The sequence below is a fragment of the Limanda limanda genome, chromosome 12 (genome assembly GCF_963576545.1).
Source record: "Limanda limanda chromosome 12, fLimLim1.1, whole genome shotgun sequence".
In the NCBI taxonomy this organism is placed as follows: Eukaryota; Metazoa; Chordata; class Actinopteri; order Pleuronectiformes; family Pleuronectidae; genus Limanda; species Limanda limanda.
The window spans coordinates 9,017,652-9,161,830 of NC_083647.1; the positions used below are offsets into that span (position 1 = coordinate 9,017,652).

The following is a 144,179-nucleotide window of genomic DNA, read 5'->3' on the forward strand; positions in this document are numbered from 1 at the left end:
CACATTAAAGAGGAACAGGAGGAACCGTGGACCAATCAGGAGGGGGAGCAGCTTCAACAACTTGAGCAGGCTGATATCAAGTTCACATTGACTGCTGTCACTGTGAAGAGTGAAGAAGATGAAGAGAAACCTCTGTTGTCACAGCTTCATCAGAGTCAGACTGAGGAGAACAGAGCGGATTGTGGAGAACAAGAACCAGCCAGGATCTCAGGTCCTGATGGACATTTACAACAAGGTACTGAGGACAAGACTGTAGACAGTGAAGATGATTGGATGCAGACCAGGGAACCTCAGTCTGGTTTAAATACAAAAAATAACAAACAGCTTCTAAGTGATATGAAATGGAAAACTTGTAAGAAAGCATTTAGTTGCCTTGAGTGTGGTAATAGATTTAGCCACAAGGGTTCTCTAACTGTACATATGAGGACTCATACAGGAGAGAAACCATTTAGTTGCTCTGAGTGTGGTAAAAGATTTAGACAAAAGGGCCATCTAACTGTACATATGAGTATTCATACAGGAGAGAAACCATTTAGTTGCTCTGACTGTGGTAAATTATTTAGAGTAAAGTGTGAACTAACTGCACATATGAGGATTCATACAGGAGAGAAACCATTTAGTTGCTCTAACTGTGGTAAAATATTTAGAGTACAGTGTGAACTAACTACACATATCAGGATTCACACAGGAGAGAAACAATTTAGTTGCTCTGAATGTTGTAAAAGATTTAGACTAAAGGGCAATCTAACTAAACACATGAGGATTCATACAGCAGAGAAACCGTTTAGTTGCTCTGGGTGTGGTAAAAGATTTAGCCGCAAGGACAATCTAACTGTACATATGAGGATTCATACAGGAGACAAACCATTTAGTTGCTCCTAGTTTGGTTAAAATATTTAGACTAATGGGTTCTCTAACTACATATTAGTAGTCATCCAGGAGAGAATGAATTTACTTGCTTTGTGTGGTTAAAGATTGAAGTTGCTTCGTTTGCAACAAAAGATTAATATTTGTCAGCAACTATTTATATTATACATATTAATAGTACACTGTTGTATATAGATAATCTAAATCCCCCCTTCCCCTGTTTTTTATCAGAGTTAAACAATGTTTCTGTCCCTAGAAAATGTAACTCATGAATAACATGAAAGATTTGTGTCGACATTCCCTGTTTCTACTGATTTGATTAATGCCTAATATTATATGTACAGTATATATACTAATTGTATATAATGTCCTCCATGTCTTTATGGTGAAAATGTTTTCATTGCACTGTATATATATGTATGTTCTGAAGCAGTTCATATGATTAAATATGTTTGTTTTAAATCACTGCGCTAACTGATCCGTAACTGAAGAGACACTTAAAAAGTGAAGGGACATGTGACCATGGCTGTGTTAAAATTAATACATTTTTCTCTCTTATGTATTATTCATTTAATGTGTTTCCAAGTATCAAAGTCAAACAAAAAGTATAATGGCGTCGTCTCCCTCCTCTTTGTTTCTGTATGAACGGAGGCTGCACTGGTCACAGTGGAATTGTCTCATCATGAGACCAATAAATCTGCGTCTCATGGTCAGACATGTATGTTTATGTTCGATGTGAAGTTTGAACTGAAATTTCAAGTTGGAATATCTGACATCTGAAATGCAGCATTACACTCACACACTGGCCCCGCCCCCACTCGCTCGCACTTTGACAGTGATGCAGCGGTGAGAGAGGAGAACTCGTTGATGTGAACAAGGCAGTAAATGCCGAATGGGAGCAACACAAGCGTGAATACAGGTTTCCGGACAGAACAGAAGCAGCGGTTGGTTTGTATCATGTCAGAGTCTCAGTGTCGTCCTCCACGCTCACTGACCAGAGCTCACTTTACACTTTTACTAGAAACACCGACACTGATTACAAGTTATGAAAAGAACTGAACTTTAATTTGTGTTTGTTTGATTCTCTCCAGAGTTTATGAGACACACACACACACTTACCCCTTGCTCCTGGTATTTCACGTGATGGCCTATACATTATGAATGTTTTTTTTTTTCACGCAAATCATTTGTAAACTGATTTGTATAGTTCAGTTGTCATTGAACACATTCATGCACAACACTTATTAAATGATCAGCAATCTTTAAATCCGACCTATCGATCAACCCTCGACCTAAAGGTAGTTTGAAAATCTTATAATCAGCCTCATACATCCAAGTCTGAAATCACATAAACCAATTCATCCAGATATTATATATGATCCGCCTGCCCCTTAATCTGAAGTTTTATCTGAATTCTCTGAATTTCTATCTGAGCTAATTCTTATCACAGAGTCATTATTGTCGGTGATACCAACATTCATGTAGATGTCGTGAATGACTTGGTTCAGCATTCAATTCATTCATAAACTCAATTGGTTTTAGTAAAAATGTAAATTAACCCACTCACTTTTTAATCACAATTTTAATCTTGTTCTGACATAGACATTGAAAGTGTAATAATATTTCTCCAAAACATTCTTCTGTCCTGCCATTTTTTCATTACATTTTACACACACCATTACATGTATCAGTACAATAGAGGAAAGTTATCAAAACTTTACTCCAACACTATTTGATAACTTTATAAATAGTACAGCAGCCTCATTAAAAACAAACCTTGATGCTGTCGCCACTGAAAAAGAAGAAAGAAAACAAGAGGAGATTAGCTTTAAGAAAAGCTCTTAAGGTAGCAGTAATTAAACCTCTTAAAAGGTATTGAAAAGGCCACTCTTGATCCAGATGTTTTAGCTAATTATAGACCTATATTAAATCTTCATTTCCAAATTCCTAGAAAAAGCTGTTGCTAACCAGCTGTGTGATTACCTTAACAGTAATGGTTTGTTGGAAGACTTTGTCAGATTTAGAATCACCACAGCACAAAAGCAGCACTGTTAAAAGTTACCATTGACCTTTAATGGCATCAGATCGGATGTTAGTGCAGCATTTGACATCGTACATCATAACATTTTGTAACAGAGACTGGAACAACATGTATGGATTAAAGGAACATCATTAGGCTGTTTTAAATCATATTTATCAAATAGATTTAGTTAATGTTAACAATGACTCATCAATGCACAGACAAGTTAGTCATGGAGTTCCACAAGGTTCTGTCCTTGGACCGATACTTTTTACCTTATATATGCTTCCTTTAGGCAACATCATCAGAAAGCATCACCTTCACCTCTATTGTTATGCAGAAGACACCCAGCTCCACTTATCTATGAAGCCTGATGAATGTAATCACTTAGTTCAACTTCAGGAATGTCTCAAGAACATCAAGGCTGAATGACCCAGACCATCTTACTTCTAAATTCAGACTGAGGTCATTGTAATTGGCCCTAAACATCTTAGAGAAACACTGTCTGACCAGATAGTCAACTTGGTATTAGTTTGGCCTCTTTCTCCACTGTGAGGAACCAGTTTTCTCAGATTATTTTACTGACATATAAAACAAGTCTCTAGGACAGCTTTTTTTCCAACTGCATAATATTATGAACATTACGAACATCCTGTCTCAACGGATGCTGAAAAACTCATAGATTTGTTACCCTCTAGACTGGATTACTGTAATTTTTTACCATCAGGATGCCACAGATAGTCTGTGAAAATCCTCCAGTTGGTCCAAAATGCTGCAGCACGAGTGTTCCAGAAGGAGAGATCATATTACTCCTGTCTTAGCTTCCCTGCATTGGCTCCTTGTAAAACTCAGAATATAATTCAAGATCCTGCTCCTCACATATAAAGCCCTTAACAATCAAGCCCCTTTATTTATCAAACAGGTTATAAAACCTTTATCAAAATAGATTACTTCACTCCCAAAGCACAGGTTCTCTTGTGCTTCTAGAGTCTGTAAGAGTAGAACAGGAGGTAGAACCTTCAGCTACCAGGCTCCTCTCCTGTGGAACCAGGTCCTACTCTGGTTTCTGGAGTCTGTAAGAGTAGAAGTAGAACATTTCTGCGCATATGTTAGGGAACCAGGCCCATTGATTTTTATAAATCATTGCAGGTTAATTACTTTAAATAGGCTGCTTTGTTTTGAACTTTCTCTTTACAAGGGAAAACCTCCACATTGCACAAACATTTCCTTTGACTAAGACTCTGCCACTATTTTTGGTGTTATTGAGTAATAATTTCACAATTATGTTTCAGCATAAAGTAAATCAAGGGATCTGAGAGAAAACAAGACTTCTGCACCTCCACTAGGAAGACCTGGCAGGAGACTTTGACCAATCACAGGGCAGATCAGTTGAACATCCCGAGTATGAGATTCTATGATCAACTGTTTTAAAAAAGGACCCCACCTACAGCAGCTTTAAATCATTATTTAATTACTATTACTTATTGTAGGTCAGAGAGAGCACAAGAGAAAGAATTCCCCTCACCACAAGTTTTCTCACCACACATGAGCACACAGACAAATCACCAGGTGTGAGTCACACTCCTGTTACTATGGAAACCTACTGTTATATTTGACAATACAAAACAAAAGCAACTCCTGATTGATCCATTTTATTCTAAATGTGTTTTACAGGAAAAGGAAGAAAGTGGGACATGATTCTTTTAGATATAAATTAAAAATTTCTTCAGAGGGGCACCAGAAGGACTCAAACAATGATTGTACACACAAACCTCACAACTGAATGCAATACAATACAATAGTACATCTACAGTACATTTCACTCAATTAAAAATAGCACTGTTCAATATTGCATCTGAACGGTGTAGCTTATAAAAATATATATATAAATATATATATATAGTGTATGAAATATAAACTAAAGATACATTTCCGAATATAAACATTTATATCAATTTATATCTGACTCTGCATATAAAAGTAGTTAACATCATATGTTATAACTACATTTAGTGTATCATCAACCATTATAAGTATAAATATATTAATATATATAAAATCTTATAAATGCATATAATAGAAAATAGTTCTTATGATTAATAAAGGTATTCTATTATCGAAGGGATACATTTACAACATTCAGAGGGGTCACTGCAGTGCTACAGGCCAGTGGGGGGGGGGTGTTCCTCCCTCGTGTTGAGACTCTCCCAGCTTCCACAGCTTCCGTTCATGTTTAAGTCCGACTCAAGTAATTATTACTCCACCTAAAACTCAACCTAAAAATACTCCAAAGTTTCTTAATGAGAAAATTCAACCAAATTACCTTACGATGCCTGACGTTCACAGGATTGGTTTCTTAGGGTTGTGACATCACAGACCCTGGCTGAATGAGGGCTGATTATTTCTCTCAAAATGTCTTTTATCATATAAAAGGCTTGAGGGGGACAACTTGATTTTGACCTGAGGAGGACTGTTACAGGCTCCTGGGGCAGCTACAGCATTGCTACTGGGCTTTGTTTGGTCCTCAAAGTGCACACGCTGGCACAGCAAAGAGTCCACTCAGCTTCCACAGCGTGAAGAACTTTTCACCTGTTCACCAATACGTCACAGCTCTCTGCTGAGCAATTATCATTACAGGCCACATTAACATGGACACCAATATTCCAATATCAACCTGAACAGCATTTTCTGATGACCTTAACCCCTATGAGGTCACTCTATTAAAAAAACTGGGCATTCACTGTGCGTCTTTAGAAATTATGTAGTTAAATTCACACTATACGAGTAGATTGCCTGAGATGGAAAGTCACAGCTAAGCTGGATTAACAAGGGAGAAACATGTTGCCTTGATTATGACTGTACTGTCAGAACCCTTTTATCTACTTTTTCTTCTTTGCTGTGCAATTGCTTTAGACAATTCCCTACTATTGTGTTTTTTCCTTTCACAAGACTAAGTGAGAGAAAATGTGCTGATTATGGGGAAATCAACTTGAGTGCAAGAGCCTGACGACGGCTGAACAAAATTTCTGACATGTCAGAAGTTGATCCGACTGTCCGAAGAGTGGTCAGGAGCATCTGATGGCGCCTCAAACCCCGCCCCCTTTTAAACAAGACAAAAAACTATGCAAGACGAAGCTGAAATCGCTCAGATTCTAAAATATGTCAAGCAACTCAGAAATCTGGTCAAAATCTGGCTCATATCGCAGTGTATGCCCGGCATGAGTCATAATCAAATCAAGACATGTGGAGTACTCTGACTCAAGTCATATTATGTAGACATATCGACGTATCAATCGCTACATGAACACATGGCAGTTACCAGCTGCTTGGTGGCACATGTCCTGGGTTCAAGTGTAAACACTAAGTAGTACTTCTCACTGATCAGACTACGATCTGTATCATGTAAACGTGAGTATGAATGGAATGTTCTGTTAGTAACTCAGGTAAACATCACAACTGGAATGATGTCTTATTCATAATAATGTTAATTAAACTACTATTGCTGTCCATGTAAACATAGTCAACTTTGGAACTATCAAAACATGTTTGAGTTTTTTGCCAATGCAAAAGGACAGTTGAAAAAAGTTAAAACCTGACTTAATAGGAGGCCATGTGTGGTTCCAGCTGGTAAAGGAGAGAGTCTGTCGTGTCCAGTTGAACACAGCAGTGGTGGATGTGAAGTGTGCAAAGGTACATCACAAACAGTCTTTGCTCGAGTCCTAGTGATACCAACATCCCTAAACCCAGCACGTCCTGAACTGATTACATTCATGGACAGTTTGTCTTTAAAAACCTTGGAAACTATGTCAAAGCATCAGCTTGCCATGACTATGTAAAAAGCTAAAATATGGATGTGAGAGAGAACAAGCTGCATCATTTCATGCAAAATAAAGATGATTTCAAACGCAAAAGCACTAAGCACTGATTTTGGCCAGATCTAAAGACGATTGGAGCAGTAACAATGAGATAATGTAATAATAAAAAACACTTGTACTAAAATATTGTACAGGAAGAATTATAAGCATAAATGTAGTTCTCAGCAGTAGAAACAGACTTAGAGATTAAATGGACAGATTGATTGGATCAAAAGGCTGATTGGTTAACAGGTGAAGGTCCCTCTACTGTTCCACTGGTGCTGGTGCTTCCACGTCCTTCATGTTCACAGGAGAGTAAAAGCAGGTCCTGCCAAGAAAATATCATTGAAAACATGCCACAGGAGAACAATCTGTGTTATTATGAACACTTTACATACCTCTTTGGTCTGAAGTAGATCAAACCAACAAGCACAATAACGGAGGAAAGGAGAATGACAGGAATGATCCGGAAGTGGGATGTGGTCTTCTTAATTTCTGCAACATAATCTAACAAGAAATACATGGGAGGAAAATGGGTTTAGCTCAATTTTAAATAATAAATCAACAGATTTAAGTCACAATTATGATATTAACTGGTAAGGCAGGCTGTCTACTACCACGTTTCATCCCCACAACAGTCACATAGTTCCCTCCACCACGGACGTTATGTTTTCACCCCTGTCTGTAAATTTGTTGGCTATAAACAAAGATTACCCAAAAACTACGGGCTGGATTACCACATAACTGAACTGGTGAACAAATGTGGTATGTACGAGGGAAGAACATAATCAATTTATATGATAGACATCTGGAGAGCACATCACCCAGACAAGAAACAATTGACTTCTTTCTCGTCTTGACACCAAACATACTCCACTTTTTACTGGGGGGTCAGCAGAGGGACATTTGCGTTCACATATACAGCCCCTCTGGAGAATGTCCTGAGCTTCTCCAGAGTTCTGTGCATGTCTGAAAGCAGATTTAGACTGACACAACTCAACAACACAAACAATGTAACTTTAATTTATTGCTTAAATACATCCTCACCTTCCGGAGGCACGACTTTTTCACGGCAGACAACTGTAAAAAGAAAACATTCTTAAAATGTTGGATATTGGCAATACACCTTTTAAATTAAAAGTATAACTAAAAAGAATACAATGGAATAAAACACAGCATCGTTAAACTTCATGAACAGGTCTCCCAGGAAATGATACTCACTGGTGCAGTTAGATGTGTGCTCTTCTTTCTATGGAGAAGAAACAAAGGGACAATACATTGACAACAGGATTTGGTCTCACTGATATAATGCTACAACTTTCTCAAGAAGAGCCACCATGTGGCATGTCTTTAGTGACAAGTGTTTTACTGACGTTCACAGGGAAACTAGTCTGGTATCTCTCCTGAAGGAAATTACCATCTACGCCATTCTTCCAGTATTATGATATAATAATAGAACTCAGAAATGTTCGTGTGTAAACTTTGAACATGGATGAAACTAACTGAGCTGTGGGAGTGCTCACTCCTTACAAATATGATTCATGGCTTGTGCCTCAATGCAGTTGCTTTGGTTTCCAACAGCTTTTCAGTTTGCACCAGCTCAGTGCGTCGTGTGTTACTGTTGTGTTGAGCGGTGGTGTAGCTCCCAGCGTCTCTGAGGTCCGTACAAGTTGAAGCGGCAGCAACTGAGGTAACGTTAGCAACGCTAGCAGCTAGTTGCTAGCTTCAGCTGTCGTACGCGTACTGGGTCGTGTAACAACGTTAGCCGAGGAAGGTGTTGGCCAATGCTCGATGGACAACCGCTGTCTGCGTGGGGCAGCGGGTTTGTGGCTAGCACCTTCCATGTGACCGGAGAGCATTGATCCCCATTGAAGCTACACTCATCTTCTTTCTACAGACCAGTAAGCCTCCCGTCATTCCCAGCGACGGGCTTCAGCAAGGGCTTCAACTCCTTGTGTTCCAACCACGACTCGGCGAATTTAAACTTCCCCATTACCTATTCCTTTGCAGCCATATAAATAATTAATAGCGCACTATTCGCAGCTAGCCGTCCTCTTCACGGAAGCTTCAACAACGACAATGCTACTCGCGCTGTGGTCTCGCGCTCTGACAGACGTTGCCTGTGTAGTTCCTGTTATAAGCAGGGTGTTTGTTGGGACTCTTGTTTTGAAAGGGGGTTCTAACGGAAGGGGGTGTTGTCGAGAGAAGTTTTGAAGTTCGAAGGAAAATAGACGCGTGCGATGTCCCGATTCAATAACCATCATAATCATTTTTCGGCTGAGACCTGAGAGTATAAGAGGAAAAAACCATCGGCTACACATCTAAAGAGTCTTGAATTGGAAAAAGATTCAAGACTTGATTTTCCCTAAATTTTTTTATCAATTTTTAATACTTTTCAAGACCCCGCGGATACCCTGAGTTAAGAGTAAAATATGTTTCATTGGTTTTCATTTCACTCTGTAATCATTTAGGTGATCAGACCACTCCTTTTTTTCTTTAATATGTCTACTACAACAACTACACAATCGTGTTGGAAAAACAATACAAAAAGATGTCAGATTAAAGCTGTGATACCTCTGAACGACAGTGTCACGTGTAGATGACCCGTGGGAAGCATTCTGTGGAGATGAAGGTGCTCACGTTCGCACTCCTGACTGGACCATCCTCCCCCCATCTTTCCTCATGCGCGAGCACGGAGTGCTAATCTCATCATACAGAAGGGAAAAGAAAAAGTCTGTCACACAAACCATATACACAATGTGAAACTCATCAAGATGAGCTCAACCATCATACTGATGAAGTTATAACATATGCATGCCAATACAAGAGTGAAGATGATAAGATGAGCATTTTGCAAGATGTGAAGTGTGAAATTAGTTGGTAGATGAAAAGAATTAGAATAAGAATGATCTGGTTTATTTCACTTACACCTGTGTCACTTGCGTTGGTCCATGAATAGCTACAGCCTGATGCCCCCTCATCTGGGACGCTGTAGGTGGTTTGATCAGCGCCCTGAGTGACAGTACAGGGGACGCTCCCTGCCCCACAAACTAGTAGAAGACAATCTGGGGGACGGAAAGACAGGACGATCACCAGAGGCACGATTTGATTATGAAGTGCCCTCAGGTCTGAGCTGGGTAGACTGTAACAAATCGATAGACTGTAAAAAGAAAAACATCATACAGCTGCAGCTCATTGAAAACACAACAGCCTGAGTCTTCACTAGCAGCGGGACAGTGGGTCATATCAGTCCAGTTCTGAGGTCCTTTCACTGGCTTCCTGTCCATCAAAGAATTGACTTCAAGATACTGCTGTTGGTTTATAAGGCACCGAGGTCACTACTGCTGCTGGTTGTTTCCAGATTGAGGCTAAATAATAGAGGTGACCGGGCGTTTTTAGTGGCTGCCCCTGAACCATAAAACACATAACATGCCTCCATACTGCTTGTGTGGAATCATCCAAGTGTCTGCAAGCCCTTACATTCATATTCAACTTGAAATTAGGTCATTTACACTTTGTCCACTCACCCAAACCGGTTGAGGCTGATCGCTGCCAGCACTGAGTCTGGTTCTAGATTTTTTTCTCCACTGTGGCTCAGTGTTTTCTCATCATGGGAACTGTTGGGTCTCTCTATTGTAAGTTCTCAACTTTTACAAATAAAACAGAATTGAATAGATGGTTAAGATTGTCCATGTATTTGTACTTTTACTTGAGTAAAACCTCAGTGTTTCCTCGAACACTGTTGTGAATGGTACCTGAAGCTGCGGTCAGAGTCGGTTACATCACTCTGCTGTAACAACTCCTCCTCCTCCCCCCTTCCTCCCCCTTCCTCCCCCTTCCTCCCCCTCCTCCTCCTCCTCCTAATGCAAACCCCTTTTTGCGGCTCCATTGACCGATGACACCTTGTGCAAATATAATCTAATCACCAATGTTATGCGACGCATTTTGAAGTTGACAATCATAACACTGACTTCATTATAAACGTATTGTGGACTTCTGACTAACACAGAAAATGAGTTTAAGCTCGACAGACAAAATGACACAGGTGATATAAACATGAATGAGTAGAAAACACTCGAGAAGTGATCGGTGTCATGTTTGCTAAACTCAGTCAAACACTCAAACACGCACACACACACACACACACACACACACACACACACACACACACACACACACACACACACACACACACACACACACACACACACACACACACACACACACACACACACACACACACACACACACACACACACACACACACACACGGTGGTGTCGGCAGCAACACTCATGCACATGACTCGTGTGAAGAAGAGACCTGAGTCGATACTTCTCTCCTTCACTTTCTGACATTCGACACTTTCTCTCTTCGCTGCGCAGGTTTCAGGCTCAAATCATTGAAATGAAACATTACTCACATCCGACCAAGACCAGAGCCGAGACGCGCGTCCTCCTCTCAGTCATCTTCCTCCGGTAATGTTAACTAAGTCTCTTCCGAGTCCACTGTATAGTCCTACTGCAAAATGCAATATTTCCTGTTCCGGTTCTACTTCAGAATAAACTTGCTAATGGACGCACGTTTCACCTGAGTTTAGATCAGCTAACCTAAACTATAAAACGAAACTAAACGAAACTGACATAAACTAAGTCAAAATAAGATTAGGTTAGACGTGACAAGATCCAACAAGATGCAACACAACATGACACCATACAAATTGATATGATATGATAAGATTTTATTGTATGAAGATCTTGTGCCAGCTTGCTCCAAGATTAGAGTATATCTATTTTAAAGAGGACAGTGGGTAGAACAACAAATCTTAGTGAAAATTTGGGAAAATAAATGAATAAATAAAGTATATTTTAGGGGATATGAAAAGTTTAGGTTATATAAAAAGTGTATACAGAATAAATGCAGAACCAGTGCCTGTATGTATTTAAAATAACAATAGAAATTAGAAAAAATTTGCAGAAGTAAATTACGTGAGACGGAAAAATAATACTCAACAAATGTGGCAGTAATTAGAAATGAGGAGTGAGTCATATGGAGTATTTCACATGGTATTTAAAATAATATGATGAAAAAACTGTGATATTCCACATTATGGATATGATATAGTAATATTACACGTTGAAAAAAAGAATCATAATGCACTTGTACTTGTATGGTCCTCCCTGCAGAAGTTCTACAGTTCGATGGCAACAGGAAGAATATAGAGCAATCTTCAACCCAAAGTACAAAGTTCTGCAAAATAAGGACCAAAGGAAGTACATAAATGATAACAATAATAATAATAGGGATTAGATATCAATAATCACCAGGCATTGCTCTCTCCCACAGTTGACTACTTCAAGGTTCAGATGTCCGGCTAACGGTACAGATTAATCCAGCTTTTATTTTGGTAAGTACAACCCGGAAACGTATGCTGTGATTTCTGCAAGCCCGATCTGCCATATTCTGAATGGGTAGATGATGCAAGGTGAGTAACTCAGCAGAAATTATGACCCCCATCACGTGATGATGAAAAAGTCCCTGTTTGCCTACATCCTATTGAATGATACATTACATTCTTACATGAATAGTTAGATGTAGGGTAACAGTTGTGCAGGTGTCCATATGCACCGCTATCTTCTCTATAGGCCGAAACACCGGTTTACATCCATCTCACTTTAATGCCTGTTTATTTATTTTCACAGTAATCCTCATTACGACGTCATCGATACATTAGCTGATGTAGCAGATGACCAGATTGGTCCACCGCTGAATGATCCGAGTCACCGGTCTGTCATCCTGCTCTGTCATGTTCACAGACATTTCAACCTGTCACTGCTCCAGTCTGTAGTCCCCACATGCTTCAAGGAGACATCCCTGTCCCTGGTCCGAAGAAAACGAAAACCCTTTGCCTGAACGACTACCGCCCAGTAGCACTCACATCCACCATCAGGAGGTGTTTTGGAGCAGTGCACTGACACACCAACAAGAAAATCCGATATTAATGTTTTATGATACATAAGGATTATTTAAGTTATTGGTGGCCCTCATACAAATACACTATATCATGTTAACCTACTGACAAGTTAATACTTCTGGTTTAATCAAAGTCCTGCTACTGCTGTCAAGTTGGTCACATTGGTCACGTTGGTTGGTTTCATGTTACGTAACGCGACACCAGCTGTAACCATAGACCGTATGTAAGATATGAGAGTCAGTATGTCACTCGGCCTGGACACAATATCTCAACAACCACTTTCAGTTTTTATAAACCATGTGATCTGTGTGATATTTGCTTATATTAAATTGGTTAATGATATCAAAATAGAATGATTGTCGTGTGGTTGTATGCCTCCGCCAACCAGTGCAGTTTCAGTCCCTCCAGATGGTCCTTACATTGCATTCACTGCAATAGGAGACGACCCTGTGACCTTTGACCACTGAAATACAAATGAGTTCATCTTTGAGTCATAGCCTTAATGCAGCACAAAAATAGGTTTTGTGAGGTTACAGTAAACTTTGACCACTTTCTTATTCATATTATACTCAGGTCATCGTTAAAAACAAGTGAATGTTTGTGCATTCCTTATATTCCATCCACAAGAACATGAGGTCCATGTGACCTTGACCTTTGACTAGCAAAATGTAATCAGTTAATCTTGGATCCAAATGACCATTTGTTCCAAATTTGAAAAGTAACTCTGAGGGTGTTCCCGAGTTATTGCGTTCACAAGGCAAAAAATGATGTTAGTTGAGACCACACAGACCTTGACCACCAAAATCAAATCAGCTCATCTCTGGGTGCAACTGAATATTTGAACCAAATTTCAAGAAATTCCCTCAAGGCATTATTGAGATTCTTGTTCTCGAAAATGGATTAGACAAAATGCCTGTGACCACTGGAATATTTTTACACAGTCATAAAAATATCCTTTTACTTTGGTTTACAACACCAGTACAATACGGAGGCTACTGTATTTCCAAACTGGTCTTCCAGACATTTCAGTAAATGAAACCTTTATCTGCTTGAGGAGATAAAGATCAGAGCAGCTGGCGCTGCTAAAATAGGCAACAAACTGTTGTCATGAAGCTTTTACAATTAATAGATCAGACTTAATACATTTTTGCCTTTATTGAAATTAATGTAAATTAATGAATTAAATTAAATTCATAGATAAACAAAATGCCAACAATAACACAGGGAACCTTAACCAGGAAAAAAAAAGTAAACCATCAAAGTCAATGCAGGTTTATAAATTAACATACAGGGGTAGAGTGCCAATATAACACTCGCACTGTTGGACTACATGTTTTGTTTATTCAGCTATGAATCAGGTTGATTCATGGTTTGATGACACGCTGACAAAACTTGTCTCGTAAGTGATACTGAACATTTCAGTTGAATTGTTAAAGAATCCACTGTGATTCAAAGCTGTCAAACAATAAATCATTAAAGATCCAAAAGGATGAGTGAATAGAGGCAGAGCACATAAGCCTGAATAATGAGTTCGATACATTTTGACATTATATTCCCTTAAATGAAATATATGATTTTAAACATGGATGAATGCTGAGTGCAAAAATAGTTTTCGCATTGGAGAAAAAGAAAAGAAAAATAAGATTGTCACCTTGTTCTCATACATTGATCAAACACACACTCTTTGATCGAAACATACGCACATGTAATTTTAAAGCTTTAGACGCCTTGAAGCACATAGGTAGTAACTTGTAACTGTGTTGCACAACATTAGATGTGGCTGTCACCAGTGAGTTTTAGCTTCTAGTTCAGTTAAATTTCAACATCTGTAAGTAAATAAAACATCTAGACCCTTGTTGACCTTTAACTCACTTAATGACCTGTTACACCTTGTAAGTCTCAATTCTGTTTGTACATTTATAAACAGCCCACACGTTCACACTCTGTGCACTATGTACACAAGACCATATTACAAACACATTACAAACAGTGAATGGGTAAACAGACACAAAAGGTAGTAACACACAGGCTGTAACAAACATTAAATAACTGCATGTTCTTTTTCCATAGAAAATGGAGAAATTGGTTTGTATTGCTTTGGCCTGTTCTGTGAGCAGCCTGCTCATGTTCTCCTCCTCAGTCCTCGTGTGTGCAGGAGCATCAGCCACTGAACTGCACCACTAAGAGGACTTGGCAGCAAGGACAAGGATGGGAACCCTTCCTAATGTCCTGTTTTGGTAGTCATCTTCTTTTCAACCACCCTTTCGCCAAGTCTTTCCCTGCTGCTTCCTCTTCTCGGGGGAGGCTTCATATTAGCACCCAAACAAATCTTTTTGTGCCGTGAAGTCTGAGTCGTCTTGGTCCCATTTGCCTGGGGACAGGCACTCTTCAGTGTTGAAGTCCTGAGGGTTTACCCCAATGTCCAGGACCTGGGGGTTATTGCGAGACTCAGCGAGTCTAGAGGAGCAGAGGGAGAGAGATATTTCATCAGTATCAGTCATGATGAAACCAGGGTGCTGTCGCTACACTACGTTTTAAAGCTTGTGAACAATGGTACAGTGTGTACACAAAATATGGACATGAACATGAAATCTGAAAGTGGAATTCCTGTTTTTCATGAGGGAAAATCTTAAAAAAAGAAAAAATATTGCCCTTTATGAACTAATAATTGCTAGCTAATAAAGTAGATGACACCATGATTTTACAGCACATACAGAAACAACAACAATTTAATTCATGACGTCTATCACTCAGAGACAAATCTGATGAGGGTGAGGCAGACACACAAAACATTTGTGATGAATGGGAATTTAAGTTCTTTGAAGGAAGCCGGATCCTATGGCTCATTGTTCTTTGTTTTAAGGGGGCAGGGTCACTATGTGTTATGCCTGAAATAATAACCAGGATAACACTGATTTATTTTCGCATGTGTGCACTATGTCTAACAGGAGGGGTGAAGCATGACTCAAGGAAGAACGCATTAATATGGAGTGGACGGGGCAGATCCAGGGATTCTTTCTCCCACTTTCTTTAACATAGCGCGCTAAGGCAATAGCCTTGTTGGAGGTACGCACTCTCAGAGTGCCAATCTAGTCTCTTAGTTAGCAGGTTTTGGCAAAACCTATTAACGGTTTAGTATTACCAAACATGGTAGAAAGATGTGGAATGGGTCAGGGAAGAACCCATTAAATTGTTAGTGTGGAAACGGATCAGGGGGCAGATCCAGGAATTATTCACATTGCGAGAAAGGGTATTTTTGACATTTTTGACATTTTCCTTGGGAATATTTCATGGATCTTGGTGGAAAAAAGGTTTCAAATGTTTACGGAACTGTCATCTATGAGTGTTTTAACTAAGGTGCAGCTTGACTGTTCGGCCTTGTTGGCGGTATGCACACTACTGAATGCTATTTTTCCTGTAGTAGGGAGTGACGTGGTTTTAGGGAAGCAAAAAGTTGGGCAGAATTTAAAAAAGGACCTCAAGTACAGTGCAACTCAGTTTCCTTCATTCTTACCAAAGAGCAATTGAAAACAATAGTCACATCACAAACGGAGGACTAATCAGGTTCTGTGGCAGAGACCTTTGTCTTTCAGGGGTGGATCCAACAGTGGAATGAAGTCAAACAAAAGGTCTGAGCTACAGCATGTTAATGGTATATGGCCTTAAAATTAAACTGTGAAAGCACATGTGTCTCCATTAAATCAGGTGGTAAACTGACGTTAAGGCCGATGAGAAGACTTGAATGTTGGGTCGACTGATGGGCAATGAGGTGGAAGTCACTTGAATCGATATATGATGTCGTTACCTGAGTAGGATTCAAAGCTATCCAGACTGCGGCTGAGGGTGCAGAGGAAACATCACAAGTCAGGTAAAAATTTTACTTAGAACTGTTCTGAACTGACTCGCAAAACTTAAAAGTCAATGGACGGTTTGACCTACAGAGGGCGACAACCTTGATTATGAAAAAAGGTATATTTCCTCTGTGAGCGACAGAAAACATGCATAGTACTGATGATCTTTATGATCAATAGGCACGTCAGAGGATTTCACATCTAGAGCTGTGGCCAGTGCTCAGCCAGCAGGTGGCAGTGCAGTCTCACAAAGGAGCAACAAGATGAACAGCATTTGAATTAATCTGCAGTAAACAACAGGAGATACAGGGGTTATTGAACTGCTCATTTAAGAGAATTAAAATGTCATTCATAAAACAATAATAACAGACTCTTTGAATCAAAAGATTCAAAGTAAAGCTGTTTACATTGACGTGATCAAATGTAGGACAGAATAATTTTTGGACCAGAAAAGAATGAAGGATGAGGAAAATAGAACTTCCCAATCCCAACGTTAACTGTCTGTGATTTAGTTGTTTTTCAAGATCAAAAGACATATATAGAATTACAACCTATAGCCACTAATCTGCTGTTAATGGTCTTTTTTATAATCTAAAATGATATGGGGGACAACAAGGCGCATTTACGTTACTCGGCTATTAACAGTCAATTTATCCGAAGCGTATGTCAACCCTCATGTTGAAGTGTGTGTGTGACACACACCAACTATCAGGTACAGTGATAATACAAACACTATCACGGTCTCATTCACAGAATCTTTAATTGTCTCTATTTGTCTTGTACCACACCAGCCTCATCTCACAGACATCGACCAGGCCTGGCTCTCGAGGGGCCCCTGAACTTTCTTCACTTCCATAAATCTACATGTGGATGCATCTCTGCTCATGCTGGGATCATCCTCATTAATCACAGCACAGGAGATTAACGGCATTAAGGTGTAATTAAAGTGTGAGCAGACAAATATCCATCCGACAACAGCCAAAATGGCCTCTTAACACTTGATTACAGAGAATGTGGAATTCATTCTTCTTCTTTCGCTGAACAGACGCATGACAAATAGAAGGCAGAGCCCAAGCAGATCCAAAGGAAATACATATCTACAAATATAAGGTTGAATCTGTCGACCACCACAGCTTCTCTGAGTGCTGCTGATATGCACTAAACTAAAACATTAACCACACTGGACTCCAGCTCCATTCTCCATAGTTTATTGCTACGTCGGCAGAGTTTAAAAAGAAATTCTGCTCAGACAATGGACTTTCCCTTCAACCTAAGACCTGAAACTTAGAGCTCATCTTTGTCCTTAATTTTTTCCACGTTCTGCTACAAAAATAAGTTACTCCACTGCGTTTTTGTGGTGTAAATACCAAGCAACGTGTCCCTCTGATAATCACATGCTTCCCGAGCCTATGTGAAATCAGTGTGTTGGTCTGAGATCATGGTAAATGGAACCCTATACAAAAATCAGCGTGAATCAGGAAGGCTGGTCGGCCGTGACAGGGACTGTAAACTGAGCCCGTCTGTCTGTGGGAGAGCACTGGGCTGAGGCGAGTGCAGGGGAGAGGCAGTGTTTATTATGAGAGCAGGCCAAACCGCAGGTTGCTATTTCCAGAGCAGCGGCTTGTGTGGCTGTTTGGCAGAGAATGGTCTTTCAGGGAAGAAAAAATAATAATCTACATCCTGGTTCAATGGTTCTCACCTTGAGAAAGCCTCGTCCAGACCGTCCTCCAACTCCTGCCAAAGAGAACACACACAAGCTGGTTAAAGTTTGTTTTCTTGAGAGATGATCAGTAAACAGTGATTAATAATGTTAAGCTAACACACACTCACACACTTTGCACTAAACTGCAATGGTCTCGGGAGGCTACTCGCAGCCCCACACCCACTCCAGCTATGTGACCATTTGATAAGGCCACTTCTCTTCAATAGGCTATTGTCTAACTCTGAGCAGCAGTACTGCAGCTCCCGTGAATACAACAGGTACCGAACATCATCAGGCACTTAATCAGTGTTTCCTTCATGGTATCCTTCTTTTCCTTTCTTATCAAGCCCAAACAGCTGAAACCGACTGAGCAGCCGGACCTCTGTCTTACCCAGACAGTATTGTTGTTCTCCGTTGCGTGGTTATGCTCCATAAAGGAATCCGATTCCGCCTGTTTGGTCCCTGAGTGGACCTGTGCCACGTTGGCTCCCTCAGCCAGGTCCAGAAGTTTCCCTATGGCCACCTCTGCAACATGAAACAGGCGAAGGAGAAAAACATATAAATAAACCTTTCAAATCTCAGATGACATTTACTTCCTGCGCAGTTCTAAGAATTCACTAACAGTTGCAGTCATAATAATGACAACTCATTTGCTCCAAATTACATTTTGATCGGCTCCTGTGATTATCATACAGTCACGCAGCAGTAAACAGCAGCATGCGTGCAGAAAGTATAATGCCATGGTAGTCATTATGGTTTTCTTATTGAGGCTCTAATGTGTCTAATTAAAGCAGCCGTGTGTGGATTGTCACTCTGTGATAAGCGAGCCTGGAGTAACCCCCTGACTCGCATGTCTCTGATCTGTAACGTGATTGGTTAGTAATGGCCTCATCTGATGTTAAATGTGTGTCAATAATACTCATCAACACTCATTTCTGTCAACTCTTTAAGCAAATGTTGTCTGCTGAGAACTATAAAACCTTGATTCCTCTTCTGATGCTTTGCTGTGCACACACACCTCAGTCCTGAAACTAATGATCCTTAACTGACCTCCTCAGCCTTTCTGTGGCTCAAAGGCATTTATAGTTTTCTGCTATTATGAAAAAGGTAATATTGTCGGACTGACTGGTTCATGGGGGAAAAGGTTAACCTTAAGATGGCTTAAGGTTGGTAAGGCCTTGAAGTTAACAGCTGAGGTTCAGGTGGAAGTTCGGAGCTCTGGGAGCAAACACTCAGCAGGCGACTCAACACTTTTTTCTCTGCATTAGCTTGGGTTTAGCCTTGCTAGCGATAGGGTGAGGAGATCAGACATCCAGAGGGAGCTCGGAGTATGCTGCTCCTTCATGTGAAAAAAGGCCAGTTGAGATGGTTCAGGCACCTAATTAGGATATGTCCGTCCATTAGAGGTTTAACTGGAGACCCTTAAATCGCTTTACGGTGACATATCCCATCTGACTGGGGATCCCAAAGGAGGAGAAGGAACGTGTGGTTTGGGACATAGGGGAGAGATGTCAAAAGCATCCTGCTTAGCTGGCTGCCTCAATGACCTGATCCCTGATAAGCGGACGAAAATGGATGCATGGATCTATGCATCAATAAATCATTTAGTTGATCGAAAAATGTATTATTGACCACCACTTTGTTTTTACCATTTCAAGCAAAATCACCAAATATTTAGTGTATCCAGCTTTTCAAATATGAGATTTTGCTGATTGAACCATACTCGATATGTGTGCAGCCTTTTACAGCTGCATCGCTTATCTGTTGTGTTTTGTACACGTCTGTTATTCACACAGGGAGCGTGTCTGCTGCAGAGATGCTGCTGGGATGCTTCTATGATGCTACAGCTATACTTGTAACCATTCCAGCACTACGATATGAAGCAGTGCATCTTCCGGTCCTACCATATCAATAAAAAACTTGTAAAAACAAATAGCTGGATTGAGCCAACAGAAACTCAAGCGTGGGTACTTTGAAACAGGTAAAGGAAGTACTGTCATCAGAGAGATGTAAAGGTGTCACTTTACATACTGGGAAATTGTGATGATTGTTTTTAAATATTTGTTGACATTATGTAAAGTATATCCATGATTAACTGTTTAAATTAGTATTCTTGAGCAGTAAAACCTCACAATTAAGAGAAACTCAGGAAAAGTGGTATATATATATTGTGTGTACACTGTGAGAGGCCTGGTGCTGGCAGATAGTGGAAAGTATCATGTCTCATGAATAAAGCTGAATCACCCCCGACAGCACCAGTGATCCTGAGAGTCCCTCTGACTCACAGTGAACACTACATAAATGTAACCTTCTGACAGCTACAAAGCTCTGCTGTCCCCAATCAATGCTTTAGGGCAGCCAGTAAAAAAACCTCTGTCAGCAGAGAAATGCTCAGCCCATTTCATAAGGCACTCACATGCCTCTACCGCTCCGTGCATTATTCTGCTGTATGATTATGCCACTTTGCTGTACAGAAGTCCGGCTAAAATGATCCACAGAATGGTCGGTGGGATAATGGTAAAAAAAAAATAAAATAAATGCACACCAAGCCACTCGGTTACCCGAGTGGTTTACCTGTTTCCAGCTTTGTTGAGCCTCATCATCCTTAAAGCCTGTGTTGGTCATAAAAAGCTCCACATCCAGGGCCAGAGCACCAAATAAAGCATCAGAACAGATTTACAGAGATCCCTCTCTGGCTTGAAGCCTCCTGGCTACCAGTCAAAGGAGTAAGCTCCATGCACAGCTGATGTTTGCAGATGTTGTTGGAGTTATTCAAAAAAAGAACGAAAACTTTAAAGCCGGTTTCAGACATGAACTCTGGAAAATTGGGTCCAGAGAGTTTGTTTTTCACAAATGAATCATGTGGGAGGAGATTCTCAAAGTCAGATGCTTTCACAATTACAGGAAAATCTCCAGAACATTCAGCCAAGGGGTGGCATCTGGTTACAGGCAGGACATGACTTCCGGCATCGTCTCTTATCACCAAAAGATCTTGAATCTCATATTTCCAAGTTGATGTCTTTGTCAGCATCTTCTACCTTTTCATTCGGAGATATTTATATTCCAACCCATCCTGTGAATTGTCATCAATGCGCCCACTTGCTCCCTGTGAATCTTCTGTACAGTTTGCAGCTGTATTACCCTATTCCCACATGGACTCAGTCTGACATTTTACTAGGTTGGTTTGCCTTCTCACCAACAGCCAAAAATGTGAGGAAATTGTGCAGACTTCAGTGAATGTCTGAAATCAGGGCAACAGTGGCCGTTGACATATAAATTGTGACAGGAAAAAGGCGAACACATACACAAAAACAAAACAAACAAAGAGGGACGCCGAGGATAACAAGAAAGAGAAATAAGTGCCAATAAACAGCCATTGGGCCACTGGCGATAAGATGCCCCTGATCTTCGGCCTCGGACAATATGTGGAGCTAATCATGCCTGAAGGTTTCCTGGCACAGTGGATGCCTGAACCATGTTTAGAAGGCATGACCTTTGGACTGATGTCCTGGAAACAAAGGAAATCTGATGGAACAACTGGGTCACAAGAAAATGTGGGCCTCTTTACACTCTGCTTTACACACAAGCATCGTCGGGCAGAATATGAATGTGCATTCATGGATAGTTCTCTGTTGTCATTAAATGTCATGGGGATCGAAGAAGGAATCCACGACAAGGCGAGAGGGCTTTAATATTTCTATAACTTAAAGAGAGCATCATCATTACGATTAACATCAGACATAACCATTGAAAAATGTCATTGACAGCTCATTGTGCCGATGTCAGTGAGAAAGAATAACCAATAGAATACAGATTGTTTTCAGCTGACCTGCAGCCTTAATATAGGCCAACCTCTGACAAGGGGCTGAATACTCAACTTCAACTCTTCCCCCCCTGAGGCTGCAGATGCAGTGACAGATAGGGTGTGAGAGAGAGAGATGTGATGACTCACCTCCTCCCTTCAGGCTGCCCAGGCTGGTCGAGCTCTCTGACTGGGAGTTGCTGGCTCCTTCCCCGTCTGAGCCCGACTTCACTCGTTTCTCTTTCTCTGTGTGCCGAGGATAACAAGAAAGAAAAAACAGAGAGCAGTCAGTTAAGCAAGTGGTGGTGTGATTCAGGAACTTGTAACCACTGTTTGAATGCCCTCGCAGTGCAACACTGAATGGAACCGTTTTCTAGAAACTGAATGTTTTGCTAACCAACCGTATAATGTGTGCAAACAAATTAGCAGCAGTAAATTGGCAGATAAGGTTAAGGCCAGAACTCAAGCCATCTGTCGACTGAAACTCAGAGGGCCTGCCTGGGCTGTAGAGATTGTAACAGACTTCATACTTCACACAGCGTTAAGTACAGTGAGAGCAGACTTTAAATGGAGAAGAGAGAGCGTCTGGGTCAGACAGATAATTGGCTCAGCTACCTCTAAAACATTTGTACCTGCTAAGAAAGTGGTTTAAAAGCCAGTGCAGGTCAGTAAGTGCAAATGAAATCAGCGATTATTGCATTTTGTACAAAACGCTGCTCTTAAACTGTAGAGAAGCTGCATTGCCTGTGTTTATCAACAAAACCTGGCCGCATGTGAAGGACAGACTGCTTCTCAGTGACTATACCTTGATTTGTTTGTAGCCACTGCCACTATATCAACACTGATCATTGGATAAAAATTTATACTTTTCTAAAGTTGGTAAATTCTTTCTTCACTGCTTTGTGGATTCATTCATTCAGCCCCTCCTGACTCAGCTTGCTCTACTTCTCTCTCTCTCTGGCGCGGCTACTCACAAACATTGTCATAGGACACATCTCTAAACTCAGACTGGGTAAAAGCACACAATTTGTTTGTAGCAAACACGAATGACGCGTGTGTTTATTTGGATAAAGAGCGAGGGAGTAAGATCTGATCACAAGTGGTCACAGGAGACAAATTCAGGTTTGAACAAATCTCTCAAAACGGATGTTAGTACCAGGTGTGAACAGGGCTAGAGTGGGACTAAATTATGGATCCTGCTATGCTTATTTTCAGCAAAAACCAGGATGATTTCTAGGACAGGATACACTCAGATCTTCAAATCAATCTTTCATGTTGTGGTATCTGACAGTAAAATCTGACTCTTAACAAAGCAGTAGTCTCGGAAGTAAATTTACAACAACAGGTTGTTTGATCATCTGCATGAAAACGAAGGGATAGGAAAAAGGTTATGACACGCAAAGAAAAGTCCACAGCCAGAAGTGAGGAGCTGATGTTACAGTTGTGCAACATCCACATCCAACAATGCCACGTCTTGCACTCGTTGCACAGGAACATGTTGAAAGCCCCTGTGTGTAGGTTGTGGTACACCACTGCATGAAGAACGTTAAATCTCCTTTTCCACTTTTCAATACACCTTTCAGCTACACCCCTTTGTTAACTTGCCCCATATGGGAGGAATAGTTATTTCTGTAAGGTCACAGTTTGGGGAAATGCACTGTAACAAAATAAACGTACAGTATATTGTGCGTCCTCCTCTTTCACGCACAGCTACATTCCAGCTATGTTGCCTGTCATACCATTAATTCTCTCCTATTGTGTCCTTTCTGTGTGATCACTGCTTATTACTAATTAAACACTTGGCTTTGAAAAAATCCCCACTGCGGCACTGCTGCGTTCGTGTCCGCATGTGGTGGCTTGTGAATCCACAGAAAGGTCAGTGTCAAAAAATGTTGAGCTTTCAGGGTTTTAAGACTTTTTAAAATTCCTTTTTAAGACCAAAGTGAATATAATTCAAGACGTGAATATCCCAGAATTACTTAGACTTCCTCATAACAGAACATGAGATGAAGTAGCCTAGAAAACACCACGTTAACTCTCATACTACAGACAGAGACAGGAGGTATCCATAGTCTTTCCCACAGCCAAGCGGAGGGTACCGAGATAAACAGGCAGGGGTGTTTTTAGACTCAGTTATCAGTTCCTTGTTGGACTTGTTTGTGGTTTTATTACAATGTGCTAATATCTGTATCGTTTAGAAAGAACACATGGAGAATTTCAAACTATGCATGCTGCGAAAACATTTCTCTTCAAAAACTCAGCTTAAAAGTACAACAGGAGAAGCATTAAATTAACATTAACATAATTAAGACCTACCTAAATGTATTTAAGACCTAGTACGTAATATTTCCATTTTTGGCAAAACCATCCTTTAATAAGATCCATTAACATGTCTCCTCTCAAATTATATACATCTCAGTCTGAATATCCTGTCCTGGCAATTTAACTCCTCTGGAGCTCTCCAATATCAGCAGAGATACATCTAAATTGATAAATAATAATTATACTCGTTGTCCTAAAAGTAAACAGACTCTTCTCGCAAATGTAAAAATATCTATTATTGCCTTAACTAAAATATCCCTATGGCCCATTATGTAAAATTGAGGCAGATGCTCAAACAAATCAAGAAGATACAAAGGACAACACAAGACCTTCTGCTCTACTGTGAAGATCCCTATGAGGCACAGAGATGCTGACGAACTGTAACTCGATGGCTGTAGATCAAATGTCTATTTTTGCTGTCCAAAAGAGACCATCTTATAACAAGGAGGAGTTTATAGCTCGTCAAAATCCTTGGTGTAACAAAAGAAGGCAGCACAAGAAAACATCTCATTTCCCCTGAGTACAGGTAGCTTAGTGACAGCAGTGTTATTCCCCAAGAAACTATTTTCTCCCCGTGGCCTTTCCAGTGTGAGCTTTCAGTCGGAGTCGAGAAACAAACTCCTGCCAAACACAGAACCGACTTAGAGATATGCAAGTTCAAAGCCCACTGTGGTGTTTACAGTGAATTTTCTATTAACACAGATTTCGGAACAGAGATGGGGAGCTATAATATGGAGGAATGTGGGTCAGGAATGTGTGGTTGGCTGTGGAGAGCTGCTGTGGGTGGTAGAGGAGTTTGTCAGAAACAGACACAGCAAACTAGACAGACGTACAGTTGATACCCCCCTCTCCCTGCCCTGATTCTCAGGGGTCTTGTAACTTTAATGAAACAGACTCGAAAGGATTTTTCATCCCCTTCCTATCTCGCTTCTTTTTCTCCACCACAAGAGAATGCCAGTACTTCTTTTTGAAAAGAAAAAAAAAATCCTCATTTCCCATTCTATGACCTCTACCAGTGCCGCATCACTTCTGCTTCACCAGTAACATCGTACTGAATCAGGAGAAAGCAGACTTGCTCATTAAAACTCGGATAGAAAATGATGACATTTAAGGTGAAGAATAGTAGGAAAAGGCTAAATAATATGGGCTGGGGTGAAGTGTGCGAGAAAAAGAGTGAGGTTAAAAGACAGCACGCTCTCTTTAGCAGATTTAATGTGCAGCTAAAAAATAACAGCCAAATAAAGAGGCGTGAGGTGGGAGCCTGTGGCCTTGATCCTGGGAAAACTAATCCATCCGCAAATGGAAATGTGCACACATAAAAACATTCTATAACACCACAGAAGTGGAAGGTGAAGATGAAGAAAAAGAAGATGACAAAGAAGAAGAAGAAGACAACGCAGAAGACAACGCAGATGAAAAGGAAAAGGAGAAGGAATATGATGTCGAAGGCGAAGTAGAAGACGAAGGCGACGATGGCGACAATGACGACGCAGACGACAAAGAAGATGACAAAGACGATAACGAATATGAAGACGAAGAAGATCAAGAGAAAGACGACGAAGACAGTGAAGAAGACGACAAAAACAGCGAAGACCACCACACAGACGACAACGTCAGACGACGGCAACGATGAAGTAGTAGTAGAAGAAGAAGGGGTAGAAATGTGGAGTGAATGAAAGAAGCAGCTAGAATGTTCATACAATGAGCATGTGAGTCTCTAAAGTCCTGAATTAACCAGCACATGAGACAAGATCAATGGCGCTGACACTGAATCTGTCAGGGGGTTGAGCTCGCATTGACACACGTACACAATCATTTTCCTTTCTCTCTCTCACACACACTCATCATCCCAGCACCCCCCGCCTTTGATCATCTCCTGCCCTCTCTCACTATCCATGTCCCCATCCCCCCCTTCCTTCTTTCCTTCGCTTGCCACCTCTTCGCTCCTCATAATAAACAGAAGCAAGTGCTGGAATAGGGGGAGGAGAGGAAAGAGAAAATGCCTCAATGGGTGTGGGCCGAGTGGGATTAAAGGTGCCAGGTGCAAAAGCGAGACGGACGGCAACAATGGATAATCAAAAAATCCAAAGAGCACCGACAAGTCAACATGTAGAGGGGTGATGGTGCTGAAACCAAATTCATGTGGCAAGAACTGCTCATTTACATTGGAGTCATACATGCGGTAAATTACATACATGTTCTGCTGAGCTGTGTGTGACACTATCCTTTACACAGCACTTTGACTGCCTGCTGTTGCTTGCTTATCTCCTCACTGTACTCTGCTATTAAGGGCACTCACAATTTCAATGCGGTTCAATGCTTTATAGCTTGACATTAACAAGAAAAATCTAAATATATTATGAGGAGATAAAGAACATTTTTGTAGTAAAAGATGAAAAAAAAGGGAAAATCCTAGCTCTGGTACATCCTGAGTCCTGTTATGCTGATCTTCTCCACTCAGCCCACCTCTGCCCCGGGCTAACCTCAACTCCCCCAGTCGATACCTATATGAGATTTTAACCATGACAGAGCTTTCTGTAATAGAGGCGTTTCTGACCAAAGCAGGTCTGTCTGGTCTCTGATGATTTAAAAACTGTGTGGGGAACTGGTCCAATCTATGGAAGCAGACAAACAGTTCTCCATTAGTTGACATGACCCCTCGAAAAGAAGGTCAAAACAAATAATAAACGTTTCCAAGCTTTCTGCAAAACCTCAGGATGAAATACAGAATGACTGTGTACAGTATGAGGGAGAGAATAACAATATATGGGGGAGGAGAGGGAAAACTCATCCATAACGTTCTGGTCGTCAGGGGGGCAACCATGCGTACCTTCCTTGGCAGCCTGCCAGAATTCAAACGCCACTCTGAACGCCTGAGCCACTGTGAGGGTTACAGCCTGGGCCTGTTGGTGGGAAGCAGAGAGACAGACACGGGTCAGATACAGCGGAAGAATGAAATCAAGATGAATAATCATCCTTCTCAACCACGGGAAGGAAACACTCCAGGAAGTTAACGGAACTGTGACCCCAATAAAAACAGGAACTGAGCCCGACCACAAGGAGGAGTCCATTTTCACAGACACTGGAGGAGGAGGAAGATAAACTCGTGCGGCTCCATGACGAGTTGTTTATGAAAGTGGGAGGATACGTGGCCTTCTGGCCAGAACTAAATTAGTGAGGGGAAGGAAGAGGAGGGAGTGGTTCCCTCGTTCCGAAAAACCTCCAGGGATGGAGAGAATGCCAAGAGAAGGATGACAGCCTCCCCCGCCCTACATGTTCTCACCCTGGTCTGTCTCCTGATTTAATGCTTGGACTCAAAGTGGCAATGCCTTTTTTCTGAAGTTCTCTTTTCAAGACTTCTGCATTAAAACTTACTTTAAACAATATGTTTATTTATATGTAACTAATTCCAGTGAAGGGGTATTTTGACAATCAGGAAATTAGTTGATTTGCTTTCTTGTCGAGAGTTAAATGAGAAGATCGATAGCACTCTTGCGTCTGTATGCTAAATATAAAACCACAGCCAGTAGCCAAATAATTAGGATTAACAACAAGGGGAAACAACAGGCTCTGTCCTGATGCAACAATATACACCTACCAGCATCTCTAAACCTCATTACTCAATATGTTGTTTTTTCTGTCCAAAAACATGAAGTGTAAAAACAACAGGTCATGGTTTAACATGGGGGTCCTGTAAGGGACTGTTTATTGGCTGGGAGCAGGCTAGTTGCCTGGCAACCTCACAATGACAAAAAAAAGACTTCTTAGAGTCACATTGCCTGACCAAGAAAAAAAAGAGTTATAACCAGAGCCTATATATAAAGATGGACGACATGTTTCCACCTCCACTATCCAGAAATGAAGGCGGAGAAAACACTGTCATCTTGCCCTGATGACATCAGTTGGAGCCAGAGTCTGCGCATTAGCGATTTAGGGATGAACCCGGCTCATTTGAGTGTCATTATAAGTGTTCAATAATAAAAAAACAAAACGGGAACTGAATTGAAAAGATAATAAATTAATAATTATATCCTAAAGAAGTTACTGGACTATGTTGGACCCACACACATTTGTTGTCTCACCTGAAACTCAACGGGAAAAATCTCTCTACTCACCGTTTTTTTCTTAGTGCAGAGGAAGGCATGACACTCGAGGGTCTCATTGTGTTGGCTCTGGACAATGTAGGCAAACACTTTGTCGTGCATCTTGTCTGCCGTGCAATATGATATTCTGAAAGGGAAAAAAACACACTTTAATAAAAAACACTGAGACTTTAGACAGTCTTCAGAGATCAAGCGGAGCCATCATGCAACTTCATCTGCACTAAGCCCTAAAGCTCGCCCCAGCAATCAGATTTTTTCTTTAAAATGTGTTACAGGAAAAAAACGAACCTGAGCATTCTTAAAGCCAGCTGCACACACACACTCTCACTGCTCTGCACGTGATCAAACCCCCCCCCCCCCCCCAAGCTGTGTAAAGGTACTGCCCAACATTGTCATAAAAACTGAACCGAGTGGACATTGTTGTGCTGTTGCGCTAATCGGATGCCATCCCTTTCTGCTTTTCAAACAAGTCACTACACTCCCCCTGAGTGCACCCGTTAAACTTGCAACATGCAAGTTTTAAATTATAGCTTGTAGAGTGGGCCTGGTCCTTGTGACATACATGAAAACACCCATAGACAACACTTCTTGGCTCGTTGAAGTCAAGAAGTGGTGTCAAAGGCTCCCTGTTGATGTGAGATTTGTCTGTGTCACAAATTTATGAGGTAACCATCTCGCTTATCGATCTCAGGTGCATAGCAGGGTTTTACATTAGGCTGTAATGCTTCACAAATAGCTTTGCTCCATGTTTTGATCATGTCCTCTTCACCCTGATACCATGGGATCATGCTGGGATCAGCGGCCAGTTGACGAGGGAGACTCAAAATGAAGGCTATAAGAAATGTCTGCCATATGTCCTTCTTTTCCGACTATGTGCTTCATGTCACTGTGGTGTAGACACCCTTGGTAAACGTATGACTAGGGAATATAAAGTATGGAATAAATAAATCAATAACGAAAGTAAGGCAGGAAAAGTTTGAGGAGGTTTAAGAATCACAGCTGCGCTCTGCACAACAAAATCAAGATTTAGAGGCGAGCGTTTTGGGTGGGAGCGTCAGGGAAATAGGGTGTCTTGGCAAATCCATTTATTTTATTGGTAATTTGTCTTCTCAGCAGATGTCTGGGGAGGAGAGCTCCAATGGGCTGAAACACCCAACCAGCTGCTTTATGTCTTCACAGCATCCTGAGGTTACAACTGGACCCACCTCACCTAGTCAGCCTTTTAATTACTCCTTTATTTTTGTATTCATCAAATGAGAGAATCCATTATCAGTGCTGCGTTTAACTACCATTGCATAAAAGGGGGGCTGGATGAATCTGGTATTTTTATACTCAGGCACCACGACAGGGTGCTCCACGAAAAAAATGAAATTAAGACTATTATCTTTATATTTCTTATTCCGAAACAATAATCAAAACAATAATCATAACATTATTTGATGATGTAATTATAATCCGTTGCAGCCTTAATTATCGGTGACTGCAGTTAACAGCAACATACACTTTTTATCAACTTGATTGTATCATCTGTTTTATCCATCTTCTTTAAAAGGGTTACTCAAGTTCAAAGCTCAGTGATTTAGATACTAGATTTTAATTTATATATATATATATAACTTGCTCAGCCAGGAAATTTGATGACAAGAGATGCAAATCTGAGCAGGTGGGAGGACTGAGGCTTTTCCAAGGTCACCCTGGAAGCCCACTTGTCAATAAAATGGTTCTAGGATAACTTCAGAAAGCTGTCGATCAATCTGCCTAGTTTTAGACAAAATTAATCAATATAAGGCTATTCAAGCTTAGACAAATGATGAAAAGTCCCAGCTTGCATTGATTTGAAGACTCATAAACGTTGGATTTTAGAAAAGTGACTCAAGCTTTGCTCAAAGGCTCAAGGCCGGTGGAGGTTAGACAGCTTTAATGGAGGCGGCAGCAGGCAAGTGAGATCTGTAGATATTCAGTAGAGAGGATAAGAGAGAAATAGTGTGCGTGAGTGTGTGTGTGTCAGTCAGTCACACCTAAGGTGAAAGCTCAGGCGTACAGCTGTGAGGAAGTCCCATGGTAGTTGAGATTGATGAGACGTACAGTTTATGGACTGTCTACATTTCTCCCTCTCACACACAAAAGACACACAGATACAGACACACACACCCCGACAGAGACACAGACGATTACACACACAACCCTGCTGTTACTACACATCCTTATACTCACATTCCTTAAGTGATGGATGAGAACAAGACAGGAAAAACTACTTTTTGTTTTAAATTCAGGGTGAGAGTATTTAATAATTGGAGCAGCCCAGTTCAGTCCAGGACACAGAGTGTGGGAGAAACATTGACATGGCGCCTGAGGAGTCGGGGAAAAAAACTGACCTGTATATGGAGATGTTTTCTATCAGCTGGTTAGAGGCACTGTCGTAAAGGATGATTCCTCGTGGGGAGACCGATAACGTGACTTTCTGAAGTTTTTTTCCACTTGCTTTGGCCTGAAAGATGGGGAGGGAGGATGAGAAAGAAAGGGCAAAGGCCAAGAGGAGAACACATATGTGAAAGAGAGACATAAAGGGAAGGAAAAACAATCAAAACCACCTTGAATTTTTGTTTAAAATTATTTTATTCAAATCAGTCACAAAGCACAATTCCTACCATCAATTGTCAATTTAATTCTAGAAATCTCTGACTGTCTGTATGTGGCTTCCATATCCTGAGAACTGTTCATCTTATCTGCGTCACACTCAAGTATTGTTAAGAGCCAAAGGAATTGAAGTGTTGAATTTGGTGCGATGTGGACAATATATTCAATATCCGTAAACTTTGAGTAAACAGGCGACAAATGCACTGTAGCAGCTGCTGTTAGGACTAATCAATAAAAAAGTTACGTTGATCACAACAACAGCGATTCACATGAACTGCAACTACAACCGATTCTCCGGTTTGGGGTTCTGCTTCGGTCTCTACTTGCCACGGACCAGTTACAACAGGTCACTTGCACAGCTTCAGAAGGAAATCTGCAACAAGTATTGCGACAGGCCTGGTAAACCGACAATTCCAAACAGACATGTTGAGAACTGGAACTGCGCTATTGTTTCAAAAGAAAATGTCCTTTTAAACTGAACTTCTAACTTAGTCCATAAAATGAAAAGTTTTATTAAAAAAAAAAAACACTCTACCTCCTACGGTCTTTTTGGACGGTAACCAAGGGCAGCCAATAGATCAGGCCCAACCAGAGCCTCTGCCTCCCTCTCCATACATCACTGTGTCCCAAGCCACCACTAACTTCGTTATCCATTGAGCTGCCAGATCCAATAACATTAAGCCCTTTTCTGCAATGATAGAGCTGGCTGAGCCATGCAAAGAGCGACAATGTTCCAACTAATTGCATCCTCCTCTAAATGTCAATCTGGACCTTGGATGTGATGAGGGTGAGTGGGGGGTGTTGACTATGATTTACAAGTGGCTGAGGTGATGATGGGGAGAATATAATATAGCTGCTTCAGAGAAACTTAGTTTTCTTAAACCAGGCAGGATGATGTGAAGATTTTAGAAGGTCTGTGTATTAAATCTAATTAAGTTATGCGTGTGTGAGTCTTCGCGGCTGGAAATGTGTCTTTCTTACCGTAGCCACGATCCTCTTGACGGCAGCCGCAGACAGCTCCTCTCCTTTGGGCTGCTCGACCATCGTGACCCCCAGATACTTGAGCTGGAATACCATACCCTCCAGTAGGGTCTCCCTTGTGTCAGTCCAGTTCTCCGGAAGCTCTGAGAGAGGAGACACATGCATGAAAGCTCATCAACAACACTGCTGCTCTTACTGTTAAGCAGGCCGAGAGATACTCTGTGTGTCATATGTCAACAAAGCTCAGCGCTATCTCTCTGTGTCCACTAGCAGGATGCTCAACTCAGCTGGATTAGATACGACAGCAGCCGAACTATGTGCTCATGGCTGTGTCTAATAAGCACATGCTGTAGCTATACTTTCTTGAAGTGTGAGGTTAACTCAAATGTTTTATTAAGTGAATATTTCAAGAATGGCAAAAATAAATTGTGTCTTTTTTCACAGAAATATAAATATAAGGTATTGGATATTAAAATGAGGAAGAGGGCACCAAGTTTTTTATAACCTAAATAAAAAGGTGGATCGTCTTCTTTAGGCGGCCAGAGGCGAGGTCCTGCCAAATGTGAACTGCATACAGGTAAGTTAGTGAGTGTTAAGTATCAGAAAAAAGTATCAGTTCTCCAAAAAGATAAATACCCTGAAATCTCTGAAATACCAAGAAGGTCTCAAAAGACTCTTACAACCATGAAAATAAAAAAGATTTTGGACTCAAACTCAAAATTGTAACCATATTAATAGGATAGGAATATCCTGAAAATACAAATAAGAAATAATGCTGATATAGACAAACATAACTCTTAATAAATACCTTTAGATTCATAATGTAAAAAATAAGCGAAAGGATAATATTTCCAGATGCTATTAGAAAGCAACTTGAAAGTAACCTTAACTGTAAATTGGGTTTAGAAGCTTCTATCGTAGTTTTGTTATTTTTTACATTTTCAAAGTTACTTATTTAAGCATCTGTTCTGTACCACTGTAGCTGTGACACTTTTATTACCCTGCATGGGGTCAATAAAGTTTATTTCATCCACTCTGGCCCTGTGTGTACTCTGCGCTCTATCCCTCTCATTTATCACACAGACTAATCGAGCATAAATGCCATGAAAACTAAATTAAAGTTTAATACGAAATGTAAGTGGTGGTCGTTGGAATTACTATTACTACAATCCTGCCAACTACAGCCAGCAAAGTCTGATTAATAAAGGACCAATTCCTTAAGCTTCTGTTTCAACGACTCTGACACTTACCCACAATATTGTTCTTTTCGTTTTTTGTTCTCCTTTGTTCGATTTGTTAAGAAATTTCAAAAAAAATTCAGAGGGAACATAAGTCACGTGCTAAAGGCAACGTATTTTCCTCCATGTTATGTCAGTATCATCCAATAAATCCACGTGTGTGACATGACCTTCCTTCCATTTAACAAACCATTAAGACCCATATGTTCAAACTATTGAGCAGCTTTCAAACTTGCCACAATCAAGTCTGTAATAAATAAAACCAGTTGCAGAAAAAGAGGAAACAATATCTCAGACCGGATGTTCACACGGGCAGACAACAAACTAAAAAAGCTTCTTCTGTATTCTGCCATTTGCTCCAGCAATAAACATGCAAACTTCTCCTTGAGGCTCATAAAAAGTTTATGGACTTGCCATTATGTGGTGTGATAGTGAGTGGAAGCCATTTGTCTCTTCAAACGAGATCCAGCAAGAAACACAGTGAACAACAACAACCCTTGCACCTGGGTGGTCTTCATGTCACCCAGTATCTTCAGGGCAATTTATAGACTCCTGTTGTTGCTGTAACCATGTTTGTTTAGCCATTTACACAGTCACATCTTTAATACAGATTCAATGGAATTTTGAGTCAATATGACAAAATATGACAAAAAAAACGTATTGGACACAATCTTCATAACTGCTTGCTTGATTGAAAACTGAAATAAACCGATTGTTCAAATACTTATCTGTAATAGTAGTGCATAGCCTATCTTTGGATTTTGGACCATAAGTGAGAAAAATACTAACTTGGGCTCTGAGTAATTGTGATGGACATTTTCATCTTATTCAATTGAGAAAATAAGATTCACTGATTAACTGAGGAAATGATTGGTGATTAATTGAAATGAAAAATGACTTATCTGATGCTATTCACACAAATCATCTATTCGTTGTCCCCATTGTAGCCTGAGTGCTGTAATTTCCTTCAGCGGCACATGATTTTTGTGCAGATTTGATTGAAACAGGCTCCGTCTCAGCAGCTTCTTAACCTCAACTGTTTCAGCCTTTCTTGAACGAATACATTTTGGATTTTTAAGCTTTAATGATAAATTGATAATTATTCTTACCAATGATGGAATAACCAAATTAATGTCATACAATTTAACCTAAGCTTTAATTTAAAGTAAGTTTACAATTTATTATTAACTTCATACATTATCCATCTTCTAATTAATGTAATCAAAAAGTGAACAATGCATTAAGTAATTTAAAGCGTTGTGAATGTATTCACTGAACTCTGCACTGAGCTGCAGACATTTTCCTGAAATTTTCTGAAGGGGCTGTCCCCACATTTTACGGAACTTTTCCTGCCAGCCCCCCGGTTAAATATCTTGGAAATGTCCTAGTAAGCTCGTGTCAGAATGCAGCAGGAAAAGGGTCTGGAAACTACACTGCTAGTATGCGATCAGACGTGTCGATGGCGTTTCTAACGTGAGACATGAAACTACAGATATCGCAGTATGATAACGACACATTGAAGATGCCTACAAAGACGTCATCTTGGAAAGACAAATGAGATTCAAGAACCTTTGGTAAGAAGGGCTGATGACAGTGTCATTGGGCTGTCAACAAAAATACTGTTTTCCGCATCCAAATTTAGACCTCATGTCCTCCCTCCTGTTGAAGTTTTAAACGCATCCGATGCAGACAATGTCCTGCTGCATTCCTTATATGTGAAAGGCAACTCCAGGAAATATCTGGACCCAATTTTGCTAACTTTTTCTGTGGTTATTCGCTAAAAATAGCATAAGACTTGTTTTAAGAAACCATATCACATGATACATGTGAAAAAAGCAGTAGAGGTTAACATGTAACATTCCTTACCTCTCCACCAAAACCAAGCCAACTGTGAGTGGTTATGGAGAATGGTTGTTAATGGTCTAAATGCAGCTCTAACCAAACCCATACTTAAGTAATGGGTGGGTCTTAACAGTGAACACCCACTCTTAGGTCAAGGTCTTTGCGCTCCTAAGTATGGTGAACAGATCAGCCCCCCTCTGCTGCTTCATTAGTCCCTGGATGAGTAGCACCCTCAATGTAATATAATCCTGAGTGACATAAATCAAGTTACCGACTGGTCCGAGTGGACTATAAACGTCCATTAGTAGGTGTAGCCACTTGAAACCTTTGCAAACAGTTACACAAACACAATGGAATGATAGCCTCAGCTGCTGTGACATATCTCACCTTTAGTGTTTGCTCGCTTTTGTAAAGGCAACAGTGAACCTTCAGTCCAGGGTTTTTGCGGCTTACAAAAAGGAAGCATTGCCGACCGGTCTGCGTTTTTAACAGTGTCAGATTTGCTTTGAAAATTGTCAGAGTGATTCAAGGCTTAGGAGAGATGCCATTCACATAATACACACAATTGTAGCAACGAATTGTTCAGGTCCAGAAGAGAGGGATCAGAGTCAAGCCTATGCGCTTCAACTGCCCATAATAATGACTGCAGAAGGAAGTCTCTAGGGATGATGAGCAGTTCAGCATGAATGCATAGTCTACGGAATACTCCATCCCTAGAGATGAGAAGCTACTGTAAGACTAGGGCCACAGCCATACTTAAATGTATTGCACAAGTGGTGTATCTCTGCATCATTAATAATCTCCATTAATTCGAACACACCTGAAAATGTATTTCACGTGAACATTCACTAACACTAGGCATGTGCCTTAAATTTAGTAGCAGGTGATGTAGCCTAGACTGTACACAGATGATGGGGAATCTGAAACTTGCCTAAAAGGCAAACAAATGAATAATGAAACAACAGCTTTCTTCAAAAACAATTGCAGGTCAAATGAGCAGCTCATGGTTGGGGGCTATTTTTAGACTGCTGCATAAACCCAGAGTACTGCTATGTATGGAATAATAATCCATTTTCATATACGTTACATTTGCATTCACACAACCAACACCCCCCACCCCACACAGAATCAGCCCCCACCAAGCCAGCCCTCTGCAGCTGCGGTGCTGATTGAACAAAACTTCAAAGGCTTTTCGGCTCCGCTGGAGCTCCGGCTGGTCAGAGAGCGGCACTCGCCTGTACGTACGCCAGAGAGAGGGCATGCATCTGATGTTCGTCTGAGTGAGAGGAGAATAGGAATAATGGGGGGAGACTGCTCCCAATATCAGCAAGCTCAGGAAGTTTGAGGGTTTGATTAGCCAATCATCTTCAAAGAATGAAGATGTGGTTCATTTGGTCGTGTTCAAGGTCTAGCTTTGCAAGTTTTTACAGGGCCCGGTGCCTGCACCTTGAACTTATGGAATACTGAACACACAACCCAACACACACTCACGCAAAATTTCCATTAACCAATACATACATATTAAAAACCCTTAAATGGAAATGTTCATGCCACATTTTTGGTCAGTCAATGTGTAGTAGCAGACATATTCCCGTTGCTCTCTGTGGTAGAGTAATTCCATGCAAAGACTTGCTGTTTGCGAGGTACAGGCACATATGGACCAGGACATAGGGTGAGTCTGAGTGAGATGTAGAGAAGAGAGGCCTTGCCCAGTCAAACTCTGATACACATCACATTCCATATCTACAATTGGCAAAAAATCCATTATGATAGCATCTGTCCCGATAAATGTGAAAAACAATATTTCTATCCAAGAAATATGTAAATATTAAAAAAAAAGCATCCTGAAACTTTCAATAGTGTCCAATTGTTATTTTTCAGCTTGGACACCTTAACTCTATAATGGCACTGAAGCACATACTTCCACAATACAGTGCTTCCCATCTCACAATGTTAGAAAGGGGCTAAAAAAAACAGACATCTAGATCTGCTCATTTCTCTGAATTTTCCAAATTGTAATAATTGCTTATTTCATGTGTAATTTGTGATGTGATAATAGTTCATGTGCATGTGAACTCCTAAACCTCAACAAACACGTTCTAGGAAGCCAGTAATTGAAGAATGATCTGCCTGAAATCCTCCAGCCAGTTGTCCACTCTGCCCATCAAATGGAATTTTGCTTCCAACACCTCTGTCTCCTCCTGCTTCAGACAAGTCTCAACACTACACCATACTGCTCGGCAAAGAGAAGAGCAATAGAACAAAGAAAAGACACATAACTACTTCCTCACTGAGCACTTCACCTCATCTAAACCACAGTGTTACACTACAGATCTTTAAAAAATCTATGTGACATTGTCAGCCGAGTAGCAGATAGGTTTACAGAGACATTAGACTTCTGTATAAAACAAACAACCCAATGTCTCCAAGCCCCGCCGCTGCATAATTATTGCAGCTGCTGATCCAAGATCATGGCAGAGACACATTTTAGACCCGGTATCGTTGTATTGTGCTGTATTACCCTGCTGCATGTTCTCCTTCCTCATTTTCCCGCTGACCTGCACTTTACACATTAACAATAAACACCAACAATAACCAGAAGTTAATAGGACATGTACAGAAAGTAGTTGAATTTTACTTTGTGTGTTTGATTTGCCCGTTATTTCCCTGACTTTTCTCTGATATGGAAAGAGATATCCGTATGAACACTGATTTAAGGTTAAACTGGGTTTTTTGAAAATGGCCTGTATGATTTCAGGCATGTTATTGAAGCTGTGGGGTTCAGTGAATCTCTGGGCAGGAATCCTAACAGTCTCTCTGTTGTCAGTGTGAGGTGTAGAGGACAACGTACTGAAGAGGTCCTAGCCTCTTTTTTAAGATCTGATCATTCAAGTCTATACATAAGCTGGGACTTTTCATTAAGTTTTAATGAAGCTAATACTACAGAGGCAGTTAGTCCCTTTTGATGCAACAAGAGATCTAGAGAGGCAAGACAGCATCGAGGTCTCAGGAGTCTTTCAGCAGGATAACATTCAAAGGGTGGAGAATGTGGTAGTGGTGGGTATTTGGTCAAAAGCCAACACAGAGGATATGAACCAGGCAATTTGGACAAGGGTGGGTCAGAGAGGATCCCTATCGCTTTCTCTGTCAACAGCCAGCATCAGTGACTGAAGATCCGCTCTTCCTGGCCTTGCCTCTGCTTTGAAAGAAGGGAAGTTGATAGACAGGAAGAAGGGACAGCCAGATAAACCTTTGTCATACATGAAGTACAAGCTGATAAGAGAAAAGGGGAAGTGAGGTATAATCATGAAATAGTCAAAAACCATGAAAGCTATGCAAATGATGGAGGCAAGTCAAGATTTTAAACATAAATTCCCACACACATATGTCCTTCACATAGCCAATGTAATGGACAATTAGGGAGATGAAACAGTTTAATCACCGTGGAAACAGCAGGAACGCTCTGCTACTCTGTGAGTGCAGGCTAAAAAACGTAGTTAATACTCTGTGGATGGCAGAGAGGGATATGCATGCAGCAAGAAGGGGATGAAAACACACTGTTCAGTGCCATCCTGACAATTCAGTCATTTTATCAGTGCCATCAAGAACGTGCTTCCAGACAACATTTAGAGAGTTTGTCTACAGAGATGAATTAAACAGGAACATTCCCACTCGTACACATTCAGTGACACATTTCTCAACCGAAAACAAACTCAAGGATTACTAAATTGAGCACTTGGCGTGACTGAGCTCATCAACCGTGACTTCACGCCATGATTAACTATCACATCAAATTGTAGGAGTTAATGCTAAAGCTGTGTCTGGGAAAATCTTTTAACATCCTTGTTGTTGACATCATTCAACAAGTGATAACGGATTACGTCAGTCATGAATGATTATTCTGGAGTTCTTGTAGGGGGAGCAAAGTGGCAGCTTGGCAGCAAAGTGGCCCAGCTTGGATTGACATACAAAAGGCAAATAAAGACCTTCAGGTCATTAGTCAAAGCCCTGCCACCTCTCCACAGCTCCAGCAGGCTACACAAGTCCAGCCTGCTGCATCAACATTTTCCCCTTTGTTGAGTTTTGAAAAGAGCTTCAGAGCACCGAGAGCTCTCTGTGTGGTGTCTCGTGGGCTTCGGTGAATGAGTAAGAGGAGGGGAGTCCGAGTGCATTTATATGCGCCCTTTGGATACTACACTGTGAATGACTTGTTTTGGTACCATCTCCTGAATGAGATTGGTCTTCTCTTTTGTGTTTCTAGAACACATTGGTGATTGCACAGTGAAACAAGCACTGATGCCAGGCAAATAACAGGATCCCACTTCTTGCTTTGGCTGGAATCACTCTGGTTAGGGGAATTCATAACCAAGGATGCTATAAAAGTATCTCTTCTTTTGGATATGATCCACTTGTTTATTCTTGGGCTGTCACAGTCCTTTACATGTCATTTAGCTAACGCTTTTGTCCAAAGCGAATTACATTTTTAGTACACTCAGGGTGGCCATTTAGGGGTTCAGTATCTTGCCAAGGACACTTCGGCATGGGGAAGAGTGGGGATTGAACCGGCAACCTTCTTGTTGGAGAACGCCCACTCTCAACTACGTGTGGAGGAACTCCAAAGAGCATCTTGTCTTAATGCTTGGTCTTCTCTGTCTTCAAATGCCCCCATTATTATTCAGTGATTAAGAGGTCAGGTGACTGTGGAGGAAAGTCCATTACAGACTCCTTGATTTTCTTTGGTCTTAAGTAGTTCATGGTAACCATTGGGATGTGTTCATTCATGCTGCTTCAGTATGAATCCTTCTCGACAAAGCAGCAAACAAAAAGTACACGTCTCTGAAGAACGGAATTGTACTTCTCCTTGGTCAGTATCAAGTCAGTTCAGTGCAGGTGTTCAACTCCAGACTACGCAAAAAAAACAAGACTTAAATATTCTCGTCACTACTAGTTTGATGCACAGCAGTATCATTCTCTCTCCCTTTCATCTCCTGAAATACAGACATCTTTTACTGCCACGCTTACCAAACTTTGATTCATAAGTACATATGACATTTTTCCCATTCATCCACTGTTAAATGTTTGTATATCTTAGCCCATTTCATGAGTTTAGCTTTGTTTCCCCTCTGGTGAAGTGGTTTGAAAACTGCTACTTGTCCGCTGAGACGAGAACGTCTTGTTTTGATAAGGCTCCGCAGTTTCTGCAGACTTCTTTCGCCCGGCGTCAAAGTATAATGTCTCTAGAAATCCAGGAAAAGTCAATGTGTGAACACATAAGGGGATCCCTTGCTCAATTCACCGCGAGCAAGTGGAGGGGGTTGATGACGGTTCTCATGGGCAGACGCAAAAATGAAAAAAGAAAAAGAAACAAACATATCCCGGTGAAAAAGCTGAGATATTTGTGGAGAGAGTGGTGTCTACAAATAGACACCGCCAAAGATGGCAAGAGAGTTTATGGTGATAAGAGCCGTCACCGCTGTCTGTGTGTTGTCAAGAAAACCACACAATCTCCACAGCAGTATAAGAAGCTTCCTGTCTCTGCCTGCTGCATCCGGCTGCTACACCTCTCGCCCGAATAATTCGGAGGATTTGATGCAGATGAGAACATGTCTGTATAGGAAACATCTGCTGTGTTGTGCATGTGTGAAACGCAGAATGCAGGTGAACTTCGTAGCTAATTCTCTGAATTTTACCCGCATGTAACGTCTGAAAACAGCGGATGATACAGCCTAAAGTGCGAAAAATTACAAAAGCAGAATTGCTCATGTGTCTTTAGCTATTTAAGGATCAGCTGACCTACAACTGTAGTGAGATGACCTCCTCTTATCTCCCAACGACAAGACACATGCAAAAACAACCTATTCCAGCATTATCAGATTCCAATCAGGACACTTTGGGGTAATTTAGAAACTGCCGACTCAGATGAGCAAACATGCCTGGGGGTGGGGGATGCATGAAGATGCAGCAAAAGGCTTGTTAAGACTGAGCCTTATATAACCTTTAACTGTGCCACAAAAAAGTTTTGCCTTACGTTTCCTTTGCAGACTATTGACAATTGGTCTCGGTGACCATGTTTTGTACTGTACACTGGGTCTGTAAGCTTATATACTCTGTTCAGGCTGTGCAGGTCAGAGACAAGCACCATCATCACTAACTCCTAAAAACAGACAGTCATTTTTCGAAAAGGCTGAGACGGAGGATTGTTCAGAGGAGAAGGACTGAGTGTTAGTCAAAGGGGTAAAAGTGTGTTAGTACACATGGGACAATAGCCACTGTCTGTGCCTGCCTGATCCAGTGACATTGTTCCGCCGCTTAATTTTAGCTTCAGTGGGAAAAATACAGGAAATTGTTCAAATATTAACGATAACCCAGGTCAGAGTCTCTCCGAGTATGACATACACAAATAACATTGGACAAAAAATTTCCATGGACATAAACTGCAGGCCTGTTGACTAGAGGAGAAATCGATATTTAGTAAGATGAACATTCAATGGGGATCATTTCTGCTCAGCAGCCTGTGACCCCTTTTATCATCGTCCTTGAGCACCAGGATGCTTCTCTGGTTTCGGCTCCTAACAACAGGCTTACGATATTCTTAAATATCAGTGTTGGAGCATTTTCAAAGACACAGAGGGAGGTTCACATGACTGTGCAGCTATTACTCTCTGATTTGATAACCATCCAAAACAAATTTAGTTGGGTGAGGGGAAAGGATTTGCAGAGGATAAGAGTCTTATGGTCATGATTTAAGTCCTAACATTGAGACACGTGTCTTTCACTATTGGCTAAATCCACTCAAAGAAGGAAAGTGAGGAGAGGGGGAGAGCGGAGAGAAATGACTGGTCATGCCAGTCAGGGATTACAAGCTGATGACCAGCTGAGGCCAGAATGTGCTCTCAGCAAAATAATCAGGGTTATGAAACTGATCCTGACGGTGCCCTGTGCACAGCAACATTTAACAGAAAGTATAATGTTCAAACTCAATTAATACTAGTCAGTAGGCTGGCATTTTTATCAAATAGCTGAGTGCAGCTTTGCATCCAAGGGTCCATGTTTGCAAGCTCTGTGTTGACCTCCATGTCTCCTCCAATTTGTTCTGTCTGTATTCGCTTCAAAGGCACTCCAAGAAATATAATAAGAACAACTACAAGTCCAAGGTGCCCACAGATTTCCGCAAGAGAGTATAAATGAGTCAAAATACTGATATTTTAACTAGGGGATTGTGTTATAGCAGAGCTGCAATTAGTCGTTGATTAATCATTTGGTTTATCTTCGAAAAACAATTGACAAATTTTGATAATCCATTAATGTTCATATAATATAATATATAAGTACTAACCCTAGCAGAAACAAATCCCTGCACTTGATCTGAAACAGATTTGTGAAAATCTTAATCCCAAAACACATCAAGGACAGTCAGAACTGATTTAAAATAAAACCAAAGCAATGAGACTTGGCTTCACTTGTAGTTTACATGTCAAGACCATAACAGATGTTATGTTGCTCAGACAACTGATGATTATTACACACCACCTCACAGGGAGTCAGTTTGTGTCAGTACAATGTGTTGAATACCTGAGTAGATTCATAGATCCAAGACTGGCAGCAATAGAACTGGACCCCACCTGGCCCCAGTTAATCTGAATATGATCTGGACTGAGCCCAACTGGGGTTATTGTCTCAGGTCTCAGTTAGTAGACCTCTAGGACCTCTACACCAAACCAGTGGAAGAGAAACAGCATAAAAAGAAGGATAAATTAGCCATTGGTTTGCTTTGACTGAATTCTTGTTTCAGTCACATATTGCCCCAAAGGCTGATAAATATTCCTCTTGTTCAGTGTTTGACACACAAAACCACAGATTTGCGCAATGTGTCCCTGAGATTGAAAGTCAGCTCCTCCATAAGGCTCTTCTCTCGATCTTAAAACAGAGACATTTCAAGTTCTTTATTGCTGCACTTGCAGACCCACAGGTGGTGAGGAGAGCGACAAGCCAGCGAGAGGTAGAGGAATCCTCCATTAATGAAAATAATCCCTCTTCAAAATCCCAGGAGCTTAAAATACTTCATGAGTTTACAGGAAAGGGTGTGTCATTGTCATGTAAGGTTTCCTAGGATTTCAATAACAAAACAAAACAGGGATTTTCCTTCCCAAGAAATACCTCTGGGTATATTCGGACCTTGAAGAAATAAAAGACACATTTTGAAACAAAACAGAGCAATTCCTTATAACTATTGATCCAATTAGACAACAAAGCAAATCTGCAGCATGGCTTCACATAGAGTTAAACTTTGGTGAACTTAGACTGTTGATGTCACAGGTTCAACCAAAAGCATTAGTTGTGTGGTTGACTCTCCTTGGCCATCATTGTGCACCAGAACAGAATTATGATAGTCTTAAATATTTGAGTTGGAGTATCTCCAAAGACACATGGGGAGGAACACATTTCTGTATACCCATCAAGCTCTGATTTGATGACCATCCAAAGAAGATCCAGTTGGGTGAGGGGAGAGGATTTGGAGAGGATAAGAGTCTTATGCTCATGATTGAAGTCATGATTTGAGACACATGGAGATGATGTAATCTATAGAAGAGCTGCAATTAGAAGGTGATTACTCAATCAGTTGATTTCACCAACACATTTCTGATAGTACAAATATAATTCATCTAATATACACACTATACAAGTAGATGCCTTCACAGAACCAAATCCCTGGACTTTTGTTTTGAAACAAGCATTGGTTTTAGACCAGGTCATTAAAACTAGCAGGTCTTACCTGAATTACAAGCTCAAAAGAAAGCGGGGCAGGGGAGATGTTGGCTTATCTACTACCTGAGTTTCAGTCGTGTCTACGGGTAAAAAAAACAAAAGACATCCCACAGACCTCACAGCCGGAGGGCAGTGGCAAACCCTCACCTCCTGTTCACTTCCATTTTGTGTGAGAGAGTTGGCGAATAAAGCTTCCTATGGCAAAGCAAATACGCAACATTGCTTTCTATGGAATTCAACTCTGACCAGCCATGTCACAGCCTCAACCAAAAGCAATGACATTCGTGTGGTTGATATTACTTGGCCCTCATTGGCTATAGTTTTCATAGTGGCCAAAATGAAAAAGGCCCTATTATTAGCTTCTGCCGGACATGAAAATTATGAAGTGTCCGGTAAAAGACAGGATGCCTCTCTGGCAGGAGAACTGCATTGAACATAAGTAAATGGAATGTACAGACGATACAACTAATTTCCTAGTCTGTCACACCCTGCACTGCCCAAATTCACCAAGCGACAATATATAAATTGCATCGGTGCTTATCATTTGCCTACTTTCGCATGTGACCGTCCCCTGTCAAGTCAAGAGGAAAGGGCACAATGCTTACCTGAGTTGTCCAATAATGTCTTGCCCAGACTTTGGCTGCTGTGGGCCCATATTTTAATTGTGTCCGTAGGTGCATTCGTAACAATAACCCACTCGCTAGCTGGTTAAAGCTGAGTACGCCAACAAAGCAACTGATTATACCAAGACAGCTTTCCAAATATACTTAATTGTGATATTTGTAGGCTTTCTTTTCGCTGTCCAAGTCTGATGGCCTTTATTTTGACGCTAAGATCTCCAACTGACAGACCTCTCAACTATCACACTGACCATATGTACCAGACATATGGCTGGGGGAGATTACATCAATTTCTTAACAGATAGGTGAGCTGGTTAGCCACTGTGCTTGCTTGCTCACTTCTTTACTGTTTTTTGAGAACTAAATAGTCTTTCTGTACTTTCCAAGTACTGTGGATAAAAAAAATGCTCAGTCTATTTTGTTGAATAGAAAAAAAAATCTGTCTTAGGAGGGCCTTGTTTTTTTTAATTTAGCTTTTAAAACTAGTTTCCACCTAAAAAATGTTTTTTTAATTATAAAAATGTATTCTGGAGCAATAGATTTTTTTCTAATCACAGATAAACAAATACAATATAGCAGAGTGAATAACAGAAGCAAATAAATCAGCTTTTGCTCCACAAATTCATAAAACTGCAATTCAAAGTCTGTGCCAGTTAGTGGTTTAAAAACAACAATTATGATGCTTAGACTATCATATTTTTCCTGTTGTGTCAGCAGAAACAAGAGGAAGTCCAACATCTATTTCCCCATGGAATTAAAATTTGTCCTCATGGAGAAGTGGCGCCAGAACATGATGGTGCAGTCCTATTCCCACAAACACACATAACTCCACAAAGTGAGTCCACACAGAAACAGCTTACAGATACTGAAGATCTAACAGGCCTATAAATCATTGAGGACTTTACAGCTCAATAAAGGATTCCTGTAGGAAGCAATCTCCATTACCGCCTTTGCTTGACTTTGTGTAGGGGACAAAGCACTGTCTGTGGCCTGTGCGGAGCACAATCTCTATGTTGTTGAATGAATGGTAATTGTAACACCTGTTAGTATTATGCATGGCAATAGCCTGTATATAAATGAAGAAAAAACATTCCCGGATACAAACACTGCCATCTTACCCAACGGTCGGGTATCCACATTCTAAAAGGGATGAAGCTGTGGGATCAAGGTCCCATCACAACACACGTTCAACCAATGGTGAGTCAGTGTCAACTGTCAATTGTTACGCTTCTCCCTGTTTTATAGCATCAAGAAACTAAGTAAATCCACATTTGAGTGTGATAAGAACTACATAGGATGAAAATAATTATGATGTGAATTTTGACGATTAAATTTGGTCTTTGTCCCATCAACTAACATAGAAGAGGCGGGATTTATGAACGACACTGCAGCCGGCCACCATGGAACAATCAAGATGCTTTGGTTTCAATTTACGGCAGTGGTCATGTCATTCAGGTTTTTATGTACAGTATACACATGTCATTTACCACTATGACATGTACATTACAGCTACAGATGTTATATTTTGTCACGCCATCTGAATAATGTATAAAATGCTAAAGAGTCAATAGCTGCTGAGCCAACTAATATATATATATATTATTATCCATCTGCATGCGTAAACTCGACTTACACACTTACATGTTGCTATTCCAATATTGATCAGCCCACATATAATAGCTCCTTGACAAGGTGCACATGGGAGGGAACTGTCTCTGCCCTTTGCAGACAGGGATTTTCTATCTCCGACACTTTTCAGAAAAATAAATAACAAACAGTGCCTTCATGACCTAAAAAGATAGTTGATGCAACATACAATTTCTTTCCCTTTGAAAAATTGCAACTGTAGAACGTAATGAGAGGGCAGTACAGAGTGACATTCTGTCAGCTCAGCAGACTGCCAAAAGACAACTGAGCTAAACCATACAGGAAATGACAGAGCTGACACGTTTGGGCCCCGGCAGAAAAACAAAACTGCGAAAGCAGGGTAAACGGGGCACTGCAGGCACAAATGAGAGCATACTCCAAATGTTGATGTGAGGAGATCGTTAAAGTGACGCAGATAGGTCTAGTAAAACAATACTGGAATCTATTATGATTGATCACCGACAGTGGGAGAGGAGGAATGCAGTGCTGATGGATGCCAAAGAAGTGAATAGGCTGCTTTGACAAGACCAAGCCCAACTCACAGGGCGTGCGAGACAGTCTCACTGTAGACATGTGGCAATACTGCCTCAAATTATGGTCTTAGTCTCTCAAAAATTACAGATGGCAAACTATCAACAGAGAAAACTACTCAGAAGAGCACATGCCTCCACCAAGGGCAAACAGTCCCTTTTAAATCAATCAAGCAGCACCAAATTTCCCAAACTCATAGATACAAGTTGACTAAATGTGTTTGATCTTTTTCAAAAAGATCTGTTAATGGTTCCATTGGAAAATGGTGAAAATGTTGAATGTTTAAGAATAAAAGAGATTCTCGAGCCACCTCCTAGTCCAGATCTGCACCAAAATTTACTGGGCCCTTTCCTGGCAAATACAGAATCCTTCCACCAAGTTTCGTGGATGTCTGTTCAGTCATTTTGAGTAATCTTGATTGAAAACAAATAAAACAAACAAAGCATCAAACAATTGGAAAGGGATGAGAACATAACCTCCCTGGTGGAGGTAGTTGCAATATCTGCATGAAAATGGAAGGAAAAAAAGGTGTGTCCCCCTTGTAGCAGAAGATTGCCTACTCTACAAGATGAAACAGGTTGCTGTTCACTGGTGCTGCTGAAACTCAGTTCAGTCTCTAATTATCTGAACAGTCCGGGGCGGGCGGGGCCAAACGGTTAACCCCAGACAAAACTATACCCTCCGAATGAGAAAATAATGTAGATGAGGAAATAGTGTGAGAGAGATCAGTTCCCCTTCGACAGACAGAGGATGTGACTTTTGCCCGAGTCTGAACATGGGCTTGTGGCAAAGTTCAACATCAGCTATTGATCTGCCATTAGTCCCCCGCATGCGGCCCCTGCCTGCAGAGGATGGACCATGCTGCTTATGTGCATGACCACCCCCCACAGAGGAGTGGACAGAAACAAAGCATCGATTGCACTGGTCCGGCACGTGTGACATCTTGGTGCCAAATGCTCTATTGTCCATGAAATATAAAAGGGGAAGAGGGGAGTGGGGAGCAGAGGACACCCCTTCCCTCCCCCCTCCCTCTCGCTCTCTTTGAAAATGCAAGCATGAGAAGGGTTTACCAGCTTGTGAAAGCCATCCCCCAGCACAGTGAGAGCGGTCATGCTGGTTGTGGTTGTACACACTGGAGAGATGAGGTGGAAAAAATCCGAGTTAGAGATTAAATTAAAACCCTTATCGTATATAGGCGCCTTGCTGAGGTGGATATGTATATAGGGAGGAGGGGTGTATAAAAAGGTGATCACCACGGCTCTTCACAACAGCCTCAAAAATTTTTTTCGTTTCCTGTGGTGTATCGCCTAGCAACAGCGCGTTGCTAGGAAGGCGCAGGCTTGCCAGGAAGACGACCACTCTCCTCATCACACAGCTGTCGGCGGAGTGACGTGGCAGACAACCACGGGGTTTCGACGGGAGTCTCAAACTTTTCACCCCCCCCCCCCCCTGTTCTCGGTGTCAGTGAGCGACCCGTCGGACTCGTCAGGCGTGTGCACGCAGAAGCCCCCCCACCCAGCAGCACCACGGGCTGCTGAACTCACACTCGCCTCAACAGGAGTCACTTTACGCGGCGCTGCTGTCACTCCGAGCGGCGTCAAGTTCACACATTTCCGACCGAGGCACACGGACGCTTCCTTTGTGAAACCTGTTGTTTCACCACTCTGACAGCTGGTCGAGTCCCAGCAGCTGTAGCTCACGTCCACACGCACGCACGCACACACAGACACGAGTTGTAAAGTAGCGCCAAGTAAACCCTGCTCGTCGTGGTAGCTCCTAGCTTGCTTTAGCCAGATTAGCAGAGGCTAACGCCTCCGCAGGAGATGGACACAAACAGACCGAACACTTACTTTTATGTCTGCTCGAACCCCACGACTGCTTGGCGATGCTGGGGCTCCGGATGATTGCCCTTCCGGCGGATTTCAAAGCGTCCATGTCCGTAAACTCCCCCCTCCCTCTTGAAAAAGTCTGCTGGGCAAAGAGCTCCGACGAGCCCCTGGTCCTCCGCTGTGGAAACACTCGCTCGGTCTAAATCACCGCGCTCCCGTCCAAACTTTGTTTCGGTGTGTCTCTCCTCCCCTCCTCCTCCGCACGGTTCGCGTTCGGGCGACGGCTGCGGGTCATGCTCGTCTCTCCCCCCCCCCCTGGGCGGTATCACGTATGTAAATGAAGCGGATAATGTGCGTGACGCCCGCTGGAGGGATCACGCGAGTGGAGAGGAAGAGGGTTGTTGCAGCAGCGGAGGTGGCGCCGGGCGGTGCTCACATCCCGGGCGGGCGGTGCCAACTCTCCCCCGGCAGCTTCTCTGCTTCCGTTTCTCCGTTTCGCCCCCCCCCAACACACACACACACACACAGCTCTTCTAGTGACAGATTGTTCGGCAGTCGTGTCACGGCCACTGATTGGACCTCCTGTTTAATTCCGCATGGCCTCTTCTGTTCGGAGCTTCTAAAACCACCGTCTGCTCTGTGGAGGTGCGTGTGTGTAATGTCAGAGTGGGTTGGAGGATGGGGCCAATTCCATTCACCTCCCAGGTTGATGTAAAGGTGCTAAACTCACATTTATACATATAACCCCTTTACAATGTCAGGATATTATCCGGAGTTTGCTTGAAGGCAGCTTTTGTGACATGTAACTCAGCATTATAGTGAATTTGATTGATGTAGTTGAAGTTATTTTTCTTCTGATTGAATCACAGCAGAAGATGAATCTTCATATTATTCACTGCAGTAAATGGAGAAATTCCAACAATGCAGAGCAGTTTTCTCCTGTTTGCCAGATCTGGGCCAGGAGTCAGCCATGGCAATACCACATGTCAACCAAGGGTGGTCCAAATTAGTTTTGTGCTATTTGGGCCTTATTCACCATTTACCACATGGGCCACTTAAGGTTCATATCCACATCTCCCATTGTTCAGAGTGCTGAATGATTGCCAAAAAGGCTCCAAAACCTATACATTCATCAGATAGAGAACAAATCAAGTCCTGCTACAGACGAGAAGACTGTGTCCAGGGTTATGATATTATGGACAATGAAACCAGAAGTGCATTTCTTTTTAAACCTCTCCCAGATCACACGGTTGACACTTTATACCTTATATTTCCTCTAGAGTTGAGTGGAAGCATGTGGTTTCTACTGCCAGACACAAGATACCACATCTCAACTGAGCACAGACACACCTCACGATTCATTTAGTACAATAAATCATCTTCTGAACATTTATTTTGGTAGTGTTCGAATTGTCTTGTTTTAATTTGATTATATAATTTATTCATACATTTTGATGTATTGAGACCCTACCAAATATTTTTTGCAAGCTCCCTTGTCCAAGAATAAATATTTGATGAATTCCAACTAAAAGTTTGTTAAGTCTGTATTTAAACATGTTACCTCACATTTCTATAATTGTGAATAATTCAAAATTAGTTAAGGCAATATTCTTAACTCACATTTTATTGTCTCAGCAATGTCCTTTAAATGCACTTTTACCAACACGATATGATATGGTGCACAAACTGAATGTAATACCATTATTTTCTGAACAAGCTCTGTATGTAACCCTGATGAAACCCTACCCTCCTCATTCCGCCCTTGGCCAATATCATCCAGTAGAACAGCTGGCAGACGCCCTGTATCAGTGAGTCATTGTTCACAGTCGAAGACCACAGAGTCAGAGCTGAACATCTGCAGTCGAGGGTTTAGTGTTGATGACCAATCAAAGTGCTTTGCAGTATAGTTTTCTCATTCACACATTCACACTGTCCATTTACTGATTCTTTGATAAAATCATAAAACATAAAACATAAAATCATAGTGTTATCACAGTGTTGTTGTTCGGGTGGGGTTGAAAAATTTCACATGATTCGAAGTAGAGCCCCGTCTGATTCTGATTTTTGGAAGCCAATGCCGATACCTACACCATGGAGTAAAAAAAAATTCTGATACAGATAAATATATATAAATATATATATTTTTACATATATGTATTTTATTGTACTTTCCACTCAATCACATCATTCCATTACATCACTCAATCACATCATTGCATTCCATTCCTGTATCTGTAAATATGTTCTCCGTATGTGATTTATGTATGTTTGTCAGTGAGGTGTTTAAGTGTTTAAGTGTATAAGCTACTGGATGATCTAAATTTCCCTCGGGATTAATAAAGTATCCATCTATCTATCTATCTAAATCCCCCATTATGTTTTTTCAGTGAACCCTAAAATGTTTTTTTTATCAAACCCTTATGACAAAGAAACGTGAGGCTTTATATTTTACAGTATAAACATTAATTTTATTAGATTTATAACAGTATAAAAATAAAACACAAATAAATGTAAAAAGTAAACATTAATAGTTTTCATATTGTCTGATTTTTAATCGGCCAACTGATTTATCACTTGTGCTCATACGGAGCCTGATTTCTACTCAACCCTTCCATGATCTTCCTCCGTCACACTGGAAGTGAACCATGACAGAGAATGGCTTTTAAAAAATCCTGCAGCACCGGATTTCACTGGAAGCTCAGAGATACAAGCTCAACAGGCTAATACGTCCCCGGGGACATATTATAGTAAACTCCACCACAAATACAGAATTTAAAGCTCAGGCAGCACTGCTTAAAGTAATGGTTGTACTATGCACAATAATAATAATAATAATAACAATGGATTTTGTTGAGAATGATCATCACATCAATGTGGTGCTGTAAACTAAATTCCTCAGTATTCAGGCAGGTGCATTCCTTATAAGTCAGGTGTCTTTGCCGGCAGCCATGCCTCACTGAAAGGCTTGAGACAAAAGAGTGCACACTCCACGAGTAAATCTGCCCGATACTGAAGTATGCAAGACATATGTGGGCTTTTGAAGCATCACCATGGGGAAATACAGGTGTGTTTGGCGAGAAAAATCAATGAGTTTCTGCCGATGGGTAGAGAAAAAGAGAGGTGGGGACTGTGAGAAGGTTGCTCAAAATTCAGCAGAGATGATTCTTCTCTCTGAAGGTGCATAAAAGATCAAATACGGGTGATTTATTCACTAACACAAGTGAGCAGCTTCACAGTGAATATATCTATACACATCTGTTCACACCTGTGCTGAAAATTCACTATATCTCTCATGATCAGCTGAGAAGACCATTTCAGTTTTAATCTGTTTCAACGTGTTCCTGGCTTTCCACAGGGATGGGTACAGGGACAGGGAGGATGGAAAGTGTATTTCTGCAAACTGCTTGCGGACTTTATGTTAATTGAGCAGGTCGAGAATCACCTAGGATTGGCTCATTCTCCTCAAACAGCCTGATTTGCGAAGCCTAAAGGCAAAACTGTGCCAGACATCAGCGGCTAGAAAAGACGCATTATAATCTCTTAATTCCACATGCTCCATTCTGCCAAAATAGTCAAATCATGTGGTTCCAAATTGAACATCAGAGAGCAATAATATACTGACTGTAAAACAAATGCAGGCCTAACTCTACTTCAAGACAAGGAGTGAGGAGCATTGCTCACTGCACAGGTTTATCAGGTGTATTTTTGGGAAGACTGGCATGAAGCAAAATGCGGAAAGAGCTTCTGACATGTACGAGCATTCTGTGTCCTTGGCAGACAGATTCTTTATCTCACTCCAAAATACTCTTAGTGCATGAACAGGGTTATAACTCAAAATTCAAACGTGACAGACCAGAATTTAATCTTTTTTATGGGTTCATCGCTGGAATCTCAGGACCAGACGTCAGCAGAGCACAGAAACCCCCTGATTGTGATAACAAGTTAATTTAAAATGTATAATTATCTTTATAGCTGTTTTTCCAATGGTGCACAACCTCATTTACCAGAGCCCAATGCTGCTGGATAGCACTGGAAGCACCACTGATTCACATGTTTTGACAAACTGTGATTAGCCCCTAGCACGAAAACATTTCTCATAATTTCCTTTTGTCTGAGCTGAATGGGATTTTCTGGTTTTGAAAAGAGGGATTTAATGGTTCTTGACAGCCAGTAACCAGAGTGTATGGACAGAGATTATCTCTTTTAACCTACATTATGCAGAGGGACACTGCAGCCTAGTGGTAAAGAGAGAACAATGCGTCTTGGTGATCTTCAGACTGGAGCGTGTCAAAAAATAATTCTCATAAATATTCTTTAAAGCTTTTTTGGGGGGAATTTGTCAGATTTGTCAAAAAATCAACATTTAATATGTAACTTAAATTTAACTTCGAGTATTTAGCAATGCATTTAATTTGAGTGAAGTAATAAAATGATTTATGAAAGATGAGATTAGAATAAAATGAAACTGATGGGCTGACAGTGTTTGATATGTAATACAGGAATGGTTGAGATGGCTCAGAGGTGAACTTAAACATACATACCATTAAATTTAGGGAAACATGATTTTTAGTTCCGACAAAATCAATCAGTGACATCTTGTATTAAATCCCCTTAATAACAAACTAAAAAGAAAAAACTATGTTGAGGTGTAAACATCTGTAGTAATACAAACTCGTATTCAAAGCTGAAGAAGTGTTTAAAATCAAGACACGTGGTTCGGGGAACAACAACAAACCGAGAGAAGTCAATTTGCAAGAAAAAAAGAAAAGTTTATTCCTTGCAAACCTCACAGAGCGAGAGCACAGCCAAGGTCAGACCTGGGGAGAAACAGAGCAGCGACTGTGGGCATAGAAAACAAAAAACAAACCAAAACACTTCTCTTCACTTTCTAACATCAGTTGACCCAACAACTGATTAAACTGTAATTTTCACAACTTTTTTTTCTTTCGTCCCAGGAGCCAATGTCAGCATTCTGGGCGAAAAAAGGCTTCTCCATATTCAGTATGCGAATGTCACACGCACAGTGATCATTTCAGATGACAGCGAAACCACATCAGACTTAAGCGATTTTTCTCCCTGCAGGAAAATAACGATAATACCAGAAACGGAAGAAAGTAAGCTGCTTTTACAAAAAAAACAGCCACTTGCCCGACAGTTGCAAATACTGTAACATTCACAAAAGGAAATGTTTGACTTTCTAGTCCCTTACTTTTAACTACACGGTCTACTACAAGCAGATGAACACTGTTCTCTACCTGCTAAACAGATACTTCCATTAAGTGATATTCAATTGGATATTTGACAGAAAAAAACAAATGTCAGCCAATTCATTTGCGGTACATTCTTGAAAACATTACTAGAAGAAACAAGCATTCCAGTCTTGGCACACAAACCGAAGTGGAAGATTAATAAATAATAATATTTAACTGTTAATATTCAAGTTGGCATTTTCCGATGCTGTGTGTACATTGCACAATCCATCTTTATAAATTTCCCTTTCAAACAGCTTGTGTTTTCTACAGTGCAACTTTTAGTTGAAACTCAAAAAAAGAAAAGAGGGAGAGATGGCTTCAACTGAGGGAGTTGGGGTTTAACAGCCGTATGGATGAGTTTCTTTAGAGACTTGTGTGCAGTAGACTCTTTGGTAGATAACATCATGCCAATATACTGACAACAGGCAAAGAGGAGTACAATGAAATCAATTGGTTTTGGTGCTCACTACTTTATCTGTTAACTGTGATGTCTATAACAAAATGGACAGAGCTGCCATCCAGGAAATTGGCCGGAAAACCCAATCGGCTTTGTCCGTCTTGATGGAGCGAGGGCAAATTCTTATCCATTCCACCTTAAGCCAGATGCTTCACAACTAATTTGGGCTGGGTCATGTCGCATTATCTCTCAGTTTATGTCCTCTACTCAAGGCACTGTGATCATGAAAACTGGAGAAAGACGATGCAGAGTACCGAGTAGCTGTGCACTTGCAGTCTTCTCTTCCTGCACTTCTTCAACTCTAGAACTCTTTCAGAACTTAGAGGAAACATTTAGAGCTGCTGGGGTTTGTAGTTTCTTTTCAAAGTCTGTTTCCAACATCAGATCTTATCCGGCTTGTTGAAATCGTCACTTGAAAGAGAAAAACCCCAAACAATTTACCAGCAAACCCCAAAGCAGCGGAGGGCCGGTTTAATTTGATGTCTGATTGTGGATTGAAAGAATAAATTAAACATAACAGGGGAGAGTCTGTGCCAACTTTGCACTACATTCTTCTGGTTGTACAGATGTTGCCTTACTACCTTGTGAGAAAAACAATCTGTCAAAAAAAATGGGTGCAAGTCAAGCTGTGTGATGATGGAGAACTCTTGTCTTCCTGATTTTAGGAGAGAGAAAAAAAATACCAACCTAAAAAAATAAATGAGAAGCTATTCCCCAGGACCAAAGAGCAGGTAACAGGCTGCAGTGTGGGGAAGGGGGAGCAACAACCTTGAGATGAAGGTACATACCCGATTCTGTGAGGTTTCACTAGACACTTAAGAGAAAAAAATCTGGGACTTCCTAGTTGACATGTCCATTTTAAGTTTTTTTTTGTCTTTTGTTTTAACTACAACAAATACAGTCACACAATACAACATCCTTCTGACCTGGCGAGGAGAGAACAAAAAACCCCAAGAGAAAACAACGTTCTCAGCCACAGACATGCCGAGCAGATTGGAAGGTGGTGGGCCTGCAGGTGAAATAAAAACTGACTGATGGGCGGGGGGGAGGAAAGGATGGAGGGGCAGGACCAAGCGTTCACTTTTTCATTGGCTGGTAAACGGAGGCGTTGGGGTCGAGGCAAGAAGGATTGGTGTCCATGAACTTGGAGGAGTAGTGGGGGGCCACGGGGGTCATGCTGCTGCTGTCGGCTGTGTAGGAGATGCTGGGCATGACGGCCATCACTTCAGCTATCTTCTGCTTCAGGTCTTTAATCTCCTGGTCCTTCTGCAGGGTTTGACCTGGAAGAAGACATTAACAAAAACAAGAACTTAACTATATGATTACAACCCAAATATTATTTGTACGAGTCCTCAGTCTAAAGCTGTTTTCAGACATGAACTCTGGCCACATCCTTACTACTCATATGATAGGAGTCTAACAAATCAGCCAGTTTCCATTCAGTTTCCAAACATCTCCGTCCAGTGCCCGTCCAGACTAAAAAGCTGCCCAGCAGTCTACAAACTATAACAGGGCTAGCAGCATTTCCAAACTTCTCCATTCAGTGCTAAAACTCTGTAGTAGTGTGGACGCCCGACGTAATCGTTACAGTGATGATGCATCGTCAAACAAACAATTTGTATGGATGAAGCCTCAGCAGCCTTTCATATATGAAGAACACAACAGGAGATTGTCCACATTCACAACGGGAACATTCAAGCGAGGGTGGGCATCTATTTTTATTCTTCCAGTTCCATGTCAATCTAGTGTTAGAAACACCATTGACCCACCCACTCAGTTGCTTCCTAATATAATCTGTACAACTTCCTGCTGCATCCCCACTTGGGATTACTCTGAAAGCAGCTTCAGTATCATGTGTGAATGAACATTTCGTCAATCAGCTGACCTTGTGCTATCTCCAGTTGTCTCTTGGCATCTCCCAGTGCAGAGAAGAGGTCCAGTTTGATCCTTGTCTCTGCACTCAGGCTGTTCTCCAGGTGCTGGGTCTTGTCCTGCATGGCTGACAGCGCTGACATCAAAACCTCTGTGTCTTTTTCATTCTCCTTATATTTATGAAGCTCCTGAGGAAGAGAAGAGAGAAGTCTGGAGGTTAGTGTCTGTGACTGGTTAATTGTTGGTTTGTTAAGCAGACATGTTGGTAGCACTGTGTAAATACCGTCTGACAAAAAAGGCTGTTAATCATTGACTGACTTCTCTTAGAAAGTGTATTGACTGCTTGTAAGACCTCTACTGTGCTGCTTTCTGTGTGAGCACTATTGTTTATTGAGACAAAAAGGAAAAATAGGTTAAGAAGTATATCATTTTCTCTACATTACCACAAAAAATGTACACTGTTTACTTGACTTGACCACCCATGCATTAGCTGACACAAACTGACACAGGCAGCATTGTGAGAATTATTCAATCACGATGTTGTATTTTGCTTTGTTACTTCTAAGCTGTGGTCCACAATATTATAACAACATTAAGAACTGAAAAAATAGGCATCAACAAACCAGATCGACACTTCATGAATTCCAACTCATGATTCCATAAGCAGAATTAAAAAGATAATTAATAAAGTTTGAAAATCTAAAAATAACAAGCAAACTGTAACTCTCTTTACAAAAAAAGTACACATATACCCCAAATTACCATTACCCAAAAATATAAAAACAGATAACTACATGCAAGTAAAACATTTGTGGAAAATATAAATAATCTTTTTCAAGTGCTTTAATTTAAAATGATATATCCTCACCTGCACCTTCAATTCAAGCTCTCGGATCTGGTCCTCCTTTAGCTTGATATCCAGTGTTACTTTCTTACACTCTGTTTCTAATTCATTGATTCGCCGCCGCAGTGTGTCTGTGCACTCCCCTCTGTAAAAAAGTATGAAATAAAGTATTGAATTACATTAAAGCTTAAAAACATCACACCTTGAAGGAAAAAAGTGACAAGTCAAGAGAAAAATGGTTGAAAACGAAATTTGTAACATCAGATGTGCACGTACCTGGATGCTGCTGCTAGTGCTACTGCTCTTGCTGCTGTGGCTTCCTCTAACTTCTTTCGCTTCTTTTCCTCTGCAAGTTGTTTCTCAGCAGTGGCTCGAGCTTCCTGCTCTGCCTTGAGCCTCTTCTCTAGTTGGCCCACGGCCTGTTTGTCCTTTTGCTTTGCCTGCACAGCATTATGAAGCCTGCAAGTGCAGAGGCACACGAGTACATAGCATGAAAAGTCTTCACCAAACTGTAAGAATCTTCTAGAAGATATTTCCCCAATAATTTGTGAATTTAAAGCATTTCCACAGTAGATTATGTAAAGATTCTTCTGATAAAGACTGCTGTTTTCTCACAGTGACGTGTGACAATGAGCACCACTCACTTGCTCTGAAGGAGCTCGTTCTCTTGGCGCAGTTGACTCAGCTCAGTGCGTATGGAGCGCTCTGCGCTGCCCAGTGAGCCAAGCTGGCTGCGCAGATCCTGCTCTACTTGCCGGCTGGCTTGCAGGTCCGCCTTCAACTTTTTAACATCCTGCTCCAATCTGTCAGAGGTGGGAGAGTTAAAAGAGGAGACACATTGATGGGCTGCTTACATGACATTAGCATGATCTTAAGAAAATACATAACGCTGCTGCTGTAAGCACAGATCAAGTTGAATTCCAAGAAATATTACACTCTAGTATCAATACATGTATATGTATGTAGCCAGGGATACAAGACTTTGGTCTATACAGCCCAACCCTTCATTGTGCAAGAGTTTAGATCAGAGAAGAGTCTCACAGAGGCAAAGCTTTGCCTGAATTATTATTGTTGCCAAGGCATCTCATATTTAATATAAGCAGATTTATGAATTATCTTAATTTAAATGTTAATGAGTTAGAGACACACCTAAACTAGAATGTGATTCTACAGATATTGTTATATGTGGTATGTTTTTCCTATCTGTTGTCAACTCTGGCAGTCACCAAGAAAAATGTGCAACAAAATCCACTTTTGAAAAGTACACCATTGACAAAATTCAAAAGAAAACATGCATAAGGCAGGAGGCACAACAACAATGTTACATTTTCTGTCACCATCTAATAAATCTACAACCTGAACAATAACTAAAAATCAACAATGTTGCCCACATTGGTTTGCAAACAGTGAGATTATATTTTTCATCACCCTCAGCTTAATTATGTCACACTAGGAATATGTCATCTTAATGACCAGGGTTTTCGATTTTATCCTCATCATTTCATAATGAACCGAATATATTTTACACTTGTGTCTCGTATAGATAGATTTTTTTAGCATTTAAAATAAGTAAAACTTTAATTCATAGAGCTGTGTCTATGACCTTTCTGTTTTGATGTGGAGCCCCAGGAGAATTCCTGCCACATCGGTGTCCTGTTGCACCCTCAAAGATTCTATAAATCTTTTACCGGAGGTCTTTACCCTCTCATGATGTTTGACACAACATGAAGCAACTGAGCTGTACATATTATTTATTAGTCACCAAGTACTTGGCATTAAGAACCATCAGTTACAGCCATATAAAATCTAATTCTGTGGGAAACACTGATGACCATCTGTTTGCTTTGAGCAGGTTCTCTTACATCGTTTTGGCTGCATAAAGCACAATCAATTTCTGAGCCTGTGTTTATCTGCTCCAGGTACACATGAGGTCAAAATGTAAATGTTGCGGTCAATAAAAACACAGCAGTGACGCATAGAATAAAAAAAGCACAAAATAAACAGTAGGCAACAAAAACGTTTCAGTCAATGATACGGGTAGAGCAGCAAGCAATGTAAGAAAAATTAGACCCACCACACTAACACTCCATTCTTGACAGAAATATAATTTAAAGTAAGACGATAACACCAAACAATAGCAATGATGCTGGTTTCCATGTTCATGTATTCATTTGCCAAACATCAGTATATTGACTAGTATATAAGTCTTAATGAATTTGCATGCTCTTCTTACCTAACAAGTGCTTCTGGTTTGCTCAGCTGGTTGTTTGGGATACAGTTGTCCGTGGGATCCCTGTGGGAGCCACCCGACATCCCCTTCCCCCCCGATAGCTTGTGCTTCTTCTCGTTCTTCCCCGAGGAAGAAGAAGATGATGGTGCAGAGGAGGGCACACTGCCGTTGGTAGCACTATGGCCACGGGGCGAAGAGTTGAGCGTTGCGGCATTGCTGCTAGCGTTTTTGTAGTTTTTGGAGGAGGAGGACGACGAGGAGGAGCAGGAGGAATTGTTGTCCTCTTTAAGCAACAGGTTCTCTGTACTGCCCAGCTCTGTGGCTAGTCTCTTGTTGTTCATATGGTTCTCCATATACTCCATCTCCTGGAGTTTAGAGTCCACTGATGATGGCAGGATGCTGTTGCTGTTGTGCTGCTTTTTAGTCTCCCCGCCGCCCTTTCCCTCTTTCCCTTTTTCTCTATACTCTAGTTCTGGCAGTGGCGCAGATATCTTTTTATTGGCTGGGGCGCCGTTCTGTGACACTGGAGGTGTGTCCACTTCAGGTATTCCTTTTGCTGCTGCTGCAAGAAAACAAGAAATGAAAAGGGGATATGTATGACATATATATGACAACTGTCTTGAGACTTCATCTCAAAGAGTCTCCTGGTATATCTGATGTGTGTAAATCTACATCTTTCATATTTTACAAATGACTTAATATAAGTAATGTGAGCAAGGGCACAGGATTCAAATGTGTGAGATGGACAGAGTTACTACAAATACAAATGCTACCACCCAGCCCTGTCACATTTCAGTGTTCATTGCCTTTCACTTACTGGTTGTCTAGTCACAAATCATATGCGGGTGACAATTTTCCTACTTACTTCCCAACATGTTGTGGTCGAACACTCTATTTTGCTTATGAAGGTTTGTAAATGAGCGAAATAACCTGGGAGTCTTTAAGTGGCAGACGTTTTATTCTCCTGACACAATCCAGAACTGATCCAGAACTGAATCCTCATACGACCGTCTGAGCCCCTGATTTCTTAATGTTACATTTGTTCAGTCAGGAGTTATTTTGAACAATAAGCTTATTGAAATTTTGGTACACAGTATCATCATCATGTCAATCCCCCAGTTGTGGAATGAACAAAATGTTCCACTTATCAAATATATAAATAGGTCAAACGCACTACCAAGAAACTCTATATCGTCTCTGAACATCATTTACTCTGGTCCCTTGCTCATTTTTTAAAAATTTTAATTCAATTATTATTACAATGGCTAAACTTGTTTATTCCTCATGTCATTTATTATTTCAACATTTGAGTCCAGTTTCTTCCCCCAAGTAACTGATGTTTAAATTTTCCCTCTGTATAAATTGAAAATATGGACTATTATGTCATTCTGTTTTAACTTTTTTAAGAATTGTAGATGTAAAGCACAGTTTGTCACTAGGCAGTTGCAGTCTGTTCGTAGCTCAACGTAAATTTCTTGACCTATGACGTTTTCCAACTTGGGTCAAGGGGTGCTGGTTAGAAAAGAGACTATTTAGAGAATATTTTGACTTTTCAACAGCAGCGTTGGGCTCTTTTCAAATCTTTGCCTGATAACATACATAGAGCAGAGCCTCTTGGGATGAACATGTTTATGTGCACCTGTTAAACTCTCAGACATTGAATAGAGTGGGAACTGCTGCCCATGCTGCAAGTCTAAGGAGGAGTAATATTGGAGTCATGTCAACAGAGAACTTGATTGACATATAGTTATGATGAATAGTTTGTTATAGGGGCCACATTTGTCAACATCCATTAAATCACATGAGCAGGACCAAAATCTGTTGAGAAGAGTCATTCCCAGATTAAACATTAAACTTCACATAAATCAAACAGACTGTATTTTCTCAACCTTCATGTTTCACAATAGCTGTAAAAACTTTATGACTTTTTCTGTATCATATATTACTGTATATTTTTACAGAATAATGGGGGAATAAAGTACCTGCTATAGATTTTACAACAGTCTTCAATGACTGATGCAAAGATAACTGGCAGAACTTACAGCCCGTGGATGCGTCATTACTGACTCAAGACAGCTAACTATCCAGACACACTACATACCTATTTCAAGACATGTCCGTTTTGTGATTTTTACACATCAAATAAAACTGTGTGATTTTATTATCCAGATCTCATATGAACCTGAACCGTGTGCACAAAGCATGAAACGCACATGGGTTTGAAGCCTACCTTCTTCTGCTTCTCGCTCTTGCCTCTGAAGCATCTGTTGTTCTGGAGGCAGAGCCTGCTGCAGGAGCTGCATGTAAAACTCATTCTCCTTCTGCACCTCCTTCTGCTTCCGAAGACGCATCTTATAGCTCACGTAACTCTTGAAGCCGAAGCCAAGCGTGACCACTGGGTATCCAATGCTACAAAGACGGACATAAAAAAGACACTTACAAGTCGACCCTTTGATAATAGTTTGAAGAAAAAAAAGTGTGGATTCAGTCAAGGAAACATTGCTGCCGAAATTGACTCATGTTATCAAACTAATAATTCTGCTTAGTTCTATGTAATCAGTTCAATTTAAGGCATAATACAGGCTAACAAAGCCAAATCCTGCTGAAATGTAAATGACTCCTCAGAGTAAAATTATTAAGCCCCCTTAGCCTTATACAATACTGTGTATGAATATCAATGTTCACTGTAGAGTACTCATTTAAGTCTCCTTCAGATCACATGAAAGTGCAGACAGACCAATACGCAGGATACAGCAGTTCCTACTTGCATTATAAGCTATGTTTGAGTGCTTAACTCTTTAAAATTTTCAGGAAAAAATCATCCCTAAACTGATTTATCATGAAAATCAGCAAAGGGAATACACTTAGAGGCAAGTAGCCCACAACAATGTGACATCGCTGACCTCATGAAGTCAGAAACGAGTGAAAGAATCTCTGTGTTGAGATAAAACAGTATTTCCTTCACATCATTCCTCAGCACCATAGTGACAAATTCAGGCGAAGCTAAACTCAGACAAGCCTTTCGATCAAAGCAGTGTGCTGCTGCCCCTTGTTAAAACAAAACAGTGGCTCACCAGTGTGCAGCAAACGGACGACACAAGTCCACGTGGAAGTTCTTCAGATCTTTGAATCTGATGGCTGCCTCTATGTACACAAATAGTATCCATAGAGACACTGTGGGCAGACAGACACCTCTCTCTGAAAAGAAAAGCAGGATGAAAATGTTAGAACTGGGCATTAAATTGTGTTCATAGTAAAGAGCAACAACTAGCAAAGCAGGCACAGAATACTTGGCCATAATTAAAATCACTGCCTAAATCATAATTTTATCATATTTTAGCTCGAGAAAGGCTTAAATTATATTCTCAGTGACAGTTAAAGAATTTGGCAAAAAATGTATTGGTTCTTTTATTTATCCTTAGTTTATAACCCATACTAAAACAACAGGTGCAATACTGGTTGTAAAGACACTGATAACTTAGGCCATAAGATGATGTTGCAACCCCTTCAACTGTCCCAACAGACAGTGGCAGGGTCATTCGCCTTGATTAACATTGGTCTGCCTTGGTTTACCTTTTCTTACCCTGCATACTTGCAGAGACAGAAAAGGTTAACAACTGGTAAACACTTGATGTGATCTCTTCATTACAGCATTGCCTCTGACCCCTTATGACAGTGTGGTCACGATAGAGACATTATCAACTGTCTCCTTTGCTGTAAGACACTCACACACCTTTACCTCCAGGCTGTGTAAAGGTCAGAAATGTTAATACTTCTATGGTTGTGAATGTATTTCGAGTTACGTTGGAAGACTCCGAAAGTCACTGGTGACCATTCTGTATTTCTCCCTCCCCCAACTGGCATGATGATTTCAATCTGACACCTGGCCTTTGGTCAACACAGGGGGATACCACTAAATCAGAGTGACAACTTATCTGTGGAGTGCAGCTCACTTACACACACCATGCAAAATTCTAAGAAGCAAAATGTGAATGTGAAGCAAACAGCTTTTCACACCTGCTTTTCCCAGAAGTATGAAATAGAAGCTCTGGAAATTACATTGGAGGATTTATCTTAAATGTCTTTTGAGAAAATAAAATGAAAGCTTGGGTCAACAGAACATCTGTTGACACAAAGGTCAAGTTTTGTTCCTGAATTACAAACAAGCCCCCGGAAAGTCAACTTATCACTGGCATTTGACCACTTCTCCTATGCAGCATTGTAATAAAATAACAAATGTCAAGACATCTAAACCGAAAAGGGTCGTACCTGTGTGCCAAACATACTGCACCCACACATAGGTACTGGCAGCGAAGAATAGCCATTGCACTGGGATGAAGAGGAGGCAAATGATGTCCGAGGTAAACGCCACACACACAAAGAATACTGAGAAGGCCTGTAAGTGAGAGGAGAGGTGGTTACAATTTACAAAAAAACATAAGCAGGGAAATGAGATGTAGCTAGTTTCTCAGTTAGTATTTCACACTCTGCGCATAAATTTAAATTTTACAACTAGTGTTTAATTGTTGAACATCAGTTCATGATCATAGCCCTATCTGTATTATTTGTAATGGGAGTGATCACCTCCTGGGTGATTAACTCCATATAGAAGAGTGAACAGTTCTACAGTGAATAAAGAAATATTAGGTGTTTGTTTCTCTCTTGCTACATCTTTGAGAGACACAGATGCACCAACACACGCACACCTACACAATGCTTTTCAATGAGAATAAAGTGTCTCCTTCATTTGCTTGGAGTTTGGTGTGTCAGAATGAATGCTCTGTGTGTTATTCTATGATTATATATGATGATAATCATTGGTCTGTGTGTGAAAAGGCGGTCCATGTCTAAAGTTGGTATCCTTGTTCAAGCTGCGCATTTCTTAAACTGCTCAGATATGTGTTGCTTCTTTTATACTTGTGCATAGCTAACAACGACTTAAATGTTTAGTCAGACATTTGTCAATAAATTGTTAAAGTGAATAGTGTGCTCCAGTATCTTATTTTGTTTCTGTCTGTGAGAATTATTCCTATATTTAGCACATTGTTTAATACTAAGACAACCAGCCTCTATTTGCTGAGGGGCTAAAACACAACAAATTCCTTCTACACCTTAGCATTAACATTTGTTTGGAGTTCTGATTCAAACCTGCCTCCTAGCAGGAGATGAATCCACCAATCAATTTAAACGACACTCAGGTCCACCAAACAGTTTATATGTGAAAGATGTGTGTACCCTCCACTCTGTGACAAACTGTTATTCATAACATACTTTTTTTTATAAAGATGACAAACGTTTCCTCAGAAGGCATAATTGCGGTCTTACACTTTATACTATACTATACTCACCAGCCCCTGGTATCTAAAGGAGTCGTAGACACTCCGGATGAAGAGCCAGAACGGCCAGAGGTACTCGAACCTGAACTCTAGTACAAAGTCTGCCAATAGCACCAGTGCCCACACCACCAGGAACTTCAAGTACAGGAAGGTACTGAAAAATGAGCAGAAAAATTTGATGACGTGAAATGTTTGGAAATGCAAATACACCACAAACTTCAAAAGTGTGTATTTTCATATTGGCCATGTGATTTGTCCTGATAAAAAAGGTGCTCATCTTTACCCTCATGAGTCATTAAGTTGATACATCATAGAGATTGAGCTTGATTGTGGGTGTGCGTTGAGTAGAGTGTAAGATGCATGTCTCTAGAGCTGCTGTTTGACAGATTAGGTGCTTGTGTGTGCTGCACTTAGTCTAAGCAGCTTATGTTAAAAACTGCAACTGGGTATAAGTATATGGAAATGTAATAGACTTCTGCAGGAATTCTGTAAGAGGCCCATGTCTTCACTCAGGTATGATCTTGTGTGATGCTGCTTTGAACATTAGGACATGACAACAGTTCAGATGCATTATTTATTCAACTACTAGAGAGAGTGATGATGTGAATTGCTGCTAGCTCTTTCCTGGTGTCACAGTTAATACGATAGATTAATTTGATCTCTGTTGACATGTTTTGTACAGTAAGACTAAGACCCAGACAGTGACACAGTGGGGGTGTTCTTTGAGATCCAGCATGATGGTTGTGTGATTGAGGTGGGGGGGCGTCTAACAAGTGGCTTCTAACGCTTGGTTTATCAGACACATAAGTCATAAAGATGTAGCACCTGTCAGGTGTAGCTGTAAAGACAGTCAAGCCAGTCTAGTGTCCACACTGACTAGTTGTAAAGCAAGCTCAACAGAAGTCAGGTTACCTGGCTGCAGTCTTATCGTGTTTACGGTTAATATTAACATGGGTTTGAGTATTACTGTACGAGCAAGGTGTGTGTGGTGAAGTTGGCAATGAGCACAACAAGCTGCTGTGGAGCTAGCAAACAAAAGTTGCATTGGCTAACAGGGGGGCAGCTCATTCTGACAGAGCTAGCTGATGACAACTGACGACACATGGGAGGCTGTTTACTGAGTATCACAAAAACCTTATTCCATACAGTAACGCTGCTGTTACAGAGACTGTGTGACATGGCTCAAAACGGACTCTAGGCCGCAGCTAGCTTAACAGCTAACGGTGCTTTCCAACTGAATGTACAACCATAACATACCGCTAGCATACACTTGGCTAACACTAGCGGCTAGCTAGGTTAATAAAGAGTGCCAGCGGCTGCAGTTAATTAACGGCAGTGTTAATGGCAGTAAACCCCCCGCTCTGCAGAGACCAAGCCGCGGGCTACTCCACTCAGTGGCCCTCGTCTGGGTCGTGAGGAGGAGGAGGAGGACTCTCCGCCAGGCTCCATAGAAGTTACCTGCCGTAGATACCCTCGGTGATTCGGTTCCGTTTCACCGGCCGTCGGAGTTTGCTGCAGTCCGCATTGCGCCGCTTCATCCTCCTCCTCTTGGCTTCGGCCTTCGAGCAACCACTGCTGTCTGATCCAGGTTTCTTGCGTACGCGGACAAAAACAAATGGATAATAAATGAAGTCGCTGTGGATGTGCGTCTCTGTTGTTATTTTTTTTTCTCCCTGCTGGAAACAAAGAAATAAATAAAGCACACTATTCGGGAACCTCCTCCTTTTCTCTCGGCGCAGGCTCAACAAGCCTCGAGCCGCCGCGCTGTGTTGTACGTTACTTGCAGTTGTCAGACGGCCGGAACGTCCAATGAATGTCTCCGCCGAGGTGACGGATCCGGGGACGAGCCACTCAGGTCGCACCACGGCCGCTCCGTCACTTCCGCTCCGCCAAACGCAGCGGGACAGAGCGAGGAGCGCAGGTCCGCTCGGAGAGGAGCGTCTCCCCCCTGGACCAATCAGGTGTCTGTGGACCAATCGGGTACCAACGATGGACCAATCAGCCGCTCGGGAGGGCGGGCTCAGTCGTAGAGGTTCCTGCTTTTGGTTTATTATTGTGGGCAGCAAAAAAAATCGTTTCAGGGACAAAATACCCTTTGTGCCAAACAGACAAATTAAAACATTATAACAAACTGGGGTTTATTATATTTACTGACAGATTTGGCCCACGGTCATGTGCGCTCTCTGTGTTTTGCTACCAGATTAAAATGTGTGTGCATTGTCTCTATAAGCATGCGTTTGACACAAATCATATAAATTATAATTTATTGTACCCGTAGATTTTTTTTATTACATCAGTCTTTAAACGTTCAACATAATGTCATAATGAAAAAAGTGGAAAAGGATACGTTAAAGAGGTGTAACCAAAAACTAAAGTGAAACTTATTTACATGAGATACATATTTAATTAGATTTGAGATTTTTTAGCTAATGCCATCTGTCTTAATATCGCAGTTATATGAATGGTTAGGTTAGGGTTAGAAGTGATTCGGTTTTATAATAAATAAAGGTGGACCTCCTTATACAAATGTATATATACAATGTACATGTTTGTGCAATTTTTCTGTCCCACTACACTTTACTTTATTTCTGTCTGTGGTTCTTATTCTCTCCATATTATTAGATTTATTTTCTATTGCCATTTTTATTCTTTTATCTACCTCATTTTGACTACCTGCTGCTCTAACAAATGGATTTCCCCACTGTGGGATCAATACAGTTTGATCTCATTTTATTTTATTTATCATGGCCAAAATTATCTTTCTTATACTAGAGTCTTAGTGTTCTTAGTTCATAGAAAAGACAGGTTTCAATGAGCTTTAAAATCAAACTTTAATATGCAGGACCAGTCTGGACCTTTTTCACTCTGCCTGCCCAGAGCTGATAAAACAGCTGTGTTTAGGGTTGTGCCCTATTCAGACCCTTCCACTTGGGTCAGTTGGAATAGAGAAGTGTGCAGTGAACATCTCTAATGGCTCCTCGGTACGCACCAAGTCTGCGCTCCCGTCTGGCTCCTCTGCTGCTCCTCCTGCAGCTGGGCTTCATTGTCATTTATGCCTTTTACACTGAGATCCAGTACCATGGAAAGCCACATGGGGACACCTTTAGTAACATCTACCCAGGTGAGTAGTGAATTTGGAAGAAAATAGAACTGTAGACACTTCATAATTCATTCAAGAAAAAGGCATTTTAAGCTGCATCTTGTTGCTTCTTTAAAAAGCTAAATAAAGTCACATTATATGTGAGGGATAAAGGGAGGGGCTGCTGTTATTACTGTTGCTTGATGATAAGCTCCTACAGTTACTGGCTGTTTTTGTGCCAGATGATGTGGGTTGTCCCCTTGAAAACGCAGCAGAAATTAACCAGAATTTACTGTATTAACACATTTGTTATTCAGATATGTGACAGGTTTTAAAACATGCTATACGTCTCTCTTACTGCAGAGTTCCAGGATGTGAACGTGATGGCGATTTTAGGCTTTGGCTTCTTGGGCACTTTCCTTGTGCGGTATGGTTTCAGTGCCTTGGCCTTCAACCTCCTTGTGGCCGTCATAGCCACACAGTGGGCAGTCATACTCAACGGTATCGAAGCCTACAATGAAAAGATACGGCTGGATATAAGGAGGTAGCCCATCACATTTAATTTTCATGATTTTATGAACAATCTCTTCTAGTTCCTGTATACCTCCATCTCCATCCTTGACATACAATATTGGATGGCTCAAAAATGTCTTGCAGCCAAATATTGACGAGACAGAAATAATGACTATTGGCCATGACACGTAAATACACATTAAGCACCTGTCACATTTAATAACAATCTGACCTTGAACGAGCATGTCAACTTTATCCAAGAGAAACCCAGAAATTGTTATTCATGCCTTCCCTTGCTCTTGATTGGTTTCTTGCAATTCTCCCCTGCCTGAGCCAGCAGAGTTTACATCAATTTCAGATTAACCAAAACACAGCAGTCAGACCTTTCACCAAATCCACAGTCTCCAATTCTAACTTCTTTCATTGATACATTTTAGAATCGATTTAAACCTAATCCTCTCTTCCTCTTCCAAATGTAAAATTGCCTAAAATTGAATACCCAAATTAAACCAACAGAAGGGAAGATGAGTGGTGTGAGAATGCTCCTGAGGGAGTTGAGGAGGAAGTGTTTTTTCACCGGATTTTTGGTCTGAATTCCCCTTCATGGCTTTGTTTTCATTCATTTATTTAAACCATTTTTCTAATAATTCCATAGATGTTTTGTCTTTATTGGTTTTACTCTTTTCTCAACCGTCACATTTATATTCTGTGTTATTTGTCTGTTGTTTATTCACATGTTGTCTAATGCTGTGTGATCTTCAAATGTTCTATTGTTTCTATTATTTGCCATTGTTATTATTTATAAACTCATAAAGCACCTTGTAAACGTGTGTTTCGAAAGATACTATATAAATAACGTTTATTGTTAGTATTATTATCTTTTAAGAGTTGTAACTTTTATACCATTGCTTGTAATGTTTTAATACAGCTTGGTAGAAGCAGAAATGTGCACAGCCTCTGTCCTCATTTCGATTGGAGCTGTACTGGGGAAGACCAACCCTGTTCAGCTCATCCTCATCTCACTGCTGGAGGTTTCGGGGTTCATCTTGAATAAATGGGTCCTGCAGACTCTGCTGAAGGTAAATAACATTTGATCAGATCTTCACACCAGTGTATTGGTTGGACTTGATTTTAATAGCACTGTATACCGCTGCTGCTGCTGATGTACCCTGACTGCAGGTGCGGCTGGTGGACAGCATCATGATGCTACACATCTTTGGGGCTTTCTTTGGACTCACGCTGACCTGGATCCTGTATCGGAAAGGTTCAGAACAGCGATTTGAAAAAGAGACATTCCACCACAGATCTGGATTATTCTCCATGTTGGGTGTGTAATACTAATAGTCGTTCTGGTGTTACTGCTAGGGTTTGTTGTGCAGCAGCAGGTGGGAATGCTGTCTTTCAATCAGAGAACAAAATAGGAACCCTGTTCTCTGTTTGACAGGGACTGTGTTCCTCTGGATGTTTTGGCCCAGTTTTAACTCGGTTCTTGTGGATGATCGTAGTCCCGGGAGGAAGCTCGAGGCCGTCTGCAGCACCTACCTGGCCCTGGCCGTCAGTTCTGTAACAGCAGCTGCTGTGTCCGTGCTCTCTAGTCCCAAGGGAAAACTCAACCTGGTACAATCTGACACTTGATATCTTTAACATGCGGGAAGGTGCCTGCCTTGAGACCAGGAAATCTTCCCTAAAATTAATCAGTCAATATGGTTGGTGTCGGCAGGATCTGACTATTCATGTCTTCGCTCCTCTGTCAGATCCATATGCAGCGGTGCACTCTTGCTGGTGGTGTTGCTGTTGGTGTCGCCATGTCTGTGGTTCATCAGCCATGGGAGGCCATGATGATTGGATTCACTGCTGCTGTTGTATCAACCATCGGACACAGATACCTCAAGGTTTTTTTTTAATCAACAATAAAATAACCATTTTTGTGCTTAATCAAATAATGTACATCCCGGATTCCTGAAAATCTATTATTTTCCAGACTCAAATGCTACTTGCATTTCAATGCCACGACACCTGTGCTGTTCTCAGTACACACGGTCTCCCTGGTCTACTGGGATGGACAGCACATCTTCTCCTGCAGATTAAAGACTGCGACAACCACACAACGTAAGAATGCGTCAGTCATATGAGCCATCAATGGACAGACAGCCTCAGAAAAGCTGTGATACCTTGTGTCCTTCATTTGCAGAGCAATCCGGTTTGCTGTATTTCACATTTGTACTCTCCTCATCACCGTCACTATAAGTCTTTCCATGGGGATAATCACAGGTAAGTTTCCATTTTGTAACAGCCTCAAATAACAGAGGACAGAACACTTAATAAGGAGGTTCTCATTCAAATGTGTTAAAGTTATGTTTTCAGTATTGTAATGAAATTCCCTTACGCCTCTTTTTACAGTGTTCTAAAATTCAAAGTATGAAAACCCCAGCTGTATATCGATTGTATTTATATTTGTGCCATTTGTAAGCCTGTTTTCTTAGGGACTTTTCTGTTTCTTAAAGGACTTATACTCAAGTGGAACTTCTGGAGACCACCCCAGGACAAGAAATGTTTCGATGACCAGGCTTTCTGGGAAGTAAGTAGTCAACATAATATTCCCCTTTCTACAATGAAAATAACATTTTCCAGTGAGACTCAAAGAATAATCATTTTCTATATTTTGCAGTTTCCTAATCTAGCAGTGAAAAAATGAGAGGGTGGAGTTAGACAGGCCAAGTGTGGAATCCTGGAAGCGAAACATATTTTCATGTCAATGTATAATATTATATAAATGTATTATTATAATACAAAGATGCTTTTTTTAAGAATGAAGGTTTAACCAGAGAAACATGAATGTAGGTCATTTATTGTTCAGTAGGTTTTTGTTTAATGTTGTCATATTTGTCACGAAATAACCTTGGATGTTACACAAGCAAAATGTATATGAGTAAGTAAAGCAGTGAAATAAAACAATACATTTGGATGATGTTCAGAGCTGACAGTGTCTACAAACAACCCAATATGGCTACATTCGGTATGTGTGTATGTGTACAGTATTTTGAAATATGGCTCTTGATATATTTTGTATCATAATAACTTATGTTATTTCCACACAGTTCAAATTAAATGGCATCGTAGCGGTCAGTGTACCCAAAGGAAACATTGACAGTTCAGAGCAGTTAATCTTCCAAAACACACATTTTGTTATACACAACTTGTATACCATTCTAACTAGGCTACATTTAACAATTTGCCACATTTGAAATTACTTAAACTTACAATGATTCTATTACAATTTGTGCTTAGTTATGTTTTAGCTATTATACAGCAAATGGATTAAATTAAACATGTTAATTTTAATGCTAAAAAAGTTTTTCATATATATATAAAGGGAAGCATATTGTCTCATACAATATAGAAAGCAACGTGTAGAACAGTGGACATGAAGACACACAGTCCCTTACTGCCACAGATCCTCTGTGCGTCCAAACTTGAAGACCAAACCCCTGCATGGAGAGACAGGAGGGTTGTATGAGAAAGTGAAGGTTGAGCATGGGTTGAAAATAAGATGCCACTGAGGACTATTGACTTACCCAAAGAAAATGAATGCATTCTGGAAGAAGACTGCAATACCCGGGTACACGACAGGCTTCTCTGCAAAAGACAACGGGTTCAGAGAAGTTATAAATCGGGGCAGGTTGTACAATTTGGCACAGTATCACACTTAAGTTGGATAAAATGTTTTCTTCTTTTTTCCCGATGATATGCATCTTCAGTTACTCCTGTTTATTCAGTCTCTCTTTTAAAAACACAGCTCATTTATGTTGCCTTTACGTATGAAAAACGATACATCTGTTTCAAACAATGTACGTCACCGCCCACAACTTCCATGCATCGTTCATGTTGACATGGTTGTTAAGCGCTACATCCACTTGAGGGCAGGGCAGAGTCAAGAGTTTCTGACGAACACTGGGATGGTGGAGAAAGTCGTAATAATAAAAAGAGACAAAAGTGGCCGAGTTGTAAATCCGTTGTGGTCTGTGACGCCATTTGAAAACACGTTGTGGTCAGGGACACATGGACGGTTGATCAATTGTTGAAATTTCTTGCTCATGTCCCGTTAACACTACCCCCGTGATTTCTAGTGGCACTGCTCCGTTCAGTCCTTATCTCCAAGCTTTCACAAAACGTCCACAAATAAGGACAAAATCAGAGCAGAGTACGGACAGGATGGTCGTCCATTTCCAATCGGGGGGGGCCCCTTACTGAGCAGTCAGTGGGACTTGCAATGTGCCAAATGGACAAACTTACGAGGCACCACAAATCCTCCAAACAGAATCCACATGGAGGCGATGAGAGAACCAAAAGCCAGCATGAAGCCAATGAAGAGCCACACTCGTGCACCTGCAGACAGAGATAAGAGAGGACGGATTACTGTGGGACTCAACATGGTGCTTCTTAATGGGTGTGTGTTTTACTGCACATGTGTTGCAATGGTTGTACAAGGAAACAAAAAAATAAATTAGGGCAAGGTATGATAGAAGCTACGTGTGACCTGCAAAATAATTTACTGACTAGAGGAGAAATCCTCAGCACAAATGGGAAATTAAGAAAATGAACTGTATATGGAGAGATATGCCCATAATACAGAGTAAGTTAAGTCATTGTGTCTTTTATACCACACTCACCCGTCTGTCCAATGCAGCCTTCACTGTAGCTGTCTCCTCTCACTTGTCCATTTGAAACGGCATTTATCCTAAATGGGTCAAGGGGGGAAGGGGGGGGGGGGGAACCATTACAAACACATCAGAAGCTAATTAATAAGTTATATTTACCAGATTGCTTACATGGATTTATAGGCTGTATACATGTCTCCACTTAAGATGGGCTCAGACTAATGGGAATTTCAGGCCTATTTAACACTGATTCGATCCTACCCAAAATTTTGAGCAGAAATATGCTACGTCTGTTGGTACCAGTGCTCGGCCCAGATTGTCTGGTATTGTGAGGGGTTGCAGAGCGATTCTTACACCTCCAGAACTGCCCCCAGAATAATTGGGGTCACCCTGATAATTTTAGAATATGTTTAATTGATTTAAGATTTAAAATTGGGATGATTACGTCAGTATTTTCCTGGCAGAACCTTATCAGAGAGATACAGGAGCAGCTGATGGTGCACAACAAAATATTAAGTCTGCTTTTGTTTATTACCATTATAGCAAGTTGTCGCTACATGCTTCTCCATGAGGTCACAGGAGACTTGAGATGGTGTCTCGCTGCGTCTGGAGCAATAATCATAATAATATCTTATGATGTGCGTGATGTGCCATTACTTTCTAATCTTAAAGTGCGGGTGTGGTTAAGATTATAGAGAAGAATATCTATGAAGATTCTCCTTATGTTCGTAGTGGAACCCAATTTCAAAATTCGTAAAGTTTGCAAAACTCCAGTGTCGTCTGAGCCCAGCTTTACTTGGTACTACTGAGGCTTGTGGATGTAGAAGCTGAATTGCCATGGAGATGATTTAGTCGCTATAATATGTATACCTCAGTATGGAATTTCAGTCATGTGATGTCAGCTGCAAGTGGAAATAGACTACATGGACTTGCAGCTATGACTGGAAAAGAGCTACAGTCAACAACCAGTAGTCAGTAGACTGTAAGTGAAAGACTAAGGAAATTAACCCCACTATCAGACATCCACCTGTTATCTTGTGACCGAAACACTGTACTTATGTCATGTAATAACAAATGTTCCATTTCAGTTGCAACTTAACAACTCTTTCAGCTGAGAGAGGCCTCATGATGGGGCGGCAACACAAAGAGAGTGGGCCATGCACTGACAATTTTGCCAGACTGAACGTGATTAAATTGCCTCCGAGAGAAATAGTCCACAAAGCCCGACTTACATGAGAAAAGCCACTGTAGCAATGACTCCACAAGTGTGGTAGGCGTGATGAAACTCTCCCTGATCAGGATATTTCACTGCCGCGTCGATGATGATCCACCAACCAGTGAAGAACTGCAACAACACAATTCATAGTTAGTCAGAGGAGATCACTGAGGCTGCTTTTAGACAAGCACTGAAGTCCAAACATTTTTCCATTTTCCTAAAATGCGAGTATGTGAGACTGCAAATGTCTCAGTCAGATATTGTTTTGCCAGCCCCTTGGTAAAATGTCAGAGTGAGTCCAAGTGAGAATACTGAAGGTCAATGTGAAAAGCCAGTGGATGTATTGATGCGTTTTTCTATAGCTGAGGATACAATGCAGTTAATTGGAGACTCTAAATTGACTATGAATGGGATGGATGTGAGTGGGAATGTTTGTCTCTAAATGTTGGATGGAGAGAAGTTTCTTTTACTATTTAAAAACAGGAATCCCAATTTTGACTAATTCTGTACAGATTGTCGCAGAGGACGACATATTATACATTATTAAGACATTACATTATTGAAGCTTCTGGAATAAACTGGAACAACGGCCTTCTCGTTTGTGGCGTCTCCTTAGGGTTGTTGCAAGTATTCCATGACCACAAAAACATGACCTGATTGGCCAGAGGTCTGGTTTGTTGTGAGACATTCGATAGATTTTCCCTGGTATCCCAGATGTTCAATAAGAATTTTAGCAGTTGAATTTTTGCAACTGAAATTTAGGAGTTGAATTTTGGCAACTGAATTATTGGGAATAAATATTAGCAGTCCAATATATGTACTTTTCATATTTTTTTAAGTTGAATTTTTGATTCTGAATTTGTGACCATTAAAGTAAGTGTAAATTACTTTTTAAAATTTGAAGACTGAAAAAAGACATCCAGTGGCTAAAAATACATAATGTCAATGTAGAAAAAATTCAGTGCTGGAAATTCAAAGGCTTTGAAATATCAGTGATCATACCAGCACTCCAGCTGCTACAGACGCGATGGTGTTCCTCCTCTCCCCCCAGTCCACATTACACTCGCAGTCTCCGCACCGGATTCCGTCCAGAAAACCTGACATGGCTCCAACTGTTGAGTGTGAAAGTGAAAGCAACCTCATCAACTTCAGAGCAATACTTTAATCTAGATCGACGACACGATAATCTTTGATCAAACATATATTATATTATCAGATGGATGTATGTAAGTGTGTAAAATCAACGTGTAGCCTACTTCCGGGCGCAGCAGCTGAGCAGTAAAGATGATGCTCAGCTCCCTCAGTCAAACACTGAACACCAACACTCACTCCATCTGGATTCACTCGACCAGCAGCAGACTAACACATCTTACACCACCAGTGTGTCGACACACCACGTTCACAAGCAGAAGTAGCACACAGAGTCCACACCGCACAAACAAACACACACAAGGCCGTGTCGAGGCTTTTGTTCATCGCTTTGATACCAGCGAACATTTCCTTTAAGGTTTCTTCCTCCTGCGTAAGAGGCGGAAAGTGACGTCGTAGCTCGAAGGACAGTTTCTGAACCAAGCGACCACACGGGCCTAGATGTCCTTATATCCCGTCAAAGTGGTTTAGAGAGGGATTGGTTACCTTTTAGTCTCTGTTGTGGTGCGGACCCCCCGGTTCAACCAGACTCTGCTTCTGAAGGAGCTCGGGTCACGCACATGCGCAGACAGTCCACATCCTGTACGCGAGAGAGGCGCTGCGTTCAGGAACCCTGGGACATGACGGGACTTGTTCTCAAAAGTACATGAACATACCACGCAACGACTCAATTTGTAGTAAACCTGATAAGGAGGGATAGTAATACGTTCAGAAACTTATTTTTCACTCAATATGAAACACTGTGGATGGGCATTTTGTAGAGATCCATTGACGTTGGCCTTTACTTCTACAACTGCTACTGATAATAATAATAATAATAACAACAACAACAATAATAATAATAACAATAATAATAATAATAATAAATACAAATTATAAAAGTATAATATTATGATGATTGTGATTGTAAAATAATCATAATTATAATAATGATGGTGATGATGATAATAATAATAAAAACAATAAGATGAAGACGAAGAAGAAAAAGAAAAAGAAGGAAAGGTATCTATCTATCTATATAACACATTTAAAAACATAGCTACAAAGTCCTTCACAAGTTAAAAATAAAGAATTGTGGGAAAACAATCAAAAACTGGAATGGTGCTCACCTCCGCCAAGGCCCAATTGTCGCCCCAGATTTAGTAAAGCTGCACCAGAATCCCCCCACTCATAAATATCAGTAATTTGTTTGATCGTTGTTTGATACGAAGGAAAATGGGGAAAAATTCTCGTAACAATAAATAAAGTACAAAATAAAGAAATCTTGGAATTTCCAACATGAAGTTAAATTTAAAACATTTGACTTCATCTAAAATTGTTTGTAGATCTTCAGTCATTCGCTGTATCCTCCACCTCATATGACATTTGTGCTTGGTTGGGACATCGTGTGTGAGTCACATGGGGCTGTAATGCCTCCTGCTAACCCTTTCATTATTCACACTCTACTGTGTTTTAAACGGGGTAGAGGACTATAAAGAACATACTGTATGCGAGGCAGTGGTATCACACAGCACCACTCTCTTGACGAAATCATGGACCAGAAGTTTTTCCTGACATTTCAGGACAGCAATTGTTTGCAAATGTTCATATAAGTTTACATGTTTAACCCCATTTTCCTCCCGCCTTGGAATCCAACGCTTCTTCGGTAGTACTGCAAAACACTGCTGCCAGGTGCTGAACGATGCAGACTGAGACATTTATATTACTTTTTCTTGATGCCATCCTCATTTCCGTGAGAAATTATACATTTTTGTTGCATTTAGGTCAGTCCACATAACTCTTTTATTTTCATGTATTATAGATTAATGCAACATGAAAGAAAGATATTACCACAAGAGGAAATCGAAGTGGAATCCATTGCATTTCAACTACAGAATGAGTAGTGAACTACTCAGTGAATCTTACAGAGATTGCACCTTGTCTTATCTCAGTACAATGGAGGGAATAGGGGCAGCTCTCAAAACTAAAATTTGTATAATGTAGGCATATACAAAGAGCCAAAAGTAGCACTGAACAAACAGGAAGAGAATGTAATATAGAAGAAGTAATCTAGAGAAATGAGCACTTTGCGGAGCAGGAAAACGGTCACATTGCAAATAAAAATATAAATGTCAAAAAATGGCTCTGTATTAACTAAGCATTCGTCTCAATAAAATGTCCACCTTCTACCATTAGTGCTATTTACCTTCCTACCAACTTGATAAAAGTTGGGTTAAAAACCTTTCTTCCATTGATGAAATACAAGAAAACTGTTGTAAGTTACAGGGTGATTTAATGGATTATAAGTTAAATAGAATCTCCCTTCCTGCTTTGGCTGGTTGAACAATGACCACAAAAATGTTTTTGCAGAATGTGTTGATGTCACAATAAGTTTACCCTGGACCTTTTGGATAAAAAATGTCATAATTGTGTCCTTATAAACATTTGAGTGGATTTTTTTTGCCATACAAGGTTGCAGAGACAACACTCTAATTCTTCCCACTGTCCAGAAATTAAGCCAAAAGATCCTGGATACTCACGCTGCCCTCGTGCAGCTGTGTGCTACTAAGGTCAAATAACTAATTAAAACAAAAAGTTAGTTACTCGAACATCAGTGTGATAAGAATTACGATGACATAAACCATCTTTGAGAAAAATGTAGTTGACGTGTACTTTGACTTTTTAGTTTTACACATGCCTAAACGAATAACATGGAGAAGTCAGGTTTATGACCTACACTGCGACCAGCAACCTGGTGGTGATCGAAGGGCTTTGGCTTCACTTTTAGCGAACTCTCATGTTGTCCATCTTTATATACAGTCTATGCTTTTGACCAGCAAACTCTTATTAATAAATCTTTGAGTCCAAGTGAATGTTTGACAGATGTAGGAGAGTCTGTGATACATAATGTTCCCCAGAATCCTCTTTATTGTCAGTGAATACACAAAGCAGACATTCATAACAAATACTGGAATACAAAGATATCAAGCATCGATTTAGTGGTCTGTAAAAGTTTGTTTCACATACATTTTGAAAAAATAGCATTTAATGAATTGTTATGTTACTTTATTGTTGATACATTTGAAAATGTCATGTAAACTAATAAAGTTGAGCAAACTCATCTGTCAGAAGAAAGGACAACCTTAAAAGAGACCAAGCAACTGTAATGCGACAGATATGGACAGAAAGATGACTCCAAAGTATCCAATGTAACCATAGGCACCATTCATCCTCTTGGATGGATCTGGAATAAAACACGAAACAGGACAATACAAATGGTCACTAAAGCAGAATTATAGGAAACACATACCTACTATTTATCATGAACAAGGAACATACATTTTGAGAGTTTTTCCAGGTGCGATTTTAAAACTTTCGAAATTTAGCAAATAACATATTAAATGACAATAACTTAACCAGTTAATTTAAACCATTACCACAATTAAGACCAAATAGATGTGCATATGTTTTCATAAATTACAAATCCTGGCAGTTAAGTGGAAGAAAAAATGGATGATTTAGGACCTTATAGCAAAATATTTACTTTGTGTTTTAATCTTTAAAGGCCCCTTAACACATGGAGCTCATTTCAACACCCAACACATTAATATCAGGGAAACTTTATTTAAAATATAAGAGGTCAGCCTAGAATGGTGTGTAAAAATTAATTGACAGATATAAATAGTGGCTACATAGGATTTAGGTGCATTTGTACAGTGGCCCTTAGGGACAACGCACAACGACATTTGCAGAAAACATTACAACATTTCACAAAACAGATTTTAACATGTTGTATGTTTATTTCTATTATATTTAGAAGTAAGTAGAAGTAATGTCCCTCTCTTCCTGTGTTCGGCAAGTGTCGTTGTGCTTTGACCCTCAGGGCATCCGTACTTTTGGCCTTGATGTTAAATCCTTTCACAAACCATTAGCCTTTAAAGTCAATCTTACCTCCTGTGTAGTAACCCCAGGCATAGGAAAACCTGCTGGTCACCCAAATAGCCCCCAGCACAGATGCTGACAACTGAGATTCAAAACAGAGAATCAGAAACAACGGGAAGACCCAAGGGTTAGTTCAATAACAATATGCTTTATCACAATGACAATGCTTTTTTCCCTTGACTATTATCTGAAGAATTTATGCCAAAGATCAGAAGGAGCGGTTGCTCCTCCCACAAACCTGACATAAAATGTTACACCAGCTTATGTAGCCCATAATTTCCACCTCCGAGTACAGATAGTGCAGCCAAAATGAATATGCATAAGTTTTGCCCAAAAAGCATAATTATTTAACTTCAATTATGATCATGATTATCTAGGAATGATACATACCGGATAGACAAGAGCTGCAATGGTCTGGAACACCAGCCACTGAGAGTAAACCTCCAGGGTGTTCTGGTGTGCTCTCTGGATACAGTTGAACACTGGCTCCTTGTCACTGTACATGGTGGGATACTGCAAAGATCACACATGTTAGAAATGCTGCCATAACACATTTAAAGATTCAATAACACATGAACACATTTAAAAAGAACAGGAACTAAATCAAATAAACCACAGCACAGACTTCTTCACATTCCACCGTCAAGATAATTATCTTAAAGTCGAACTTCACCAACCTTGACTTCGTACTTCTTCCTGGCAGCCCCAACCTTGATTGCTAAATACCCCAGCATCACCCAGCTGTACAGGTAAGTAAATATAGCGTAACCAAAGTTGGAGGGTAGCACGGTGAGGACGTCCATGTCTGCTCGATGTGCTGTTCGGGTTTCAGCTGCAGGAACACACGGTGCTGTGGAGACTTTGACCGCCCTGGCTCAGGGGAGGGAGTCGCCAAGTAAACAAAACTGCAGTTACGTAAAGCATCGCGAGATTTCATGCCCCTACTCACGCTTATATCATTTGGAATCCTTTCTTTGTTGTTGTATCCTGTGACACAGGTGCTTTCTACCCACAGATGAGTTTGACGTGAATCTCTTTTTCTGCAATAACGAACCTGAGATTATTTGTCATTCATTTATTTGTTTTTATGTATATAATGATTTTGTTCATATCAAAATTGACTCAATTATTATTTTAAAAAATAACTATACACATTTGTATGTTAAGAATGATATTTATAGTAAAAGACAGTTCATTCTGAACCCTTTTCAGTCGTTATTGGAAATAATAACCAAAAATAGAACAAACATACAACGATTAAAAAAAGCAAATCAGCCACTAAACTGTGATTAAATTAGTAAAGCCTTAAAATGTGCTATATATGGAAGCACCATGTGCAAAGTTTTGTCTGGTCGTTTTTGATTGAATTGTATACCATATTTTTCTCATATGAACTGTATGACATCACATGGTAATTGAGGGGAAACTTATTACATTACATTACATTTAATTTAGCTGACACTTTTATCCAAAGAGACTTACAATAAGTGCTTTCAACCTTGAGGGTACAAACCCAGAACAACCAGAATCAACAAAGTACAATTTCTTAAAAAAAGCCAAACTACAGTGCTATAGGTAAGTGCCATTAAAGCTTATATTTGATGATGTTATGTAAGGTTATATTGTATTCTCTGTGGTTCTATTCTGTTATGTTATATTATATTGTATTTGCTATGATTTTATTATTTTCTTTTATGCTGTATTTCTCTATTCTATAATGTTATGTTGTGTGGTTGTATTGTATTGTGTTTTATTCTGGTGTGTTGTATTATAATGTGTTGTATCTGTTATGTTGTGTATTATTGTATTGTAATCTGTTCTATTTGATGACAAGGGCACATATGTCAGTTTAGGAGAGCACATATCGTTTTAATTAGAAATCACTACTTCCTCCCACAGTGAACGCACTCGCTATGCTGTTTGCCATGACGACGGTGCGCCATTCAAAAGGGTCCGACCTTCCCGTGTACCATGTGACTGGAATTTTCCACAGTCATTTTAAACTCGTAGCTCCGCCTTCTTTGCTTCATTGCATTGACGACATCAGCTCGAACGTCGACGAAGACGAACTCCGGCGCCATTGATCAATATTTCGCTACAACCCAACAAAGAAAATATCAAAGCTGCAGATTCCTTCTCGTTGACTGATTACCCTGTGATTCAATTTTCAAAGCGACGTTCTCTAAACCGCGTTTTTACCGACGACGTCCGAACAAAGGTTTTAATCTCCGACCGGCCTGGTAAGTAGAACCGCGGCAGCTAACGGTAGCAAAGCTATGTTTTACCATTGTAGAGTTACAGTCTTAAACTATTTGAATCGTCTATGAAGGGCTTTTGTAAATATAGATGTTATATACATGTAATTAATAATATGAAGAGCGACACATATTGATGACGGTGTTATTTGTTGGTAATAGCAGTCGATAGCTTGAGCTAGTCGAGGCTACTTTAGGTGGAGTCAGACTGGAAATTTCCAGTCTGTGCAGTCACGTGTCTCTACTTCGCTCGCTAGGGGCAGCATTGAGATATCAGCTGTTATGCAACAGTCATAGCCCCTCCCACACAGACACACACACACATGGAGGCTGGTATTACTTAGGGATTACATCTAAATCCAACTGTTATTGTATTTTTTTTCATTAATACTGAATTTGTATGAAAATGAATTGTTGAAAGCTCATACAATGACATTTTCGTGTGTCTTATTTCAGCTTGTTGCAGAATACAGAACAATGGCCAAGGGAGAAGGCTCACACTCAGAAATGGCCACCGCTCGTCAGAGTGACGGCATCAGTGTCATCTTTGACCACATCAGCCCTGCGTCGTCTCGTTCACGCTCCCGAAGCAGCGGCGGCTCCTCTGGTCGCCAAAGGGTGCGCAGAAGCCACAAGAGACGTCAAAGGTCTTCATCATCTTCTTCAGTGTCATCCTCATCCAGCTGCAAGTTGTCCTCCCGTCCCAGGTCCCGCTCTCATCCTCGCTGCCACAGACGTTCATCCCGCTGCCGCTGCGACAGCCATCGCAGAAATGACCGTCATAGAGGCTCCTCGCCACGCCACATCAGAGCCGAGTCTAAATCTTACAAGCAATCATCCTCGCAGGACAGGTACTCGAGTAGAAGTAATAACAGGTCACATTCCAGGTCTACTGGCCACAGGCATAGAAACAGGAAAACTGAGGGCCAGGTTCGAAACAAAATTTCCAGATCCCCGGGGAGAAGCAACAGGAGCCAATCCAGATCTTCAAGACACTCTGTCAGTCAGACTATCGAGGGTAAGTTAAAATGGAGAAACTGCCTTTTTAAAGTGCATTTTTTATCTGTCAAAATATTGGTTTCAACTGATTGATTCCTCTCTCTATACTTCTATGTTGCCCAGATAAGAGAGAACTGAGCGCTGAAAAGACCAACACAATGAAGATCCTGGGAGTGGAGAAGGTAGATCTTCCAGAGAGTGTGAAACCAGACCTGTCGGAGCAGCTGGTGGAGTCCGAAGAATCATCATCAGAATCAGAGACTTGGGTGAGACAAGACCCCGAAAAGACTGTGTCCCAGGTGGGTTCCAGAAAGTGAATGTAGTCTTCATACTGACCACATCACACGCTATAGAAGAGGCATCGTCACAGGTTCCAAACAGTTTTACAACTAGTTTCTATCAACTTGGACCGCATGTAAGTACAAATCAAGTGGTGTTGACAATTGAGGGTAGTTAATCATTTTATACCACTTGTTCATTATGGTGTAGTGACCAAATATTACATTTTTGATTGAGAAGAGAAAACATTTTTGCACCATTTTATCAAAGTTGCTACTGACTTAGTAGTTTGTCAAACACAGTGTAACATACATGTCTGTTGATGAGCATTAGTTCTGTGCTGTGTTGAATTCCTGTCTTGTGTTGACCTTTGGACCTGAGGGAACACACATACTCTCTCTGTATTTATTCCTGTCTTCATAGATAACATGACAGTGGTCTCCTTCACTCATCGGCACCTGGGATTAAAAGGCTGTCATGTGACTTGGGTGAAGACTAATTGTGTTTGCCTGAAAGGTTAAATTGATAATTCTTGTGATGTTGGTCTGCAAAGAAACCCACACATATATGTAAATATGCTCACAATTTGACACAATGCTAATTGCACACATTGATACCTGAATGTTTTACTCAAAATTTTGATATTTTATGACACTTTAAACACTTCATATAGAAAAGCAATATCAATTCTGACAATACCAATGTATAAATGCTTGCCGTTGAAATGGGTCATTGTTATTTAGCAGACTCCTCCTCTCACTGATGGAGCGCAGGCGCGTGGACTGCGTTATAGTGACTATTCCTGTCAAGAGAGCTAAAACAGACGAAGAACTCCTCTCCGTATGCCAAAGATAAGTTGGTACACGAGGCGTGTGCTGAGGGGCTGGGAAACCTGCGTCACCATCATTCTGCCACTCTAGTCAGAGAAGACATCCTTTTTACTTTGTTCTTTTTGTTTGCATTGTTTTAGTTTCTGTCTTTCAAGGTCTGTTATCGAAGCATTCATTGAACGTTTGAGTTTAATCTTTGACAGCAGTTGGGGGGTTGTGCATGAGAGCTGCAGTTTGTTGAAGCTAATGCTTATCTATGAAGTAGTGGTGCTTTCAAATATAAGTAATATCATTATTAACTCATCTATATAGACCTCACAAACTGTTCAAGCTCACTCCATTAGATTAGCTCACATCTAACTAGGTGTGTCTTTCTTGTCTTTTTGAAACAGAGCAGTGATGAAGAGCCTGATGACATTGCCAACGCAAAGATGTCCCCTTTAAGAAAAAGCATCTCTTTCAGCATTAACGTAAGTTATAATAATGTCATCTTATCCATGTTTTTACTGCTCTATTATATATATAGTCTATATTCAAGACCATATGCAACATCACCCTGAACATATGATGATGTCCTGATGTTTTTTTTTTTAATCTTCTCTAGAATTCTGTGGCCAAACCAACAGCAGCAGCTCTATCCTGTGCTAAGGTGACTCCCAGAGTGGACAGCTATGAAAGCAGGAAGCCCTACGGCCACTGGATTCCAGTCAGAGCGGGCAAATTCACCAAAGCACGCAAACACAAACTCACCAAGTCACAATAGTGTGACAAGATTATACAGACCCTGTAAATACTGTAAATGTGTTGTACATGCGCTCATTTCATCGTCGACTTTTTTTCAGATGAGTTAAATGGGAAGAAGTGAGGAGTACGGTACAGGTGGGATTATCTTCTGCCCTTTGTCGTGTATTAAGTTGTGAACAAACTTAATAAAGATGTTTATTTGATCAGAAAATACTGATTTGTCTTTTTTTTAATAACCAAAAATTGTCTGTGTGGAGAGAAGGTTTTATTTTGAACTGGTTCATCAATAGAGGGGTATGTTTACAGAAATATTTGAATGTGGTCCAAGTAATTTCAAGGTTAATCATTCATACAGAATATTACTTCTATATGTAACTTGTATAAAGTGGTGCATACAGATATTTTAGAAGACTGTTGTTGGGATATGTCTGTATTCAGTTGAAAATATAAACATGACTCGGACATGGGTTAGTTAGTAGTTTGAGTACAAACAAAGAGTTGGTAAAATATTTGGCAGTGAGGAACTAGGTGGCACAAATACCTAATTTCGAAAATATTTAGTCAATTAGCATTCTGTAGGATTACCTGCTTTTTAAAGTTGAAGTGCACATGTACGTTAACATTGATTATGCAGAATTTGTTGCACTTACAAAAGTACATGGGTAAATTGGGTGTGGAAAAATAATGCAAGTTAGTTGCATTTCCTATGATGACCACATGGTGTCAGTGTCTGCACCAATGTTTTCAAGAAACTAAAGGGATGGTGGTTCAGTCAGATTATCTGGCTGGCTTATATTTTATATATATAAATTTTAATGTTTACATTGGAACAGATGCCTCCATCTGTTCCACAGTTAAGCTCCTTCATGATTGGCTGTTCATTTTAATCAGATTTTACAATGGACCCGTTTCACAGACATTAATAGCTGCATCAGTGGCAGGACTCTGGTTCAGAGTGATGGTTTCCTGTCATGTGACAACTTTGTTCTGTTAACAAAACTATTGTTAATGTTAGTACAACCTGTACTTTCCAACTATAACAAGTGAAATGTCTCTTGTGAAAAAGAACTTTAACAATTAATCAAACACTTTTAAGGGAAAACATTTTTTCTCACTATTTTTGTCTGATGGGATGATCTCCAACCATCCATCAGCGTCACTGATAGCTGTCTGCTAATGCAGGACTCAAACATGTTCCATCTTGGATAACCTGATAAAATCTTCTGTTGGGGCTACTTACCTTAAAGCTTGTGTATTAAACGTGACAAGTTTTTGGCATTTGTTGGAAATGCTGGTGAATTATTGCAAGAAGGTAACATATCTGTCGGGTTTAGATAACCATCTCCTGAGTAAGTAATACGTTTTCGATGCTTCAAGGATTTTAAAGGCTGATATATGGATGCATGTCAAAATCTGTTGTAATAATAGAGTAAAATCACATTGTTTTGAATGTCTTTACTGCCAGACTCCGTGTCTCCTGCTGTAAACCGACCTGTTAATTCTGATTCATTACCGAGATAAGGATGCAAATGCATTTACAGTATATTCAATTGTACTTTTTAATTTTAACAAGCGAAAAAGACAAGACAAGTCTGTCAAATTATTCTTGTATGACTATCATGAATATGTATGTTATGTTTCTTTCTTTTTTGATTTTTTAAAAGCGTGATTTGGTGCCACTCACTTTTGTGTCTGCGGGAAAACTTGCTTATTGGGCCTAAATCAAAGCCCTCTCACTTTAGAGGGAACACTTAACTGGCAGTTGGCCTTGAAATAATCAAAGGTGTCAGACTATCTGAGACACAGTGGTGAATTTATGCTCTGCTGTTACTTACAAAATTCCCAGCCAACATCCTCCGGTGAATCAGATAAAAAGGACAAAAATATCCCAACCATAAACCAGATCACTTAATCCACGCCGCCCCCCCCCCGCCCGAACAGATCTGGATCAGGCTCACATTTCAAAAGACTGAATTTTAAAAGACCTCCCCTAAACTTTCATCAGCAAAAACAAACCGTGTGCCAGGAAACGTTCAATAAATTCACTCAGAGGTGACTAATCAAGGTAAAAAATAATTGTAGAGTGGAGCCAGGAGTGTTTGATTCATTTCCATGTTAGTTTAACTTTCACCGACACAAACCTGTCACCGTTTGTCCGGTAGAGGGTGCAAAGCCACCATGCTCTGACATTGGCAAACTTGCATGGGAACCTGTTTTCATGTCTTATCTCGTCTCCAGTCACAAGGCTTTCCTGCTCATGTCACAGCTTCGGGCAAGTTGGTTAAACTGAGATGTGGGTGATAATGAATAAATTGAATTGCTCAATTGTTGCTCCCTATCTTCTGTGTGTACACCTACACTAAAAACATTCTTTTGGCTGGCATCTGGCTGCTAAACATGCCCCCAGGCCGCGATGGTAGTTCATTCTCACGCTCAAAATGTCTCTTGTCATGAGACCACACACACGAGAAACCCACAGAAAAACCAAAAAGTGTGCAAGACAACTGGATAATTGCAAGTGGTTTATTTAAAAAGAAGGATGGGAACATAGGCATGTGTTGTTTAAACCTCTAATACTGTACAAAGGAACACCAAACATTACATATCATAGAGCTGACTGAATTATCTTCCAATTAAAAAGATGTTTCGAGACAACACACCGTCTCTTTAGCAAGTACAGAGAAGAAAAAAGAAAAAGGGAACCAGCGAACTTCTTCTCAGGTGACTAGACAGCCGTGCCTCTCTCCAGGTTTTGTTTGATCTCCGCTGTGTATTTGCCGTAGAAACGCTCCGCCTTCTTGTTGAACTTGGCGTTCCTCTCGTTGATGTAGTCGATGTCTGCGTCGTCGTTGTACGCCCTGCGCCGGCTGTACTTGGCCCGCTTCTCGATCCTGACAATCACAAATAAAAGTGGCTTAGGGAGGATTTCACAAACCAGTATGACCGCTCACCATGAAACATTCATTAACATAATTGTCTACAGGCAATAATTTGGCTGTGTGCGTTGAAGTTTGGCTGAGGAGAGTGGCGATGGAAATGACACACACACACACACACACACACACACACACTCAAGAGGAAAATACAGTCAATTTGTGAGCTCTGAGTCTTGATTCACTGTGTCTTCAAAGCATTGTTGTGCGTCATACTCTGGAAACTCAATCCTTGTCTAATGCCCCACAGTCGCATCTCTAACACAAGCCTTAGACTGTCTCAAATATAGAACAGCTCAGGGAAAGAGCAGGGTAATAAAACGTGAAAGGAAAGTCTGTAGCAAAGACAAAAAACATAACAAAGAACCAGTGGAAGACCTGAATGGTTTGAGGTAACAGTTAAATGTGAGGGACACCAGAGGTATGTATGATCTCTGTGTTGAGACTTATGTGGACAACCATAGACCCATGCCCACATACCACAATACTTGTGGTAACCACAGCAACATTTGTTTGATATGAGGTTATATAGACATAAGTACACTAATACTGTATCTGTGTACAGATGCGAATTTCAGCTACATATCATGATCTCAGTCTACAATAACACCTGAAAACACATCGTATGACCACTCACATACCGCCTGTGCAGGTGTGAAAAGGAAGTAGATTGTCTAAATGCCGTTGGCTGCTGAAACTACTGTAAATTAGGAACAGCAAGGGCAACTAACTATCACCATGCATGTCTTTGCTTGGACTGATGACGAGGGGGAAGTGTTACTGGGAGTGGCCATTGATCATTGGTTCCAAATGTCTCCCTTTCTGCCCGTCCAGACGACAAAGGCAGCCCCCAGGGTTTTCAAACTAAAACAGAGCCAGGAGCGTTTACTAAAGTTTCTTTTTTATAAATGAAAAAATTCTAATCTTTGAAACTGAGTGATACAACTGTGGACGTAGTTGTCTGTATCCCGACCTGCGGCCACATTCAAACATTCTGAGAATATCCTAAGAAATCCCCTAACATTAATAACCGTAAAGTGAACAGTGAAATCAATGGGTATAATAATAGAACTTAGTCGCTATTAAGACGTGGTGTAATTAGTCTATTTTATGTAATGGACATCTCTGGTGAATACTACACATGAAGGTGTACATTACATGTCGCCTTCAAAATGTCGTCCAACACAGGCCTGCCTGTACACCAATTCACATGCTGATAGTTCTTAAATTTGCTTATGTTTATTTATGCAGATTTCAGTACTTAATCTATTTTATATTAACGGAGAAAGATGGCTCAGTTTCCACCAATCTCTGGCCAGTCTATACAAGTAGCAGCCATCAAAGCTAACATTATAAAGATCTAATATTTAAAAGGAGCGAAAATAATATATAGAAAACCTTAGACAGACGACCAATTTTTACCATTAAAGTACACAGTGGTGTGGACGGCCGTTGTTAAAATGTACGCATTTTAGAACTAAAACGTAGGAGTATTAATGTAGCCTTAGTGAGGATGAGACTGCAGCACACACGTGATTGGTCTCATACAAAATCATTGCAGAGTTATCTTAGACATGTGAATTTCTTAGTTCTCTCCGATTCAAAACAATATGTAACTCTTGCTACTAGGACTCTCTCAAACAAGACCTACTCTGATGATGTCATGAGGCACTGTGGGATCATTGGCGATATTATATTTTTAAGAAATCCTCCTCCCTACTTTGAACACTACTCAGCTTAGGAGCTACTGAGGGCAGCGATGTTTTGTGATCTAGGATCTAGTCTTAACAGTGACGAGAAACTCTTAGAAGACAAAATAATTCTCAGAATCTTCATTTCATTTGGTCACTAAGACTGACTCTTTGTATTTGGGAGCTTAATGAATATGGCACCAAAAGAGTTTGAAATGGTCCACCACACTGTTCCAATGATGATAAATTGCCTCCAATCAGCTGCCTGCATCAGGGATTTCTGCAGCTTAATTTGTCTCTGGTTCACATCACACCCCTCTTCTTCCAAATTGGCAAAGACGTCATTAACTCACGCTTTTATAACAACTGAGATAGTCTCATATTCCAGCTTCACACTACATTTGTGGTATGTCAGTTTCAGAAGAAGGTCTGGCTGATCCAATCCAATCATAATGAGCTAAGTTGTCCCAAACCGTGCTCACACGCACACTTTTCTTTTATTAAGTAAAGGAAGGAGGAGGGTTTTCCATGACAGTTGACCTACCCTTGTGTTCATTACTTTGGCAAAGGTTCCCATTATTAGTCCATCAGTGACTAATGACTATATTAAGTATGAAATGGAAAAGTCCCAGTAGTTTTCTTTGTAGCACCACATGACAAAAAACTAAATTTGTGATTATGAAAATGTTAGTGTGACTTAAAAACATAACAAAATCACAAAGGTTAAATCATTTGATATACTAAATATCAGCAGTGCACTGGATCAAATCACATTAATAAATACTAAGGTTGTAAATAAAAAGACTTAAGTACGGATTCATTAAAAAAATATTTTCCAATGCACTTTCATGTTTGAGACAACGATCTCCATGAGCTTCAGTTTGAGTGTGAAAGATAGAAAATGAAGCGAAGGTCAATAGAATACGGCCCCATACACATTATAGAAATACATGGAAACTCATTGTTATGGATATAGATTTGTCATCAGTAATTTCCTTATAAATAAGTGGTACTTTTCTATCTGGTCATTTAGAACATACATCTTTTCAAACATTAAAGACTTATAGAATTATTAAGACTTGTATTCTCAATAAAGTTTTTGGATGATGAGATTTATGATAAGTTTGTGAATTCCCTCAGTTCCTGTTTTTGGTCAGTGGTTTGTCTTCACTTAGTGCTCTATTGAGCCCTTGATTTGTATGTGAACTTGTGTGTGTGCTTGGTGTGAGGGAGTTGATTTTATGTGAAGCTCTTTGTATTACTTTTTTTGTATGAAAATTGCTATATAAATGTCTGACTGATGATAAAATGAGTAATCCCTTACGACCAATGATTAAAAAAAGGAGGGGTTGTGCTGTACGTCACACTTTGATGGATTTTCAATTTTCCAATGGATTTGGGTTTAGCCTGTGCTTTAAGCGCTGTGTTTATTTTATTTGTCTGTTTAGTAACTCTGTTTGTCAATTTTCACTGGTAAAATCCACATAGGACAGAAATTAAAGCAGTTAAATGGTACTGAGAGATGTTTTTGGTGGACACAGAGACTAAACGAAAATGGTCAGGAGATGATATGGTATAAACATTCTACTATGCGTCGGAGTGAGACTTACTGTTTTTCAACATCTTCCACCATGCGCTCAATTCCGTCCTTTGAGGGGACGTGGGTGCCGTGGATCAGGGTGTTGGACGTTGGGTAAAAGTCTGCACCACTGTGAAGCACCAGCAAATAAATTAGAAATCCATTACCACAGATAATCACCATTTTAACATACTTAAGCTGACTCTATTCCATCATTGTGATTACGGCCATTCTAATGAGGGGAAATGCTCTGGCTGTAGGGCAAACTGTGTTGGTGAATCATTCACGGTTCTGCATGTGGCAGCCTTTAAGGGAGGAGAACCTGCAGGCACTGATCTTATCTCTGACCTTACTTCTACATCTTAGACTACTTTGGATGCGTGCAGATATATCAACAATAACCCCAGGGCAGATGAGTTGGTACGTTATTTAACATATACAAAATGCTTTGTGCACATGTGATGGCTGAATGCTGAGATGATTACGCAAAGCAAATTGTTTCAATTCATTTTACTTGACTAGAAATTTCACAGTTATGGTCTTAATACCAGAGAGGTCTTCATGCATAATTGTTATGGCCCTGTTAGGACTGCACATGAATCTTTTCAGGCCAGAGGGCGTCTCATCCCATGTTGAGGTATGTGTGTGTCGGGATAAACTAATAAAAGACACAGATGGCGTACTGTCAAAGTGCAGGAAGAGGGGACAGAGGCTTCACTCACCTCTCCTCTCGCTGTTTCTCGTAGCTTTTCATGTCTGGTCTGATCTGCTTGGTGAGCCTCTGGTACTGGCGGAACTGGGCCTCAGCATAACCTGCAGTCCATTGTGAGAGAGGGAGAGAGAACAATTTGACTGAGTTATAACTACCGGAACTAACAGAAAGCAGGCGCAGAGCTCAGCGACAACCTGTGGCTGGTTGAGGAGAGACAAAGAGGCGGTTCTCCTTCCTTCCTTTCTAAGACCCTCTGGTGGTAACTTTTCCCTTAGAGGTTTTGATGCAATGCTACATATGGCAGCCATATTCAGGAGAAACGTGGGCATTTCCCCCCGTTCTTTTACAGTAGATTAAATTGGAAGCAATTTCAGAAGATTAATATCCCTGGGAATTCTTACAACCTCAGACAAGGAGGTTATGTCTTCACCCCATCTCTTTATTTGTCTCTAAGGGGGATTGAGGTAACGCTACTGAGTGGAATTCCATGAAACTTGGTGGAAGGATAAGACATGAACTATGAAGAAACCTATAAGTTGGATAAAGGGGCAGAGACAGAAATCCCCCCCCCCCATTTACTTTAACATTACGAGAGAGAATGTTCAAGATGTGTAGGACTTAATTAGAACCATCTTCAGTAGCAACCCTTCTGTTTGATAAAACGCTGGAAAACTACCAGACTACTTATCACATGCAACAGAACATAAAAAAGTAGAATCACGGTTCACCACTTTCCTCAACAGTAAATTGGATTGAATTACTATTGACTTAATAAACCGAGGTTCCGTGGCGTGACATGGGGCTTAATTGTGGAATTCCAAAGTCATTAAGTTAAAACTAACGCAGTGTGTTGAACAATGAATGCAGATAATATTAGGTGTGATAGGGACAGAAATGCATAATTAGCCAAAAAGAAGTTAAATTAGTTTTTAGTCTCTACTTTGGAGCTTTAACTGATTCAAATAGCTACAAGAAACCGCTGACAGCATGTTAGGTGACCTAAAGAAGGCAACTTTGTGGTTCCCGCTATTCAGCAAGTTGGTTGACAAGTGTGCTTACTGATCAGTGAGAATTATGAGTCTTGGGAAAAAAAGTACGTTAATAAAGAACTTTCTGTTTGAGGATCCTTTACAATTCCACACCAAATTTCTAGATATTCTTAAACTCAATATGTTGAGTGTAGAGTATATAGGAAATATGAAATGAAAAATTGGACAGTAAACCAGGATGAGTGAGGCTTATAATTTCTCCCAGATGCTGCTACATAGGTATATTATTGGTATTTTGAATGACGTGACCACTAACAAAACTGTTGAGGTAAAGAGGGAACTTGACAGCTCAGATCAATTCACCTGAGAACAACACGCCTGTGATTTCCTTTTAACACAGACTAACTGAACATTGTTCATTACATTTAGCTGACGCTTTAATCCAAAGCGATTGACAATAAGATCATAATTACCCTACTTGCTAATCATTTTATTTATTTATTTCACTATATGAAGTATTTCATTCATTATGAAACTAAGTGTCAGCAACAGGTGCACGTTAAACAAAGTCCAAGTTATCCATAACCACCAACCTGCAAATCCTGTGTCGGGGTTCTTCTTCTTCTTCTTCCGCTCCCAGCGCTCTGCATCATCAGCAGTGATCTCCAGCAGTTTCACTCTGTGATAGTCCTCCCCATTCTCAGCACATTCCTGAGAGCCACAAAGAATAACTTCATGAAAAACTCCGAGTAGGACAAAGTATATGAACTGAGGATTGAAAATTATTTAAAAAACTTCTGACTAAACTAAACATATGATAAGATAACTCTGGGTCTACAACCTGGCCTGTGGTTTCTATTGTTTTCAAGATGATCAACATGAAAAAATCCTGACACCTTTTTAAACAATGCGTGTCATCTTGCTGAATATCCAGAGCACCATCAACTGCAATTATTAATAATTATTAACATTATACACATACATACCTTTTTCTTTAGATCTACAGCGAGCTCCCACTCGTGTCGAGCTTTCTTAGCTTCCCAGTTTGCAGGAAGTTTCTGTCTCTTGTCCTCCTCCACCACCTCCTGATGGTTCAGTTTCCGTGCTTCGTTCTACAGAGGAAAACAACAATTAGAGCACCCGGACATGATTTGTTTATGTCGTCACATTATTTCTGGAGGTGACACTAAATTACCACCAGCGCTTTAATAACCATACACATGTTAGAAACTTACTCGTTTGAAATGCAATTCCCGAAATTTCCGCAGCCTGTCTTCTCTCTTCTGAGTCGCAGGAGTTTCGGTCTGTTCCTCTTCGGATGCTGTGGCAGTTTCCTAAACAAAAACAAAGCTACAATTATGTTTGGAAAATATATTTAATTAGACGTAAAATAATTACATATTGCAACCGAGGTACTCGAAAACATCAAGCTGAAGTAGCGTATAACAGCGTCAGTATGGAAAGAGCTGCGACGAGCTAACGAAGCTAACTAGCACTGGCTAAGCTCGGTTAGCTTCGGAGAAGTAAACAACAAGTGTGGCACAGAAACACAACCTCGGCTGGTGGGATTAACTTATCCCGCGCTACAGGGAATAATATTAGTCGGTTAAACTCTGTGACACCATTGAAACAAGGCAGTCATTTGAAATGAAAAGGAAACTACGAACCCCACTGCAGGACGCCATTGCTGTGCTACAGAAGCTAAACGATAGGAACTGAGGCAGGAAGTGTGACGTAATCACCGGATATTGTACAGACGGTAAACTTTAGAGGTTATATTTTATTGTTCCGTCAGAAAATATTTAAATAAACCTTAATCACTGTACAGACAAATCGTGGATTTGTTTTAATTAATGGTGAGAAAATGTTTCTTAATTATTTTTATTATCTTATATTGGAGGGTCAGCTTTAACATAATTTAAATGATGCAACTGTGTTTTTTTCAAAATATATACATATTTTATTTTCACATGATATAGGGTAATAAGACAGCTTTTTGCTGTAGTCATGCTTGCTTTGTTTACCTTAAATTACAACATATCTATATTTAATCTTCGTATAATTATTATAATTATATGTCATTCATCATATATTAATCAAGTCATCTTAAACGTATGGTCTTAAGTCATGAACACACTAGAGTTCAGACAGGAAGAAAAAAATACATTGAAGATAACAGTAGTTATATGTCTGATAGACTATTAACTTATTATACATCTTGAAGCTCCAGCTCTTAACCTTTGACATGAATTGGTGAAGATGATAGAAGTGACAGAGGGAATCATACATGAATAAAGGTAAGAAAAACTACATTTTTGTAAATGACAAATGAAATAGGAATATTAATCAGCAGTGGATGCAGAGGAATGTGGAGTTAAGTGTGTGTGTGAGAGAGATGAAGCCATTAAATGTGCTAAGGTTCAGTTCACTCAGGTGTTTCCTGAAACAGGAAACTAAACCAAGCTGCAGGCAGAGGAGAAGAGACTTACAGTTAGAGCACAGCAGTGAGCTCCAAGGCAGGAAACACGTATGAACTTTTTGTTCAATATTAAAACTAGACAATAATTTCCTGACCTACAATTTAACTGCACAAATTTAGTACCAATGTACCAAGTGTCGAACCAAGAGGTTTGCAGCAAGACAAAGCCTCAATCTTAAAAAAGCGTTCTCATTAAAATAATAAAATAACATTCAAGATTAAGATACTGAACCGAAGAAAGCAAAACATGTAATCTTAATAAAAGCACAAACACGTATTAGCCACAAAAAAGGACTTTAAAATAACATTATTCAAACACAAAAACATGACCAAAGCTGCCATAAACTTGCAGCCCTCAACGCTGAAAGATAACTGACTCAATGTAAAATAGATTCCAGTTCCCCGCTTCTAATCAGAGTTAAACCCACTGACTATGTACCAGGAACGCCCTGTTCGGCTTCTCAAGAACAAGCAATATGAATGAATTGAAAGAAAAATTACGAATGTGGATAAGCAGTTGGCAAAGAGGACGTCATAAAACTGTATCTGTATAATAATCATTATTCTCTTATTATATATAGTGTGTACATTATATATTACTATTCTAAACAACATGATGACCTACAAATACACATTCTGCATGAGGCAGAGAGTGGGACATTACAATCCTAATTCAAAGGCAACTGAGCATCTGAGCATCTGAGAGTGCACATGAAGTGGTGTTTAAACAATCTAGTTAGGGGTTATTTTTTCTTTCACCCGTCTTGTTTTCAATATAATAACATGACAAACGTGATATAGTACCACAAACAATATGAAATGATTTGCTGTAATCTTGCATCAGTTGTGTGCCTGTTTTTATCATAGCACCGCGGCTAAAGTGATTGCCCAGCCTCTTGTATTTTACAGTTGAGTCTTTGTGTACGATTTTCTACCAAGCCATCTCGCCTTTTGAAGTCTAAATTCATTGAAAAATACTTCTGGACTAATGGAAACTGGCATGACGCACAGAGACAGCAATCATGAAAATGACTGCAGGTCATACGGTGAGAGGCATGAAAGGTCAAGCATAAAGTCATCAGTGAGCCACACAGAGAGTCTGTTTAGACTCCTCTAAACTCAATTGTTATGGTCATTTCTGCCGTAGAGAAATGGACTCTCATATCTTTTACCAATGCATCATTTACCTACAAAAACACAAGCATCAATCAGGGAAAGATATCCTCGCACCTCCAACTATGATTCTGTGATCCGATCAGGAGTAAACACTGTACGGAGCTGTTTGAGCATGTTTGATTCGTCCTCCCTTTTTGATTGCATTATGCCAATAGAGCTCTTTTGTAGGATGTAATTAAGTGGAGTTTATAGTCGTAGATTAAAGCCTCCTCTAGATCACAGGCGGTGGTAATGGAGTGATACATTTTCACTTGAAACCAGATGGGAACACATCACAACAGAACAAAACATCCCTGGAAACAGTAATGGGCATGGTTTTTCTCTTACCATGCAAAAGAGAAAACATCCTCATGATATATGACTCTCAAATAAGAAAGAGAGACAAACAGCAAAGCAGCCCAACAAAAGAAATTAAGCAAAATAGCAATGTCTCTGCATTTAATTTAAGAATTCAGAACTGCAAAACAACAGGAATAGAGTGTTCTGTATAAGCAGTAAATATCTGAATCAAAACTTGATTGGTCTTGTATGTGTACACATACAAGGAACTGACTCCGGTTTTACATTACTCTCAGTGTACTTACATAGAAGCATGTATATATGTATACTAGTGAACTGGTTCACATGGTCACACACCTTTCAACAATACTCATGTTTATCTGGATAAATTCAGTTACTGCTGTGGAGACTCTAACATGTTTGTGTTGTAGGAATATACAACAAATGCTGGTTGGTAAGAACTACTAGTCATACTTGTAGACTCATAGTTAGTGCTCATGCAATTTATAAAGCCCAGGTCTATGGCCTTAGGTTCCATTATAAGCAACAGTTGACAGAAATTCAAGCGCTTAAATATTTGGGGACCTTTCACACAGAACCTACATTTCAAAAAAATCCGTCAATAGAATGTTAAATCTGCACGATAGGAACATTAGTAAGTGCGAGTATTACTGCAGGTTCACTGTGGGTACAGACTGTAACAATACTCTAGCTGCAGTGGGGTTAAGGCAAAGGAAAATAAGTCTTTCTACTCATTCCTTTGCCAGTTCTCGTCAAGGGCCCTGACAACAGCTTCATAATTTTCAGAAGAGATCGGTCTGATCTAAATGTGAAATACAAATTGGCTTTGTGACAGGTAACGTGATCTCTGCAATGCTGTCACTGCCATTTAAAGGATACTGTACGTTAGCGCAGTACGACGTGTATCTCACACGCGTCGGGGCCACCCAAAAATGCTGAACAGCCACTCCTCAATATTAACTTTTCCAGTCAGGCAAATCGGGCCTGAAATAGAGTAACATTATATCTGCAAATAAATTGCACTTTAGGGGCACCTTTATAAAAACAGCCCGGACCTCATGCTACTTCATAACTGTCTTCCATTAATCAAGCTCTACATGGTATAAGTCCACTTTTTGACATGCTGTGAATGAGATACTATATGTTTTTGTACATACAGAAATACATTTGAACCGGACTGTTATCTTGCTCTTAATAAGAGTTCCTCCAGATAGCATATGTGGGGGGGCAGGGCCTCTCGCTGTGCAGGCAGCTGCTTCACATCTGGAACTTAATATAAACATCATGGCCAATAAAATCATTCCATTTCCTTAATTACTATTCCTGTCATTTCCGCACTAAATGAAAAGTTATTAATTCAGGGCCAACACAAACATGCTTCTCCAATACAAGGAGCTACTCCTGAAGAGTCGCCACCCTGACTACAGGCCGCTGTCACTGGACTGGAACCACAAGCTCCTGCCTTGCTCGGCCAGTGTGTGTTTGGATGTGTGAGTGTGTCTGTATGCACGTATGTACGGGGGGGGGGAGCAGAGAGGCCAAGGAGCTGCAGACATGAATGGAACACAAGATGGCGTCTTGTTTTCCATCTCATCCAAATGTTACCACTGGTGCCAGTATAATCATGACAGGCACCGTTTCATCTTCGTCCTGCTCATTTCCTTCCTCCTCCCCTCCACACTCCTCCTCTTGTTCCTCTGCTTTTCTCAGCGTGTTCGACACATGCCCAGCAGCCAGTTTCTCCACCCCGTTTGCACCACTCTTCCCTTCCATCCATTCTCCATCCATGTTGGCGTTTCAAGCATATTAGGATGACGATAAGAGTTTGGTGATGGTCATAGAGGATCCGTCTTTAATGCTGCCACAAATAACTACAAACACTGCAGCCATACACAAGAAAGAAAATGCAATCTCTCACAGGGTCATATGTCATCGAGCTGATTTTCAGCTGAAACATTCCTCACAGTACATCATTATCAGCCGTTCCTAACAGTCAAAATGCTCCCCATTGATTTCCAAGCTGCTGCTGCTGTTAGACATGTCCAGAGGGCATGCATGAATGGAGTGAATATAGAGCTATTTGGAGTAGGGGGCCAAGGAAAACGCCCCCCACACCCAATGCATCTTTGTGTCAACACAAACGGCAGTGTATGTGTGTCCGTATGGAGCTCGCCTCACCAATTACCACGCCGGCCCCCTCCCTCCGTAGGCAAAGTAATGCTAAAAATTAAGATTGAGATGAATGTGATTAAACATACTTTGAATCCAGCTGCAGCCAATCACAGACCGATGGAGAGGAAGAGGATTTGGTGAGCGACACATATACTTACACAAAAGACGCATGTATGCACTCAAATACCACCAGTTTTGCAGTCAGTGCTTTTGCTCCACCACACACAATTAAAGTCCCAATTAAAGGCCATTATGGGTTTTCCACTAGAAGCAACCGCAGGGAGAGCAGCTCCACGGCCCGTACATTGCGGGCACACAGATGTCTCCTCTGTTGTCATCCAAAGGAACTCAGACTCATCCGCAAACTTTATGATCATAATTACTGATCAAAATTAAAGTGCAACAACAATATAAAGTCAGAGGACGGCAATAGAAAAGTTTGAGCAATTCCGGTAAGTGAGGACAAGTGGGACTATCAGAAGGGAAGTGTTCATCCTAAGGAGAAAAGTGCAATGAGGTGATCATCAACAGGGACTCGAGAATTGTTTTTCTTTCACAACTGCACCACAAGAGGGAGGCATTTCCCTGATATTCTCCAAGAGAGGGCGCCTCTATTAAATTTGTTTGAGAATATCAAATAAAAAATGCCAAATTTCCACGCTTATCCTTACTTTAGCGAGTTTATCTCTGATTCCCACAGCCACAGTCTTCAATAGATGTGAGTTCTCACCACAGATGAAAGCGCCGGGATCCATATCTGCCGTGAAGCATCCGTTCACCACCATACCCACACACCAAGTTCAACATGAGTGCGTTTTCCCTTGAGCGGGGCCCAAAATTGTCATGGGTTTCCGCTTCTGAGTTCCCATCCTCTTACCCAGTGACCTTAATGAGAGAGTGAAGTTCTCACTTGGCCAAACAATACACTGTTGTAGAGGGCTGTGATAAGAGGTGGCCGGTCAACAGCCTCTGGACATGGAGCTGTATATAGCTTAACAGTGTTCCCCATCTGTCCCCGGCCTGACACCCAAAATCAGTTGCCAGATCAAATAGCTTCACACAGACACACACACACGTGTCAGAATGCATGTGGCTATGCACAGTCACACACGCAAGACAGACTGAATCCCATTCCCACCCAATATTGTGCACCGAGAACTAACAATCCGTTTAGTACAAAAAACTGCAGGGCTCCTTTCATCTTGAGTTCAAGGCACCAATGATCTAATTGCAAATCTGATGATGAACGAACTGGTGCCAAGTTTTTAAAAACAAGTGTCAACAACAACACCACTGTGAACTGCTGAGTGATAAATGAGCCCTTTCTTCGTGGTCACTATGGTTTATTCACTGAACTATTTTGGGCTTAAAAAGATCTTTTATATTCATGAACAAACTTTTTTTTGTCAGGCAGAAAATGTTAATTTAGCCTTTTTCAAGGTGGAGAGCATTTTCCCCTGGGAATGTCAAGAGCAGAATTTGTGATGTGAGAAAATGTAATAAGATACAGGTCAGGCTTCTGTTTATAGAATATAGGTTATGCATCATTTTTTTGATTAAGTTAATTTTTGACCCTGGGAACTGCAGTTGAGCATACAATCTCAACACAACCTCCATGGATCCCTAAATGGAGCATTTGATATGCACAATGAAAGGCATCAGAGGGGTGATGTATATCCCATGTGTGTATATACACAGGCAGGGTCAACTTTTGAGACGGTTATGCAATTTCACAATGGCATCCTTAGTTCTATAAAAGAAAAGATATATATTAAATCATATGATGCGGAATAATATATTGATAAATATCAACTTCAGATTGTCTCTTTAGGTCTAGTACTCACAGAGATGTCTTGGAAAAGATATTTCTGGATCATATTTCATTTCAATCCAACCAGGGGCCAAGAGGATGACAGACACATGGCATTAACCAAACGATGAAAACCATTTTAAAGTTACGACAAAAGCTATTGTTAAATGTTAAAAGACACAGAAAAAAAGTGTAACAGCGTTTGGTCCATCCACAAATGACCCTTAATAGCAAGTCCCTGAATCTATTGCATGTTTCTCTCCCTGCATTTCCAGTCTATCTTCATGTCCTAAATAAAGGCACAAAAACGCCCCGAGCAATACTGGATAAAAACAAACGCGCACATAGGAGTGCTGAACAGGATCACAGGACTGCCTCAGTCAGACAATCTTCAGTGATGTAGGGTTATGTGTGTGAATGAATGAGGTGTTTCCCCTAATGTGGGCTATAATCTGACACTCTGGGGAGGAGCAGACGGAGTGCTGTGGAAAATATCAAGCTCACATTCGGACTGGAGGGCCGTTTTTAAATCTTGTATATGAAGGGGAAAAGAGAATTATTATCGACTGGGAAAAAACTAAAAGACAGTTACGTGGAGAAAGAGTAAAAAGGAGCATTTACAGGAATGGGGAAATGAAAAGGAAAGAAAAGGAGCACATTAGCCGGTACAAGCTTGAGCCATGTGTAAACAGAGTGTATAGAAACCAGATAGGGGCCAATCCTAAAGGTAATATACCGCCAGAATGCGTTTAGCAGAGTCCATTAAAGCCAAAAGCCTCTGAGGGAACGTTTCTAGCCAGACATGGGACTCTGATGGAGGTAGCCAAGACACTCTAACTCCAGGTTATCCTCTCACTCTGAGTAATGGACCAGGGTGTTTTCAGACTCCCATCGCCCGAAGCAAGCCCCTCAGTGCCCCTATGATGAAGTTAGAGAGGCAGCAGGAGCGCTATGACCGAGAGAATGAGCTGTGCACGTCTCCTGTTGCTGTTGAATGTAATTTCGGATCGTATTGCAGCGGAAGCACAACTGACAGAGGAGGAATCTATCGAATTCAGCTCAGACATCACAATAATATTGAGTCTTGTTTATAAACACACATTCAGGATGCTGCGGGAGTATCATCCGTTTGAAGGCCCCAGTGCTGAGCACAGAGGGTCAGTGTCACTGAGAGCGAAGCATGAAACAGGTGTGGGATTATGGAACCTGATAAGGCTTCTGCAAATTTGTATTGAACAAATAAAAACATAACTTAGCTAGAATGAATGTATTCGATCAGACATTTCTCTTACACCATCTTAAAACACTTTAACCCTTTGATAGACAACATAGGTCAAAAGTGACCCGGCTCAGTTTTATGTTCTATAACTTTGCAGTGAATGAATTTCATCATTCAGTATGTCCGGTATTCCGCAATGAACTTGTTTTTGATCATCACAAATCCTTATTTAGAATTTTTGGCTTGCTAACCATAGGTAGATCAACAAGATAAAACTCAAAATATAACAGTACATACTTAATAGACTGATTGATATGCATTTGAAAATATGCTTTTGAATTTCCTTATCCAGAGCGTTAGTGGTGCTGGTCGGAATCATTTCAGACTTACGGTTGCCATGGTCATAAAGATGCTGCGTGAAGAACAGGATGAGTAAAATGAGGAGCCCATCTTGGTCTTGATTCTGAGGTTGAAATCTGTGATGCTGAGGACCTAGAATTATGATCTTAAGGATCAAACTAGAGATGAGGCTCATTTGATGTTTAGAAGGTCATCAAAGATGACATCAAAGGAGCATTCTCTGAGCATGTCTCGGAATCCAGCTCTCCTAAATGAAGGAGGCTCCTTTGATGTTTAGAAGGTCATCAAATATGACATCAAAGGAGCATTCTCCTAAATGAAGAAGGAAGAATAAGCTATAATATAATATAGCAAAGAAACACCCAGCCATGCATGAAATAACACATGAAATGAAAATGGGTCATTTTTGACCCATGTTAAAAAGTTATCTGGCTGCAAATTTTTTTTTTATTTCAGGGATGCATTTTTATTTTATCACACAATGCTTGCTCTATCACATGTTTTGAACTTCAAAGGAAAACAACCAGAGTCATGTTTCGTGCTGTGACAATGTATTCAGCTTAAGTTCAATGCTAATTTCAGATTGCTTACATGCTAATAACAAAGCTTACATTCTGGTATTTGGTATACTGTATCAAATAAATAGCACAATATATATGCAATTTATACACATATTGTTTAATACAACTTTTTTTAACATATTGTATTGTATGTTCCATAGACTGTATTTAAAGATGGACAACACGTCTACATTTCTTCTTATTGTACAAAACTTATTCCAGATGCGTGTGCCGCCAAAATGCGAGTCAGTCCCAGCTGTCAATCATATTTCAAAGCAATTTTTTTTAGCATCAGATAACAGATTATAACCAAACTTATTGCAAAAATGAGCTAATCGTCAGTGTGATAAAAACTACCTAAAATGAAAGAGACCATCTTTATTTAACATTTACTTTTACAGTAAACCTAATTCAGCTAAAGCTAATGGGAATGTCACTGTTTTAGAGCTACATAATTACAAAACTCAAAGATCATAGAATTTATTACAGACAAATGTCTGTACAAAATTTGTTGACAATCCATCCAGTTGTTGTTGAGACATTTCACCTCAAACCATAACCTCTTGTTGGCATTAGTGGAAACGTATTGGAATCAGAATTAGTATCAATCTGCTGATAACCATAAATGTCTATGGAAAGTTATGGGCAAATCCATTCTGAAAGTTTGACCTTTAAGGATCACTACAGGTAAGGTCAGGACTATATCTGTACCAATTGTCATGTCAATCCATGAAATAATATTTGTATATTTCAGAACACCAAAGTGTTGCATACAGACTGACTGACCAACATTGCCATTCATAAAGCCATGCTGTGAGTGAGTCTAAAAAAAGATGAATTAACTGTCACCTGACAAGTACAATTTTCCCTTTGCTTTCTGTCATTCATTTCCCTCAGCGGTCGAGCGCTTCTTGGCTCCTTTCTCCAGCGCGACGGCATCACTATTATAATGCCATCATTCCAGCCTGCCAAGCCATAGAGAATGATGTCACTTCCACTCTTGGTCATGGTGGTTTGGGTTTGGTCACTGGTGCATGTGACAATTTGTGCCCTACTAGGAAGCCCTGAAACTTCCAACTTGGCAACCGGCCATGACACCCACACCCGCCCCCAGTTTCACTGCGAGCCACCCATTGATGCAGCTGAAAGTTTTAATTCACTAGAGAGCTTCTGACAAGGACCCTTATTTGTGCTTATGATCTTTTTAATACTTCCATGTTAAATATCCGCCCACTCTCTGTCTCTTCTTTCTCCGTCATGCTGTGCATATTCTCCACTCCTGTCATTTAGCCTGTGGCTTTGTAGTAATGTTGCCAGGCGTAAAGGAGCAGGGCGAGGCGCGGGCCCAGCCGTGGCTGATGTACGGCTTCTGAGGAGGAAACGAAGCACAGGCGATGAGAGAATGTGGAAATGTACGTATGGCACGATGCCCGCCGGGCCCAGCCCACTCTGCACTGTGTTTAGAGGCGGCCTTTCTTCTCATGCCAGGTGGGTAGGGGATGAAAGAGGGCACCGGGGGGCTGGTGGGTGGACAGGCCTGGGATCAAACACCAGAGAGGCACTGGAGGGTGCCGGAGTGGTTGTGGGGGTTGGCAGCTGGGTGATGAGTGCGAGTGGTCAATTGAGGGGACATTTTTAATTCATATGTGATAAATTATAGCGCAAATTGTGCAAGCATTTTTTTACCGGCTTTATTCCCCCCTAGGTTAATGTTTATGAGGCCTCCCCGTCTGGCGTTGGAATATTTCTGAGGCCATTACTGCCCCACTCATTAACATACTGTGTTTCATTTCCTTTTCTGATACCACACAAAATGACACAGAGCATTAAAGCGAAAACTATATTCTATAAAGGATAGGCTCCACTAAAGGATTGGAAAAACAGTTAATGTGAGGTATTTATACTTTTCTGTCATGTTTTAAATTGCTACTTCATGTATATTCAATGAGCTACACCACTTTTACACCATGACCATGTCTGTAATTTGCTACTCAGCAGCGTCACTGTCCAAATTCTGATTCTGCATACTGTATTTGAGGTTGGGAATTTCACATTCATACTTGCAATGTGACTAAGAGCAGGGGCCGATGCCTTGTTTGTTGTCCTCATATACAGCGTCTCATTATCTCAGCCCTACCAGGGTTGGTGTGTGGGTTCTCAGCGGGGAACCCCAGCCCGGTGTGGCGAGTGCGGTGGGGAGGACGGGACAAACCAACCACTGCTCGCAGGCTCCAGCCGGATGGGGAGGGAGGAAGACGACACATCATTTGGAGGTTTGGGTCTGATGGCTTCCCCTGGTGAGGGACTTAACTGTCCCCACTGGGAATGTGGTCCCTTTTTACACCCACGCCTAAAGACAGAGGGAGACAGAGGTGTGCAAACACAAAAATAAGTGAGAGATATGGCTGTAAAGAGTGAAGCGAAGGTGCAAAACACATTCACTAAGTTTAGTGTTTATAAACAGCATGAATAAAACACGAATAGATTCACACATATACTTTATATTGCAGGAATTAGTCATGATAATTTAGCTTCTACTTATCAAAAGTCCTGTGGCACTGCACTTTCTCTACCCATTATATTATCTCTGTAATGAAAGGTGAATATGCACATATCTTTTCATTATTTGCACTTTCTTTAACATTGTGAGATAGGGCGTTTCAAACTTTATGTTGATTTCTCAAATAATAATCAAACACATTTAAGAGACTTATCTTCTTGAGTGTTTACAATTTGTTACAGATTCAAAAATCTGGATCTAGTGAATTTAAATGTGGTTTCATAAGGGGACTATCTTCCTTGATGGAGGTACGCTAATAGTTTATCTTAATTTATTTTTATTATACTTTCATGTGCTCCCTTGTCTATCTTGCCTGCTGTTGCTGTAACAAGTGAATTTCATGGCGTGCATGGGATAAATAAGGTTTATCTTATGTTATCGTATCTTATCTTATGTCTGTACAAAGATACCTACGAATTTTCTATAAGGTGAAGCTGTAGCAAGATAGATATTTAATTCGTACTAAAATTGTCTCACTCAAGTCAAACTTTTTATAGTCTTTTGTCTCCCTGTTTTTCAGCCTGTGTGTTTACTGTTTTTGGTTTGCCCTCACCTTGTCATGTTTTTGGCCACAGCAGGCGACTGTTAGCCTGCTAAAGAAGCCAGATGTTTGAGTTAGTGTAGACAGACCTGAAAGCAGAGTGACTATTGGACTTATCTTCACCAGGTGGCCAGAAACACGACTCCAAATGAATCCCAAAGTTACTCTGAGACTGAGGGATGTGTAAAAACACAACAGCAATATCAACTTAAAACGGTCATGATACATCAGTGTTGTGTTCACAGCTTGCCTCCACCGCCACAAGTGACTAGAACTTAGTTATTCCATATTTAACACATGCACGCTCCAAAAACACTCGTGCGAAAGTGGTGATTCGGTGGAAATTACATTCTTGCGTGGCTAAAATGTCAGTGTCTGTCACTGATGGAGACCAGACATTGTTTGGGGGATTTCTGACGATACCTCTGAAATTCAACCATGTTTAAAAGCCGAGTGAATTTCATAGAGCAATCCAGGGGTTGGGATTCATAATCAATGTTGCCGTGAGTCGTTCCTGTTCTGAGGCAGCCAGGGGCTCGCCAGTCGTCGTGGTTACTATAAAAACTAATCATTTCAATTTCCTCGTATCTTATTTCACTCATTTACTTTAATCACGGCCTATGGGAGGCGCCAACGTTTCCCCATGAGTGGCGTCTGCTAAAGGGAGCAGAAATTTAGAGGGGGTCGTTTTCAGCTGGCACTGGGGCAAAGACATCCATACTACTGAATTTCGTATTCATTTCTTTTAAGGATGGCTTAATGATGGCTGAGGAGTTCAAGCGATTAGAGCTCATCTCGGACAAGGCGCACGCCCTTTTGATCTTGGAGTCCTGCAAATGAAGTCAAGGGGAGAGACAGAGACGAATCACATGCGGTTTTGGAAATCATTTAGAAAGGACTGGTTTTTCAAACTGATAGGGGGTGAAAACTGCTTGATCTTTCTTAGATCTACTGTTTCAGATTCCCTATCTCTCTCCCTCTGTCTGTGTGAGGTAAAATACAAAGAGGCAGAGAGGCTTGGGTTTCCCCTGAAGACTAATAGACATGAATTCTTTCAAATAGAGAAAAAAAATGCACTGCACTGAAACAATGTACGCTTGAGGCCAGCAGCATGTGGATGATTGTGATCGCTGAACTGCCTGGCACTGTGGAAGTCTCGAGCCAGTGAAGAATTATGACCTTCGTCTGCTCCATTAATTAACAGCCATTCAGACAGGAAACCAGAGCCAGTGCTACAGTCCGCTTTCATGTCTCATCCCATTTGCCTGCAGAAACCTCATTTTTCATTATTTACTGTATCACTTCCAGACTGATGATCATCAATATTGCTTAAATGAAAGGGAGGGGGGAAAGACATTTTTTGAAGTGTGTAATAGCTTGCTGTTGAAATATTGGCCTGTGGTACGTGTTGTTAGTGAAACCCTCAGTGGGCTGTCACAGTGTGACATTTGAAAGGCGGCCTTGTACAGCCACACGTCCAGGCGTAACAATAATGAACCTCGGGGACTTTGAGAGCAGGGGGAAAGTGGACGCAAGTGTTTTATGATCTGGCAGCGCCGCGAACAAAGCAAATAATCGCAAGGCACAGAGGAGCAGGTAGTTTCACTTAACCTCTGCCCAGGGCTGAGCGCCAACTTAACTGGAAGCACATGGCTGCAGAGCACATTAGATAAAGTGGGGGCGGGGGGGCAGAGAAGGAGTGATTATTCCTACAGAATGACCTCCAAATGAAATGTCCATCACGGCGCAGGTGTAAGAGAGCGACCGGCCTAATGACGGTGTTATCACACAGTAGCCGGCTCTGTGCTGGTTTACACAAGTTGACCGTAGACAGTTACTCAAGTTATCAAGGCAAGCGGTAACACACAAAAGACTTGAGCCAGTCACAACTCTGCTCAGTGCCTCGGCTACCTGAGCGGTGAAATGGAAGAGAGAGCATACATCTCGTGGACTGTGGTCTGCTGTTTACTGGATGTCTGTGGCCTGTGGCTTTGTCTCCCTCCCATTAGTGTGTTCAGCGTTGTTCGCATGTCGACCATGGCCCTACAGTAAATGCTCCTTATCGGTCGGCCACTCCTGAGGGCACCGCAGCCGCAGAAACCCCTGAGAGGGTGTAGGATGAATGAGGTGTGTACATGAGGGCAAGTGAGAGTAAAGTGGGAGTCGGCGCTATGACTGTGAGACCTATGCAAGTCAGATGACATTAAGCGATGATGTTGTGTTGGCTCTGTCTGAGGGTGAGCAGCAGTGACCATCCATCTTGCAGGGCCTTGAGCTGCCTGTCGCACCGCCTGGGTTAATGTCTCCTCTGGCCAAGCGTCGCTATCGGGTTCCCCCATGTGGTTCCACTTAGACCGCCAGGGGCTCCAGCTCCACTCGGCAGACAGCCTCCCGGGCCACAGGGCAGGACCGCTGCAGGGGGAAGGCCCCTCCGAACTGGCTCGATAACCCACATCGTGGCACACACCTCATCGCTGGCAGCTGGTGTCTCATGGTGCGTTCGGTGCCTGACTGCTCTGAGCTAATGTGTTGCTGTTCACTGATCATCACTGGGCTTCTTTGCTTACTCGGGATGATAAGACAGGTCAGGTTAGAGGTGACACTACAAAGTAAAACAATCTGGTCATTTTAAGACGTAATATATATCAATAAATCATCAGAAACTGCCGATTTGCTTATTTAACATTTGTCCTGTACTGTACATTGACTGTAGTGTGGTTATGATCTGTGGCACCAACGCACAGTCTGGTGGTGAAGTTACTCTTTCCTGTGACACACCCTGCTGCATATGAACCCAGCACAGAGCAAAAGCCCGTCCTCTCTCTCCACCCTCCCTGTCCCCCCTCCACCACTTACAGTCTATCACTGTATATTTTTATTGATGAGGCCTGACAGCGCCCCAATTCCAATATAGCCTCGGACATTTGATATGCACACCCCACCCTTAAAGACAGAAAAAAGGGAAGAAAAATGTACCTCGGCCTCCCTCTCTCTGGCCAGAGACTCCGCTCCATAACAGCGGGCCCTAATTTTCTCCTTCCAGTCATGGAATATGATAATTTTCTTATTTGCAAGAAATATCAATTGCTCAAGGCGGACACATAATCATTGGGGAGGAAAGGAGAAGCTACCTGTGTAATGTGCTTAACAGGCTAACCCATTTAGCCGCAGGCGCTGTTTGAAAATGAGAAAGTGCTGATGGTCAAAATCAATTTTCCCTGTGTCCAAATTACTCCCTGACCGGCTTAGAATTTCACCTAAATGGCCAAACCTTAAAACACTGATACTAATTCTATCATATTAGAGCCTGGTTTTATAGTTGAAGTTATTGCTAATGTCATTTTGCTGTATTTATTGATGCAGCTAGATGACTCGAAGGCCAGGGATCATAGAGTTCTGTTACTGCCTTTGTGTTTGTGTGTACAGATGCATTCAGCGGAGCTCAGTGTACGCACTGTACATATAGCCACCGGGCTTTAACTATGCTTTAGATACAGTGTATGATGCTAATGGTTTCATAAATGTCCTATATCATCGCTGAGAAATTATATATATACAGGGTGTAATTTCAATAGGAAAAAACAGTGAAGGCCTTTGAGAGACCAATAACCCAATCTGTCTGTAAACGACAGATAAGCAGCTGTGTGTTCCCAGTTCCTCTTCAGACTGTAGCTCTTACTGTAATATCTTTGGAAACTTCCTGGTATAAGGATTTAAGTACAGAGAACAGGAACAAAAACTAAAACAGGCCCATTACGTTTCTACTAAAGAACCATTTAGAAACACAATATAGTTTCACAGAAAGAGAGTGATCAGAAGAGGTCAGGGGAAGTAGTCACAGTGAGATAACTCATTAGGAAATTGTATTGGAAACGACGCAATCATTATTCAGAAGTATAAGAAGACTTAAAACTTAATCTGAAGTGTTAGGTCTCTGCCAAGGAGGCTCTCAGTACCTGCAGATCGGCCTGTGTGGAGACAAGCTAACCCATCAGTGGGTTAGCTTGTCATGTGTTTATAAACTGTACAGTTGAAACACTAACTGCAGGTTTTTAAATGTCATTGTATAATTTACTCAGAATTCTCGGGGATTGTCTGACATTTTGGGACTTCTTGCTGAGAGTTGGATGAGAAGAATGATGTGACTCCTGCGTTTGCCTGGTGTGAAGTTACAGTCAGCAGCTGGTTAGTTAGGTTCAGAATAAAGACTAGGGCAGCATGGGAAACAGTCCAGCTCCCAAATTAACACCTTTGATCTCATTGGTGTAATCTGCTATTCTATCAACACTTTATTGTACTGGAAAGACGCTGAACCAGTCCCTTACTCTGACATTAAACAGTCACGGGGCCACGCAGTTCAGAAACTGGCACAGTCTACCTTTAGACTCTGCACAGCAGTTTGAACTGTATTAAAAAACAGCGTCTGAAAACCAGACTGGCTTGTCGTTCATGTTTCTTGCGTCTGAAAACTGTCTGTCAAACCATCTATCAATCTGTCACTCATTTGCTTTGTTTGTATTAATGACGTGACGCTCACAGGAGAGATGTGCTACACAGTTCAAATGATTCATGGGCAACTCAGTTTTTCCAATTATGAATCCAAAATACTGTCACTTCTTTCCAAGAAAATATTTTAAGACATTAACAGCTCTGTAAATGAAGCCAATTAAATTGACTCTTTTATTTTTATATAGCTACTATATAATTACTGGACTTTTTCTTAGAAAGATAAATAAACTTACCGACCATGCCGATAGTGCACTTTTCCTCCGTTTGCAATAAATATATGATGACAGTTCCAGGAAACTTCTCAGTAAATTACAGGTCACATTTATTAAGAAACGGAACCTGGAAAGTTAATGGCTTTTTAATTTTTGTCATGCACAGTGTGAGGTTTGGTGTGCGTGTATTCAAGAGGTACAGAGGATGGTCCAGTAACCAGAGGATCGGTGGTTCGATCCCCGGCTCCTCCAGTCTGCATTCTGACGTGTCCTTGGGCCAGACACTGAACCACAGGTTGCCGCTGACGGCTGTGCAGACATGGTTTGTGATAGAAAAAGCAAATAGAAGTGCTGGATGAGTGTTTTTGTGAATCGCTGAATGCGATGGTCGATACTACTGGAAAAGTTCTGTATAAATACAATACATTTACTTTGCACAAACAAAATAATCTGGATTTGCTTGTAGGATAGAAGTCACCACGGTCAGGACACATTATTGAAACCATCTGTGAGAGTAAAGGGTGTAACATCAGTGTCGATGAAGGCTTTTGAGGGACTTGATCTAAACCTTAGAAACTATTTAAAATAGCTTTATGTCCCACATTATGATTTGTGATTTCCTCATGATAAGAATTGCCTTGGACTTGTTTTAAAGGAGCTCATACTTTAGTCGGGACGTTTCTGGAACAGATCTGATTTGTCTCCCCCCCCTTAGACTTCAAAAAACAAAAAACAGCTCTGGTCAGGACTATGGATCTGTGGATTCAGGGTTAGGTTGGCTTGTGGCCATGTCCCGTCCACCTGGGCTAGCCACATCATAAACAACAGCTGTGTGTCAGGTCTGCTGCTGTATCAACATCACCACACTGGCCGCGGGCTGGAGCCGCACATAGGTATTATATCCATGAGGCTTCCTGCTGGAGGACAGCGCTCTTAACACCCAGGCCACTGTCCAGGAAGTCAGGTAACGCGTCTAAGGCCTTAAAGGTTACCTGCAGGAGAAAGAACTATGTCATGTTAAATTGGTTCCAGATGTTGAGGTTGTTTTCACTTGCAGCCTCGAAATAATTAAAGGACATTAACATGCCCCTGCTCCCTCACACGTAGGCTCTCTGAGTTGGAGATCACGTATCTGTTACAGCTCCGGTTTATCTGTTTGGCCCTGTCCACTGCTCCAAGCGCAGGTCAGCCTAATAACCTTTGTCAGCTATTTAGGCGTGAAGAAGGTATATTGTAACCATTTTGGCAGAAACGGGCCTGCTTTCCCGATATTGACTCAAACACGCAGAGGGGAGAAGGAGGGGAGGCGCAGAATAAAGTGACACTAATGGAACATTGATGACAAAACAAGGCGCGCACAGGGACCACTTTCCAGCGTTTTTAATTCTTAATGCTGTTGCCTCGGGTTTCAGCATGTCTTGGGCCGAGGCAGCTGCTCGCGCCCCGGACGGATCTGGTGCGAGGATTAGGATATCTCTGAGAGGAAATGGTCACATGATTTACTGTTGCTAGAGAGGCGCTACAGGTGCCAGCGCGTAAGGGGGGACGGATAAGATGACCAAAAAGCCGTCTCTTTGGAACCACACCGCGCTCGTCTCCCTGCTCCGGATCCAGCTCTATCGTGACTGGGCCGTGAGATCCGAGTGTCACCCTATACTTTGAAAACACACTTTGATGGCAATTAAATATTAATATGGGGAATCATAGCCGGAGAGCTGTATCCACATTACATGGAGCATGTAAATCGTTCCAATCAGTGAGCCAACTGAAATAGCATCTGGAGAGCTGTGTAAATAAGACTATGGTTATCTTTAATATCATTAATATGGACTAAACCAACCACGGAGGGATAAAACAATATAAAACTGGAAAGCAATTGCTGCAATTATTATTATTTTGTTTAAATTTGCACGTGAATATGTGGTGTAAAGTTAGCTTGACCTTGTGTGAGTGTGTCACTGCATCTGCCATTAACAACGAACCATAAAAAGCTGCTAATTTAATGAGGAACGATGCTCTCTGTGTTCTTCCTCTGACTCAAATGTCAAATTAAAAGCATTTCAAATGTGCGGAATGCAAAGAGGAAGGGTGTGGAAATCATAAAAATTCTCTCCTCATCTCTGCTCCACACAAACACACAGTCATCTGCCCTTTCTCTTGGTTTCTCTCTCTCCCTCCATAATCACGCCTGGTTTCCTCTCAATAGGAAAACATCCCTCTTTCCTCCTCGCCTGCGTCTGTCAGGGATTCTGTGTGGGCCTGGACTCAACTCAGGCTGTGGCCAAAAATATCCCCCCATGGCTCCTCTGAATGGGACTGGCCACATAGACCACAGGCGCACAGCCCTAAAAATACAGAGCAAGCTCAGCCACAGCTCCCCCTCGTTCATTCATTAGCAGTGTCAGCTAACAGAGGGGAGAGCAGGGAGACGACCATGCTCACGAGGTGATGCAATGTCTAAACATCTCCAACAGTAGGCTTGGAAAAGACACCTACCTGTCTTCTATGAGACAATTATCAGCTCTGGTCCACGCCTCGAGAAAAAGCCCAGGCTCTTTTGCCAATGCTCTGTTACGTGCCAGATACATGCCTTCACATTTCTGCCTGGAGACAAAAACTTTTTTCGGCCATGATTGAGCAGTGGTGGTGGTGGCGTGGGAGGAATTCATTAAAAGTCATAAAGCTGTCTCCCGAAAATGACTGACTGCCTTCGGGCTGGCTCTCACAGATAACCATCGTCTCGTCACACAGTGCCAACCATTATCGGCTTGATCTGATGAAAGAGTGCAAGGTGAGAAAGATTGTGTTTAATTACGGCAGCATTGTTTATCAAAGCTGGTTCATTTGTCTGCATTCCTCTCCTGCTGTTTGATCGGTACATTTCGCCGCCGTGTGCGATGCCAGCTCGGGAGTTGGGTGGCTGCTCGATGTGTGGGCACCGCTACTTACACATTCCATTCCTCTAACTCGCCAACAGACGGGACAGGCCCGGGCCAAATCACATGATGTGTGTGTTTGTGTACAGAGTGGAAGAGTCTATTTGTGGGCCTACATTTGCAGGAATATGAATATGTTTTCATGGAGGCTGAGTTTATATAGTTGTGCTCTGTTTGTCTGTGTGTGTCGAAGAGAAAGCCTTCTGCATATTTGTGTTTTCGAGTAAGTGTGTGTGTCTGAGTATGTGTGTGCATGTGCAAACAGCTGGCGAGCCTGCCTGTGGTGCTGTACACACAGAAGTGAAGGTATTCTGGCTGAGGTTACGAGGTGGGTGGGGGGGTACGCTCTGGCTGAATGAGGCATTTAGTGCTGACAGTTAAAAATACCCAGAGAAGGACTAGTGCTGCTGCTGCTGCCGCTAGACGCCGACCTGTGCCGCTCCCGCCCCACACACAATCTTCACACTAACCACCTATTTCAGGCCTGGTCTGCGGCCTTGCATGCCAAACCTGATGTAAGATAATGGTTAACCAGCGGTATGAGCGCAGGCCTGGGAGTCCTACCACACATGAAGGGCGTGTGGGTTCTTTATTGGCACAAATCAACTTGTTTGATATTCAAAAGTAAAAACACTGCCTAATCATGCAGTGTGATAATGGAGCGGTGTTGTGTCTCAGCATTATTATCAGCAGTGGAGAGATTTATGGGAGCATAGGCAAAGTGGTGATAAAACCTGAGCTCCATAAAGTAGGTCACATGTCACGTCCCATGACCATAGAGCTGCGATGCTGACAAAATGGTATTTCAGGTCATCAGACAAGTAAAAAAAACTGATTACGTAAAGAAACATTTTGTTCATATTCTACCAACACATTTTCAATTTTTCCTAACATTCCTACATGATAATGAAATGGGTGAGTTTGGTGAGTGCAGGAACTGGTCCAGTGTGCGGAAAAGGCTTTATATGGCTCATTATATTCCATCAGGATGGATCCATGGGGTGGGCCTATCAGTAGTCTTTTAAAAAGAATTACTTACTAGCAATGAAAACATTAATGACAATTTAATAAGAATATATATTTTCTAAGCTTTTTTGAAGAACAAAAATAGCTTGAACGAGGAACAATTTTCAAAATATATTTAATGATGGGTGGCTTTGCTAAAAGCTATACAGCTATTTCACAGTTTGGGATCAATAAAGTAAAACCATCCACCCATCTACTCCAGTATTCATTATATTTTGCTAATGCTACAGTTCCCTGGAGTTGGAGGAATATACTGCCATTTCCCATTGGCTCAGGCTCAGCTGCTTATACATTGCAACTGAAACAACAACTTAATTTCCCCGATTCAATCTAGCCATTAAATCATTTTAGTCAGAGACAAATGGAGAGCTGTTTGCTATTTATCAGGCTGAAAGGATTCCTCTGGCTCATTTATTGATAGCATTACAGTAATATAGGTGTTTACGATAGGTGCGGGGCTTATTTAGAGTTAATAAAACATTCTCTTTCCTATGTAATGAAGGATGCTGTTTGACATAAGTGCTTTTTGTTTGTTGTGTTTGGTCTCAAGTGTGAGGAGAGGACCATTAACTTGAGACAAACATTTTTACCAGTGGTTTGTGAAAGCCCTCTTTGAAATGTACCGGAGAAAAGCCACGGATAAAGAGTTTCTCTCACGTCTCAGCTCAACTCAGAACAGAGACTGTAATGATTTTCAATATTAAATCGGATTTCCTGAAAACTGAGGTGATGTTAATATTGAAGTAAAATATGCTTTCTATGAATTTAATATTGTAACGGCATAAGATGAAGAGAACTTTAAAATAAAAACCTTACTCATAAAGTAGCTTGTGCAAGAATGTGCTAATACAGTTAAGACCAGGGCTGTAAACAGATAATTAAGATGCTATGATTCATCATCATGAAATGCAGCAACACCTTTCCTGGGAATTGCTCAAGATGTTTCAGTAGAAAAAAGGTCCTAGTGCCTTTTAAGCTGGAGTGGGTTAGCAGAGGGGATACGGTTGACAAAATATGAAACGGAATGTGTGTTTTTGTGTTAAATTTGATAATGTTTCCCCCGGGTTTCCAGGAGCCAGTAGATTGGGCCGAGTGCAGAGCGCACGACGAGCTTCAAAAAAGCAGCTATTTAAAAAGTCTCAGTTAACAGGACCCTCCAAACAGCCTAACTGCTTGAAACGTCAGCCAAACAAGATCCACATTGTTCAATGGCATGCCCAAAGTGGCCATAACCCAAGCACGGGCCCATAAACAACTCCAAATTGGTTTAATTATCATATAATTTTAAAAATATGTTTTAATATAGGGTCTATCCTTTTATTTACCCGGAGCGAAGTGGAAATAAGACTTGGGCCCAGTAACAAATTCAATATGTTCATTATGTAAACACCTTAAAGAGCTTAGGGGAGAGTGGGAAAAAGTCAAAATGTAAAGATGAAATAAAAGAAAAGTGGAGTTTTCACTCTAAGTGCTGCACACATGTGAAAAAAAAACCAGAAAAACCAAATGTCTGGTGCTTTGCAAGTAACCCAAACATGCTGATAGATGGATAGAATGCTGTCCAAGCCCCCTTCTTTTTTCTTTGTTGCTGTTTTTCCAAGAGAGCTGTAAAATGATGCACAGAAGAAAACCACCAACGACTATTTCCTTATTGCACAGCGCTATGTGCGGCAGAGAGGGATAAGAGAGGAGGAAAGGTCAAAGTTGACGAAGAGGCTTTTCAGGAAAATTTGTCGGCTTCGAGCTGTGAGCTGCAGAGTTGAGCAAATAAACTACGTGCACACCACCACCACCATAATCAATACTCGCTCTCTCTTGATTGTTGAGTGTTGAAACGTAGGGGGCGCCACGTGCCTCAAACAGTATCAGAATCATGTGAGAACGCACTGTACCACAATCACAACACACAGGAATGTTCAGCATGTTTACTTTAAACGCTCTATTACTGTCAGCTTGATGTGTATTGCCACAAATTTCTGCTTGGCGCAACAACAATGAAAACATTTAAATGAGATGGCGAAGCATGGCCCTGGACATGCCTGTTCGTGTCTCACGGGAGGGAGCTGTGGTTACAACAGAACACCTATTACAAAAATACTACACAGTATAAACTGGAGTGTGTGGCACGTTTTCTATTTAGGAGCTGGAGGGAATTAAATTTCACCGTAGGAGGGACGTGTTTTCAAATGAACAGGGAATTTATTTAATTGTGTCTGAGCCTATGATTTTCACAACTCCATTAATTATAAAAACGAATTAATACCGGCGGATTCTGTTATAAAATCAATAGTGTAATACATGTGTTTGACATTTGCATTCTACTGGATCACATTAATTATATGTAGAACAAATGATTCCTCCTTTACTTTGGCTTTACATTTCTTTATCTTTAATAGGGAACAGATATTGAGATATCATCAGTAGTTAAAGGAAACTTGTCTAGGGCCATGTAGTCAACACTTTGTGCGTATTTATGCGTATGGACAGAAGCATGTTGTTGACGTCAAACACATTCCTGCTGTTTTATTGCTCCTCCAATGATCGACAATTGGCAGTGGTGGCGGGCCAAGAAATGCAGCTATGTGCCAACACAATGCATATCAATTACTCTGAACCTTTGGCTGAGTTCAGTGAACTCACATGTGGCATTCACAGGATAATGGTAATTTCTAAAAGTAAAAAACAAGCAGTGTGACAAACAAGCCACCAGCAACAGCACTGAGTATTGTATCTGCCATGTTGCTTGCGTGGTCCACACTCCCTCAAAAAACACAATCCTCAGAAAAGCAGCAGCTGCTTATTAGTGGATACATTTTTTCAGTGTCACAATCTCCCCGGCAATCAAGCTTTTCATTTTCAGAATTTGACTGTGTGATATGAGTTAGTTATGTGATTCAGTTCAGGTGTCACTGGCTACTGTCTGATAGCATGCATGCTATATGGGTCCAAAACCTGGAGGCAGGAGGAAGCCTTCTCACCCTGTGATTAGCTATTATTGGCATGAATGCGGCATCACCTTTCAACAGGGTGTCCAATCGATATTAATACACCCATAAAACCAATGGCACAAGAAATATTGGTGTCATGAATCTCACTGATGTCAGTTGCGTAGAAATATGTAAATTATTAGTGTGCTAACACAAGCCAGTCAAAGCTATCAATCATGCAGGACTTGAAAAGCTTGTATGTACTGAGTTCACCAAGGTCTAGTTTTATTGCCTCCAGGTAAGAGGTTGAGTTTGTGTGAGCGTTTGTTTGCTTAGTGTATGTTCGTCTCTTTCTCAGCAGGATCACCCAAAACTACTGAACCGATTTTTGTTGTGTGGAGGGGTGAGGCTTGACTCAAGATAGATCCCATCAAATTTTGAGTCAGATCTGGAAAAATTGGTGGATCCAGGATTTCGTTTCACTGTCTTGAACATGGTGCTCTCCAACGACTCCAACATTTGTGAGCCAAAAAAAACATGTTACTTCTTTCTTCAAATATTAAAGTTTACAGTTTGGTGTTGTTGCAGAATATGTCATTGAGGGTGTTTTCACACCTGAAAGTCTGGAACATGGCCAGGAAGGCTCATGTCTTTGCAATACTATTTACATTGGATTTTTTGTTGCCAGTGTAATATCATTATGGTATTACTACCAGCTAAAGGTTCGATCCGGTGTAAACTCCAGTTCAAACTATCCAAATAAATGTTCCAACTCTCTTTGATCTGGACTAAGAACACTTCTATTGGTCGAACAAAATTTTGGTCTGTGGATCCAGACTGTGGTACCAGTCACTTTTCACACCAGACTTATCTGAAAAAGTGTGAAGGTTCGGATCAAACAAGGTAGTTGTGAAAGCGCCCTAAAGTATGGAAAATTTAAAGTAAGTGTGATTGTTCTGTATATACTATATACGAAAGACAATCCTGTGAAAGAGGATATTTGAGGGTCAGTGTTACATCACTGTGTTTCAGTATAGACCAATAACAAGGATAGCACAGAGATACTATTGCATCTCCTATAAGACTGAATGTTATCATTCCACATTTGTGGCCTCACAAAATAGACAGCAGTGCCAGAATGAGGGATGAATTGCCTTGACTCATCGGATTCCTATTAGGGAAAATGTTTGCGGAATGATTGGCAGCAATACCAGAACCGCTTTTAAACGTTTGGAGAAGATGAAGGAGGAAAAAGCAATTGACGCATCATGGCTGTTCCAAGACTAAATCTGACTGTCAACAATGTTCGCCTGTGATCGGGCCCTCCAGAAGGACATCCACTGCACGCCAAGCTTTTAGTTGAGGAAATAAAGTAATAGCAGGAACCTGATAGTGTTTAAATGGTCAATTCAGCCAAGCAGCAGATCCAGACATTTTCTGCCTAACTGCTGAGGATGACGACGTTGTTCTTACTCTTTTGTCTTATGCACGTGACTTGAGGTAGGCATGAGATTAATTTCTTGTGGACAAAAAGACCAGTAGCTTCTATAAAGAACAGACACTAGGGTAATGGTGTAAATAGGACCCTCCCTCTCTGAGGAGTAGTTGAAAAGATGCATCACATGTTAAGAGAATTCAACAATTGACATTTTAATATTTTACAGTGACAAACCAAACAAACATAATTGATGTTTGTGTGGTATAACTAATAGTGACACCTTGGAAGGAACACAAACTGCAGCAGCTTTATTTTGGAAGGCCCTCCACATCCTCTCTGTTTGCTTTGTTTCGGGTGAACGCCAAAACCTGCGTTTCATTTGCAGTTCTGACCTCGAGGCTCACATCATAATTTTCAGAGCGAGTTCACTCCTCATTAGAAGGGAAAAAAGTGATGGAGCGACAGGGGGGCGGTGAGGGCGAAACTGAGGAATAAAGATAAATGGGACATGAAGAAGAGAATGAGAGAAAGCTCAGAATGAAAGAGTGTTTTCGGCTGATGTGAGCCAAATGACAGGCGTCGGGACATGAATGTGAAAACTTAATGGGTCTGGCCTCTGAAGTGGGCCTCCACAGTAAAATGAAAAGCCTGTGGAGCTGGCTCCCGTGATGGATGAAGCGTTGTGCTTCCCGGGCCCTGACAGATTCTGGGAAAGCGCTCGAGTCGTCTCCTGTCCTGATAAAGAAATAAGAGGAGAGCCAGCGCTGCTTGTCTTGCTCCTGAGGTGACAGAGGAGCTTTAAAATGTGGTAGGTTTTACCAGCCAGACAGCCATTATCTGCAACCCCGAGCAGCGATAATGCGATTTGCACCCTGCTTTTATGACAAGGGCAGGATCAATACTTTTGTGTGTGGAAATATCAACAATCATAAGTAGAAACATATACGGTGTGAGCCTGGCCTTGATGATGATCTCCCTCTAAGCCTCTGACCCAGTGTCTCGGCAGCAGACTCAACACAGAGACTTGGGACGGAGCCCATATGTCCCTGTTCAAGAGACGTCTTCAGTCATGGTCTCTAATTGGTACCATCTCCTCTCAGGGTGACATCACTGGAGTCATGGCAGAGGTGATGGGGACCAGATGGCGAAGAGATGGTGAAGAGCCACTCCTGAACCTCTCGTATCTTCACCTCTCGTCCAAGTACTTTTCGTTTTGTCGCAGATTATTTCATCTGTCAGATCGTCATGGTTCACCCCCCTCATATTTATATATTTTTTCACCATCAAAATTGCCTTTAGTTTCCAACACAATTGCCATAGACTAAATCAATGAGGATGGACTTCACTCCACACATCGTTCATATTTACTGAGATTGATCCTACAGGATCTGTTGCTCTTCCATACTGTAGATAAGATTGATTTGGCCACAAAAAGATTGTGCTCTGATTTTCATAAAGTGGCTTGTGGTGGCTGCATCCTCCTGCAGACCTTCGACCTCTAATTAACACCCCTCCTGTCCTCCCGTTCCTCCCTCCCTCTCTATCACTTCCCAAAAGTGATCCAACACGCTGTCCTGGCGAAGGTCGAACATTTTCAGGCCCTTGCACTCAGATATAAACACACGCAGACAAAGAAACACATTGATCCTGGAGGCTGGTGTTCGTTTCAGATTCCTGTTAGGATCCATAAACCCCATTGATTTCACCATCTCCTCTGATTAGGCAATTGAGGAGAACATAACAGCGCACCGATGGGCCTGATCAGGAGGACTTGTCCCAGAGGACAGCTGATATAAAGAGGAGGAAGAAGTGTGAAATAGACAGGGGCACAAAAAGTGTTGGGGCTGGTATCGACCATTCACTACTGTTAATAGGTTAACGTCAAACTTTTTGTTCTTGCACATATGTAGTTCACAACAATATTGGCAGATTTACTGCATATATTCTTAGGTCCTTGATTACTGACAGAAGTGGCAAAAGCAGGCTTTTCATTTTTAGCTTAAGCACTTCACATTTGTTTGCTGAAATCACAAATTCAAACTGGCAGGTCACTCTGAGAGTCATGGCGGCCCACCATATCCTTATTTGTCTTTAATAATGAACCACATTTTTTTTAACACTTGGTGTTTTATTGCATTGCTGCATTGTATAGCTGAGTGCAATGCTACTTGCCGCTAGCTTGGGTGCTCGCAATATCATCCATAAAGTTGAATCAGCTGCATTCACCTGTAAGTGGTATGCAATGCAGTTCTCTCCCAGAGGAGAACTTGTGTTTCACTCTTTAATTTGTGTGCTACCGCCAGATTGAATGAATTCTGTGGGAGAAGCTGCAGAGAAAGTGGAAACAAAATTCCTGGATCTGCACAAACATTTAATGGGTTATTTCCTAACCCATACAGCATCCTTTCACCAAGTTTCTTAATAATCCATCCAGTAGTTTTTGTGTTAGCTGCAACAGACGGACAAAGTGAAATAGAGTACACTATGACTTCTAGTTCTAGTTCAAGTTGTAGTATTTCTCTGTTTGATCCATGTGTTCGTAGTAGCCTCATGTTCCTCATCCTCCTGCTGTTCCAGGCAGTTTGCATCTAGTCGTACACCTCGTCTGTCTGCCTGTTCTCTTAGAAAGACTCCTCCCACAGGCCTGTCCTGCTCCACCATCAGGTTCAAGCAGCCAGAATATCTCCACCACTTCTTTACATTAAACCTACTCTGAAACCTTTGAACATTACTTATTTTAATACAACACCATTGGGCTAAAAGACTTATTGCTGCATAATCCAATTACAAAGTCAGCCTCCTCACCACATGATGCAGGTAGGAGACATTGTTGTTTTTACAGTTTAGATCTGGTTGGTTAAAATATTATAAATACTGTGCATTGAGGAAAAATCTAATATTGTATACAGATTACACAAAACAGCTTGGCTGAGTAGGTTGCTTGTTGTCATTTTTTATCAATACAAAAGAAAAAATGGGATTTCGGATGTGTTTGGCACTCGTAATGCTATATGTGGGGTTGAATTGACTGGAGTGTAATCTTACCCAAATCCAATAAACAGCCGGACAGGCCAGCTAACGTTGGCCTTCATGGATGCCCTGAGAGTGTAGGTCAATGGTTTTGAGAGTAGTGAACAATGGAGGTGCCATTTGTCATTATAACCTGTAAGCCAACAAAGTTACTTAATAATATTCTCCTTGGCCTTGGAAGTGATTTTTGCAGTTCAGAGTTTGCTTGTCAGTAGGAGTGAATTGCTTGGCCTGCATTTTTTTAAGGCTGCAGTTTGTGTGGTCAGTTGGTTGTTTGTTTCCTACATCAAGTTATGTTCACATCATTTTTCTTTACATCAAGCAACATAATACAAACTGTGTTTGACACTTTCTAAGAAAATCCAAAAATGTTTACAGTTGACACTGCAGGTCCCCGAATCCCTTATCTAACTGCCAAGTTTGAAGTTGATTGGATAAGTGGTTGTGGAGAAAACCTAAATTAAGTTTGACAGACGAACAGGAAGAAATTCCTCAATTTATAATAAGATGTTAGGTGCGATTGTATAAAAGCACCCTCCGAACATAAGGATGCTGAGTGTCTCTTTTCTTTCAGACCACACCACATCAACATGTAGTTTGAGAGAAAAAGGGTTGGCAGACTTGCCAGTCCTAGTTAAGATTGCTAAACTGTGATTGGACAATGGCTGCTCAGGGGAGAAATTAAGCGAGCAGTAAATGCTTGTATAGCCTCAGTGACATCAGTGGATTTGTGGTGTGTACAAAGCAGTGGAACATGTTCTGCTCAATGATTTCAGACCTGCAGGACAGAGAGCAGACACAAAGCTGGTCTGTGCCCATGACACAGATCTCATGCAATGACCTGGAACTGTGTCTAAACAAACAGGCCAGACCATAGAAGTGGATCTAGTCTCAGCGACAGAGGAAAATGGTCGGGGCATTCTACCCTGTCTGTGTCAACAATGACACACCTCTGCTCCAGTCTGTCCACCTCCCTCCTCCGGCTGCCTTCAAAGCTCTGACAGAGTGAAAGAGAGAAAACAGGCCTGTGTCACACTGAAAAGCCAAAACGCTTACACCCCAGAATGCTTTTATTCATGGCGCTTCACTGTCTTGTGCAGGACTTAATCCAAGCCTGGCTTGGGCTCTGTGTGTGTCTCTTTCTCTCCGTCTCTCTGGTCCCACTTGCTCTCCCTCTTCAGAGGGATAAAGCAGCAGTTGAAGAAGTAGCCCACCCTAGGGGTTGAAAGCTTGTATCCCATCCAACCCTGAAAGCTGTTTTCACTCAAAACATTGTCAGCGTGCCCAAACATGTCATAGGAAGTTATTTGTAACAAGGGGGATAGGGAACTATCCTTTAGATCTGTCATCGGACTCTGAAGGGGAAGCTCACAGCTCACTGGCCACACACCTCCGCTGGCCAATCAGAAAGCAAGAAAGAAAAATAAATAGGGAACGCTGGCCCTGAATGGACAGCTCACACTGGTGGTTTCATCATGCTGCTGGCGCGCCGGCCGCAATGGCGACAGTGTTTCTGAGGATGTTTGTGCTTTGTGCTTTTCTTCCTCTTTCTCTCCACTCTCGTCTTTCCCATTTGGGACCTCTTTCAAACATGGTACATGAAACGTCATTGCGCTGTGGTAAATGGAAATAACAGTGTCTTACATAATGAACAGAATTAAACCAAAAGAGCTTGTACTTAGAAAACCTATATACATTCAAATATGACCTCATCACAACCAGAAGTCCTCTTCATGAATGTGACCTATGACACTGCATATCATTAGACTTATTAGCCTCTACTTAAAAAAAACATAAATCCAGCTTGTTACAGAGGAATTAATGGATAGTTATAGTTAAAGCTAGAGTAAGAATTATAATCATAATAAGATTATTATTAAAGAAATGAAAGAATAGCAGTTAAATTCCAACTTATTTTGTAGTTCACACCTCCAGTTTGGAACTCTAAAATCTATCCTCTAATTGCAGATATCTCTCTGTCTGTGTGGCTAAAATATCTACAGAACGGTTCATCTTATCGATGTCATGCTTTGTGTATCGTTTAGGGCCGAAGGAAGTACAGTGTTTGATGCGATATCGAAAACAAGGATCTGTAGCAGCTCGGGCAGGGACCCATCAATGAAAGGGATGTTGTTGATCATGACAAAAGGTTGTTCATGACAACGGCAACAGCAACTGATTATCCAGTTCAGGGCCCTGCATACCGAGTTGAGCTTGACTGACCATTGAATAAACAGGTGAACAGCTCTTTGTGCAGCAGCGGGGGTGCAGCTTTAGGGTTCTGTGGACTGAATCCTACAGCAGGTCTTTACAGTTTTGGAAAGACGGCATTACGAAAGGCACTTCACTAGTGTTACGAATTTGAAGTCTCGGGCTCATGCAGAATCAAAAGTCATGTTGGAAAATATTGAACAACTTCTCCAATGAATATTCTCCCAAAAAATACAAGCAGCTCCAGCAAAGAACATATAAATGTATTGCTGTGTTTACCTCAGTTGTACTCTGCCTGTTGTGCTGCTTGTGATGAAACTCACGCTGTGAGTCACTGAGTCTCACCAGCTCTCTGGGCATTAACCAACCTCACGACAAGATCACAGGCAGGAGGCCGACAATAGCTTGAGTCATTAATCACAGGTGGAACAGCTGCCATGCCGTGCATAGCATGGTAGGAGGCTCAGTTGGAAAAGTCTCACAGAAAATGACTCACACGCTTTTCCAGATTTGTCGGTGCCATTCCCTCGCATCTCCTCCTCCCTCATCAGGAATTTCACAGCAATCAGAACCAGTGCCAGTGGCTGATATTTGATCAGCAACAAAGCATCGATACGAGGATGAACGCAAACTGACGTAAATCTTTTGGCTGAAACACGCAGTGACACACCTGTTTGCACGCATGCAAGCTCAATTCATTAGTGCAGTCATCCAGAAATCAACCGGTACACATGCACACGCTCAATCAAACACACACAAACACATACAGACACGCTCTGCAAGCTGTGCCCGATCAATTGTTATTCAGCATATGTGTTTAATTTGTCCATGGCAATTTCCATCATGGCTGGGAGATGTTCTACAGAGAGAGACAGAACGAAGCCGAGGCGCTCACATGAGAAGTTCTGACCAAACCAACGCAGCCACAAACACACAGGATAAATGTCAGCACTTTGACCGATCCAGCCTCTTGCTCTGGTTCTAACAAGCACAATAAATATTAGTGAAGATAATGATTAAGCTACACAGAGCAGTGGAGTAATGACTGTGGCTGAACTTGATGCTGTAACACATAGACTCGAGGGTTTGCCAGGTAACAACTGTGAAGCGTCTGATGTTGCACTGGACTCATTCGACCAAATTGACTGAGTTAAATGTTCTGGAGCCTGTGGTTGTCAGAATATAAAGAGAAGAGTCACTACCTCTTCCACACACATTTGTCAGTGCAGGAGGGCGGACTGGCTGCACGTGCAAACACACATGTACACCGGCTCTGTGGGTAATAGTGGCTGCACGGGTGTTAGAGGGGCGCCACTGTGGTCGGACTGGACTGTCTGGGAGCATAAAGTGGCCTTCTCATGGTTCCCCATTTGACTGGGTGGTCTGAATCTGGTATTGGTGTGTATGTGTTTGTGTGTCTCTGTGTGTGTGTCTGTGTGTGTGTGTGTGTGTGTGTGTGTGTGCGTGTGTGTGTACGTGCGGACAGGGACGGACATACATTCACCCTGCAAAGGTGAGATGAGTGGCTGTGTGTGGTGGCAAAGGGTGGCAAGACGGCCGGGTAGTGCCCACACATGGAGCGCCACAAGTCCCACTGACCATCCTATTAAACACACACTTACCACACACAGACACACACACACAGACACACACACACACACACACAGACACATACACACACACACACACACACATCATCCATGCGGAACAAATATTTTGACATAGACGGGCAGACGACGGGGCGTCTCCTCTCTGTAGCTGGGTAACTTCTAGTGCTTAGCACAGGATGGTCTCGGTTTGCCCAAACAGGAGCAGAGGAAACCTCAGCCGCTTTTAGAGTCAATCAGCCCTCCGCCAGCCCCCTACCCCGCCCCGACGACTCTGGAGGCAAATGTTAACACAGAGCCATCAGACGGTGGAGCGAGCAGGACAGAAGATTCCTTGGGTTTCTAAGATGTGGTGTGAAGGAAAAAAAATAAACATTTTCTTCTTCCAATGAGATTTCAACAGGCAGATATATGGCCTGTCGCCTTTCTAGTTACATTGAAAAAAAGTGTCATTCCCTGTCTCTCTCTTTCCATCGCGCTCTCTCTCTCTCTCTCTCTCTCATAAGTGCCAGGCTATTTTGGTTTCCGAAAATATTTTCTAAGGTCTGAAGAGCCGCTTTTCTGTCGCCGTTGCTGTTTGAAAGTGAGAATGTGGCTGAAAAGGACCTTTCACTGGCCAGAATCAAAGTGCTCTGACCATGTGAAATGGTCCTCTATTGAGAGGGAAGGCCACCTCAGTGCACACAGCAAATTTATGGATCCACAACATTTAGTCTTCATAACCTGAGACATCAATGTTCACGTATAAAAGCAGGATATTTGAAAAGCTTTGTGAACAAGTAAAATATGGCTGCTGTCGCTTTAAACAGCTCTCTGCTCCTTTAACTTTTCTTTACAGCAGAGACTGACTCTGCCCTAATCAGTTATTTCCATTTGATGCTACTTCATTTCTTCATTACCCTTCAGAAGAATTGACTTTTTCATTCCACCACATGTATTTGATATACAAAAGATATGATTAACTTACTGTGTGGATCAAATTATATAAAAAAAGCTCAAACTAGCTATTTCGACCATTGAAGCATTAAATCCTGCTCCCATATCTACACGTTTGGTGTTACTACTGTACTTAAACTGGCATTCATTATTTTTCTTGGCTGCTTCAGTGCAGTTTCTGTCCACCTGATGAATGTAAGTCTAACATTCGCTCTTGTTTTAGAGCTGTTTTGCTTTCCATTAACTCTGGCTCCTTAGCAGCAAAACGCTGCACAACCTAAGTTAGCCGCTAAATTGTCTGTCACCATTTGGGCCAATGTACAGCATACATTGAATTAATTTTAGAGTTTATTGAGCTCCAAACGCGAGTAAGTCTTAGCTGCCAATTATTTCACCACATTTGAAAGCATCAATTAACTAATTAAAACCAAACTTACTTGTTTGGTAAGTACCTGATGCTCCCTAAAATGACATAATTCATTACTTTTTATGTTTGGTCCATGTCCCTTTAGTTTACATGGTGGAGGCAGGATTTATGATGTATACTGCAGCTGGCCACCAGGAGGCGATCAAAACGCTTGGCTCCACTTTTGAGGAGCAGTCATGTTGTCCATCTTTATATACAGTCTATGCAGGGAATCAAAACATTAAAGTGGTGAACCCCCCAAAAACAAGTACCTTCACCAGTTTTTGTAAAAACTCTCTAGACAAGACTCTTCGATGTTTACATGTTGTTTTCTCTGCCTCCTCCATGCATGCAGGCAGAGTTAAGGGCGCAGCATTCATTATTGATTTTTGCAAATGTCCTTATTGAGTAATAAACAGCCGTACATAGACAGTCGGTGCATTAGTGTCAGCAGTAGCGCCAGGCGGACAGCAGAGGCCTATCAGTCACCATCACTCCCAACGTGACGAGACTGATTATAGGTTATTATTAAGCTGTATTGATTACTGCCAGGGGGAGCTAAGTGTGCTAGAGAGAGAGGCTGTTGATCTGTATAGGGAGACACTTTTACAGCTCCCTGCACTACCGTACGCTGCACTGTAGTAAAGCACACGACCGGACAGTTTAAAGCGGTTTGACAATGAGCAGATGCTCCATTTAGCCTTATTCAATAGAACGCAGTTTTGCTGAGCATTTTTTCGCCGGGTTATGTCAGGGAAGTCATATAGCATCAAATTCCATCAGTGGTTTTGAGCTTTTATCGTCACAATAATTACGGCTGTCCATTTATTGAATATACTTTTGAGGTGGTAGCACTTTGAGATGCCAGAGCCACCCCAAACACACCACTTTTAGGGGCAGAGGGAACAGCTGACAGGCTTTGGAGACCGTGTGGGTAACCTACCCTGTACCACTATGTCCACACACATGCTCACAAACACACACACACATACACACACCATTCTTTGCTCCAAACCAATCATTATACCCATCCTGCCCACAGCTTGAGAGTCCTCAGGTCCACAGAAAGATACTTAGTTGTGGTTGAAGAAGCACTTACATCCACTCAGCATTCTGCCATTCCCTGCCCAAGATGATGCCGTTCTGGTAGGAAGAGAGAGAGCGGGGGGGTTCTACTTTTTATGAACTTCCTGCGGATCATCCATCAGCCCGGCTAAAAAGAAATAGATGGATATGGTGGCCACAGTCTGTAACCTCAAGAAAAGCTTAATGCAGAGAAGGGGGCTTCTCTAGGCCAGCTCCTCGGCCACCGTGGCAGAAGAAGTGATACCATCAATTATTAAAACTCCATTGGGTTTAATATTTAATGCTAGCGACATGTAATTTACACTTACACTCGAGAAATCACGGGGTGCAGACCAAAATAATCAAGTGCATTTGTTCCAGGGAGTGCATGGGGTGTTATATGAATCCCATCTGGTGAGCTCTGATTTCACTAATTATCTGCAGAGTAAAGCAGCAACTATGCATTTGATTTGATTCATATTGGAAAAGTTTGGAACCACCAGAAATGAATGCATATTTATCAATGTGAAGCAAATCAATGAAATTAGAAAGAATAAAAAGATTTTCCCTTCAGTAAAGTTGAAACCCAAGTGGGTGGAATATTCACCCTGTATACAATACTGCCTTTGATGAAACCTTTATGTATGGGTTACTATTTTATTACCACATAGCTCAAAGCAAAGTGTTCTTCTGGGCTAAAAATATTTAATATATACAAAATATCAACCGGTGACGTGTGGCATATCACCAAAATAAAGAAACCGACCAGAATTTCCTCACATCTCTACATCCACTGCATCCACATAAAACTGGCCAACTATTGCATGACTGCATAATACCAAATTTCCCTGTATTGTATATCCAGCTATCCTAAGGTCCTATTTATCCAGTCCAAAGAAAAACAGCTGTCTGTCACAAAGCAGCAGCATCAGCCAACGAGGTTTCAGCGCGCTGCAGAAACTCCAGTCTGCTTCTTTTCTGTTTGCCAGTGACTCAGCTGGACTCAGCCGTGGCAGTATAAGCAGGATTTTAAATGAGGTGGTGAACTTTGAGTTAACACCTTTTAGGGTTGCAAAGATGTGAACATGTGCTGTGAATTTGGGGTAAAGGGGGTACTGCATATTGCCATTAGAGCTGTAGATTGACCCCTGACACGTGTAACACCTCCTAATTTGTCCTAAGGAGAAGTTAACGAGGCCAACTGGGGAGAAGGTCATTAAAGTATAGGGCAGTGGAAGCCTCGCTGACAGAGACAAGGAGCCTGTGTGTGTGTGTGTGTGTGTGTGTGTGTGTGTGTATGTGTGTGTGAAGTGAAATTGTAGTTAAGAGTCTTTTTCAAAGAAATTCATTGGATAATTTATGTTGTTTCAAATTCTGGGTAATTCTGTCATTAAAATGTGACATACTGTGGTGGGGGGTAAAAAGGTTCATAAATCGCGATTTGCTGCGGTGGCTCCTGTGATACTGTGTATTGCAATCCAATCCTATGCCCACATAACATAATCTCGACACTAGAATAGCATGCACTCTGTAGAGTGCACAACTCCACCAAGGCCTAACAGTCCCATTAATTCTATCAAGATGGTACACACACTTATAGATACTGGTTCAAGCCGATTACCAAACTGGTCTTACGGTAAGTATGTTATCAGTGGAGCAAACATACTTATTTACCTTCTCTACCACATTTGGGCTGCATTGTGTAGAAAAAAAAACAATCACTATAATGATATAATGACCACACCAAAGTGTCAAAGCAAGTGCCACAAAGATAACGTGCCAATTTGTATCCCATTATGCTCAGGGAGTGCCCTCTGCAAATTGTGTCACAGAAAATAATCTAGGTCGAGGAACGCAGAGTGCAGCTGTTTGCGGTGACCAAATGCCATACTTACCACCTTCTGTCTTATTGTGCAGTTACCTACAAGACACACCCAAGTGTACTTGTTTTTGTTACCTCTTTAGGAGCTTTTACCAGAATGAAAACTAACCTTGTCAGGACCAGTAGACCTCATTGGGACCAAAGCTTAGTCCCTAGTTTCTGGGATCCTGGATAATGTTAGTAGCAAGATGTTAAATGTGGTTAGGTTAAGGTAAGGGCTAGGTGCGAAATTGGTCATGGTTAAGATTAAGGATAAGGATAGGCTGTCCATAATGAATGTAAGTCAATGCAAACGTGTGTGTGTGTCTGTCATGTATCCCTCTTGTTACGGGAACCTAAATCTGTTTACACACATTTTAACATGAAGACGTATTTTAGGGTTACAGGGTTAGGATCATGTTCAGATTAGACAAGTGTTAATTTGGGTTAAGGCTAGAGTAAATAGGAAATCAATGTAAATAATTGTAATATCCTCTGAAGGCACAGAGACACGACTGTGTGTGAGTGTGTGCGAGTGCATTCATGAGAATATTGTGTGAGTTAAACCCACTAAGAAGGGAGGCGGGAAAATAAAACATAATAAAGTAATTCTTTATTTCCCAGGATTTGATCTGATAAAAAGGTGAAAAATGGAGCTAAGCAGCATTTACTACTCAAAACTCACATGTTCAACCATCGGTTAGTTCTTCTATGATCATACGACTTTTCCTTAAGTTCACCTCTTGTGCACCCAAAGCAGTGAAACCACACCATATGCTTCCAGGGCAGTGTGCTTACCACTGATAAACATTCCTCAGACTGTGGTGGAAACAGATTTTTTTTTTAAAACTGCTGTGTGTGCCTTTGTCAGCCAGGAGCCCTTGACTACAACCGAGGCGGAATGCATGTAAAGCTGTGTGGCTCCGAAGGGCCCTTTTCCCCCACTGCTACCCACCACTGGAGGGCACTGCCGCTGTCTGCCTTCACACAGGCGGCCCTTTGTTGGCAGATACTGTCTTCAGCAAACACAAAGCACAGAGAAGATTAACAGGGACAAAATGAACATATATATATATATATATATGATATTTGCCGCTGTAATAATACTGTAAATAACACAAGTCCCTGTTTCCTAAGGCTTTAGAAAAAGCAAGTTAGAAACTCATGATGAAAAATTATCACCCAATGGCAAATGGTATGTATTTATATGGTGCTTTTCTATTCTTACAGTCCAGTTTTTACCATCACCCATTCACACACACATTCATAGAATACATGTGCAGCACTTTCTCTATCATATGTAACTCATACACTGATGGCACAGCCGTTAGGGGCAATTCAGGGTTTAGTGTCTTGCTCAGGGACACTTGGGCACACAGAATGGGAGAGTGGAGGACCCGCTCTATCTCCTGAACCACAGTGGAGCAGAGGTCAATACAGGCTCATCTCTCAAAACTTCATTTTTAATGTGTTTTTAAAGACCTCTACATTTTATGCTTGTATACAACAGTATACACAGTTATCTGGTGATAGTTGATTGTTATCAGTGTTTAAGGTACAGGCTGTTTCTGTGGTTTGAAGTACTTTGCTCACCAAAACAAAAAACAAAAACACACAAATGCCACACAGCATGAAGCCTTCTCCACCGCAGAGCTCGCAGCCATGTTTTTCTATTTCCTATTTTTTTTCTCCTCTTCTGGAGCAAACTGCAGGAGGGTTGGCTACATTGGAATGCTACCGGGTATGAGTTGTTTCAAATGAAATAGTTTGGCCTCAACACCTCCACCCCCTCTAGCCACAATGTCACAAACACTTACATCCCTGATGGTGGAAAAAAATAAATAAGCACAGTGTGCAACGATGGTTGGCAGTGATAAAGTGCAAAAAGAAAAAAAAATGGGGCAGCTGAATTGCCAGATCACAACTGCTGACTCAGGGGTTTGGGCTGCTAGCACTAACGCTACAAGTGCTACTGCAGGATGGGCCTTGTTTGCTGGAAAAACGAATTGTGGAGTGGGTAAGATTGTAAAGAAGCGGTGGTTAATAATTACAGAAAATGACAGGATGGATGTGGAAATCAAGTGTTAGAAATGTGCCTAATGTAGGTTGAGAGGCAATGGGGAAAGTTGGAGAAGAGCTGGCGTGAGGGGGGGATGAATAAAACGAGAGGACACACAAAAAGCAAGAGGGAAAGTTGGAAAATCTGTCGGAGACACAGTAGTATTCTGCATGACTGATAGCCCTTAATGAGAGGATATGATACAACGACGGAGCGCCAAACCACCGGCAGCACCGTGCGCGGCGCTGGAACCGACGCCTGCAGAAGCTCTGGCTTTATTGGAGGTGGGCAGACGTTCAAGTTTTCCTTTGACGCTCCACCCCGCAAGCCGCTTTTATGGGGCTGTTTACTAGCACGGGCTTCCAGAGATCTTTATCCCGTGCGCCTTTGATTTGCCAGAGCTCTCATCCCACATCCCATATGCAGCGGCAGAGACACGGGCCTTTCAAGACGCAAAAATAGAAATCTGGCAGTCATTTCACAGTCAGAGCATTTTTTTGGTGTGTGCCCCCCCCCTTCTCTCTTTTCACCCCCTTCATTTTATTCCTTTATACCCCCCCTTCTTTTTCTCCACATCTTCAGATATAATTATGGGGGCTCTCTCTCTCTGCAGATGTGCCTCCTCGTCGCTCGTCTCATCTTCCAGATTCGAGGGGATGAGTTAAAATGTGATGTTGCGCCAACGGAGGGGACATGTGCATTGATTCTGGACTGCAGCCACAGTGTTAACAAAACATGCTCCTCTCTGATAAACTGCGAATGAATAGTAAATAATAAATGGAAACGTCAACAGTCTCAACGCATGTGTGCAGGCAGCAACAAGCTATGACAGCAGCTACAGCGCAATGTTAATTTCATTTATTTCCTATGACAACTGCTGAATTACAAAGGCTCCAGCAAACACAGAGCAGCTGCAGTGGCTGCCGGGGCGTCTACTGTACGATGTAGGTGGTCACCGTCTAACTGTTCCCTCTACAACACACACAAACACAGTAATGAACGTGTTCGTGATAATTCGGCATTAATGAGAAATATCTGTGCGCTGTTAAAGTCTTCGTAGCAAGTCGAAAAACCACTTCTGTCAGGCCACACCAAAACGACAAGCCATCACCAGCCAGAGGGAATAGAAAAAAACACACCAAATAAGAAAAATATAGGGTAGAAAAAGTAAAGTCAATACACACAACTGCATATAGCTGTGGTCCGAGGATGACCATGGGACAGGGTGCAATTATCCTGCGCTGACACAAAAACACACTAGCCGTAACATTCAGCCATTGTTAACACCAGCCGCAGTGGGCAGTGGAGTCGAGCGAGCGAGTCGAGGCCAAACACAACTCACGCAAAACAGACCTGACCGGATGAGGCCGCAACCGCCCTGTCACGTGACCAAGGTCATCAGGAAATGTCGGCACGGGAGGAATAACACAGCATTCAGCAGCAGTAGATCGCCACCACTGAGTGAGCCTTCCTCTTGTTGGGCCAGGAGCAACTGTTAATGTCCCCGGGTTGTTTGACGGGCAATTCTCAGGTGCGCCAACTCAGTTTGTCAATGACAGCCGATTTAAAAGTTGCCAGGTTAAAGCAACAGATTGTAGAAAAAGAGAAAATAGAGGCTCCCCAGCTGTAAGTGTAGGAAGCAAGGGAGTGAGTCTGGGCAAGGAGACCTCTCTGTGGAGTAATTCATGGACGGCCACAGGCTGCCTGAGAAGTGTGATTTGGCTCGGAGCAGGTGAGCGGTTCTGCACGGCGGACAGAGGCAGGAAGTTCTGACTGCAGGAGAAAAGGTCAGCAAGTCTATGTAACGGTTTCCGAGAGAGAGGGAGAAGTTTAACTGAAACACAGAGGCCCTCGCTCATAATCCTCCTGTGGTTTCCTTCCTCAGCTCGTTGGCCCCAAACCCCCGTGCAGACAGCCCTCTTTTTTTTTTAAACTGCTGCACTCAAGACCCCCCCCCACCCACCCAACCCGTCTCCCTCTCTCCTTCAATCTCATTTTCTTTCTTTTTCTTTTGTGGTGTAAAAAAAGATGACGCTTATTCGGGGTCTGGCTGTTGCCCTGGCTCTGCTCCATGGGAGGAGATGTGGTTTCTCCAGCTGCTGTGAATCCTGCAACGAAGGTCTGCGTAAGAAGCCATGCTTAATTTGCGTGGTCGAGGCCGCGCTTCCCCCCCGCCCCACCACCACTTCACTCCAATATCCATCTCGGTATTCTCTGCAACCTCTCTGGAACAATACTCACTGATGCTGCACACAATTACTGTTTGGTCACAAATATAGGACAATCTGCTTTTTGTGGATATTACGTTTGAATACTTTAAAGGGGTAATTTTATATTCAGGGACAAAACATTTGAATACTCACAACTGTTCTTTTTGCTTGAGCTTGAATGTTTTTTTAAATGTAAAATGTAATATTGATCATTTATTTTAGATGAAAAAAACTTTGGGCATGGAACTGTATTTCCCATACTGCATTCATGCGAACATCATTAGTAGATTGTGTCACAGATTTTGTTTCATCTTGTTTCAAATGTTAAAAAAAGTTGAGATAATAACAATAATGTTTACAACAATAACAATAACAACAACAACAATAATAATCAAGAGTGTTATTTATCTCTCTCACTCTCATTAATACGAAATTAAGCAGATAATAGAAAATCTGGAGGACAGTTGTGAATTTACTAGAGCCAACAGCCAGTTTAACATCGGTAAATAAAACTGCCTTTGTCTTATTGCACACAAAATCTCTTCAACTCTTCAAAGTCACAAATTAACACCTTATCGTTCATTTGATTAACGTGAACAATAACTTGAGCATTGAAAGTGAGCATTCCTTTTTGCTGAGCAATAATCCTGGATTCTCACAGACTGAGGTGTTTAGTTGGGCAAGTTTCTCCTTAAAGGTGAATTGTTTTATTGTCACAGTTTAAATAAGCCTCTGTCAATGAAAGTGAATGGAAAATGTCTCAAAGACTCAAGATTGCCACGATGAGGAGGTCAAAGAACAAACGTGCTGAAAAAATGTGTCACTGATATACAGAGGGATTTAGCTGCAGTTTTAAAACACTAGCAGAAAATGTCATGTTTCTATTTTACTAGAGAAAGGATTTTATCAGAGATGAGGAATATCTTATCCTTGTCTTATCATCAGGAGATGTCAGAGGTCGTCTTATATTCAGTAATTTAGCTTCACAGTTTGTAAAAGTAAAGGCTCAGTTCAAGTCCAACTTTTAGGCATACCTGAATTAAACGACACTAAAATTCCAGGATGCTATAGTCGCAACCTGTGAGTTTACAACACAGTTGCCATTGACAGATATGAGTCACATTTACATCTCCTGCACTGAAGGCTGCCGACTGTGCTGATCAAAACATTACATAAGACTGGTGTGGCGGTAGGTTAGGGAGTCTGGCTGGGATCCAGAGGCTTTCTAGAGGCCCTGGCTTCTCTCTGTACATTAGCCAGGATATTAAAGGAAATGCAGGCCACCACAGGCTCCACTGCTGTGGTTTGCCATCAGCCGGAGCAAATCTGTGTGTTCCAGTGGCACACTCGGAGCCCAGCCTTGACATGACGACTGTGTGTGTGTGTGTGTGTGCGTGTGTGTGTGTGTGTGTGTGTGTGTGAGAGTGCGTGTGTGTGTTGTGGGGGAGTCGGTAGGACAACTGCATGACCACTGTGTTCCGTACTGTGTGGCCTGTCAGCAGCCGGTCGCTATAGTAATACTCACTCATTACCCATAATAGCCACAGAGACAAAGAGACAGGCAGATGTGAAGGACCCATACATACAAGCACACACACGCACACACACGCACACACATTGTCATGAACAGACATTCCACATGGGCCCCCTGTGTGTGTTCACGGGTCATTAGCATAGCTGTAGTGTTAGCTAATCGGCTGTGGCAGTGTTTTTGCCGGGGACTGGCTGGGTGGGTGGGACAGGTAACGTTCAATTACAGCCCCGCCTGGTCGGGCCCGGAGAGGATAAAAAAGACAGCGGCTTCCCGTTACTGAGCAAACACACGACACACTGTCTCTGCAGGAGGATGGAGAGTGAGTGAAACTACGAGGAGCCACCCTTCCCTCTGAGCCTGAAAAGAAACGCTTCCCACCTCATCACCACGCTGTTTTATTTCAATGGATACCACCCAGTGAGTGAGCGGGACATGTGCCTGGGAGACGCTCATTCACAAGTGACTCAATGTATATGCATGTGCATTCATATTTAATAGCTGAATATGTATGTGTGTACCATGTGTGTGTGTGTGTGTGTCTGTGGGGGATTGTCTCCTAATATAGTTAAGCTGTTAAAAACCCTAAAGTCTTTGGCGAGGTCTCACACACACTTTTTCTCCTTCCTCCCTCTCACCAGAACCATTTATCAGAGCAGAACAGGGGCAGCTTGCGTGTCATAAGCCTCTTTGGAGCCACAAACAAATCAGGCCGGGCTCTCCATCAAATGAACTCCCCACTCGACTGGCGGTTACATAAAGGTTTACTCACTCGCTGTGTAAGAGCATGTTTCAGAGGGAATGGCTTCTGATTGAATACGTCCATATACGTACCAGCACAGGGAAGAAAAATGACTGAGACTCGTGGGGGGGCGGCTCGAGGGGTAATTGTCAAACTTCTGTTATTTTTGTTAGCATTCAAAGGTTATTTTTAACGATTATGGCTGGATCTTTTATTTCAGCTCAGGTGTAGGAAACCTGCCAGGATGAAAATAAAGATGCATATTGACCCTTCGTGGTTGTGATGTTTTAAAGGTGCAATAAATAACACTTTTAGAAGCTATCATTTTGTAAGAGGCCTTCCTAGCCCCCTCATAACTACACATCATGCACTATGCATTTGTTTCACTTCCCCAAATAAATCTGGATGATGCATTAAGAGACGTTCATACGGTAAAAGTATGGATGCAAAGTTTGATGTAATTGTTGAGTAGCTCAGAAGTTCTTTTAGGTGTCACTGATATGTACTTTGGATACCTGCCTTTTCTTGACTGAGCCATATTTGTGCAAGTAAAAGTTCTGCTAAGTTACAGAGGCCAAAGTCCATAACAAACAGAGTCCATTTCTCCTACAGAATATTACTGCTCCTGAATGGCCTTGTTTCCATTCTTGTCAACGGGAGATGTTTTCTGTCATGAACTCCGGAAAAATCCGGAGACATTTCGAGATTGTTCGAGTCAGACGTCAGAATAGACAAAATAGAGAAGTAGAAGAAATGTTCATCCAGGTGTCACGTTTCCATCACTGCCGATTGGAGCTGCAGACGATAAAATCCTGTGTCTACTGCAGAGTCATTTGACCCGGGAGTAAATGCCGACTGAGTCCATTCCCATTGCAGACAAAAGCCAGATGCTAGTGGGTGTTAGTGGGTTTTTTTGACCAGTGCAAAAGGGGCTTAATAGTTCCACTGATCAATCACTGTCCAGATACAACAAGGCCTTGGGCTTTAACACAGTAAAGACTGATGTGTTTTTTTCTTTTGAACTAGAAAAATAACTAATCAATATAATCATCATTCACCCTGCTCTCTCCCCACACTGACCCATCTCCTCCTTGCAGCTCACAGGAGAGGTCTTTGTCGTGCCGTGACCCCCTCTCTCTCCAACAGCATGGTCATTGCTGACCGTGACCACAAGGGCCACCAGGAGGGACCATTGACAATCTGGGGTTCCGCAGCCTTGACAAAAGCCCAGGTCAGTGAAAAATGCACAAACAGACGGAGCCCAGGACGAAGCCTTCTGCTCTGTGGTTGAGCTACAGCTGGGACAGTCACTCTGGGAACTTGACCTTCACCTCTGAACCTGAACATGGCTTTGGTGGATAAGAGAGGGGGTCGTGCCCTGCCCTGACTCCTGTGACTCTATTGGTAATGGCATTGATTACTGCTCTGTGACGCCGTGATTGTGTGTGTATTAGCGCGGGTGTGACTGAGTGTGAGCGTTGCTAATAGGCGAAAACGGACTGATGGCCTTGAATTACAGGGGGGGGAAAAGATGGGTGTTGTGTGGCTCTGTAGAGTATTTTGAATGATTCATGGCGATGACGAACCCTTGCTACCTCTAGGCGAAAACTACACGGCATATACAGTCCCTTTGGTCCCTGCACCATCTATGCTCCATCTCACACTCCCCTCCCTTGTGGAGGACAAAGGGGCTTTTAGGACCCTGATGAGGATGCAGTCAGAGTCACAAGGTGAGGAGTTCTCGCTATATCATCTCAGTAACTGCTGTCATTAGAGGACTCTGAAGAGGAGGTGGCCCAGAGTGACTCTTAAAGCTCACTCAACCAATGGGGATGGAAAGGTTTCTCCTCTCACTGAAATATAAAGAGATGTGAGGTTAAATAAACCCTTTCCTTTAAATATATATTATTTGGTTGTCATACCTACACTGATCTCAATCATCATTAGCTGATACTACCTTCTAACACGACATGCTCAGGACTCATTGATGTTCATTAACACGGGATGGCAAGACTATAAAGCAGCGATCTATAAGTGTTTGTCTAAACGATAGGCTGTAATTTGAAATGAAGTGTATAGTCATACATAGAGGGTCCGGTCTCCTAGGGCCACTAGTGAACATTAGAGAGGCCTGCAACTCAAACTACACATGAATATTTAAGGACACACTGGGACTCTTCCATTTAGCATCCCAGAGGGGGGTGAGGGAGGCCCCCCATATCCTCACTTTGGTCTCATTGCACTTTCTCCTAACGTTGACCTGTCACCTTCTTGCACTCTCATTTATCTGCCATCTCTCTCTCTCTCTCGTTCTTTCTTCCACATCTCCTAGCCGTTTCATCAGCCGATCATGTTTTTTGATTACAGCTCATCGACACCGAAGTCAGCTCTTGACACCAAAAGCTCTCTTGACACCTACATTGGTGTTTCCTACGTGTATGGCACCACAGAGAATGGCTGCAGCCTGGACCACTGGAGAATGTCAGGAGATTATACGTAGTTCAGTGCATGTCTGAAAGCCGCTTATCAAAGTTCTGTTTTTCCCTCCTCTCCACACGTCTCACATTTGCGGACTGTCTCTTCTTTCAGTGGTTCCCCAGAGCTCAGGAGCCACTGGGACAGATGAAGGGATGAGCACTTGTTTTCCCCCCTCTCTCCCTCTGCCCTGCCCAGCCAGCAGGCTGCCAGTGCACGAACGAGATTGAGATGCGGCTGACGACGCAGCAGCTGGTTCTTCTTTGGGCTAATCACTCCCAGAGAGCCGACCGTGGTTTGATTTGTTTTTTTACAGCCTGGCCTTATTTTTCACATCAGCGACGTGAATGGCCCCTCAATTCCTCCCCCCTACACTTTTGATCAAATTTGCACCATATGCCTTTGAAGGGAGATGAACCGACTGGCGGGTGTGCTTCTCTTTAACTCCCCTTTCCTGGTGCAAGTGGTTTGATCAGGCCCCAGCCCTGATGGGGGCAAGCTCTCCAATCCAGAGACAGTATTATGTTCCCAAAATTGCCTGACTGAAGATAATGAAGGCCTATGATTTTTTGGAGCAGCGCTTGCATCCAGAAGGAGGAGGAGACAGGGACTTGACTGAGGACGCGCTCACCAGACCGTTACTACCAAATCAGCTTCCTGAGGTAAAAATAGGCAGATATGGGCATCAAAAGAAAGACCACATTCACGTAATCACCTCTGGTTTGATGTCTGTCCTCATACCATTACGGATTCTTTCCCAATGTTGCAGTCAATAGGATTAGAGGACTTTTATTTCACCTTTAATTACCACTGCGTACCATGCAGTGTAATCCATATTGAAAGACTTCTGGGAAGAGTTTGGTCAAATGGGGAAAGGACTGATTGCTGAAATGAATGCCGCGTTGCCCCCGTATCTTTGTCCCAATGAAATCCTTCCCTCCTTCAGAAGGAGAGCCAATCAATGCCCTTATCAACTGTCTCATCAGGCCGACTGGCCAAATTAGCCTCTGGCAGTTCGCAGAGTGACGCACAGTTGGTGTAATCAAGGAGAAATCAACATCTAAGAAATGAGAGTATCCACTGGAAAAACTGTGAGTAGAACGGCTAACTAATGGCCAGTGACAGAAACAGATGAGGAAGATGATAAAAGACCCGAAACACAACACATCATTTAAGCAAACATAGGTACTGAAAGACGTCTTTTACCCAAGGTGCCCCTGACATGGACATGAGGAGCAGGAAAACAGAAAGCAGATGCATTTTGTAGATGAGCTTGTAAAGGCTGGTATGACAGAAACACTCCTTCAGCTCATCCAGTGTAGTTTAACTTCATGTCTGGATAACTTCAGTTTCACATTGTTAAATTATACTGGGATGCACATTGTGATGGGGCAAAGTGAGCATATGTAAGCTTCTTCACAAGCATTCACACATTGTAAATATAATTGTGAAAATGAGTTAGCTTCTGGGGGAAATCCCGTGTACGTCACTTCAAGTCAGAGCAACAACTTGGAACGGCAGCGAACATTTTGCTGTCGTCATCCCCTCAACCAATTACATCATTTTACAATCAGCTCTAAAATAATCATGTCAACTTATGAAATGTTACTTTCGCCATTTGCATTTACTTTTGGCCATTTCTCTCAAGCACCTAACACCAGACTTTTTAACATTCATACATTTCAAATTATTTATATGCCTGTCACACCTGATCCTTTATCTTTGAACTTGGTAATTCGGCAAATTTTGGTAAGAGGTCTTAAAGAGTTTAACGCTGTAAACACATAGATATGACACTTTTTTACATCGTCTATGTTTTTTCTACATTTCAACTTCAAAGCACGTATACAAACCAAAGTCAGAACAACAACGTCTCAACTTTGTAAATGGGACCTTCCAAGCAGCATGTGAATGCACAGTTAATTCCACCCATACTGACATTTTCGCTAATGCCAAAAACTGCAGACAAAGGTCAACTGAAATAGCATGTATTTCCTCCTGCTCCTCCTCCTCCTTCTCTTCCTCCTCTCCCTCATTGTCAGTGGCACCCTAGATCTGGTTCCGCTTCTCCACTGGCTGTCACAGAGGTTTCCAAACAGCTGTGGAGATTTAACGGCTGGAAAACAATAGCTTGTGTCTTTTCTTCTGCTCACAGGCACAAGCGTATGTTGGCCCGAGTCCCTGCTGGAACCGTAAGTGAAGAGTTAAAGAGACTTGAGGGAAAAATCAGCGCTCAATTACGCAGTCGAACAGCAGCAGCAACATAAACGATGGTAAAGAGCTCTGTGAAGTTGTTCTTTCTCCTATTCCTCAAGGTGATATCAATAGCTGTGTGTTGTTAGTGTGTTTTGGAATCAGAACCTGTCCCATCCTGCCATGTGGAAGTTTACGTAAACTTCAGCTAACATGCTAGCTGGCTGCTCTGACTGCTGCAGGGCTGGGAGTCATTAATGAAAAGTAATGAACAGTGCAGAGACATACTGTAACAGATGAGTTTGTGTAAACGCATGTGCACAGAGAGCATCTCCAACATGCTGCATGCAGCAGGCCTATCAGCAGGCCATCACTATTGATTTATTAATGCTAGAGAATGCTGCTGCGCTAATTGAATTGAGATCCAGGAAGTCAGTTAATGTAGCTGACAGCGATACAGGAATTTAATCTCCCCAGTGCACAGAATTATGACTCTTCCCTATCTGCGCTGTCAGAGGGATAAATAGTAAATCAATCTTTTCTACAATGGGCTCCACTCAGAGGTTGTGCAGGATGGATCGTAACAACCTCCCTCTCCGTCTTAAACCATCAACAATCACGACTGGTGCTCTTCATTGTCTCATCCCTTAACAAAAGATAAATCAAAGCTCTGGAAGAAAACACAGCAGATGTAGAATTCAGACCCCATAATCATAAAACCTGTCATTAGAAAAAGACAATGTGTTCCCTAACGCCAAATCGCTTGTAACCCAATAGTTTATAGTCACCTCCATTGTCCGAGTCAAGGCAATCACTCTTATGCTACACACTTCAAAATCCACTTCCTGACGTCGAGCCCGGTCCAGCTGGTACCGCGCCATTCACTCCCCACCACCAGTGAGTACCCTTAAAGGTGTCCGCCGACATCAGCATTTCTATGCATAAGACCACCATCATTACAACAACCACTACAAATTCGTAGAATATCAGACCCGCTGCTGCAGAGGGGCTCCAACATAAAGTCATTAATACAGGCCTGGTTTAATGTATATGTGTTTGTACAGCTGCTGTTGAGCTGCTGTGTGAAGGTAGAGGAAAGCTGTAGAGTCAGGTCTCTGACAGCACTGCGAGGCAGACCGTCCAGAGGAGCGAAAATCACAGAGGAGCGAAAGCACAGATGCTGGCAGTCGAGCCAGGCAGGGGCCCGGGGCCAAACCACTACAGTGTACTCAAAGGCACCACCACCCTGCCGGCCAAGGTGTGTGGGCTTGCTGGCTGGGAAACGATGACCCTGGACAGTTTGGCGTGTAAATGTGCACGCACTACATAAACTTTGTGTATGAGTGAAGCAAGTCGACCATTCTGATCATATAGTACATGCATCACCAAAATTCATAACCCGGAGAGGACACATATAGCCTACCAATGAGAAGGTGCAATACAGCAAGGAGAAACAGAGAGGGGACAGAGAGAGATCAGAATGAATATATTATACATTCATAATATAGACTAACTGGCCGGGCAGGGCTTGAAAAGAAAAACATTTTTTTGCCCTCTCTGTTTCTCCTCTCAGTGGTTAATGGATACATGACTTATATACAGTACTTATTTTAGTCCCTTTAATCATGAGCTTTTATCGCATGTTCTGCCAAGACCTTCCACCAGTTACTGGTCGTGCCTGCCAAGAGAAATGAATGAAAATGTGGAGAAACCAAATATTGTGGAGCCATGGCTCAGAAGTCAAAACCCATCTTTTTTTTCTTCCCTTTCATGAGCGAGAGCCATGAAAGAAACACCTAACAGGGACCAGGTATTGTGTTCACAGTGTGTGTGGATGAGAGACACTTAAGTCAGGTTCAGTGATATGAGAAGAAAACGTGTGATTAATATTACCTGGCCAATGCTTGTGCAACATAAGCTTGTATAAGCTATGCAAAGACTAAACAAATGCCTGTGTCAGCATTTTTTAACTTACGTGGCTTAAGATCATAAGAAACAACATCATTAATCATTTTAGGACATGCCTTGAGCTGCAAGAAAAACATGCAAAAGTATTTCTTGCTCTAGACACAACAACTATAAATCACAGAGCAGTGCTGCTGGGCAAAGTCTTTAAAAACTGGTTGAGCATGCAAATAAATATGAAAACACCCAGTTGAAGACAGTAAATATCCCCAGAGATCGAATAATCAGAGGTGTCCACCATTACCCTGGTGTGTCCTTAATGGATGGAATGAGTGGATGAGTGTGTCTGGTCAGGTCTGATCCGTAGGCCGCTGCATTAGATGGGTCCAGGGCTGTGACCACTGGAGCTCTCAGGCCTGGAGAGTATAGTACTTAAGGCTCGGGAAGAGTGGAGGACCTTCCTGCCCACAACGTCCTACCCTGTGCCCCCTGGAAAACCACAGCTGACCACCGGGGCACTGGGAAATGAAACCGAGGAAACCACGGGCCAGGCAAGAGCGGCGCGGCAGCCGACACCGAGGCGGAAAAAACAAAAGAGTCCAGGCCTTTTGGCGGCTTGGTGGTTGGCGCTGATGGAGGTATTAAGATATTAATTGCTTTTTGACATGATTTTGTTAAGGGAGGAGGGCAGGCCTGCGGCTTCTCACACAACAGCCATTGTAGTGGTGGAGAGGCCTGACAGGGCAGAAAAGATCTGGCTTGAGGCTCCATGCTCTGAGGGAGAAACCTCTCAAGACCGACCTGTTTCCATACATACTTATCTCCACTGCTTCATATTAAGCTATGGGAGTGATATCAATTTTATGATCTATCTGTTGGCAAGAAATCAATTAATCAAAGAAAATTAATAACTACAGCAATCAGTTTATTTCATGGCCTACATGTCATATTTTTACAATATAAGTTGAAATACAAATGTTGGCTGCTCTCAATGTTAAGATATTAGCCTGTAATGTCACAACGAATGAGCAGACAGTGTTCTGAGGGCTAAAAGCGTCTCCCATTGTTGACTGGGTTAACCCCACTGAGGTGGTAGTGCGTCAGCTGGGGGCGCAGCCTGCGCACATGGCGGCAGACATAAACAGCAGCGCAGCAGCCCTGACGTAAGGGCCCCGGCCTCACACACACTCGGGGAGCAAGGCTAAGGTTGCACTGGGAGAAGTGAATCACCAGCCCTGGTGATTCAGGACACAGAACCTATACTTATGGGCTGCTGTGTTCGTGAAACTGTACTCGGCTGCATGTGTGCATGGGAGTGGCATTGCTGCTGATGCATGTATGCGTATATGGTGCCGGCAGCTGCGTGGGGTTGGTATGGGCAGGGAGCATTACCATCAGCATCTCTGTGGATCAAGGAGAAGCCCCCAGTAATCCTGGCTTCTCTCCAGGCTCCCACACACTGCAATTAGGATTAACCCTCCCCTCCTCCCTATGACCATCATAACAACAGAGAATACTGGTGTGTGTGTGAGTGAGTGTGTGTGTGTGTGTGTGTTTGTGTGTGTGTGCGTATGTGTGTGTGTGTGTGTGTGTGTGGTGTG

General features: G+C 41.5%; 8 protein-coding genes and 1 long non-coding RNA gene across 13 annotated transcripts; 3 read left to right on the forward strand and 6 right to left on the reverse strand.

Moving 5' to 3' along the window:
- Positions 1-16: 16 nt before the first annotated feature.
- Positions 17-1,011, forward strand: LOC133016144 (gastrula zinc finger protein XlCGF49.1-like). Its single transcript, XM_061083472.1, has one exon. It carries the CDS (start codon positions 274-276, stop codon positions 880-882), a length of 609 nt encoding a protein of 202 aa, XP_060939455.1. The 5' UTR covers positions 17-273; the 3' UTR covers positions 883-1,011.
- Positions 1,012-4,341: 3,330 nt separating this feature from the next.
- On the reverse strand, positions 4,342-11,230 carry LOC133015585 (uncharacterized). Its single transcript, XR_009681537.1, has 7 exons — positions 11,163-11,230; positions 9,670-9,806; positions 9,316-9,441; positions 7,963-7,990; positions 7,789-7,821; positions 7,140-7,248; positions 4,342-7,069 (listed from the first exon to the last, which is right to left on the reverse strand). It is a non-coding gene; the product is annotated as an uncharacterized LOC133015585 (long non-coding RNA).
- A 2,623-nt stretch (positions 11,231-13,853) lies between these two features.
- ldlrap1b (low density lipoprotein receptor adaptor protein 1b) lies at positions 13,854-48,935 on the reverse strand. Its single transcript, XM_061083080.1, has 9 exons — positions 48,606-48,935; positions 32,112-32,254; positions 30,869-30,981; positions 28,506-28,620; positions 27,221-27,293; positions 22,219-22,314; positions 18,658-18,791; positions 18,264-18,298; positions 13,854-15,170 (listed from the first exon to the last, which is right to left on the reverse strand). Exons 1-9 carry the CDS (start codon positions 48,688-48,690, stop codon positions 15,026-15,028), a joined length of 939 nt encoding a protein of 312 aa, XP_060939063.1. The 5' UTR covers positions 48,691-48,935; the 3' UTR covers positions 13,854-15,025.
- A 4,397-nt stretch (positions 48,936-53,332) lies between these two features.
- On the reverse strand, positions 53,333-66,303 carry maco1b (macoilin 1b). Of its 2 annotated transcripts, none has more exons than XM_061082464.1 (11): positions 66,034-66,303; positions 64,588-64,729; positions 63,509-63,635; positions 62,314-62,437; positions 61,470-61,648; positions 59,243-59,798; positions 57,654-57,812; positions 57,286-57,468; positions 57,034-57,154; positions 56,179-56,353; positions 53,333-55,573 (listed from the first exon to the last, which is right to left on the reverse strand). In XM_061082464.1, exons 1-11 carry the CDS (start codon positions 66,111-66,113, stop codon positions 55,371-55,373), a joined length of 2,049 nt encoding a protein of 682 aa, XP_060938447.1. In that variant the 5' UTR covers positions 66,114-66,303; the 3' UTR covers positions 53,333-55,370. The 2 variants fall into 2 exon arrangements, with proteins under 2 accessions (XP_060938447.1, XP_060938446.1); XM_061082463.1 differs by having other exon boundaries at positions 59,243-59,801.
- Positions 66,304-67,526: 1,223 nt separating this feature from the next.
- Positions 67,527-71,164, forward strand: rhd (Rh blood group, D antigen). Of its 2 annotated transcripts, XM_061083106.1 has the most exons (10): positions 67,527-67,696; positions 68,018-68,198; positions 69,096-69,246; positions 69,347-69,494; positions 69,612-69,784; positions 69,922-70,059; positions 70,149-70,276; positions 70,359-70,438; positions 70,672-70,745; positions 70,836-71,164. In XM_061083106.1, the coding sequence occupies exons 1-10, from the start codon at positions 67,546-67,548 to the stop codon at positions 70,860-70,862; spliced, it is 1,251 nt and encodes a 416-aa protein (XP_060939089.1). In that variant the 5' UTR covers positions 67,527-67,545; the 3' UTR covers positions 70,863-71,164. The 2 variants fall into 2 exon arrangements, with proteins under 2 accessions (XP_060939089.1, XP_060939088.1); XM_061083105.1 differs by having other exon boundaries at positions 70,672-71,164.
- Positions 71,000-75,759, reverse strand: tmem50a (transmembrane protein 50A). Its single transcript, XM_061083107.1, has 7 exons — positions 75,677-75,759; positions 75,044-75,153; positions 74,058-74,170; positions 72,838-72,905; positions 72,461-72,553; positions 71,743-71,803; positions 71,000-71,655 (listed from the first exon to the last, which is right to left on the reverse strand). Exons 2-7 carry the CDS (start codon positions 75,143-75,145, stop codon positions 71,610-71,612), a joined length of 483 nt encoding a protein of 160 aa, XP_060939090.1. The 5' UTR covers positions 75,146-75,153; positions 75,677-75,759; the 3' UTR covers positions 71,000-71,609.
- Positions 75,760-78,074: 2,315 nt separating this feature from the next.
- Positions 78,075-79,987, reverse strand: mgst3b (microsomal glutathione S-transferase 3b). The gene is made up of 4 exons (XM_061082639.1): positions 79,789-79,987; positions 79,502-79,624; positions 79,121-79,193; positions 78,075-78,413 (listed from the first exon to the last, which is right to left on the reverse strand). The coding sequence occupies exons 1-4, from the start codon at positions 79,912-79,914 to the stop codon at positions 78,313-78,315; spliced, it is 423 nt and encodes a 140-aa protein (XP_060938622.1). The 5' UTR covers positions 79,915-79,987; the 3' UTR covers positions 78,075-78,312.
- Positions 79,988-81,148: 1,161 nt separating this feature from the next.
- rsrp1 (arginine/serine-rich protein 1) lies at positions 81,149-84,429 on the forward strand. 3 transcript variants are annotated; one of them, XM_061082467.1, is made up of 6 exons: positions 81,149-81,351; positions 81,823-82,217; positions 82,317-82,384; positions 82,489-82,664; positions 83,867-83,944; positions 84,079-84,429. In XM_061082467.1, the coding sequence occupies exons 2-6, from the start codon at positions 81,844-81,846 to the stop codon at positions 84,235-84,237; spliced, it is 855 nt and encodes a 284-aa protein (XP_060938450.1). In that variant the 5' UTR covers positions 81,149-81,351; positions 81,823-81,843; the 3' UTR covers positions 84,238-84,429. The 3 variants fall into 3 exon arrangements, with proteins under 3 accessions (XP_060938450.1, XP_060938448.1, XP_060938449.1); XM_061082465.1 differs by having other exon boundaries at positions 81,823-82,384; XM_061082466.1 differs by having other exon boundaries at positions 81,823-82,384; positions 82,489-82,631.
- A 2,298-nt stretch (positions 84,430-86,727) lies between these two features.
- syf2 (SYF2 pre-mRNA-splicing factor) lies at positions 86,728-93,851 on the reverse strand. The gene is made up of 7 exons (XM_061082534.1): positions 93,790-93,851; positions 93,358-93,456; positions 93,109-93,234; positions 92,716-92,833; positions 91,144-91,234; positions 90,453-90,551; positions 86,728-87,109 (listed from the first exon to the last, which is right to left on the reverse strand). Exons 1-7 carry the CDS (start codon positions 93,805-93,807, stop codon positions 86,944-86,946), a joined length of 717 nt encoding a protein of 238 aa, XP_060938517.1. The 5' UTR covers positions 93,808-93,851; the 3' UTR covers positions 86,728-86,943.
- Between the last annotated feature and the right edge of the window lie 50,328 nt (positions 93,852-144,179).

Coding starts and splice junctions, on each gene's coding strand:
- rsrp1 (XM_061082465.1), top strand. CDS start 81,844: ATGGCCAAGGGAGAAGGCTCACACTCAGAAATGGCCACCGCTCGTCAG. Junction 82,665..83,866: donor CCGAAAAGACTGTGTCCCAG/GTGGGTTCCAGA, acceptor TTTTTGAAACAG/AGCAGTGATGAAGAGCCTGA. Junction 83,945..84,078: donor GCATCTCTTTCAGCATTAAC/GTAAGTTATAAT, acceptor AATCTTCTCTAG/AATTCTGTGGCCAAACCAAC.
- tmem50a (XM_061083107.1), bottom strand. CDS start 75,145: ATGTCAGGTTTTCTGGACGGAATCCGGTGCGGAGACTGCGAGTGTAAT. Junction 72,906..74,057: donor GCTACAGTGGCTTTTCTCAT/GTAAGTCGGGCT, acceptor TGACCCATTTAG/GATAAATGCCGTTTCAAATG. Junction 71,656..71,742: donor AATGCATTCATTTTCTTTGG/GTAAGTCAATAG, acceptor CTCTCCATGCAG/GGGTTTGGTCTTCAAGTTTG.
- LOC133016144 (XM_061083472.1), top strand. CDS start 274: ATGCAGACCAGGGAACCTCAGTCTGGTTTAAATACAAAAAATAACAAA.
- maco1b (XM_061082463.1), bottom strand. CDS start 66,113: ATGAAGCGGCGCAATGCGGACTGCAGCAAACTCCGACGGCCGGTGAAA. Junction 63,636..64,587: donor CCTTTAGATACCAGGGGCTG/GTGAGTATAGTA, acceptor TCTCACTTACAG/GCCTTCTCAGTATTCTTTGT. Junction 57,155..57,285: donor GCACTAGCAGCAGCATCCAG/GTACGTGCACAT, acceptor ACTTTTTTACAG/AGGGGAGTGCACAGACACAC.
- rhd (XM_061083105.1), top strand. CDS start 67,546: ATGGCTCCTCGGTACGCACCAAGTCTGCGCTCCCGTCTGGCTCCTCTG. Junction 69,247..69,346: donor TCCTGCAGACTCTGCTGAAG/GTAAATAACATT, acceptor CCCTGACTGCAG/GTGCGGCTGGTGGACAGCAT. Junction 70,439..70,671: donor TTCCATGGGGATAATCACAG/GTAAGTTTCCAT, acceptor TGTTTCTTAAAG/GACTTATACTCAAGTGGAAC.
- syf2 (XM_061082534.1), bottom strand. Junction 91,235..92,715: donor CCCCGACACAGGATTTGCAG/GTTGGTGGTTAT, acceptor AATGGACTGCAG/GTTATGCTGAGGCCCAGTTC. Junction 90,552..91,143: donor GAGAAACAGCGAGAGGAGAG/GTGAGTGAAGCC, acceptor GGTGCTTCACAG/TGGTGCAGACTTTTACCCAA.
- ldlrap1b (XM_061083080.1), bottom strand. CDS start 48,690: ATGGACGCTTTGAAATCCGCCGGAAGGGCAATCATCCGGAGCCCCAGC. Junction 32,255..48,605: donor GGGTTCGAGCAGACATAAAA/GTAAGTGTTCGG, acceptor CTCCTCTCTCAG/AGCTTCCGGAGAACTGGACT. Junction 28,621..30,868: donor GAAAACATCTCCATATACAG/GTCAGTTTTTTT, acceptor TTTCCCTTTCAG/AATATCATATTGCACGGCAG.
- mgst3b (XM_061082639.1), bottom strand. CDS start 79,914: ATGGACGTCCTCACCGTGCTACCCTCCAACTTTGGTTACGCTATATTT. Junction 79,625..79,788: donor GGAAGAAGTACGAAGTCAAG/GTTGGTGAAGTT, acceptor TGATCTTTGCAG/TATCCCACCATGTACAGTGA. Junction 79,194..79,501: donor TTGCAGCTCTTGTCTATCCG/GTATGTATCATT, acceptor TTTGAATCTCAG/TTGTCAGCATCTGTGCTGGG.